We start from the raw sequence: 121890 nt of genomic DNA, 5'->3' as shown, positions 1-121890 counted from the left end.
GAGAGAGTATTGAGCGGACATCTCTATGGTGTACTCACGACAACTCATACTGGCCTTGTAAGAACCTACCCTGTTTCCCCGAAAATAAGACAGTGTCTTATATTACTTTTTGTTCCCAAAGATGCGCTAGGTCTTATTTTGGGGGGATGTCTTATTTTTCCATGAGGAAGAATATGGTACAAATTTATTGTTTATTAAAAGAGACCTCGCACTTCCTGTCTGCTCTGGCTGCGCTGTGGCCCGCTGCTACAGTCCAGAGTTACGGTAGCTTCGGAGGACCTTATTTTCGGGGGGATGCCTTATATTTCAGCGAGAGGCAAAACTGTAAGTAGGTCTTATTTTCGGGGGATGTCTTACCTTCGGAGTACTACCCCTGCGGGTTCCTAAGACTAACTTTACGGGAGTAGAAAGCCCCATATGTCTCCCTCGGACTGGCTGGTGATTCAAACTGGTCACTTTGCAATTAGTAGCTTAACCCAGTAACCACTATGACACAGGGCTCTTTTTTTTATGGCATAGGGACCAAAACTCCAAACTCACTGCTGTCAAGTCGATGGCTACTCATAGCGACCCTATGGGACAGGGTAGAACTACCCCCTGTGGGTTTCTGAGATTGTAACTTTTTTTCTTTTCCTTTTTTCGATACTGTAACTCTTTACCGAACTGGAAAGCTGCATATTTCTCCCTCAGAGCAACTTCGGGTTTCAGACCTTGCTGATGGAAGGAAGCCCTACTGGTAACCACTTGCGCCACTAGGGATCCTTAATGGGGGAGCAAGGTGAACATATACTTGAATTTGCACTTTGGCTTTCATGGGCATGTTTTCATTTTCTTCAGCTTAAACTGAATTTGCATATGAACAGTTGCGGGCTCTTTCTGCGGTTCGCCCCTGTTCTTGTTCTGAAGTTGAGTTCCTCCATCATCTCTACCTATAGAGAGAGCCAGTTTGGTTTCTGCTTAGTCCATACAATGAGGTCCAAGTGTATCGTGGCTATTTATGTTGTTGAAAAAGGTACACCGTATTTGCAGTGAGTTGATCACTGGTCTTACAAAATTTTATCATACAATCTCTGGTGTTATTTCTATTGTTTGATCTCAAGCATTGCCTCTATCACTTAGGCCATATTTTCCAAATACCAGTCACATCATCAAGACATTTTGATTGCATGTGTGATCAGTTTCAGAAACAAATTGCTAAGGACCATCTATTTCTTCATCTTGGACTTCAGCGGTTAATGTGTAAATTTAAGTGGTAATCGTTTTAACTGAGCTTCCTTGTAGGTGATTGGGTGACAGAATTATACCTTAGGATAAATCTAGAAATGCTCTTTTGAACAATGAATGTGATGTCATTCATCTTCAGTATGTCACTCTTGGCATGGTAGACCTTGTTAGTCCGACTGAAAATGGTCAACACCAGTGCATTTCAATTCATGAATGCCTACAATATGAATCCTGATGAATTCCATTTCATCGGGATGATTTCTAGTTTTCCTTGATTCAGACTTTCCCCACAGTCCATTTATTCGGGAAAGTTTGCAGCTGTTTCTTCTCATTTTGACTAGGGCTGCATTAGCAAAAGGCCTATTGGCTTTACTACAATCACATCATGAAAATCAATTCTACTTTGAGGTGGCAGTTTGTCACGTCATATTTTAAGTGCCCTCCAAACTGAGGGGTTGATCTTCTAGCACCACATCAATGCTCCACTACCCTTCATAAGTTCTCAACAGCCAGTTGCTGCAGAAGTAGATTTCCAGATCCTCCTTCCTAGTTTGTCTTGATCTGGACGCTCCACTGAAGTCTGCCCAACATGGGTGACCTTGCTGATATATGTAATACTAGTGGGAGAGGTTCATTATCACACTATATGCAATGCCACCACTGACAGACTAGTGGATATAGGTGTCTGAAATTCAAAGAGTCGAGGTCAAACGCCTAGAGATAAATTTTAAGATAATTAATAGGATCAGATATAGTTCAGAACTTTAAAGTGTTTGGGAGGAAATTAGCAATGTTGTAGTATAACAGCCCCCATTTTATGGAGGAAGTAAGACGAGCTGTTGAGAAAGTGTTTCTTAAAGTGATTGGGTTTTGGAACAAAATGATGAAAACAAGAGGGCTGGCTAAGAAGTACAAAAAGTTCAGAAGATTGAGGGCCTATGGTTGTGGCCAATGATGTACTAGTACTTGCATTGCTCAGTAAGTGCTAGTAAGTTTGCGTAAAGAAATACAGGAGATAGCCTATAGCATTGAAAAGGATCTGAGTCTGTTTTATGCATCTTTCTTTTAAAAATAATTTTATTGGGGACTCGTATAACTCTTATCACAATCCATACATACATCTGTTGTGTCCAGCACATTTCTACATTTGTTGCCATCATCATTCACAAAACATTTGCTTTCTATTTGAGCCCTTGGTATAGGCTCATGTTTCCCCTCCCTCCCCACTCCCCCCTCCTTCATGAACCCTTGATAATTTATAAATTATTATTTTGTCATATCTTACACTGTCTGACATCTCCCTTCACCCACTTTTCTGTTGTCTACCCCCCAGGGAGGAAGCCATACATAGATCCTTATAATCGGTTCTCCCTTTCCACCCTACCCTCCCTCCACCCTTCTGGTATCACCATTCACACCACTGGTTCTGAAGGGATCATCTGTCCTGGATTCCCTGTATTTCTAGTTCCTATTTGTACCAGTGTACATCCTCTGGTCTACCCAGATTTGTAAGGTAGAATTGGCATCATGATAGTGGGGGTGGGTGGGAAGCATTAGAGAACTAGAGGAAAGTTGTATGTTTCATTGTTGCTACCCTGCTCCGCCTGGCTTGTCTCCTCCCCATGAACCTTCTGTAAGGGGATGTCCAGTTGCCTACAAATGGGTCTTGGGTCCCGAATCTGTACCCTCCCTCACTCACAATGATTTGATTTTTTGTTCTTTTGATGTATGATACCTGATCCCTTCAACACCTGATCACACAGGTTGGTGTGCTTCTTCCATGTGGGTTCTGTTGCTTCTGAGTTAGATGGCCACTTGTTTACCTTCAAGCCTTTAAGACCCCACACGCTGTATCTCTTGAAAGCTGGGCACCATCAGCTTTCTTCACATTTGCTTATGCACCCTTTTGTCTTCAGTGATTGTGTCGGGAAGGTGAGCACACAATGATATAATTTTTGGTCTTTGATGCCTGATCCCTTCAGCACCTCGTGATCACACAGGCTGGTGTGCTTCTTCCATGTGGGCTTTGTTGCTTCTGAGCTAGATGGCCACTTGTTTACCTTCAAGTCTTTAAGACCCCAGATGCTATATATTTTGATAGCCGGGCACCATCAGTTTTCTTCACCACATTTGCTTATGCACTCGCTTTGTCTTCAGTGGTTGTGTCGGGAAGGTATCATGGAATGTCAGTTTAATTAAACAAAGTATTCTTGCATTGAGGGAGTACTTGAGTGGCGGCCCAATGTCCTTCTGCTACCTTAATGCTAAATGTATAAATATATGCACATAGATCTATTTCCCCATCCTCATAAATATATTTACATATGTACATGCCTTTATTTAGACCTCTCTAAATGCCCTTTGCCTCCTCTTTCCTGTATTTCCTTTGACTTTCCTTTTGTCCCACTATCATGCTCAGCCTTCATTTGGGTTTCAGTAATTCCTCTTGGTTACATTACCCTTGATCAAGCCCTACTAGATCTCCCACACCCATATGGGGCTTTCTACTCCCGTAAAGTTAGTCTTAGGAACCTGCAGGGGTAATACCCTTCCTCCCCCCGAAGGTAAAAAAGAAAAGCCTGTAGATAATTCAAGGACTGTTTGTTAACCTTTAGGAGTGTTTTCCGGTGGAATCTGATGGGGTACCACACCCTGGCCCCAAAGTCTATTTATGTTGTTCCCTGGGGACTTTGTTGCTCTGTTTCCCCTTGCTGTTCTGTTACATGCCCTTAGTGTTTTGCCTCGGTGTGGTGGGGTCAGAACAGGCGGATTCCCACTGTCTGCAGTGTTGTCCCCTTTGGGCTGTGCGTCAGTGAGGGATGTTGTCTCATAGTAGGGCCGGCCATATGGTCTCTATGTATTGGCTGCTCTGAGTGGGGATTATCGTCCTCAATGCGTGGTGGGCTAGGGGTTTACCTATGAATACCTAAAATTCAGTGAGAGGATTATAGTTTTCACTTATGACTAGACTTGAAAATTACCTAAGGAGCTTTTAGAACTGATGCTAGGTCCTGCTCCAGAGTCCAAATGGGGTCTGATTATCATAAATTTCGAAACACTTCACAGGAAGTATTGTGAACCTATGGTTAAAAACTACTCAGTTAAAGACTGAAAATTGGGTAGTAACAGATTTCGTCATACTCTAAATACCAAGCTGCTATGCATGAAACACAATTAGTATGTATATAATAGTCTAGAATGTCAGGGCAGATGCTGGAACAAATCATTTCTGCCCACATATTTTTCTGATGTCAATTTCATGCTTGAGCATCGGGGATGAAGAAAGGACACATAGTCAGAACCGGAATATCTGCAGGCTGTTCTTGTGGCAATAATGAGGCAGTGAGTCCCCCACAAGGCAACCCCAGGTGGCATCAATTTAGTAACAAAATAAGTACACACAGCCATCTAAATTCTGAGTAGCATTGGAGAATAATTCTGAGTACAAAAAAAGTTCATGATGTACATCAACCCAATAACAGAATTGTGACTATATAGATTTCTTAAAATTCCATGATTATTTTACTCCGAGCAAATAAGTTAAAGCCTGTTTGGGAAATTCTCTTCCATATTTTTTGAGGGGTGGAGGTTTAAAAATGAAAATCTTAATGTTTATGGCTAAATCATCCAGTGACTCAGAATTGGTTTTTTACTGGTATGACCTACTTGGAAAAAAACAAGAGGCTTGATTCTTAACGTGTGTTAAACAGTTTCCTAAGTGCCAACAGTGATGGTCCTTCAAATAAGCCCCTTCCCTTGCCCTCTCTCATCTAACTCCCACATATATGTTCCCCGTTTGATTATGACCCAGGACTAGACCAACACCTTTAGAAGCTCTAAACATAAGACTTCACTTCTGCCTTCCTGCATGAATATAGTATTAAATCACAAAGCAATTGTCATTCCAACAAAGTTCCAATTTCCCCTATTCTACCTAGCAACTTTTCTGTGTGTGGGAGGGAATTGTCAAATATTTTTAAGTTTATATTTTTTTTCTTTTTTTTTTTAATTTTAAAATTTATTAGGGGCTCATACAATTCTTGTCACAGTTCATACATATACATACATCAATTGTATAAAGCACATCTGTACAGTCTTTGCCCTAATCATTTTTTTTCTTTTCTTTTTTTTTACATTTTATTAGGGACTCATACAACTCTTATCACCATCCATACATATACATACATCAATTGTATATAGCACATCCATACATTCCCTGCCCCAAGTTTATATTTTGAGAGTCCCTTTTATTGTGCTCTGAATGAACTCCCTTTTCTCAACTGCGCTTCCTTGCATGTACTCACAGACTATTTACTTCGTTCTGAGACGGGTATACAACCAGAACCAGAGCAGAGAAAGGAATTTATAACTATAGATACCTAGGAACTTAGGGCTTATTCTTTCTTTGCTTTTTTTAAACTTTTATTTTTGGGTTTTTTGTTTATTTTTTACTTAAAAAATTTTAAAATCATTTTATTGGGGGTTCGTACAACTCTTATCACATTCCATACATACATCCACCGTGTCAAGCACATCTGTACATTTGTTGCCATCATCATTCTCAAAACATTTGCTTTCCACTTAGGGCTTATGCTTTCGTAGATGGTTTGCCTATTAGTAATTTAGTGGTGTATCAGTTATGCAGGCAGCAGTTCAAAACCACCAGCAGCTCCTCACAGGAGACTTGGGCTTTCTGCTCCCCTAAAGTCAAGTCTTTCTCTGAGTCAGCATTGACCTGACGGCAGTGAATTGGGTTTTGTTATTAGTAATCTAGCTCAATTATCCTACTTCTCATCCTTACAGAAGCCATGTGGAGACAGGGAATGTGTCTGGCGAATATACTAAAAGCTAGAAATATCAATACTGCATGAAGCAGTATTGTATGATCGCTAACTGCACACAAACCCCTGAGTCTGACTGTTCAATTCCACCTCTACTATCAACTAACTCTGGGATCTTGGACATACACTTTTTCCTTTAAAAAAACTACCTGATAGCATTAAGAATTAAATGCATTATTGTATTGCTCTAAGCACCAAATATTAGTTGTTTCACTCATAGATAGAACCCTTGAACTGTACAGTTTTGTGACCAGAGATGTGTGTATGGGGGGGGTGTATGTATGTGTGTGTGTGTGCTTCCAGTATATTATTACAATTGTATTATAATAACATAATTTCCTTTTTGTTTTTCTGTATGTCTTAAGGTTTGCAAAGTGAGCAAGTATTACGCTTTTAATACTCATTTTACAAAAAAGAACATTGGAACTCTCAACTTGTAAGGTTCATATTTCCTAACAAATGTGGATCCAGATTCAAAGAGAAAGAACATAAGATTGGCAAGTTGCCTTAAACCATTTTCTTCTGGAACTGCTCGTCTGTATCAGTTTGGATTCAGTGTATTTCTTGAATTGGGGGAAAAAATGGAGTAGGGGCACTGAGTTTATGTTATCAGTGGTGGAATAGTTTAGATAAGGATATCAATAATGGTTGTACAACACAAAGAGTATAATCAATGGCACTGAATTACACATGTAGAAGTTATGGAATTGGAGTATGTTTTGTTGTGTATATTGTTGCCACAATTAGAAAAAAAATGACATGAGTACAAGAGGAAAATGTTCTAGAATTAACCAGTGTTAATTGTACAATTCTTGATAAGATTAAATACTGAGTTGTAGGACATGTGGATAAAGTGCTAATAAAACTGTTTAAAGAAAAAGGAAATGGAGAACAAAGCTTAGTCCATAGGCAAAGGATAATCTTCTTAAGAAAAAGGTGAGTTTTTGTTTCTGGGTAGGGCAAACTTGATTAAGGGCAGTTCCAAGATAAGGCAAAAGTACCTTTTTAAAAACAGTGCAGCGAAGACCAAAGAGTTACAACTAGGTGCTGCGTGAGGTCACAGTCACTTCCATGCATGGGAAATGCTGTACATGGTACTGTAATGTTGGCTTCTTTTTGTTCCATGTGTGTTCAAAATATGTACAACAAAGAAAACATGAATATTGGCTCCTCTCTATAAAGAACTGGAGAGAAAATGTTTCACTGTGTCTTGGTACAAAAAACAAGTGTGGTAAACCTGTGAGAAGCCAGTTTATTTTAAGAATATTTGAAAATCTTGGAGTTAATCTTATTTCTCATTACACTGGCTGCATTAAAGTTCAGTGTGAAATTTGTTGTGTTCCAACAGTAACATGAAGAAATTTATGGCATGCAGATTATGTCTTAATCTCACTCCTGTCTTCACATTACTTATATCTTATAGTTACTGCCTCAATTTGAAAGAGTGTGATAGAAAAAAGATTAGGTCAGATCTACATAAATAAAATGGCATGCTTTGGGAAAAATACAGTGAAGGATCATTTTAAGGTATAAAATTTAGTTAAGACATAAAATTAACTCAAGTAAATCCAATGAAAAGTCAAATAAAGCTGTATTTTTATACTGTACAAAAGAAAATTTACATTCCTAATGTAACTAGATACATTTAGGGAAATTACATATCTTGAGAAGCACAATATTTAACATCTTAGATATATTTCTGCATTGCAGACTGATATTGAGTTTTATACATCTTTATTTACAATAACTTAAAATATTTTCTCATTTCTGGCAGTTTATTTACAAGGTCAACAGTGACTACATTTCACATTTCAACAATCAACAGGATTAACCAGTTCAATAACAGTTAAGATAATGGCTTACATGCACCAATAAATACGATCTTAAATGTGCAGGCTTTTTTTCCTTTAGCTCTGAAAACAATGAAAGTCTTCACTAGTCCTAAATTGGAAGGACATCATTCAGTAGAAATCATATTTTCTGCATGCCTATCCTTTTCAATTTTTCACCAGCACTATTTTCCAAATACTTGAGTTTATGCCAAGCTATACGTTGCTGGTGAAACAGAAGAGCTTTCCTGTAAATTCCATATCCTATGATCAAACAAATGAGAGCAGGATAGTTGTTGCTATTTGTCCACCGTGACAGGGATCACACGACATAATGCCAAAGTAGTAAAAATCCTTCAGGAATTGTAAGCTCGGAGGAGTCATAATGAGAAAAATAGTGGGAAAATAACTTTTGAATGGTAAAAATAGTTTTACTCAACCAGTCACACTAAATGAAAAGCTAGGATAATTTTTATAGAGTATGAACCAGATTCACTATAAATTGGTTGATGAACATATTACAAATGTTAAAATACTACATGGAGCATCTCTCTCAATTCAGTTGGATGATAAACTTAAAAACCCAACATTAGTAATTGTTAGCAAATAGTCTCTTTTCAAGCTAGCTTGATCAATACATTCATAACTTTTAAATTATCACTTGATACGGAAATATAATACACAGAACCTGTTTGGGACATCACTTAATATACATTATATTTCATGTCTTCAAAAAAGTCAACATCTAATAGTTGAAATTAAGTTCTTTAGTGCTTAGTGATTTTCCTATTACAAAATTATTGTTTTAGCTTTTCTTAACCCAAATGTTTTTCTGTCAAGGAAAAAACACCCATAGTAATATTGTACATAAAGTATGTAACTAAACTGTGCCATTTTAACCAATTCTACTCATATTAGAAAACTTAAATTGCCCACCTAAAGAGGTACATTTCCAAAATTTCTCGCTTAATTAAAACATAAAATCATACAACATGCCAATTTTAGAATATTCCCCCCCCTTTAATTACACGTCTACTCACTAGAATCCTTCATTTGACTCGGGACATGAAAATGTTCCATTAGGAATATGTAGACTTAACTCTTTTTTTACTGGAAATATAAAACACTGATGTCTAACTGGTATCATAAAATCCCAAAGTGAAATCTCGTAGCTAGTTGTATACCTATTTTATAAAATGTCAAAGTGAAACCTTGTAGCTAGTCGTGCACCTATTTTAAGGGTCAAAGGATCTTTTCATATTTATTTCCATCAGGGTTAGAAAGTAGCTTTTAGATGAAAGAGATTAGTTCAATAAATTTATTTTTGGTCAATACATTTTCTTTGGTAAATTTTATAATCAGTGGAGATATACAGAAGTTTGTCTGATAATAACACTCCAATAGAGCAATCCATGTTGATATAAATTCTGTGACTGGAGATCGAATAATCAATTAATCTTTAAAAAGAAAAGCATTTATTAGACCTACCTCCAGAATACAGTGAAAAAAAATAGACTATTTAACCTTCACTTAATAATAAAATTTAGGGATAAATTCCCTATTAAACCTAACAACAGTCAACTGAATGTTCCTTAACTTGCAAACTTCACAAAAACATTTTCTCAACATTCAGAAGCAAAAGAGAATCTACATTTCTTTCCTATGCTGCCAGTTATTTCACATCGTTCTCAGCTGCCTGCTAACACTGCATGCTGATCAGTTTCCTCTTGTGTCTATTTTTTTTATGTGACTAAGGGCTAAGATAATTCTAAACCAAAAATACTGAAGAGATTGAGGTTACCCATATTTTATGGTATATAGACAGGTTTAGAAGGAAAAGTCCTACATGGGCAGGGGAAGGTTGGGTGGAGACAGTTCCTCTAATTCTAAGGGTTTGGAATAATCACGTCAACTTCTGGCATGCCCACAAATCTAACATTGTGAAATATACAGTGGCTGACTCTGGATTTTCAGTGCCAATATGATAGGTACACAGAGCACATTATCTTACATTATCAAAGTGACATCCTTGGCAATGGAAAATTACTGATCCGGGGACTCATTCTATAGGTACTACATTCTATTTATAATCGGGGAAGTATTCTCATTCTTTAGAGTTTAATATTTAATGATTTCCAGTTGGTTTTCAAACAATGTTTCTAAAATTCACTTTAAAAAAATTAAAGTATGCAGGGGGTGGGGGCCAAAAAAAATTAAAGTATTACAAATAAAGTGTCTCAAACAACTTAATGGTCTGAAACATGACAGCAATTACTTAACTTGAAAGATGAAGTCTCACGTTAAGTCTGTTTCCCAGAGCCAGGGCATCAAAATGCCCTTACGCTTACAGATTTCCTGCCCACAGCCTGGCCTATTAAACTTTTTCTAAACTTAAAACAAACAAACAAGGAATAACTGAAATACTGATTAACAAACATAAAACTTATTTTTTTGTAATTCAAAATCAGAAACACAGAGATCTCCTTGACAGTGTTGGCATAAATAGCACACTAACCTTAAAAACAGACACCCCGCCCTACTATTTACAAAGGAATATGCAGAGAATTAAATGAGAAAACTGATTGTCAACAATTAAAGGACTCAAACATGGACTTAACCTCACTAAGTGAGGTAGAAACAGCAAAGTAAAACAAAACCCTTCATTGAAATATTTACCAAAAAATGTGCAAATGAAATAATTTAAAAGTTATTCTCACTATTCCAGTGTCTAATAAATAATTATAATTAATTTAATGCTACTAAGTGGAATTAGAGGATTCAGGTTAGAAATACCAAGCTTATATAGCTGAGACATTTAAGACATTTTATGTGGTACATACAAGACCACTTCAAAATGTTCATGGAAAACCCATGAATTTTTTAAAAGACTCCTTGTATATTTTAAATGATGACATGGTCACTGTTCTGTTACAGAATCATGTGCTTGACACATACAGCTTTTTTCCAGTCATATAAAGAAATGTCACTCCTATCTGCACCAAGTATAAGGTTCAATTTCTTTCTACATTAGAAACTAATGGAATGAAGTTTGTTTAATGTTCACCTTGCAATATCCCATTGTACAATAATACAATTAATTCATCATCTGGGTGACTGTGAAAGCTGTGTGTTTCAAAAATTACTTTAAAATGGCTAGAAACACTGATCAAAGCCATTTCATTGGTTTTATTTCACATTTAAATAAATTCTTAGAAATAAAATCAATAATATGATGGCAACATACATGTTATCTGACAGAAAATAGTAAGGCATAAATTAGAACAAAGAACAATAAATCTATCCTTAGATTTGTGTAGATACCTACATTCCCAACACTTCCCTATCTATTTTTTTACTCAACATTTTGAATACTTTTCTTATCGTGCTGTAATATCAGCTATAAGACTAGAACTAAATAAACTGTAGCCACGTACCATTTATTGTAGTACGCGTAAAGGGAGGCAGTGGGTGGTTGATAGGCATTACATAAGAGACGAGTTTGATTCTGGCTCTGCTTCTGAGTTATGTGACCAGGACCATGTCACAACCTCTGACGCTCAGTTTCCTGAGGGTGGATGGATAAGGGACTAGTATTGGGAGACTACCTAGATTATTTCTGGGGTTTCTTCTAGCTCAAAAATTAGGATTCTATAATAATAGGCACAGTCGAGTGAATTGGGAGGGTCAAGGTGGTGGCAAAGATCAGGATTTAACATTACAATCATTTCCTCTCCTAGCTTCCCAAAATATTTTCATCTTACAATAAATCTCTTCTACTCAATTTTTCACTTTACATTTTACTTTGTTTTCTAGCAGTGTGATTTTTAACTATAATGTCAGGTGTTCCACAGCCTTCAGATACGTCTTTTCCTGAATCCATCCTAGTACAGATGAAGTCAAAATAAGTTTTATTATAGAAAACAAGCACTTTATCCCTAAATAACTTTTTCAAAGATGGCTGGACATTATAAAAATGGAAATTATAAAGTGAAAAACAAAAGCTTATTAATGGATAAAGATGAATGTTGTAGGTCAATATTTGTAACAGCATTGCTGTATATCTCAAACTAATTCAAATTAAATGCAAATGACTATTGAAAACCTTGGCTTGTTAAACTAACTTCTTCCATTTTAACTAAGTCTTATATAGGACATCTGCTCCAAGGATCTGAATGCAAAGTTTTAACTAAGAGAGATATTTCTCATTGGTCCTAAGTCGCATTCCCAAAAGAATCAAATGCAAATATTATAGGATCATGAAACATTACCAGAAGGTATACATACAAAATATATACACATACACACTGATTAAGTTGAAACTTTTTCAAAACCCAGTTCACAGATACAACACACAATATCTAACAAACAAGGGAATTTTAATCTAATTATATTAATTGTAGCTTTGTTATAAGATATTCTGTGTGTGCTTTACCTAGAATTAAAGGGACCTGGTGGCGAGAAGGATAAGGCGACCTGCTCTGGGACAGAGTTACAGCCTCAGAAACCAAATGAGTTGGATTCAGCTGAAAGGCAGTGGGGTAGGGGACTTAACTAGAATTCTGTTTTAGATGTCAGTAAAAACAAAATTTTCAGAAATGGAAATAATTATTCTGTCCTCCTAAACAAACCAGGTAGTTTATCCTCAAAAATGACATCCCTTAGTCAAATTAAAAGCAGCACAGGATATCTAAAATATACTTTCGTGATATATCCACATACATGTACATACAAATACACAAATCAATAGATCATCTGTCACCTTTTAGTTTACTGCAGATTTTGGCAAAGTTGTACATACTAACTCGGGTTCTAGTTTTATTTCCATACGAGCTGAAAATATTACAGATCAACAAATTCAAACAAGACTATTGATCTTATAAAGATTTTAACAGAAAACCCCCTTTAAAAATGCTCTTATAAACCAGAAAGAAAGGAGGGGAATTTTTAGGTGTGGGAAAACAAGGAATTGTTTTCCTTCATTGTATTAATCAAAATTTATTATAATTTAAATTGGTAAACTTAAACTTTGTTAATTAGAATACTTGCTTTCTAGAAATTCAGTATATAATTTTTCACAATAAAGTAAAAATGTCTAAATGTAAAAAGTACTAATAGTTCTGATTATTTTTAATCTTCAACTATTTTTTATTTGAAGCAATTAAACTTATGTCTCAAAAAGTAATGTATGTTCGCTTTAGGACCTGATGTGTTTTATGGAAGGATAATTTAACATCCAACTCACACTGATTTTGAAAAACCTTTATTTCGAGCCACAGAGTCTAAGATCCAGAAGAAATTATGGATAATTGATTAGATAAATGAAAATTTATCTAATCAAATCAGAACAAAAATATATTTTTTCTCTTTACTAATAATGAATTTTTATAGCTTCTTAGCACAGTTACCAAATGCTACTTATATTACATTCAACATCTAGCATACTGGCATGATTTCAAAATTTTATAAAAATGAGAAACTTCTGCAGATATATGACTAGAAGGTACACAAATTGCATTCATTACATTAAACACAAAGGCAGTGTGGTCCTTATAGGAGAAATTAAGTCAGTACTCCCTGGTAGAAATGTTCTATAAAAATGTGTCAACACCGAAGCATCAGTGTTTCCAGCCAATGACCTGTCCCTGATGTATTTCCTTGGCGTATATGACCTACTAGGACTTAACGTTTTGTAATCCAAAGTATCTGAGTGTAGGTACATCTAGAAAGCAGCTGAAAGGGTTTCTCCAATTATCTGACACCACAGAAAATGGATGGAGAAATCCCTCTCTTTACCTGAAGATGTACTTTTTCTATTTCAGTCATCACCAACTCACATAGGAAAACAAACAACATAAAAACCAAGCAAAATCTTTCCTAGCACACACACACTCCCATACAAGCTAACAAATACCATCCCTCCCCTCCCAGCAAACCCCCAGCACCATGTCAATCATTCCTGGGAAACAGAACATGCCCCTTGGATGCTCTGATTTGTTAGTTGTTGAAACTTGAAGGACAGAAATGACCCTATGTCCTTGTGGGGAAGAGGGAAGACATGTTAATTATGACTATAGAGCCACTGAAAGTGCATTATCAACTACATAATCACCAGAGGAGGCCAACTTGATTTGAAGGACTTAGCATGAACCGTTAGGTCCTCAGGGTAAGGAGACAAGGAAAGAGATGGGGAAAATAAGAGCTACCCGCACTGGATGAAAATGTACAGCAGCCTGCCACCTTTCCCCATGCTTCTCAAGAAAACGACTGCAGACTCAGACAAGTCTAAAGTCACCGCAGAACCTCTGAGGCACTCCTGGTTGAGAGAGAAAAATATGATCCAGTAGTCTTCATAGTTCTCCAGATTATGAGAACAAACCCGTTTTGCATTGTTGTTTTTTTTAAAAAAACAAAACCAAAGAATCATTTCATAGGGATCATATACACCATTTCCTCTAATATATCCTCAGTCTCACAGTGTTGAAATGGGACTGATCCTCCTACGATGGATTGCACATCCCCCAAGGAGAAAGGAAGGCATACATTTTATACTGCTTCACAAACACAGTTACAAGGAATAGGTGGAAAGGAGATAAAGGAGGAAAAAAAGAAAACCTTATTGCTGTTTCCATACGAAATACAGTAAGAAGATAGCTACACTAAATCAAATCTGATTACAATGACCAATAGTTTCACAACGTGGGATGAAGTGTCTTCTTGCACAATGAAATGTCCAGTTTAAAAGGTAAGCAGAGAGGAGAGGATGTCAAAGCTACACCTGGGATATTAGCTGCATATTGAAACTGGGGGATCGAGACTGCTTGGTTAAGGGGGCTCCTGGACTGAGCAGCTCTTTACTTTCTCCGGCTTGACCTAGTCGGCCTTCCTGTAGACTGATAGTTGAATAACGATTAGCATTATGAGCAGCTAAATTAGTAGCTCCCTCCGGGCCAACCCCAATGCTGGTACTCGCTTGACTGCCATTTACATAGTCAAAAGATTTACTTGAGGAAGCACTGGCTGTCCGGATGAGAGTTAAACTGTTGGTTTTTGGCACAACCTGGCCAGCAGGCAGGCTCAGGTGTTTCTTCATCGGTGTCAGCTCGATTGAATCTACACTAAGATCCGCTGGCTGCTGTACATACTGCTTGCGAACTACTGCATCTCGAGGGCTCTCATGGGATTTGCTTGCAGAGGCTATTTCTTTATCCTTGGCTGAACGCCCAGTTGCCACTTTCCTTAAACTTCCCCTCTGAGAGGAGGATGAAGGTTTGGTCCCCGTTGGCTGACTGCTGAGGGACGCCCCTGAAGAAAATCCTTCATCTGCGTCATTCAGGTTTACAGACTCCTCTCCTCCACCATTTATACCTTCAGCACCTGAAAACAAATCAGACAAACTCAGCAAGAGTTAATTAAATAGGAAGCAGCTGTGAATAACAATGCTGGCCTTTATCTTTTGGGTAATATTCGCTACTGGTTGGCAATGTTTTATTAGGGGAATAAAAGTCTATCTATACAGAATTCCAATATGCATTCATTCTGCTTATTTAGTTTAATTACCATGCTCTTGTGCAACTGCCTTTAAACTATACTATCTAAATTTTGGTACATAAAATTACTTCAGTTAGAATAAAACATTCTTCAGAATGGCTTTAACAGTAATTTGGCCATGTGAGGTGCCTATTCTGTCAAACTTTTTTTCCCTCATATCTTCTGGAACCTACCATAAGGCAGACCATGCAAAAGAGAGGCCCTTCTAGTTTCAGCTACTCAGAACTACAACACAAATTCACTCTCCACTCTGATTAACCACAATGCCATTTTTATTCAAAAGCTAACAGCTTCTATGTTGCTTTAGAACTTTGAACACTGAGTAAATCTAACTAAAAACTAAAAAAAACTCTAGTTTCCAGTAACTTCATAATCACAGTTTGTCTTATAGACATGCCTGTTGTTTTCCATATTTTCTTAATCAATTAATGTGAAGAAAATATTAACTATCAGAGAGCAGGGTTAAAGAACCCCAAGAACATCTAACAAAGATTTCTACTTCCCATATAATGTATTACGATCATATGTTTAAATGTATCATGAGTATGTATTGTTATCATAATGAAAACACTGTCATGCCCTATCACATTTCATGGAGAAACTGTAGTTAACAAAGCAACCTTAACTTGGGATTTTGTGGGAAGGAGAGCAGAAATATACAGACTGCCTGAGGGTTTTCTGAAAAGTCAATTCTCTAACATTACAATCGATATTTTCTTAGAAAGTGACACATTTGCTTCTTTCACAAACAGATAGTGACTTATTATATCATTAAATTAATTCCCCAGACTACAAGAGGGTTTACCCTGAATCTGTTACAAAACACAATTTTAAGAAAATATTACTTGGAAATACAGATTATATAAGTATTCTTATATTTTCTCATATGGATCATTCTTTCTTTCCAAAGGAATAAAACAGATTATCTTGAAAGCAAAAGCATCCTTTTTTATTATATCCAGCAGTCTAATAGACCTCGGCTATCATGCAAAGCCATGTGAAAATGCCCCAACTACAAACAGTAGCAGCTGACACCACTTCTCTCAACCCCTTCTTCAAAGGAAGAGTGTATAATTACCTCAAAACCAAAGCTTCAAACTATATTCAGATATCATCTTAATTGTTTACTAAAAATCAGTATAAAGAATCCAAATGCCCAAGAAAAAGTAGTTACTAGTTCAGAACTAATATGAGCACTATTAGACTAGAAGTAAATAGAAATACATCACTGTGTGATTCTCTGAGGAGAGGAGACTGAGAGACAGTGCTAGCTTCTGCATCTTGCTACATGCAGACCTGAAGCCCAAGCAATACAGCCATAGAGAAAACACAAAAGCCACCATGCAAGAGACTCTCAAACTCACTGCCACCTACTCGATTCGACTGACAGTAACCCACAGTAGAACCGTCTCTGGGTTTCCAAGACAGTAAATCTTTATGGGAGTAGAACGCCTTATCTGTCTCTTGCAGAGCAGCTGGTGGGTTTGAATGACTTACCCTGCAGTTAGCAGCCTGACACATTAATCCACTACTCTACAAATGTAGCAGAATACTGAGCACACTTTAACCAGAGGCACCATCCTCAGGTTAAAAATAATTTTATTTTAAAGGTTAAAAAATTAGAACGTTACTTGACATTCAGGAAAAAGTTAGGCAATAGGTTCATATCTTTTCTTCAATTTCAACCTATATATGTACAACCTTTCAAGATGGGTTTTCTGATTTGAATTTTTGTTGAAACATGCTTTCAGGAATGAAAAATATTTTAATGAAATGAGGTAATATTAATTTTGAGACAATCTGTGAGAGACATATATCTTAATGATGCTGGGGTTGTTGGAATAAGGCTCATTTCTTCAGAGTGACATTTACACACATGGCTGCCCTGATTGCATGGCAGCAGGGACTTAAAATGGGACAGACACTTCCCATTAAACCCTAAAGGTGGCAAATGTAGGTGGACACTATATGAAGGGGTGCCCCCAAATGACCCGGATTCCACTGCCCCCAAGCTATGTACTTAAATTTTTTTTTACAAAACAAGCTTATCGTCTTCAAAGGACTTTCCATTATACTTAATATATTTGTCAAATCTGAAATTCCATTCCTGGAAAGATTTTTCAAACTCATCTGTCTGGATGGATGACAGCACCTCCCTCGTTATTTTCTGTACCTCCTCTACATCCTCAACTCACTGTCCTTTCATGATCCCTCTTCATTTGTGGAAACAAGAAGTCACATGGAGTGAAATCAGGTGAGTCAGGTGAATGGGCCAAGAGAGGCGTGCTGTTCTTTGCAAAACTGGTGCACTGAGATGGCTGTGTGAGGAGGTGCGTTTTCATGGTGTCAAAACCAGTCCCCTGTCTGCCACAACTGAGGTCTTTTTTTGTTGCACACTGTTATACAGCCTTTTCAGAACCTCTAAATAGAAAACTTAACATGTTGTCTGAGCTGATGGAACAAACTCCATTTAGTAAATGCAGGAAACTGACAAATATCCAGAACAAGGTTTGTCATCAATCGACATTTCACCTTTTTTGAAAGGAGAAAACGACTCATACACTTGAATTTTTCCCATAGCGCTGTCCTCGTAAGCTGTGTTCAACATCACAACAGTCTCTGCTTTATTCTTACCGAGAAGAAAACAAAATTTCGCAGCCACATGCTGTTCTCTTAAATTGGTCATCACACACACAAAAAACCATAAGGAGGTTCAAACGAAACTGCTTTTACAGAAACATTCACTGAGACCAGAGAAAACCTCTACAGGAGACGCCAGCACGTGTACTAACTCAGAGAGAGTTACTGGATGCTCGCCTAGCAGGAGAAATGCATACTACAAAAGCTCCACTCCACTCTACCCTGCGCAGTTCTGGTTTTTTGGGGGTACCCCCTCGAATGTCTCACAGGTCTTTAAAGGTTGACTTCAAAGTCATTTGAAAGTATCACACCACAAACTAGTTTTCTTTTAAAAGGAAAAAAGTCTATTATTAATGTTAATATAAATGCTCTAGTCGATTTGTAGAATACCCAAAATTTTCATAGATTTTATACTTTCTTGCTTCTACTTAAGAAACTTTAAGGAAAAGACAATTGTTACAACTATTATTTTCCTTGCTGATTTCTCTGTACATGACAAAAATACCAATCATGACTCAGAGAAGAGATAATGGAAAAGAATTCTATAACAAACTTTTCATGATTGCCTTTACTGATAAGTTTGCCCTCTATTGACGTAAAGCTATAATTTATTTAGATTAAAAGGTAAAACAATTTTGTGAAAATTTCAAACAATGTTTTTTTGTAGATAAATTCCCTCCTTCAAAGCAAATCTTTTTTCCATTAATAGGAGATACAAAAATTAAGTAGTATTTGGATTCCCTTTTCAAAGACTTCAACTTTTGAAAGAAGTGTTCTAACTTAATACCTGTTTTCTATAGTTTCACCAACTGCCATTTAGCACAAATATTCCATCACGATAAAACATTGGTAGCAGACACACTTCTATGACTCATTCAATCATCAAAAATGTTAAATGAATTTTTTCAATGTAGGCCAACTCTGGGTTCAACATATACTGGTGTTCTCTCTGTGTTCAGACAAGATAAAACTGACCCCTAGGATAAACTAGATCATGAAAAACAAAAAATGTTTTTGCTGCATTTTAGATGGCCACTTAAGGAATGATTTCTGCAAAAAAGCAGTAACTTCTATGGGACCCTCGGTCATGCACATGCAACATTGTTAAATGAATTGAAGGTCAATATGGACAAATGGGCAAAGGAGACTTAGGCAGATTTAGATTCTTACTGAGCATGCTCAAATTTCTAATGTACCAATAAAGCAAAAAACCTCCCCAAGGATAGAGGTAATAGCTACATGTATGTTTTGTTTTTAAAATAAGTAAAAATGCAAAACCTATTTTAGAACTACATGACATATTCCCTAAATGTAAAGATTTTACAATAGTAATTTATTATATAGTGTTTATTATTTAATAAGACACTACATAATTAAACTGTTTGGCACCTATTGTTGCCTTCTTTAAAGAGCCGAGTCTTATGAGTAGTGTATATAGAACAGCATACACCGTGGTCCCATCAAAGAGCAGCTCTTTGATAAGTGAGGGCGGGACACTACAGCAGATTCGCACTCTGAGATACTGACACTGTTTGTTACTTTGCTTCTCGAGGATATCTGGCCTCCAAGGAATGTATCTGATTTCATTTGGGAGCTGTGTAACACACTTGCAGTGAATCCTAAACTGTGGTGTGCGTCAGTAGAGCACATTTACAGGAAGACATCTACGTAGAGCTAGTCAACTTGATCCAAGAATGGATTGTTTACTTTACTCAAACAAAATAGAAATTCGTGTTACTTGGCTACCTGGGATTAGAGATGAATTGATTGGTTCTTAATCAGTCTAGTTTATTTTTTTTCAGTCTAGTTTCTTAAAGATAGTGCATTAATGTTTTAAAACACACTCCGTAGATTTTTAAAGAATAAATTATCAGGTGAATTGATAACAAGGCTAACAAGGTCCGTGCCTACTAGAAGCGTTTTTTTTTTCTTTTCCTAGAATTAGAGTAAACATGCTCAGTAATGAAAAAATTCCAAGCATTTGCAGATCTTCTGGAGACAGGCTCCCACCTTGTTAGTAGCCATGCCAAGCTGTTCTTTGATCACACAAGGATGCAGACTCCAGGCCAGCACAAATGGTAAATAAAGATTATACCTGACCTGGTGCTACGCATTAGGGAGGGTGTGCTTTGCAAGGAGAAGCTAACATACCCCCTGGGGTAGTGGACACACAGACTAGAATGGAAAGATGTTCTGCTTGGGCAGAGAGAGCCAGGATGCTTCTCCATCAACTGCCTCACTGACTTCTGCCTCCTCATCTCTGTCCTACCCTCTGTTGTGGCTGCTGCTGAGTCGGGCTCCGGCGAGCCATGCTCAGGGCTCCTGCGCACCAGCACCTCCCCCTCTTGCACACGTTTGATCCCTAGGTCAGTGGAGCCGTGTTGGATCGGGGAGCCAGGAATACTCGAGTCAGCCTCGTTTGAGAAGTCAAAGCCATCTGGGATTCAACATATAAAATTTTAGTGCTTTTATGCTGCTCTATTCTTTTCTAAGCATTTTGACCCAGGCAGATAGAGAATGTAAACATGGATATGATATAAAACCAAACACTATTTATATAGTTACATGTGTGTGCACAGAATGCACACACATAAGGTAGCAGATGAACAATGTGAGGTTTGCAAATGAATAGAGCAGAAAATATGGATAATTAAATTGTACTTAATATCTCTTAGGCAAGACAGCTCGACAATTCAAGTACTGTACACCTATCGAAATACTGCTGGGTTTAACATTTACAACACCCCAAAAAACCCTAAAATGCAAAGCAAAGGCCAAAATATAAAAACAAGAATTAATTCTCTTAAAGACAACTTATAACACACTTTTAATTTGGCCAGTTATATAGTTTCTCCCATAATGCCCATACATTCACTTTTTTTTTTTCAGTATGGTAACGTATTAAAGAAAATGTTTCCCTCGTCTTATTACTAGTTTAAGAAAAAGTAAAAGTGAACCTCGTCTTTTTTACTGCTTTAAGACTCACAGAGTCTGGAAAAAAATATATATATTTTAAAATTCACATTCCTAGTACTATTTTTTTCAACAAAAGCTTTAGCTTGATTATACAGGTTGCTAATGTCATGATTAATACAGTCTGTAACAACAGTGATATAGGTATTGGAGTACATGAGTGCACTATAGAGAATTTATAATCACCTTCTCTCCTCCATCTATGACGACGGATTGAAGCTGTTGTAATTGCAGTACGAGACACCCTCGGCACTGTTGGAGTGACTTCTACTTTAAGGACTTTCTGGCCTTCTTGTGTAGAATCAGGAGCATCAAATGGTAGTGAGTTTTTCATGGCATTGGCAACCTAAAATGATGATATAAGTCTATACAAATTTACCATCAATATACTTTGTTTTTATTCTATACTCCACAGTTCTATAATTTTTGAATTTGTACTAAAATGCGTACTTAAAAAATATAGTATGTTAGAAGTGCTTGTAGAGGGGGCTTCAAAAAGCTCAAGGAAAAATGAAGTTAAAAGATAATGGAATATTTAAACAAATTTTATGAAGCTGTTTCAACTCACCAGTGCTCTTTTTTTGAGTAGAATTTTCAAATGAGGAATATGTATGTATGTATCATATAACCCAGTGGTTCCCTGAAATTGTTGATTTTCAAAGAGAAATAACAATCCAAAGGGAAAAAAAATAGTTGAATACTGACTGACACAAGAAAACAATGCGTTTCTGACGTAGAGGTTAATTTTGATAAATGATTCCCTTTCTTCCCTCCTCTATTTCCATTAAGAAAAAAATTCTCAAAATATTCCTGGCATTTTGGCCCACCACTTTCTGGTCTCTGTGAACAACAGCAAATATACCCAGGTAGAGAGTAATTGCCTTTGATTGGTTCTCATTTCTTAACTGGCTATTATAATGTGGTAATGATCTTTGGATATAGAATTGCCTGTCTCCCACGCTGTCCATATGGATGAGTGGAATTCAGCAACCAAAAAATGTGGGAAACTGAGGACCGGTAGGAGAGCTTATGTGAATAAATTCTCTATGCTAATCAAGAGCCTGGAAGGCCAAGACTCTCGTGGAGGGAGGCCTTCACATTTGTGAACTGGACATGAATCCCAGTCACATGCACTTGACTAAAATTCATCCCCACAATCTCCAGCTTTTAAGATAATCTTACAAGCACTTGGATGCTTACTATATTCTAGAGGCTATCTGCCTTGAAGAGCAATCAGACTCTACTGTTTACCCCTGCCAAAGCATAACCAACTCCCTCAGATACTGATCCTAGATCATTACCCCTGGAGAGAGTTCAGGGGCATCCCAGGTTAAACGACCACCTTATCTCTAGTACCAACCTATTCTGTTATATATGTGTCTCTAGTACCTCTCCCCCATGTTATGGATGTGCTGTCTGGGGCTTGCTAGCCCCGAGGTTCTAGAAGCCCATTGGAGAGTACATTCGCTCCCTTCTGGTTCCCGGCTTCATGGAGAGGTGAGCACCCTGCATGGTTGGTCTGTCTCAGTATTTTCCCTCAACTGCACAACCGCTCCTCAGGACAAGTGCCCGCTCTGCTGATTTCAATCTGAGCCCACATTTCCTGCGCTAGACTGAGAGATGGAAGCCTGTCAATCCAGCCTGTCAGCAATACGGCTGCTGTCTTGTTCTCCCTTCCACCTGCCAACCATTTTGTCTATCACTTGGCTCTAGATTTAAGTAGAGGAAGGTGGTGTTATTTACTGGGTTTCTCAAAAACTCCTAACAATAAAATAATGTTTTAGGACTGGAGATTACTAATTTCTTTACCAATATTGCCTTGGAAATGTCACTACTATTTAATTTACAAAGTTGCAAAGATACTACAATAATTCTGTCATACTTAGAACAGAAATTAGAGACACTTGAAGAAAAAAATTCAAATACAAAAGAATTATTGAAATACTACTTCAATGTATTTATGTTTACATTGAAGAAAATGGATATTTTAAAATTTCCTTTAAAGAAAATGCACAAATCACATGAAAAATACCACTATAGAAACACTATGGTTAAAAAAAAAAACACTATGGAAACAGAAAAAAGAGAAAGCAAGTAAAAATCATCTACAATTCAATAACCAAGACAACCAACATTTTAGATTTTCTGTAATATCTAAAAATTTTTAAAACCCTGTGTACGGCGTTTACCATTTACTCAAAGTGTATAAAATCTTGTAATCTAAATTCTAAAGTATTTAATTTCATCAATAAGCATCCAGTTGTGTTCTCTGCTGTGAACATTCGTAATTGCTAGGTGCCCTCAAGTCAGTTCTGACTCACAGTGGCCCAGCGTATAAGAGAACAAAGTACTGCCCACCTGGGAGCCCACCGTATAATTATTGTTTGCTTGAGTCCATGGCTGCAGCCATTGTGGCAATCCATCTCAGCAAGAGTCTCCCTCTTTTTCACTGACGTTTGACTTTACTAAACATGATGTCCTTTTCTAGGGACTGATAACATGTTCAGAGTATGTGAGAGAAGCCTCTTCATTCTTGTTTCTAAGGAGCATTCTGGCTGGACTTTTTCCAAGACAGATGTTAGTTATTCTGGCAGCCAAAGTATTTTCAATATTCTTTGCCAACACCATAATTCAAAGGCATCACTTTTTCTCTGGTCTTCCCAATTCATTGTCTAGCTTTCACATGTATAGGAAATGATTTAAAATAACATGGCTGATTTTAGCATGTGTACAAATGTGTTTGACACAATGGATGATTGTGTGGATTGTGATAAGAAATGTAAGAGCCCCTAATAAAAGTATTTACATTAAAAAAAAAGATTTTATCCTAATAAAATTGGGAAAAGGTCAATAAAAAAATAATAATCATACCATGGCTTGCGTCGGGCAATGTAGCCCTCAAAGGGACATCTCTGCTCTTCACATTTAAAGTAAAGAAGTCCTGCACAGCAGATTTACCCGATGCAATGTGCTGTCTGGTTTCCTGATGCCTGTTCTATGCATATTGATTGTGGGTCCAAGTAAAGGGACACCCTGGACTTCAATCTTTTCTCCGTTTATCATGATGTCTATTTCTCCAGTTGTGAGGATCTAGTGCTTCAATTTACCTGACCTTTATTTTGAAACATTTAGATAATATTTATTCTTTTATAATTAAAAATATCATGGCAATATTAGGTATAAGGTTTTTTTGTGTTTGTTTTTTAGGTATAAGTTTTTCTGCCTGTAACATAGTTTACTAAGTTAGAACGCTTGACGTGGGTTTGTTCTTGTCATGGGGTTACAGGTGGGGAATATAAAATGTTTACATAAAATGAATATTAATTGAATTTTCTAGTTCTGCTGTGAATATTTTTCTATTTGTATAATCATATTAATTTTAGAAAGCAGATGGTTTAGAATTAAATGTTTATGTGGTCAAAAGATGAATTTTTTTGGTGACTTTCCCATCATTTAAGCTTATAAAGTCTTCCCTTCCCTAGGGATTCCAATCAATATGTTTATTTTATACCTTTTCCTTAAAGGATTACATAACATCAAAATCTCTCATTTACCTGGCCTTTGTTTCTCTATAAAATGATCACATAGTGAAGTAAGGTCACACACTGAAGAAGGATCTAACTCAAATCTGCTTTCCTTCAAACAGTTAACCAATTGTTATTATAGAATAAAACCTTGTTCTTCATTGATCCGGATTGCCTTGTAGATTCCATTATTTTACACATTGCCACATTATATTGTGGCAATGAATAGTTACTGTATTATGGACTTCCAGAAGCCCAAACAACTTTGTCTTGGAAGAAGTACAGTCAGAATACTCCTTAGACATGATGGCGAGATATTGTCTCACATACTTTGGAAATATTGTCAGGGGCAACCAGACCCTGAAGAAGGGCATCGTGCTTGTAAAAGTAGGTGGTCAGCAAATAAGATGAAGACCCTTGACAAAATGGACTAAGAATGTAACACTGAGCACAAGCACAGCAATGACCGTGAAGCGGGCTCGAAGCTGGCTGTTCCCTGTGGTGCACACAGGGCTGCTGTGAGTCGGAGCTGATGCTATGGCAGCTAACAACAGCATATATTACTGACTACTTTACCCGGCAGTGTTTTCATATAGCGATGTGTCTAGCAAAGAGTTAATGCGACTTACCAACAGTGGCTGAGAGAAGAGTTCTAGCTGAGCTCTGTAAATGATGTCATCAAGGACTTCCTGACCAAGGTCCCACTGTCCATTATACCTACCAAAGGGCAGATCATTTATCTCTTCGCAAATACCTCTGTTCTATCGCACAACCTTTTAACTACCACAAGACTTACTAATCTGGTTCTAAAACCGGCTTCAATGTCAATTTTTATATATATTTCATTTCTGAGTAATACTATTTTCAGTTATAGGAGAGAATAAAGTTTTCACATATTAATATTTAAAATAGTTTACAGATGTTTCTGCACATAAGTTGGTTTTTATCATGTGCTGAGCAATCCATGTATTCATGAAAAATTTTGATATGAACAAGGCTAAAAATGGTAAAGATATAGAGTATTCCATAAAAAGAGAATAGAATGAATTCTAGACTTTAATTTTAATGACTATTTATTAAACATTAACTAGTTAGGAAGCACTAAAAAGGAATGCACATAAGAAAAAAATAGGAACAAGTGTGTGTGCAGAAAATCTGTGTTGAAAAGAGTTCCCAAGCATTAATAAGGATTAATACAATTTCAAATTCCAACTACTTACATGGCGTAATAGACTCCTGTGAGAAGCTGCACCATCAATTCGGGATCCAATACTATTCGGCCACAGCGTTCTTTCCAGTGTTTGTCATGTTGCCTTGGAAACCCACTAACACAAACCCTAAGGAGATATAGCGTTTACCAGGTTTGATTTCCTGATTTATTAAATAAGTGTTTGCCTCCATAACTTAATTTTCATTTCTTAAATGTTACATTGAATATGAACAATGTGCCACTCGCTGCTCTGGGTTTAGGCATTCAGTTGTGAACAGGCTCTCCCATAGCATGCCCTGATAACACACCTTCTGACGGATGGTAACGATAAGAGCAACCTTCCTTAAGTACCTCACTACCTCTTTTCAGTCATCCCTCTCCCTCTTCACAACAGAAAAGCACAACTCTCACACCTTCCAAATCATCAGGATGACTCAATGGGAAGTATAGACACTGTAAGCAAATGGAAGGGAAATACTGCTGTCTATGAGCATCCCCTTTGATCAGAGTGCCATAAACAAGTCTTATTAAGAGATATTTTCTGTAACAGCCCAGAAGGCACAGTTAGGAAAGGAGGGATGGAAACAAGGAACATGGGCTAGCACTCAATGACATGACACAATGTCTGAATCTTTCAATGGCAAACTAACTCCTTATGTAACCTTCAACCAATTCACAACAAAAAGTGAAAAGCAAAATGTATTTAAAATGATCAAAAGTTAAAATGTACCTATTGCTATTTTAATCAATAATTGAAATAGTAAGCAAGTTTGACATATTTATTATTTAATGTCTTATCAGAGCAGAGATATTTGATTGGGTGATTAAGATTTACAGGCAAAAAACCCACTTTATTAGGATAAAATTATGTGGAGAAAGTAGAATATAAATTAAATTTCAAGGAGAAAAAGGAATAATATAACATTAAATTATTGAAGAAACTGTTGATTTATTTATCAAAAATAATAGTGGTGGGCTATCAACTCATGATGGCATTTACTACAATTCATTACACACATCTCAAGTAATGACCCAACAGTTTCATTTTCTTAAATCAAATTAGTATTCATGCAATAAAGATCCTATCTTCTACAACTATTGAAATTGAAATCCTTTAAAATATAATCTTAAAAATGTGCAAAAGCTAACACAAACTCCATCTTGTCTGTTCTGACTTAAAGTGACCCTACAAGGGTAGAAAGGCCCCATGTGTTTCCAAGACGGTTTAATTCTTCTTGGGAGAAGAAGCCCGTCTTTTTCCCAAATAAATATGCAGAGAATACATCAGTTTTAAAATTCTTTTAGGGGATAGGTGGCCAAACGTTTGAAGGTAATTGAATTCTGCCATTATTTGCCATTATTTTTCAAGACACTTTATTAAAATATTATCAATTTGATATTCAACAGATTTGTTTAGTGAATCAAATATAACTCACTGAAAACCAAACTCATGCCAAGGAAGTTCTGCCTCCCAGCAATCCCATAGAGTAGAGTGAACTGCCCCTACACGCTGCCAAGGATAGAAATCTTTACAGAAACAAAGCCTCATCTTTTTCTCACATTGTGGCTGGTGGATTCAAAATGTTGACTCTGTGGTTCACGGACCAATACATTACACAACCTGGGCTCCAAGTCAAATGGAGTGGTTTATAAATGTATCTGCAAATAAGCATTGAGTGTCTAAACAGTACATTCTCTTTAAAAATAATTTCTAGCTCATAGACAAGAAATCTGTTATAAAAGTGCTAATCATATTATTATAGGCAAGTAAAATGACATATATTTTAAAATCTACCGTATACTAGTACAGATTTGCCTTCCCCAATTAGAAAAATTACACCGGATTAAAAATGGGACCACATTTTCTTCTCAGCAATCAGTAACATGTGGGCTTGCGGTGGGCATACCCTTAAGGAGTCGTGATTCCAAAGATATTCTATGCATACTCCTGGCATTCTCAATATTTCACCATCTCATCTCCTCCCCTTGTGTCTGAGTGAAACCCGTTACTGGCTTCCAACCAACAGAAGAACAGGACTAAGGCCACTGGAGACTCTGGGTATTTGGTAATGTGACACCAAGACTGTAGCAAAGCATTTTCTGCAGTCTCTCCTACTACTCTCTCCTTGCTGCCTGTGTGTAGTCCCCTCCAGCTGTGAGAGCGACCTATAGCAAGAAACTAAAGGCGCCTCCAGCACACTGCTGGAGCCTGTAGTCCTCCAACCACAGGGAACAGAATTTGTTAACAAAAGTGTTCCCTCCCAGTCGATCCCAGAGGAGACTGTAGCTCCAGCTAAAATCTTGACTGCGGCCCTGGAGGACACAGCTATGCCATCCATGCCTGTGCTTCTGAGCCACAGACACCACATGATTTTAAGCCACTGAGTGAGCTGTTGAAATTCTTTGACTCTAAGTACTCCCTGTGACCAACTCATCTGATCACTTTCCACTCCTTTTTCTTTGATGGAAATTTAAATTTCATCCGAGGCACATATACCTACATTATTATAAATTCTGATTTAGGGAAAATTATAATCTAAAGAGAAAGAGCACACACACAGAAATGAAACACAATCTCTCACTGGTCTCTCTTCCCCCTCTGTTTCCCTTTCCCCTTGCCCTCCTTCCCTTCCCCTTCTAAAAGAAAAAAGGAAGAAATGAAACACAGAGATGGATCAGTGTTAATACCAATTTCCTTATTCAACACAAAGAAAATGATTTGTGAAATGTATCAAGAAGTCTGAGAGTGAAAGAAAACTGAAAGAAAACTGAAAACATGGGAGTAATTAGTTAAAAGGACTAGTGGACCATTTCAGCATCAGTCTCCAAGACCCTGAGACTAGAAAAACTAGACAGTGGTCAGTTACCACTACCAACTGCTCTGGAAGGGATCACATTAAGAGTCCTGGGTAGAAAAAGTCCTGGGAGAAAAAGTGGAACAAAATTCAAAATCACAAAAAAGAGGCATGCTTTCTGGTTGGATAGAGACAGGGGTAACCCTGACACTATGGCACTTAGTCATGCTTCAGGTCAGGAAATGATCCCACCCCCATGGCTCAATTTTCAGATGGACAACGGATAGGCCTGTGAAAGAAATAATAACATTAGGGAGGTATGCACACCTTAGAATAATTAATCATTTGAAATCAAAAGGACAGCCTTTACCTAAGGACAAAGTTCAGAAGGGTTAGGAAAGAAGGAGGAATGGAAACAGGAAACAGAGAATAATTAGTAATTAAAATCAGTGACATGAAACAAAGTATGTATGAACTGTTTAATAGAAAATGGATTTGCGAAGATGGGAGAGAGTGCAAGTCATGACCAAGGAGCACACACAGGATGGACTCCACAGAGCACAGCAGAAAGGAACAACTGCGAGGGATAGGCTACCCTTCCAGACCACAGGGTTATCAGCATAAAGAGAGTAAACACAAATTTACTAAAGTTAGAGAGCAGCAACATCTGCCAATAAGACTCCCCTTCGTCAGCTGAGTGCAGACTCCTGGGTCTCTCCCAACAGAGGAGCTAACTAGCGCGGAGGGAGGCGCAGTGGTGGAGCTGCATGGGGATATATCTACAGGGCAGCTGGAGCAGACATAAATCGTGAACATAAACTCTGGGAACTCCAGCCCCACTGGGCAAAACTAATCCCCCTTCTCTGAGGCATATAGCTCAACACAGCCTCCATTCCAAGATACCCAAAATGCCCCAAACCTTAGAAAACATGTTTGTATGGTATTGTTTTTTTTAACTTCTCAGGATGGTAACCAAAACACACCAGGTCCATTAACAGAGTATTAGCATAACGATACAAATAGAAACTGCAACAGCAGTTTGAGATTAGAAAATAAGAACCCTAAAGACTGACTCCAGGCCATACTTAGCCCCCTGTGATAGTTACATAATCTGGTGTCAATTTGGGACTTGAGAGGATTAAGAGTGAAGGGGTGGACTCTAAGTCTGTCAATTGAATCATAGCCAATGAGGCCTCTGTGTGGGCATGGTCTTCTCTTGAGAATTCTGGAAAATCCTGTTCCTCCTTGGGGACAGGAGACACTTTCTCTTTTTCCTCACTCCCTTGGAGATGCTCTACTGACAAGACACACTGTGCTACACTGATATTGCTCATGCCCTGGAATCTGAAGGAACGATGTGGAGATCCCTGCCAGCGCTGAGATGCCTCTACCGCCACTGGGTCCACAAAATTTTGCATCCAGTGGCCTGTGATCTTCCTGTATTGGGTGTCATTGCATGTGTTTCGTGAGACTGAAGAGGACTTTATAGATTGGTATCAGTCATATGGGCTAATATCGGACTTATGGATTTGATCTGGACTGAGCTGGGATGTTTTCTCAATATTTAATTGTTCTTGTATGTAAAGCTCTTTCTTATTTACAACATGAAAGTCTATGTATTTGTTTCTCTAGTCCACCCCCAGCCCCAGTCTATCAGAAAGCAACCTGCCTTCTGAGTAGGCTTCATTCCCTCCCCACTAACACACCTAGGTAGGTGGCAGGTATAGACTCCATTCCCCGACTCCCAATTGACCACCCCCATTATCAAAAAGAGTGAACTCTACAGGCAGCCTGGAGTGGGCATAAATAGTAAATAGACCAACTTTTCACACAAGCCTAGGGAGCTCCAGCCCAATTTGGAAACCTTAGCCACCTTCCCCGAGGTTCAGCTTAGAGGAGCCCCCAATCTTATAACACCCACAAAGTCCAAAAAGCTTGAAGAACGGGGACATTGTAATGCTTTCCCCCCACTCCTTTCTTTTTCTCTTTTTAAACATCTCTGGGTGCCAGCTAACTAACTCTCTAACACACACACACACACACACACACACACACTTTATTAACAAAGTATTAGCCTAACAAAACAAGTAGAAACTGTAGCAGGTTTTACAAGCACAGGCAGGGAGAATGGGCTTGAGACAGAGACTAGAAGCCGAGGTGCCCAGAGGCTGCTCAGGGAACACATACCTAGCTATCCAACTCCAGGTCAGTGCCCCCAGGCTCTTACATAAGCCACTTGCCTTCTGGGGTAGGTCTGCTTTATTCCACCTTCCTAGGCCACCTAGGTATGTGGTACATAGAGCTTCCATTCCGCAAACCCCACTAGGTCACCCCCACCAAGGCAAGGTGTGGGACTCAGCTGCTCTTTTGGCCGGTATTTTTGTTGCTTTGTGTTTCATCATTCCTGTTCCCTCCCCCTCTTTAAAACAAAGTTGTGCGCTATTCTTATAATTTATCCTTAATCAGGACTGCCCCGTTTGTAGGTATATGTAAGGACAGGGGTAAGAGGGTAGAAGAATATATATATTTACTTTCAATTTAATTTATTTCTTTTCTAGTCCCTTCACATACCATCGGCCCAGAAGCTAGTACCCACAACACAGACAAAGCACCTGGGCAAAGTTTAGAGCCCAAACATGTTAATAGCTCTCCTGCATCTACTCCAGTATTATTTTTCCTATTATTCTTCTTAAAACATCCACCTCTTGCCCTTTTCCCTTAATTTTCCTTTCTTTACATAGTTCTTTTACATATTCCTTTCTTCACATATTCCTAAATATGTAGTTTTACTTCACAGCACTATCAAACTACATATTAGTTTCACTCTCATTGTCAAACCTTTTCTTTCCTTCTCATCCTCATAAATGCAAAGCTGACAGTATGTCTACATTTTAAACAATCTTCCATTCTGTCCCGTGTGAGTGTCCTTTCCTCCGTCACTGCAGATTTACCCTACCCTTCCCATTTCTTTACCTACTATTCCTTTTGCTCTACTGCCTCTAACACTTGCTCCCCCACTTTCTGATAGCTACCCTAACACCTAATCTAACACTCTAACCCAGACACTTACTACAAACTGTCCATCACCCCTCATGCAACCCGAGTTAACCACTCCCACACAATGTCGCCTACCGAACACCCCTAATAGACTCCAAGATGTTAAAACAGCAACAGAAGGCATGGGTGCACACATGAAACCAAGAGAAACAGAAACAAATAAACACCAACTAGACTTAAATGCAATGCCTGAAACGGAACAGGATTATGGATTAATAAGAAAAAAATTTAAAACAATGATGATTGTAAGCGAGCAACAGTTGAAAGATGTCTGAGAGACAGAGTACTAGAGAAAAAAAATTTCAACATAGAATCTTGTACCCAACAAAATTATCACTCAAATATGATGGAGAAATAAAAGTTTTTTAAAAAAGGAGAAATTAAAAGAATTCACCAAAACAAGACCAGCGGGTGAACAAGTAAATGTGGTGAAGAAAGCTGATGGCCCGGCTATCAAAAGAGATAGTGACTAGGGTCTTAAAGGCTTGAAGATAAACAAGCAGCCATCTAGCTCAAAAGCAACAAAGTCCACATGGAAGAACACACCAGCCTGTGTGATCGAGTGGTCCTGAAGGGATCAGTTATCAGGCCTCAAAGAACAAAATCATCATATCATTGACTGCACACGTCCATGATAGGATCGCTGAAGACAAATGGGTGCATAAGCAAATGTGGTGAAGAAAGCTGATGGTGCCCGGCTATCAAAAGAGATAGTGTCTGGGGTCTTAAAGGCTTGAAGGTGAACAAGCGGCCATCTAGCTCAGAAGCAAAAAAGCCCACATGGAAGAAGCACACCGGCCAGTGCGATCACGAGGTGCCAAAGGGACCAGGTATAAGGCATCATGCCAAAAAAATTTTATTTATTTATTTATGTATTTATTTATTTGTATATATATATATATATATATATATATATATACCATAGTGAATGAAGGGGGAAGTGCAGAGTGGAGACCCAAAGCCCATTTGTCGGCCACTGGAGATCCCCTCACAGAAGGGTTCAGGAGAGGAGATGGGTCAATTAGGGTGCGAGGTAGTACCGATGAAGATTACAGCTTTCCCCCAGATCCTGGATGCTTCCTCCCCCCAACTACCATGATCCGAATTCTACCTTGCAGGGCTGGATGGGGCAGAGGTTGTACACTGGTACATATGAGGGCTGGAGGCACAGGGAATCTAGGGTGGATGATACCTTCAGGACCAAGGGTGTGAGGGGCGATGCTGGGAGAGTGGAGGGCGAGTGGGTTGGAAAGGGGGAACTGATTACAAGGACCCACATGTGACCTCCTTCCTGTGAGAGGGACGGCAGGGAAGGGGGGGGAAAGGGAGACTCCGGATAGGGCAAGATATGACAAAATAACGATGTATAAATTACCAAGGGCACATGAGGGAGGGGGGATAGGGGAGGGAGGGGGGAAAAAAAAGAGGACCTGATGCAAAGGGCTTAAGTGGAGAGCAAATGCTTTGAGAATGATTGGGGCAGGGAATGTATGGATGTGCTTTATACAATTGATGTATGTATATGTATGGATTGTGATAAGAGTTGTATGAGCCCCTAATAAATTGTTAAAAAAAAAAAAAAGAACTGGAAACAGGGAATCCAGGGCGGATGATCCCTTCAGGACCAGTGGTGAGTGGCGATACCAGGAGGGCAGAGGGAGGGTGGAGTGAGAAGGGGGAACCAATTACAAGGATCTATATACAACCTTATCCCTGAGGGATGGACAACAGAAAAGTGGGTGAAAGGAGACATCGAACAGTGCAAGATACGACAAAATAATAATTTATAAATTATTAAGGATTCATGAGGGAGGAGGAGTGGAGGAGGGAAGGGGGAAATGAGAAGCTGATACCAAGGGCTCAAGTAGAAAGAAAATGTTGAAAATGATGATGGCAACAAATGTAGACATGTGCTTGACACAATGTATGTATGTATGGATTGTGATGAGTTGTACAAGCCCCCAATAAAATGATTTTTTTAAAACCCCAAAACTGGTTCTTTGAAAGGATTAACAAAATAGATCATTGCCAAACTTAACAGAAGAAAATGGGTTTGTTCTATAAACTTTTACCCAATTCACTGTAAAAGTTTAAAGAAAAAAAAATTTAAAAAAAAAAGTTTAAAGAAAACTGAGAAAAAAGATTTGCATGCCTTTAATACGGTCTCTACATGTATTGTAAATCTCAGTGATTTACAAAATATGTATCCAAGGAAGGTTTAGGTGCATTATCATCTCTAGTTGATGCATAGTAAAACTGCCTAATAGGGTTTCCAAGGCTTTAAATCCTACGAAAACAGACTGCTACATCTTTCGCCCATGGAGCAGCAGGGTTTGAACCATCAATGTTGGAGTTAACAGCAAAGTGATTAGCTTATATGCCACTAGGTCTTCTTCATGCAAATTATAAACAGCCCTAAACAATAATGTCTCGGCCTAACTCAAGGTGAGCTAGAAAATACAACAGAACATCAAAAAACCTTGTGAGAAAATTGCATCATCTTTTAATTCCATTTTTCCATGAACTTTACGAAGCTACCTTTTTTAGCACTTAAGTTTTTCAGGACGTCTACTACTGTGTCACCAGAAGTCAGGACAGAGCCTGGAGTATATAATGTGCTCCAATTTTTTTGTTAAATAGCTTAATCAATCTGGAGGTTAAGGGTAGTTTCTCTCCTCACCTGGAGCCCATCCGACAAAGAGACTGGTAAGATGAAGCAGGCATATACACAATCGCAGAGTTATAGCACAGCATGAGAAAACTCAGGACTTCAAACCTAGAAGAACACGAAAGAGATTACAAAGAATTATTTCTTCATTTTTTTAATTTTTATTTATTTATTTATTTATTTTTCAAAGAATTATTTCTACTAGCAGAAATCATTTCTACTACAGATTGTGTTTTTCATGGAATGGTTATAACAAAAATGTGCTTTAATATTAATCTTACGTTCTACATCACATTACTCTGAAATTCTCCTCAATGATTCACATTTCCACAATCCTTAAGACATCCTAAGATAGGTCATATCGTTTAAAGCCACTTATATATTCTTTTACAAACTCATCAAAAAGCAAAGCAAAATAAAAGACCAAGCCTGAATTAGATCATTCTCCTATCAAAAGAAATCCAATGCCTTCCTAGTTATTAACTGCATGAAAAAAAATCCAAATTTATGTATTAAGTCCTTCTCGATAAACTTTTCTAACCTTATGAGCTGCCCCTGCCTATCACTTCTCAGTGTTGTTGTTCGGTGTTTGCAGGTGTCAAGTTGTGCCCACTCCTGGTGACCCTGTGTACTGCAGGAGAAAAGACTGCCTGGTCCTGAGGCACCATTCACGATGGCTGCTTTGTGTGACTCTGTTGGTGCAGCCTGTATATCAGTCTTCTGTTTCACTCTAAACACAATGTCTTCCTCGTCCAAAGTATGGGAGAGAAAGTCCTGTCATTCTCACTTCTAAAATCATATTCTGCCTATACATCTGCCACAACAAATTTGTTCATTTACATTCTTTTGGCAAATTCAATAATTATGCATTTCCATAATTCAAAGGCATCAATTTTTCTTCGATATTCGTTATTCCTAATTTTCACATGCCTATGACACAACTGAAAATGTTGTAGCATGGGCCACGTACACCTTACTCTTCAAAGTTTTATTTTTGTGTTTTAAAAATCTGAAGAGGTCACCCAGTGCTCCAAAATGTGAATGCAATATACCGGTATGGAGCAGGGAACCAGTGGAGAGGTCTGAGGGGCCAGCCCTAAGGGAAACAAGGATTTCTCCCAAGTTGTCTACCCCAAATACATGCCAACTTAGCTGCTTGCAAATGACTACACTTGGAGGTCAAGAATAGATCAGGGGCCATTCTCCCTAAGAGCTATCAGAGCATCTAGAGCAAGCAGACACCACTGTTTATCCCACAGCAAATAGGGTTCACTCCCTTCTGATAAGGATAGTAGTTGTTTCCTTGTAGGAAACACCAGAAAGGTCAAACCCACCCAAGGATGACCAAGGTTAGGCTGCCATTAGTCCCTTCCATCCCTATGGGCACACCCCTAGCTCATCCCCTTCCTGTCACGCTTATGCCTATCATCCATCCCCTTCTTACAATGTGTATGCCTATTGTACTGCCCCTTATTGCGATGTGTGGTTACCTGTAATCATGTGCCCCTAATGAGATATAACCCTTAGCTAGCAATAAAGTGTGGGGGCTCTCCTGCTCTCACTCCAAGGTTCTCCCCACGAGGACCACCAAGCAGGGCTGAGGTGAGCATTGCTACCATGAATTGTGTCTGACTCCATTATTTGACTCCTTTACCTCCCATGCTCTCTATGCCTTTACTATCATCTTTACTCATTATCGCTGTACAATTGCACCTGCCGGACCTGTGATGATTTGTTGGGGACTCACTTCTCCCCACATGGCCCCAATCTCAACTATGTGGACACCTGCCCCCAGAAGAATTTGTTTCAGAGGGCAGCACTGAAGCTGCTGCTCGGGGAGAGGTAAATGTCTGATCAGAGCATACGGGAGCAAATGAGGGGGGAGGAAGGGAGAGTGGAGCATATCCGGGGCCACCAAGCCTTGAGGATGATATCTCTGCTCAGAGCATCCAATGCACAGAGAGAACCACGGGGCTGGCCCCACTATGAGACACTACATCCCTTATTGACCCAAAGCCCTACAGGGGACAACACTGGACACACAGTGTGGGAACCGCACCCTATTTGACCCCACCACACCAAGGCAAAACACTAAAGGTGTACAAGAGAACATCAAGGTGAACAGAGCAACGAGTCCCCAGGGAGTACAAAAAACAGACTTTGGGGCCAGGGCCTGGTACCCCATCAGACTCGACTGGAAAACACTCCTAAAGGTCAACAAACAGTTCTTGAACTATCTACAGGCTTTTCTTTTGTTGTTGTTGTTTTGTCATTGGGTTTTTTTTTTCTTTTGTTGCTTTGTTTTGGTATGTCTTGTTTTTGTGCATGTTATTATTATCTTTGCAAGTCTGTCTAAATAAGATAGGCTGGATGAACACCCTGGATGAGAAAACAATGGGACTGACGGTTCTGGGGTACATGGGAGAGAGGGAGGTAGGGGAAAGGAAGTGGTGTTGACAAACCAAAGGACAAGGGAACAACAAGTGATCCAAAATTGGTGGTGAGGAAGAGCAGGAGGTCTGATAGGGCTTGATCAAGGGTAATGTAACTAAGAGGAATTACTGAAACCCAAATGAAGGCTGAGCATGATAGTGGGACAAGAGGAAAGTAAAAGGAAATAGAGGAAAGAACTAGGAGGCAAAGGGCATTTAGAGAGGTCTAAATAAAGGCATGTACATATATAAGTACATATGTATAAGTTTAATATTAAGGTAGCAGATGGACATTGGGTCTCTATTCAAGTACCCCCTCAATGCGAAAATACTTTGTTCTATTAAACTGGCATTCCATAATACTCACTTTCACAACACAATCGCTGAAGACAAAGTGGGAGCATAAGCAAATGTGGTGAAGAAAGCTGATGATGGCCGGTTATCAAAAGATATAGCATCTGGGGACTTAAAGGCTTGAAGGCAAACAAGCGGCCATCTAGGTCAGAAACAACAAAGCCCACAAGGAAGAAGCACACCAGCCTGTGTGATCACAAGGTGTCAAAGGGATCGGGTATTAACCATCAAAGAACAAAAAATCAAATCATTGTGTATGAGAGAGGAATACATAGATTGGGGGTTGAAGACCCATCTGTAGACAACTGGACATCCCCTTACAAAAGGATCACAGAGAGGAGACGAGCCAGTCAGGGTGCAGTACAGCAACGATGAAACATACAACTTTCCTCTAGTTCCTAAATGCTACCTCCTTTCTCCTGACTATCATGATCCCAATTCTACCTTACATATCTGGCTAGACCAGATGTACACTGGTACATATAGGAACTGGAAACACAGCGAATCCAGGACAAATGAACCCTTCAGGACCAATGGTGAGAGTGGCGATACCAGAAGGGTGGAGGGAGGGTGGGTGGAAAGGGGGAACCGATTACAAGGCTCTACATATAACTCCTCCCTGGAGGATGGACAACAGAAAAGTGAGTGAAGGGAGATGTCGAACAGTGTAAGATATGACAAAATAATAATTTATATATTATCAAAGGTTCATGAGGAAGGGGGTCTGTAGAGGGAGGGGGAAAACGAGCTGATTACAAGGGCTCAGGTAGAAGGCAAGTGTTTTGAGAATGATGATGGCAACAAATGTACAAATGTGCTTGACACAATAGATGTATGTATGCATTGTGCTAAGAGTTGTACGAGCCACCTATAAAATGATTTTAAAATTCTGAAGCGGCCTTTTTGCAGATTTGATTTCTTAACTGCTACTTCCATGCGCGTTGGTTGTAGGTCCAAGTAAATCCCTAAAACTTACAATTTTTGCTCTGTTATGATTTTGCTTTTTGGTCCAGCTGAGAGAATGTTTGCTATCCTTTAAAAAACAGTTTTGTTATAATTCACATGTGATACAATCCAATATTTCAATCACATCGAGAAGAGTTGTACAATCATCACACAATAAGTTTGAAATATTTATTTATTCTTGGACCTTATCATTAGTATACCCCATTTTCCCTCCACGTCCCCTGCCATGGTTTCAAGAAACCATTAATCCAGTAATATTTCAAAAAGTTTCCCATAGGTGAGTGTTGGGTATATGGAAACTGCATGATTTCTTTTTTTTATTGGGGAAATCACAGGGATCAGCATACCCGGAGTGCAATGGGTGAGCCTCGCCCTGGGAAAACCACCTTTGTGATCATGGTATCTCCCCCAGCCAGATAAGTAAACCTTTCCCCTTAAGTTTGAAATTATTTCAAAATGGAATAATTGAGTCAAATGTCTTATTCAGAAGCAATCATATGGTCAGGTCTTACCACCCTTTTTATTTAGCTGGGTGTAAGAACAGAGAGTTCATATATGGCAATCACCAGACACAGTTGAACTGGATGATGTTGTTGTACCATTCAATGGTTCTGACCCAGAGGGGCTCTATGCATAACAGAAGGAAACCTTGCACGGGTCCTGCGCCGCCATCACAATTGTTCCTATGGCTGAGTCCACTGCTGCAGTCACTGTCAATCCATTTCCTTGGGGGCCTTACTCTTTTCCACTGCCCTTCCACTTTACCAAACATGATTTCCTTCTGCAGGAACCAGCTTTCCTGACAACGTGCCCAAAGTATGTAAGACAAACTCTCGCCATTCTTGCCTCTAAGGAACATTATGGCCATACTTCTTCTACGACAGATTTGTTTGTCCTGTTAGCAGCCCATGATACTTTCAACATTGTGCTCCAGCACAATTTACATACATCAACTCTTCTTTGGTCTTCCCTTATTCAGTGTGCAATTTTCACATGCATGAGGCAATGGAGAATACTGTGGCTTCACTCAGGCCCACTTTAGTCCTCAGAGTAGCACTCTTGCTTTTCAATACTCTAACGAGGTCTTGTGCATCAGTCATTTACCTAACACAATGTGTCTTTTGATCTCTTGACTGGTTGCCATGAGCACTGATTGTGGATTCAAGCAAGATGAAATCCTTGATAACTTTAACCTTTTCTCCATGTATTATGGTGGTCGTGCTATACTCTCTTATCAATTTAAGAGGATTGAGAGTAAAGGGGTGAAGTCTAGCTTGTCCACGACGTCATAGCCAATGAGGCCTCTGTGTAGGCATTGCCTTCTTCTGAGGATTCTGGAGAAGACACATGGAGACCCCTGCCAGTGCTGAGATGCCACTGGATCCACAAGACTTTCCACTCACTGGCCTGTGATCTTCCTGCATTCGGCATCATTACATGTGTTTCATGAGTCTGAAGACTTTATAGATTGCTATTGGGTACATGGGCTAATATCGGACTTATGGACTTGATCTGGACTAGGCTGGGATGTTTTCTTAATGTACAATTACTCTATGTAATGTGGGCTACAAAAAGACTTCTCCCCAGGTTGTCTCCCCCAAATATGTGCCAAACCTACGACGCTGCTTGGTACACATGGTAAAGGACTGTACACTTGGAGGTCATTGCAAGCTTCTTAGAGGTTATGTTCCCTAAGGGTTTTCAGCCATCTAGAGCAATCAGACTGTATAATCTGCCCCACCCTAAATAGGGCCCACTCCCTTCTGATAAGGATAGTAGATTGTTTCCCTGAAAGAGAGACCAGGGACAAGGTGGTGCCCACTCAAGGATGACTAAGTTAGGCTGCCATCTTGAGTCTAGGGTCTGCCCATCTTGTCACATGTGTAACCCTAGTCCCTCCCCTTCCTATTACCTATACATACCTAGCTTATCCCCTTCCTGTGATGCACATGCCTATTGCTCCGCCCCTCCTGTGATGTATGTGGCTACATGTAATCACGCCCCTAAAGATACATGGGCCTTGGTCAGAAATAAAGAGGTGCCACTCTCTTCTTCCCCCTCATCCTCCTGCTCTCTGCACAGACCTGGCTGCTGAGATCATGGCCCTCCCAGAAGTGAGCATGCTATCGTCTCTCTCCTCTATCTGTCCTATCTTCCATGATTTTACTATGATTTTTAGTAACTGTACAATTGCCCTATGAGCCCCATAATATTGTTAGAGGCATGTTTAACAATATAAAGCTCTTTCTAATACACATACGAGTGTCTATGAATTTGTTTTTCTAGTCGACCCAGACTAACATATTATGGTACTTTGGGAGTGGGGTTAGATAAACAAATCATAAATATGGAGAGTGGATGTGTGTTTGACCTTTGTCTCAAGGTAGTTTTTCTTATTTGGCTAGTCAGAGGTCAGAGATGGCCATGCAGTTTACTGGGTTGTTTTCTGGGAAGAATATAGGAAGTTAAAGTTTTGATTATTTTGTTTGGTTGTTGGTTTTTGGTTATTTCTGTTTGAAATGTCAAAACTGAATGTAATTAATGTATATTTTGAGCTCAGGAGATAAAATTTCCCCTTGAATTTCTCAGCGCTGCTTAGAGAAAATGGATGACAGAAGGTCAAAATGGCTGACAGAAAGATTGACTCTGGCTTGATTCAGGCAGAAGTCTCATCCCATATTTTGTATCAACAGAATAGTTTAGTTAAGGATTAAGATAAATAAAGATTGAACTTGACTGTTTTTTTAAACATTTTATTAGGGGCTCATACAACTCTTATCACAATCCATACATATACATACATCAATTGTATAAAGCACATCTGTACATTCTTTGCCTTAATCATTTTCAAAGCATTTGGTCTCCAAACTTGACTGTTTTAAGACTTGAGTTTAGTATATGATTCTACTTTGTTCATATTGATTTCTTTTGTTTATTATTATTGATATAAGGATTTCTAGAAATGATTATTGGGAGATATGAAAATAGAGAGCTGTAAGCCCACCTGCCTTGAGCCATTAATTTGATCTTTAAATGAGTTTAGTATCTGGTTGAAAAACAACGGGACCGACAGTTCCGGGGGGACTCAGGGTGGGGGGTAGGAGGGGTAAGGAAGTGGTGTTAACAAACCCAGGGACAAGGGAAAAACATGGGACCCCAAATGGTAGAGAAGGGGGAGTGGCAGGCCTGGTGGGAAATGATCAAGGGTAAGGTTGCTTAGAGAAGAGGTATATTCTAGCCCAGGTGGCGATGAAGCATGGTAGTAGGGCAGGAGGAAGGTCAAGGGAGATGGAGGAAAGAGCTAGGAGTCAAAGGGCATTCATGGAGGTCTAGACAAAGACATGTACATGCAAATATATATAGGAGGATGGGGAAATAGATCTGTGTGTCTATATTTATAGGTCAAGTATTAAGGTGGCGGAAGGACCTTGGGCCTCTACTCAAACACTCCCTCAATGCATGAATACCTTCTTTTATTAAATTGGAACTCTATGATGCTCACTCTCCCAACACAACGGCTGGAGCCAAAGTGGGTGAACAAGTAAATGTGGTGAAGAAAGCTGATGGTGCCCGGCTATCAAAAGAGATAGTGACTGGGGTCTTAAAGGCTTGAAGATAAACAAGCGGCCATCTAGCTCAGAAGCAACAAAGTCCACATGGAAGAACACACCAGCCTGTGTGATCGAGTGGTCCCAAAGGGATCAGTTACCAGGCATCAAAGAACAAAAAATCATATCATTGACTGCACACCTCCATGATAGGATCGCTGAAGACAAATGGGTGCACAAGCAAATGTGGTGAAGAAAGCTGATGGTGCCCGGCTATCAAAAGAGATAGTGTCTGGGGTCTTAAAGGCTTGAAGGTGAACAAGCGGCCATCTCGCTCAGAAGCAAATAAGCCCACATGGAAGAAGCACACCGGCCAGTGCGATCACGAGGTGCCCAAGGGACCAGATATAAGGCATCATGCAAAAAAAAAAAAAAGATATGTGTGTGTATGTATGTGTATATATGTGTATATGTATATATGTATGTGTATATATATATTATATTAAATGAAGGGGGAAGTGCAGAGTGGAGACCCAAGGCCCAAGTGTCGGCCAATGGAGATCCCCTCATAGAGGGGTTTAGGAGAGGAGATGGGTTAATTAGGGTGTGAGGTAGTATCGATGAAGAACACAGTTTTCCCCCAGATCCTGGATGCTTCCTCCCCCCAACTACCATGATCCGAATTCTACCTTGCAGGGCTGGATAAGACAGAGGCTGTACACTGGTACATATGAAGGTTGGAGGTACAGGGAATCCAGGGTGGATGATACCTTCAGGACCAAGGGTGTGAGGGACGATGCTGGGAGAGTGGAGGGTGAGTGGGTTGGAAAGGGGGAACTGATTACAAGGATCCACATGTGACCTCTTCCCTGGGAGAGGGACAGCAGAGAAGGGGGGGAGACTCCAGATAGGGCAAGATATGACAAAATAACGAGGTATAAATTACCAAGGGCATATGAGGGAGGGGGGAAAGGGGAGGGGGGGGGCGAAAAGAGGACCTGATGCAAGGGGCTTAAGTGGAGAGCAAATGCCTTGAGAATGATTGGGGCAGGGAATGTATGGATGTGCTTTATACAATTGATGTATGTATATGTATGGATTGTGGTAAGAGTTGTTTGAGTCCCTAATAAAAACAGAAAAAAAAAAAAAGGACATACCTGGAAAGAAGGTTCTGAGAATATAAGCCCCACCCAGTGCTTTGGAATACTCAGGATATTTGCATTCAAGGAGATTTGCCTAGGGGATTGTTGACAGATTGAAGGAAAAAAAGAACACTTTAGATTTTTGAAATTTGAACTCGTTTTAGTCAGAAGTTGGAAAAAAATCTGGAAGCATGAAGAAAACTCTCTAGGACTGAACATTGAAGGAAGTCTGTGGCAGTCTGAAATGCTTGCTAGTGACCGCCTGGATCCATTTGTTGAGTGAAAGTGAGTGAAATGCATCAATAAAGAGACTAGTTGAGTCTGGCCACTGACACCTGTGGACCTGTTTACAAGGAACTAGAGGAGAAGATGGAAGCTGGTTGACTGCTGTGAAGATTAAGACCTAGCACAAGGGGGCTAGAATTGTTGAGAATTTGAGATGGGTCCACGGTCTAAAGGCAAAGTGGCCAATGGGCACCCTGATGAGGATAAGTGAGGCAGCCCACATTGAGTTGACCAGAACTTGACCACATGAAGATTTTTTGAGCCTGTGAACCAGTGCATATTGCTACTGACTTTATGGATGGCCTGTCCTGATTTGACATTGTTTACGGATGCAGATTCACACAGTTCTAACTGGAATAAAGATTCTTCAAAGAATATGATTGTCTCCTCAGAGCCCTGGGCTCATTAATTGAGCAGAATAGAAATTGGACACCCCAAATGGGGCAAATGAAGTGGCTGGTTTACAAATTTTCATAGGTGGGGGAATATATTCATAGGATCATAGGATTAAGGTGTGTTCCTTAACGGCAATTGTTAGATATTGGATATTTTTGTTTTGTTCACTTAGAGAATATTATGTTTAAATGAGGGTGGCACATACTGAATAGTATGCATTTTAGTTTTATCCTGTTAGGGACAGATATTTTATTGTTTGTTTGAAAATTGTATATGGCTACAGAGTTGGATCAAAGTGTCAAATTGGTAAGGGGTGGTCTGTGGTAGTTATATATAATCATTTATCAATTTAAGAGGATTACGAGTGAAGAAGTGGAGTTTAGCCTGTCAATAAGGTCACAGCCAATGAGGCCTGTATGTGTGCATGGCCTTTTCCTGAGAATTCTGGGAACTCCAGTATTCTCCTTGGAGGCAGGAGACTCTCTCTCTCTCTCTCTCTCTCTCTCTCTCTCTCTCTCTCTCTCTCTCTCCCTGTCTCTCTCTGCTCACTCCTTTGGAGACATTGCAGCTGACAAGGCACATGGAGCCAAGCTAGTGCCCTGCGGGGGAGAAGTCACGTGAAGACCCTTGCCAGCGCTGAGATGCTTACAACGCCACTGGATCCACAAGACTTTCCACTCACTGGCCTGTGATCTTCCTGCATTCAGCATCATTGCATGTGTTTCGTGAGTCTGAAGAGGACTTTATAGATTGGTATTGGACATATGGGCTAATATCAGACTTTTGGACTTGATCTGGACTGGGCTGGGATGTTTTCTTAATGTACAATTACTCTTTATATAAAGCTCTTTCTAATACAGATGAGTGTCTATAAATTTGTTTCTCTAGCCTACCTGGACTAATATATTACCTGTGAGTTACCTATTGTTCTATTTGTGAAAATTTTGGTCTTCTTTACAATGAGTCATAATCCATACACAATGTTACTGTACTGTAAACTTGGAGATTAAATAAAGTATGCCAGTGGAGAGCAAATGCCTTGAGAATGATTGGGGCAGGGAATGTATGGATGGTGATAAGAGTTGTATGAGTCCCTAATAAAATGTAAAAAAGGAAAAGAGGAGAAAAAAATGATTAGGGCAAAGACTGTACAGATGTGCTTTATACAATTGATGTATGTATATGTATGGACTGTGATAAGAATTGTATGAGACCCTAATAAATTGTTAAAATTAAAAAATAAATAAATAAATAAAGTATGCCTCACTGGCTATTGGAAATAAAAACTCTCTTTCCACACTTGGCCACCAGAATGCTAACAGTCAACCTCCTAATTAGCATGCTAAAAAAACAAAAACCAACCAGTGGCTCCGAGGTATAAACTGTCTTATCCTTCTAGAATCTCAGGTCTTTTACCCAGCTACCTGTGGAAAGGGAAGGATCGGGCTCTATAATTTCTTCTGCAGAAAGCAAGATATGTTTTGTAGATGAAAAAGAATAGGTTCCTATTTTAAAAGACTATTCAGAAAACCACCACAAAGCTTCTGGATATACAAAAGACAATTTGTTGTTGTTGTCAGGTGCCACCAAGTAGGCTCCAACTCACAAAACTAAGCCATCCTCAAAATGGTATCTTCAAGGCCATCATTGCATCTATTGTGTCAGTTTGTCATTTTTTTACTGCCCATCTGCTTTACCAAACATAATATCCTTTTCCAGGGACTGATCTCTCCTGATAACATGTCCAAAGTATGTGAGACAAAATTTCACTATCCTTGCCTCTAAGACAGTGGTTCTCAACCTGTGGGTCGCAACCCCTTTGGGGGCTGAATGACCCTTTCATTGGGTTCACCTGATTCATAACAGCAGCAAAATTACAGTTATGAAGTAACAATGAAAATAATTTTATGGTCACAACATGAGGAACTGCATGAAAGGGTCGCAGCATGAGGAAGGTTGAGAACCACTGCTCTAAGGAGCGTCTAGTTGTACTTCTTTCAAGGCAGATTTGCTTTTTCTTTTTCCCTTTTGTTCTTCCAGCAATCCTTGGTACCTTCAATATTCTTTGCCAGCACAACAATTCTAATGGTTGAATTAGTCTGCCTCAGTCTTTCTTATTCTGAGACAAACGAGCTACTGCAATGCTATGTCGACTGCTGAGTGACCTGTCTCTCTTCCCCTCTCATCTCAGAAATCCCCATGGGTGACTGATTTTAGAATGTACTTTTATGTTCTTGGGATCAGAACACTGTAATTAATAATACTGTTCCTTTTGATGTAACCACGATATTACTATTTTTATTTTATTAACCAGGATGTTATAATCAATCCTGTACCCTACAATGCTCACTTATGCTAAGGTATAAAAATATTAATTTTGCTTTCTGCTTTTGTTGTAACTTTTCACTCTATAGGAAAGTTTCTGATAAATGGGTTTTGCCTATATAAGCTGGCTGTTCTCTCCAATGGGGACTACATTCAAAGAATCACTTTTAGATTGTAGCAGTCCAGTTATAACTGAATAAGACTCTTCTAAATTATCAAGACACTATAGTGCCTGTCATTGATTTGAACCCACAATCCAATGTCTAACTTCACATGCATATGAAGTGACTGAAAATATCATGAATTGGGTCAGGTGCACCTCATGCCTTAACGTACCATTCTTGCTTTTCAACACCTCAAAGAGGTCTTGTGCAACATTAGTCAACATGTATGATGTGCTAGACAGGCACTGTGCTGCTTCATGGAACCACCTTATCTATTCTTTGCAACATGTAGGGTAGATAAGGCCTAACATTAATCCCATTCCACACGTGAGAGCAAACTTCTAAACTGCAGGGCTAAAACATGAACTCTGGTTTGGCTGATTCTAAGTCGCCAATTTTAATTTTCATATTCCTTGATAGAAGATGATCATTACATAACAACACATATTAGATAGATGTGTCTTTCAACGGTTTGCTATGTATCATTAGTATTATGTATTTAACTTTCCGCTTCCTCTCATACCAAACATCAACTGAAGTAATCACCCTTAACGAGGAAGCAGGCATTAAGAACTGCTACTGTCTACAGTTTTGGTCGTTACCGGTTTTGCGCGGTGAATGTCTCCCTCTGCGGATGGAGGTCACTATAAACCACCCTGCTGAGATCATGCTGGCACAACGCACCTTCGGTCAGAGCCATGGAGCCTAGTGCTGAGGGCTGAAAAAGAGGAATGCGACAGTGACTCGAAAAGCAAGCAAGCACTGTTACTAGGCAACGCCATTCACACTTGCACATGATGTTAGCTCTAACAGAAGCCGCTTACCACCCTCTCTTCATTTTGAAAGCCTTTTCAATTTCGCAGTTATAAAGACCCTATAATCCCTTTCCATAACGGCAAGTAAAAACTAAAACATACTGCTTTATTTTTTTAAAATAGAATAATCTATATTTAGGAAAGAGAATTTTAAAAGCTGCTTAAAAACTAAAGCTTATAAATAATTTTAATTTGTATTCCAGAACACATAATAAAACTGCTTTAATCTAAACTATACTGAACAATTAATAGTGGCCATAATTAATAGCATGCTTTTAAAGTTAGAAAGGGCATACATGCATTAATGTTTCACACCCTTCCATTGTTCTAACATGATACAGAGTCCTGGCACACAGGAGGCATTCTATTTCCAACACAAAGCAAAGGTCTAGGGGGAATTAATTAAGGAAATAAATAGCTACATAGAGTTATGATACAGGTATAGTAATAATTTATCAATATGGAGTATAATTTTTAGTCAACTGGTAAAGTTTCCTTAAATCGGTTGGGGATTGTCCAGTCTAAGAAGCCTTATCAAGCCTGTGAAATTTCAATACTAGCTAACGTCACATATATCACCAAAGAGCAGCAGTTCCAGTCATCACATTAGGGTTGAATTAATTAAATGTTTGAACAGTAAGGTCCAAGAATGATGTTAGAAATGTCCTGTTGCAGTTACATAGTCGCCTGTCAACTTTCAAAGGAGTGGAGTCCAGCCTGTCAATCAGGACATAGGCAATAATGCTTCTGTGTGGACATGGCCTTCCCTTGATGATTCTGGGAATTCCTGTCTTCCTCCCTGGAAGCGGGACACATATTCTTTCTGTCTGACATTCCTGTTGACAAGCCACAGGGAGCTAAGCTGATGGAGCCAGAGACCTGGGGTTGGAGGAACCACACAGAGACCCATACAAGCACTGAAATGTTTCCACCAACATAGAATCCACAAGACTGTCCACACACTAGCCTGTGATCTTCCTGCATTCAACGTCATTGCAGGTGCTGCATGAGTCTGAAAAGATATTTATAGAATTGTATTGGACATATGGACTTGATCCGGACTGGGGTAGGATGTTTTCTTAATATATAATTAAATTACTCTGATACAAAGCTCTTTCTTATACACATGTCTATATATTTGGTTCTCTAGTCAATCCAGATTAACACATATCCAAATGGCCCTTGGCAGAAATGAAGGTTCCCCATTCCTGTTTTAAATGTTTCCCTTATAACTTTATCTGCTATTAGCCACTAGACACCAGAAACTTGATTCATATTTGTATTGGACAGGGTTCTCTAGAGAGACAAACCAGATTGCTAGTAATTATATATAAATACATTTATAAAGATAGATACATAATTCAAGAAATAAACCATTAAATAATACACAGATAGATAATACAAGAAATTAACAGTTAAATTATAAAGCAGTGAGACACTAGCAGTCCTTCAGTACTGGATTTTATTTCAAGAGAGCATGTCTAAAGAATTAAGTTTAACATGAGTCATTTACCTTTGAGTGTTTTCACATTCTTCAAATGAAATACAAACAAAACCCAAAAGGTTTTTGCTAAGCAAGTAGAATTTTTTAAAAAGAAATATCAGTGTTAAAACTCTTCTAAGTAGTCAATTTCCTAAAGAATAACAAGAGCAAATCAATCTAGCATAGGGAATTTCTGAGTAATTGTCATGCCTGGTAGCACAATAGGCAAGCACTTAGCTACTGAGTAAAAGGTCTGCAGTTTAAGACAACTTACCACTTAGCCGGAGAAAAGGCCTGTCCATCTGCTCTCAAAAAGACTAAAGCTTAGAAAGGCCTAGAGCGTAGTTCTGCCGTGTCATCTAAGGTCACTAGGAGTAAGAACCCACTCCAAGGCACCCGTCAGCAAGAAAGCGATACGGAAGACTTTAAAATAAATATACTTTCAAACCCACATAAGAGTAATAAACAAAATGAAAAATGACTGAAGTGGAAGAATAAAAAGCAAACAAAAAGTAGAGAAAAATTTCGTTAATCACTTTGTTTCTCTTAACACAGCTCAGCTTTATATTATTAATAACATCTACTTTTAAGAAGCAAATCAGTAAAGATGCATTGGGAATATTTACCTCCAAGAAGAAACTGGCTTTTCATCTCTTTTTATTTTGTATAAGAAAGAGCTTGATATACAAAAGCGATTGAATATTGAGAAAACATCCCAGATCAAGTCCATAAGTCCGATATGAGCCCATATGCCTGATACCAATCTACAAATTCCTCTTCAGACTCACGCGACATATGCAAGGATGCCGAGTGCAGGAAGATCACAGGCCAGTGGGTGGAAAGCCTTGTGGATCCAGTGGCGGTGGAAGTATCTCAGCACTGGCAGGGGTCTCCACGTGGCTCCTTCAGCTCCAGGGCTCTAGCGTAGTTCCATGTGTCTTGTCAACAGGAATGTCTCACAGAGTGTCTTCATCTCTTAATATAATTTTATTCTACCTTTCTGGTGTGACTTACCTCATGATATATTGAAGGCTTAGACAAGGAAGGAATAGTGAAAGATAGAACTTTATTGTTTCCATCTTTATCAGCAATTTCCTGTAGTTTAAAAAAATGCACAAAAATAATGAGCTAATCAAAAGCCTATAGTACAAGAAATGATGACTACTTTCTTAACTTATAAAATATATTATTAACTGTTGAGGACTTTTTCCCCTAAAGAAATAGTAATATACAGTACAATCTGTGAAAGCGAGCACCTGTGTGTGTTGAAAATATTTTAACTGCTAGAGAGCAGTAACAATGTGCTAGACTGTACCCAACGAAGGGTAGTCAACCTGCAAGACCTAGAAACAAGTCAATTCTCTTAGTTCCAGTTTTCACAGGTTTTATTATATAAAAAATATTACTACTCTAAGTATAGCTTTTCTTTTTGTAAGTTTTATTGGCACATAATCCACATATTATGCAATTCAAGAATTCAATAATATCAAGAGTTGTGTCACTGTCACCAGAAGCAATTTTACAACATTTTCTTGTTTCTTGTACTCAATGTTACTAGCTCCCCATTTCCCCCCACCTCCCCTGTCATACCTCTAAGAAACCATTCATCCAGTTACTGGCTCTATAGCTTTATCGAAGTATAATCTTTTCTAACTTATCACCACATTTAAATAATTTATTAGTAGAGTTATAATTCATAGAGAATTAACGAGCACAATACTACTAAATTAAACCAATATGAAAATCTTCAAAGAGTTCAAGAAAAAATGCAATAGAAATGGAATTAAAAGAAAATTTTAACATATATTTTCGTTCTCAAAGTAAGCTCTATCAAAGACACAATCCTTTTGTAAGAAATGATATCAGTCCATCCCTAAAGAACTGAGTGTCCTGGGAATTTAACCAAGATAATGCAGACATTTTATTTTATTAACTAAAAAAGTGTGAGGCCTTTCAAGCTTTTAAAATTAGGGGAACAAAAGTAGTGAGACAGAGTCAAATCAGGACTGCAATGATTTTCACATGAGTTCTCACAATATTGCCCTGTTTGAAGAGAAGAATGAGCAGACATGGTCTTGGTGGGAGGTCTTCACCATTCTCTATGGCAGCTGTCAGAGATGTCTTTCTCATACAGTCTCAATGTCATGCTCCAAAATACTCACAACTGGACCAGTGGGTAACACAACGATCAATGGGGAAAAGACTGACGTGTGATGGACTTCATCTTGCTTGGAACCACAATCAAGGAAGCAGCAGTCAAAAGCTCAAAAGATGAACTACACTGTACGTCTGCTGCACAGTCCTCTTTTCAGTGTTACTTTGATGACCATGGTGTGGCTGGCCCAGCCATGGTATTTTAACTGCCTCACATACATGTGAAAATTGAACACTGAAGAAGGAAGCCAGAAGAAGAATGGATGTGTTTTAGTTGGGGTGCTGGAGAAAAACACTGAAAAACCATGAACTGTGAAGAGAACAAACTAATCTGTTTTGGAAGAAGTCCAGTCAGAATGCTTCTTAGCGGTAAGGATGGTGATGTTTGGTCTCAGTTACTTTGGAGATGTTATCAGGAGAGATCAGTCTCTGGAAAAGAACGTCATGCTTAGTAAAGTAGAGGGAAAGCGAAAAAGAAGAGGGACAGACTGACAGAGAGGCTTGTAACAATGGGCTCAAACCCAGCAACCGCTGGGAGGATGGTGCAGGGTTTCCTTCTGTTTACTGAAGGCTGCAAAGAGTTAGAAATGGCTGGATGGCTCTCAATAATAACATTTACAGACTGATTATTTGAAGGTATTTTTCCCATAGTTCTTTTGTAAAACATCAATGATTTCACCATTCAGATAGATTTTATGTTTGTTTTCACTTCAGTTTTAGAAATATTCATATTGCTCTGATATGGGTTATTTTTATACTGTCTACCGTATATACTCCAGTATAAGCTGACCCAAATATCAGCCAACGCACCTAATTTTACTACATTAAAAATGGGCTGAAACACTCGGCTTATGCGTGAGTATATACAGTAATCCTCCAAAATGCTTTGAAATAGATGCTGTTTAGACACATCATAATAAATTATTGTATTTCTTTTTCTGTTAATTTTTTTAATTTAGTCTGTTTTTTCTTAAGACATTTTCTATGTATTTTTAATGCTCTTCATATAACATAGCAGCAAAGGCAGACACACAAATCAATTTTCATGTTAATAATTTATATAATAAGAAAGCAAGATTACAAGTAATTAGAAATTTTAAACTTACCAAATTGTAAATTCCTAACAGAAGTGCTTCAATACAACCATTACTTTGCCTGTCTCTGCTAACTGTAAGCCGTAAATAAACCCATATCAATTCTGGCAAGAACTGCAAGGTGAACCTCTTAAGCCGAACTTCGGAGCTACGATAGAGCTCAAAGAGTTGATGGCAGACTGGTTCCAGGAGCTAAAACAAAAATAAAATGCATTAGTTATTTCCAGTCTTTTGTCTGTAACTGTTTGTCATCTTATTATATTTAAGTGGGACAAGTACAGGTATAAAGCAGATGGACAGCTCTGCTGGAAGTTATGTCAAAGGTATTTTCATACCAGCAAGGTCACCCAAAGTGAACAGGTTTTCTCAGAGCTTCCAGACTAAGAACAGACCGCAAAGAAGGACCACGCTCCCACTTCTGAGGACTTAGTCCCTGAAGAGCTCTGGACAATCCTGAAACACTGACACCGGGCCCTGCTTCACTCGGTTACACGTAGGGCAGTTATGGACAAGAACCGAATTGACTACACCAAACACCAACTTACTTTTAAATATGAAGTTACCTACGTAATATTAAGTCTCAATATTAATTTTGAAATATTTTGAACAAAAACCCTTAATCCCTATTTATGTAATGAGACCATAACTAAACTGACCTATCCCTTGTTATAAGAAGTACTTTGTACCCATATAATACCTAGATACTTTCAATAAATGTTCTCAATTATTAGAGGAGCAGGTGTCTGACCAATCTACTATGTCCTTGTGAGTCTTCTTTTCCCTACCAACCTTTATTAACTTCCATTTCAAAATTTCCATTGTAAAAAATAATTTAAAATGGTCCTGTGGGAAATTTTTAAATCTCAAATCAAACTATAAGTTAAACAAATTATATATCAAGCAGTAAAAAATATTGTAATACATAATCTTTAGGTATCCAAAGTGCTAGTTAATATTTTAAATGTAAGTAAGAGAAATTAATTACTATTACATTTTAAAATTAGTTTCATTAATCATATTTATTTAAAAGATTTTGAGAATCAAAGTATACAAGAATATATTTTAAAATATTTAGTTGGCTAATTTTAATTGAGCCAAATAGTAATATGGCTCATGAGGGAATCTCATGCCAGTGAAAACTGAACAGAATGAGTACAATTAAAATAAGCATTTCGATGCTCCTGAAATTGATCTGCAATTGCAAAACTATGATATTAACCAATGCCTTGTTCCCTTATTCCCCCGCTTTGGCATTTTTTTCCGTTGAGTGAGTCCCTTGAAGACAAAGAAGGATTTGTCTTAGTCATGTTGGAATCATCATTGGCTATTATAGTACCTGGGGGCAATAAAACATCTGTGTTAAGACATACAAAAACAAAAGCATTTCTAGTTTTCCCCTAAACACGTACTACCAATTTAGACTGGTTATGCTGAAATAACTGTAGTCTGCACAAGTTTGGCATGACTGTAATTTTAAAAGATAAAATACTAGTAAGAAAATTACAGTAATATTAAAATAACAGGCAGTACTAACAATAATATACGGGAAGAGAAGGAATAAAATTAACGGTCCCATGTAAGTGTACCAAGGGAATAAAGGAGGACTGCAAAGCAGTTGTGCCTATCTGAGAGCTGTTGTCCTGAATTCAAAGTGGGCAAGTAACAAGGGCAGTTATGAAGCAGACGAATAGCTAGATTTTCCCCAGTGTTCCCTTTGCCCACAGAGCATCAACTGAGAGAATGAGAAGCAAAGGTGTTAGGAATGTTTAAAAAGGATTAATTGTAATGATGAACCATGAAAATGTAGTCAGGAAAAGATAAGAGAAACATTCAAGGGAGAAGACGTGTAATAGTATCATTAAAAAATGATAGGGCAAAAATAAAAATTAAAAATGATAGGTTGAAGGGATTTGAGGTCTCTGTGAAGTATAGAAATTGCTAGGGTGTCCAAGGAATCTGGAACATAAGAGGATAAATAAATGAAGCAATATACTTCCTTGGCTCTAGCAATGAAAACTTTACAACACAGATTGGCCATTACAAAGTATACTGAACTTCAAGGGCGTATGTATGATTTTAGAACGTCTATGAATTTAAAGCAAACTTGTGTGTGTGTGATGCCATAGGTTCTAATTACTATTATACGTGGCATGTGACATACTAAAAGAATTTATTAACCAAATAGCATATTATATTTCAGAATTATGACTAAAAGTACCTTTCCATAACTAAGGTCCAACATTGCTTTGAGGTTCTATAGAATTATTATTTTTTAAAATAATTTTATTGGGGGCTTGCACAACTCTGATTACAATCCATCCATCTATGCACTGTGTGAAGCACATTTGTACATTTGTTGCCATCATCATTTTCTAGACATTTTCTTTCTACTTGAGCCCTTGGTATCAGTTTCTCATTTATTCCCCTCCCTCCCTCATGAATCATTGATTATTTATAAATTATTATTTTTCATGTATTACACTGATTGATGTCTCCCTTCACTCACTTTTCTGTTGTCCATCCCCCCTTCCTTCTCCTTACTCTCCTGGTATAACTATTCTCAATATTGGTCCTAAGGGGTTTATCAGAATTATTACTCTTATATAGTCTGAACATATGCTTAGAGCCATGTGACCTGATAAGAGAAATGATGAAAATACAGACCTGCTCTGACAGCGAGTTGATTATAATTGTAATAAATGCTGGGTCTTGCCCCTCCCCCGAAAAGAATTTGTTCCAAAGGACGACATTGACTCTGCAGCTATGGGAGATGGACATATTTGATCAGAGCACACGGGAGCAGATGAAGGGGCAGGAGGAGAGAGTGGAGCACAGCCTGGCCCACCAGGCCGTGATGATGATGTTCCTGAGTAGAGCAGCCAGTCCACAGAGAGAACAACATGGCTGGCCCTACTATGAGACATGATGCCCCTCAGTGACTAAGGGCGATACAGGGGACAGCACCGGAGACACAGTGTGGGAATTGCACCTGACCTGATCCCACCACACCGAGGCAAATCACTGGGGGAGTGCAGCGGAACAGCAAGGGAATGGAGTGGCAAGGTCCCCAGGGAATGCTGAAAGTGGACTTTGGGGCCAGGGCGTGGTGCCCCAACAGACTGGACTGGAAAACGCTCCTGAGGGCCAGCAAACGATCCCTGAACTAACTACAAGCTTTTCTCTTGTGAACTGTTTTGTTCTGTTCTTTTTCAGTGGTTTGTTTTGGTTGTTTTGTTGTCTGGTTGTATACTGTTGCTTTGTTTTCCTCTGTCTAGTTTTCGTGCATGTTAGTGACTCCACAGGTCTGTCTGAATAGGACAGGCTGGATGAACTATCTGGATGAAAAACAACGGGACCGACAGTTCCGGGGGGACATGGGGTGGGGGGTAGGAGGGGTAAGGAAGTGGTGTTAACAAACCCAGGGACAAGGGAAAAACATGGGACCCCAAATGGTAGAGAAGGGGGAGTGGCAGGCCTGGTGGGAAATGATCAAAGGTAAGGTTGCTTAGAGAAGAGGTATACTCTAGCCCAGGTGGCGATGAAGCATGGTAGTAGGGCAGGAGGAAGGTCAAGGGAGATGGAGGAAAGAGCTAGGAGTCAAAGGGCATTCATGGAGGTCTAGACAAAGACATGTACATGCAAATATATATAGGAGGATGGGGAAATAGATCTATGTGTCTATATTTATAGGTCAAGTATTAAGGTGGCGGAAGGACCTTGGGCCTCTACTCAAACACTCCCTCAATGCATGAATACCTTCTTTTATTAAATTGGAACTCTAAAATGCTCACTCTCCCAACACAACGGCTGGAGCCAAAGTGGGTGAACAAGTAAATGTGGTGAAGAAAGCTGATGGTGCCCGGCTATCAAAAGAGATAGTGACTGGGGTCTTAAAGGCTTGAAGATAAACAAGCGGCCATCTAGCTCAGAAGCAACAAAGTCCACATGGAAGAACACACCAGCCTGTGTGATCGAGTGGTCCCAAAGGGATCAGTTACCAGGCATCAAAGAACAAAAAATCATATCATTGACTGCACACCTCCATGATAGGATCGCTGAAGACAAATGGGTGCACAAGCAAATGTGGTGAAGAAAGCTGATGGTGCCCGGCTATCAAAAGAGATAGTGTCTGGGGTCTTAAAGGCTTGAAGGTGAACAAGCGGCCATCTCGCTCAGAAGCAAATAAGCCCACATGGAAGAAGCACACCGGCCAGTGCGATCACGAGGTGCCCAAGGGACCAGATATAAGGCATCATGCAAAAAAAAAAAAAAGATATGTGTGTGTATGTATGTGTATATATGTGTATATGTATATATGTATGTGTATATATATATTATATTAAATGAAGGGGGAAGTGCAGAGTGGAGACCCAAGGCCCAAGTGTCGGCCAATGGAGATCCCCTCATAGAGGGGTTTAGGAGAGGAGATGGGTTAATTAGGGTGTGAGGTAGTATCGATGAAGAACACAGCTTTCCCCCAGATCCTGGATGCTTCCTCCCCCCAACTACCATGATCCGAATTCTACCTTGCAGGGCTGGATAGGACAGAGGCTGTACACTGGTACATATGAGGGTTGGAGGTACAGGGAATCCAGGGTGGATGATACCTTCAGGACCAAGGGTGTGAGGGACGATGCTGGGAGAGTGGAGGGTGAGTGGGTTGGAAAGGGGGAACTGATTACAAGGATCCACATGTGACCTCTTCCCTGGGAGAGGGACAGCAGAGAAGGGGGGAAGGGAGACTCCGGATAGGGCAAGATATGACAAAATAATGAGGTATAAATTACCAAGGGAATATGAGGGAGGGGGGAATGGGGAGGGAGGGGGGGGGAAAGAGGACCTGATGCAAGGGGCTTAAGTGGAGAGCAAATGCCTTGAGAATGATTGGGGCAGGGAATGTATGGATGTGCTTTATACAATTGATGTATGTATATGTATGGATTGTGGTAAGAGTTGTTTGAGTCCCTAATAAAATGTAAAAGAAGAAAAGAGAAAAAAAATGATTAGGGCAAAGACTGTACAGATGGCTTTATACAATTGATGTATGTATATGTATGAACTGTGAAAAGAATTGTATCAGCCCCAATAAATTGTTAAAATAAAATAAAAAAAATAAATGCTGGGTCTTAGCTTTAGATAACTCAGATGGGGATCTCTCCCTTTCCATCCAGGACAAGGTTTAACCTTAGATAACTCAGATGGGGATCTCTCCCTTTCCATCCAGGACAAGGTTTAACCTTAGATAACTCAGATGGGGATCTCTCCCTTTCCACCCAGGACAAGGTTTAACCTTAGATAACTCAGATGGGGATCTCTCCCTTTCCATCCAGGACAAGGTTTCATACATTATTATTATGAAGTAAGACAAAAAATAGTTGAGTACATTTTAATATCATCATATTCTAAATACAATAATCTCAGAAAGCGATATGTGTATGTGTGTGTGTGTGTGTGCTCATTCACATAATGTCACAATTGCTGAAAATATTCCTGAACACCTCTTGGGGAAATAGCTTTAGTGTCAGTTTAGAAGGTACACAGGAGTTTTGCAGTTCATAATCCACCACAACTTTATCTTAACTACTCGGCATTAGCAAAGCATCTCCACCCAGTGTAAGAAAAGCAACCTGCCTTTCTTGTTTATTGCCACTAAGTAAGAAGTTTCTCTATATCCCATATAATAAAATCTAAACATCTATTATATTTAACATACTATTGCACAATTAAGCTTTGGTGCTTTAAAAAATGCTAAATGAAAATGTTTTGATAATGATGATGGCAACAAATGTACCAATGTGCTTGACCCAATGGGTGGATGGATGGATTGTGTTAAGAGTTGTAGGAGTCCCCAATAAAATGATTTTTTTTAAAGTGCTAAACGTATCCTCAAAGGAAAAAAATCACCAAAAAGTTTACCCAAAAAAGCATAAAGAAATTTAGTGAAGCAATTGGAAATGAAATGAAATTATTGAGTAAACTTGGGTAGCACCATTGAGAAATCACGCAGCTTCCTAACATGACAGCTTTGCAGAAGACACTTTGACTTTCCAGTTTTGGTGTACGTTTAAGGACTCACATCAACTTAGAAACAAATCTAAAATTAATCCTCCTTCTAGCATAATTTTTATGTTTCTGTACCTTTGTTCTCCTATTTTGAAACTAGAACTTAATATATATATTACTATATATGAACATAAGTTAAAAAGTATTGCTATGCAATAATAAAAACTTTGGTTAAACAAAAATGTGCTTATTATTTGAAAATGTGAAACTATTGCTTTGTTTTCAGGTCTTACACCAACTGCTGTCTCCCTTCACCCACTTTCCTGTTGTCCATCACCCTGGGAAGGGTTTATATGTAGATCATTGTGATTGATTCCCCTTTTCTCCCCCCATGTTCCCCTTCCCCTCTTGGTATCTCTGTTCTCATTATGGGTTCCTGGATTGCCAGTGTTTCTAGCTCTTATCTGTACCTGTGTATGTCTCTGGTCTAGCTGGATTTATAAGGTAGAATTGAGGTAATGAAAGTGTGTGTGTGTGTGTGTGTGTGTGTAACATTAAAGAATTAGAGGAAAGTTGTATGTTTCGATGGTGCTATACTGCATCCTGACTGGCTCATCTCTTCCTTGTGACTCTTCTGGTAAGGGGATTGTCCAATTGTCTCTACTCTGCACTCTCCCTCATTCACATTGATGTCAATGTGATTTTTTTGTTCTGGGTCTTTGATGCCTGATACCTGACCCTATCTACACAGGCTGGTGTGCTTCTTCCATGTGGACTTTGTTGCTTCTCAGCTGGATGGCAGCTTGTTTATCTTTAGGCCTTTAAGACCCTAGACACTGTATCTTTTGATAGCTGGCATCATCAGAAGCTACTGTTTCTTGACATGTCCTCCCCCTCCCTTTAGGTCTACACCCTTCTGAAGATGGCAGTTCCATATCCCTAACCATTCTCCAAACAATTCTGTGTTCTTTAATTTACACATTAAAATGAGTTTGGGCATCTTTCAGGGACTCAAATCACATTCCTTTTAAAATGTTTCTTTGAGTCAGAAAGGAGCAGATGAGAGCTGTAGGTGGATGGGGTAGGGTTTCCCAAGAAAATCTTCTAGAATAGTGCTGGTATTCTCAAAGAATGAGTAAGTGTATTGTCCTGACAGCAAAAAATTCCTCGATGCAGCTTTCCTAGCCTTTTCCTCACCAATGCAGTTTTCCATTTTCTTTTCCCATTTTTTTAAATTGGGGACTCTTACAGATTTTATAACAAATCCATAGTTCAATTAGATCAAGCATGACTGTACAATTGTTGCCACCATCATTTTCAGAGCATTTTCTTTCTTCTTGCACTCTTTAATATTGGTTCCCTTTATCCCTGCCCTCCAAGCCAAGCCAATACCTGTTAGTATATTAAATATAATCATTCCTGTTTTTTGGGTCTGTAATCATACCATCCAATGTATCTATTCACCTGCCATTCTGTTTTTCATTCCCCTCAAGTGGGATTATATTGTCAACTCTCTGAACAATTCTTCATGACTATTCTTTGAAAAAAGTCTACCAAGATGACCTCTTCAGAATCTCAAAACAGTTTCCATCACCTTCGGGGCTGACCTCTCTGGAATTTATCTCTTCAGAAGCCACTGTTTTGACTGCACTTTTCTTTTTCAAGGTCCCCTAACAAAACTAAACGGGAGTCCTGATAGTGCAGTGATTACATGTTGAGCTGTGGACTACATGGTTGGCAGTTCGAAACAACGAAAAATAGCTAGCTCTTCCTAGGTCAACTTTCAGTTCTATAAAAAAAAAAACACATTCTTTGTCTGTTTGTATTTTTATCCTTATAACCTTACCACTTCGTTTTTTGTTCTTTATTGCTTCTTTTGAGTTTAACAGTTTTTAAAGCACAGAAGGAGTGGGTGCACAGATAAAAACTGATGCAAGGGTTTGTAGGAGATGTGTGTGTGTAGTGGGGGGAGAAATGGGAAAGGTGAGGGGATTTGGGGAGTAAACAATGAAGGTGGGAGGGAAAGTGAGCTCTAGAACTGAAGGTGATTACACAACTCTTTTGCAAGGCATTTAAGTGTGTGGGAGTGTGTGTTCTGAAATGGATTGTGGTAATGATTCCACAATTCTTCTTGACATTACTGAACTACTGAATTGTGTGATATGTGGATTAAGTACCAATAAAACTGTTAAATAACACTTTATGGAATATGTCATTTTTATTTTTCCTTCTATTTCCATTTCTCTTTATCACTAATTACTGACATAGAAAGTTCTAATTCTAGAAAAAGGTACAGTATAAGCTAACAATTTGTGAAATCAAGTGTATTTATTCAAGTTTCCCAAGTTCCATTAAGACTAGCTCCTCCTTTTCATTACAAAGGGGTCCCTTTACCAACACACACACACAAACAGCCAACATCCTTGGCAAGTCATTCTCAGTTACCAATAACACCAATCAACCGCTTGCCTTTTTGTAACCTGATAATTCAAAGATTGTATTTTTTTGGTAAAAGTCTAGTAAAGAGAGGGGAAGGGAAAAGCAAAAGATAATCTTTATGTATTAATGAATTCTAATGGAAATGATAGCATTTTAGAATTTTATTTTGTACTACCCTATACTTAGAACCAACATTTATCAAATTTTCATTATGTATATGACATATTCGATTTTTGGGAAATAACAAATATATATCATCACTGCCCATGAAGAGCTTACAATCTAAAAAAGAAAGCATAAAACAGGCAAATTTTAATAAGCAAGGCTTAAATGTTAATTCAGCACAAAAACCTTGAAAACATCCGACCAAGAAGGATATGCAAATATAAGGGGGCTTTTCAGTTCATGGAAAATGGTACTAAAAGGTAGTGGAATTTTCCATGAACTCTTTGAACCAGCTCCGTCATATGTACATTACCCATCCTTAAAATTTTTAAACATTCAGAAATACACAGCTTGAGAGGAAGAAGCGAATGATCCTGTGGCTGCTGCTATAAACAGCAAGAGGCAAGCCTAACTGAGGAGACAAGGCAGAAAGAGGCCCACAAGCAAGTTTTAGTGAAAAGATAAAAATAAAGATGCATTTTAAATTAAGCTGCTGGTTAGGAGATGATTACCTGAACTTCTTCAAACTCACTCCAGTACACAGCAGAGGCATTCTTGGAGGCTGTATCTGGGAAGATAAGAAGCTACTTTCCTGTGTGTTCCTTTCATTGTCATGCGAAAGCATACATGAAACCATTGGAGATAAAACTGTATGTTGTACTAATGTGCTAGTGCAAAGGTAATGTGTGTATCTTACCACAGTTAACAGATGGATTCACTACCAGCATTTTTTCCTCTCTTTCCTTGGCTGGATAATGGGAAATTCTTATTCAAAGTTTTTTGATCTTGACCATTTAAACTAAAAAAGTTCTTTCTCTGAAGAATTTTTAGCATTTACTAGCAGCAGCACTCTGTGTTATAAATTTGATTTCACTGATTAGAGTGATTATATATAGTTCTAAATTATCATTCAAATAACTATAAATAATATTTAAAATAAATAAATCTCAATCAGAATACAGTTAAATGTTGGCTTCTGGAATGAGAAACATTCACAGAAAAAAATTCAACTTTAATGATAATCTATTGAGATGATGAATACTCAAATGAAGAATCAAAACATACTACCTTCAACAGATGAGAATTTGATCAAAATATTTTTCAATAGGAAAAGGAAAGGGTTGGGAGAAGCCAAAGCAACTATCAGAGTGAAATACAGCAGAAAGAAAGTTTCCTAGTTCCATAAAGAACATTTTGTTTTTGTTATTTTTTTGAGGGAAACAGCAAAACCTAGACAAATGGGTTTGGTACACATTTACATTTCACTATGTTAAAATTATTTTTCTTAACTCTCTCACCTCATTATTTGAATCTTGAATAACTTTATAGAGTGCAGGTACCAGTGCTTTTTTCCGGTGTAAAGTTGCTGCATAATTGGTGATCTGAGTGTCAGGTAATGCCTAAAAGAAGCCATGGAAGGAAAACAAACATGAGCTTAGTATTTGGGAACCTAGGAACTTTACTTACACAACTTCTGCCTGAAAAGAGTCATAATAGAGTCAACTAAGAAAAATGAAAATATAGAAAATCAACATGATTATTAAACTATTAAATTGTTACCAAAGTAATTATTTTAACTATTCGACCTTGAAAAAACTGAGAAATCATAAATTGTACCAAGATTTAAGAAAGTAAGTACTTTAAAGTAGTAATCTGTTCAGAAGGTAATATAGAAGAGACTTTAATTCTCACATTTACGCTTTCATAAAGTGTGTGTTTGCATAGTTAATAAATTTTATAATTTTTAATCATGAATAATTAAAGGAAACAAAACTGGGAGGGTGGAGAGAGGATTGTTTGGAAAGGGGGAACTGATTACAAGGATCTACATGTGACCTCCTCCCTGGAGGATGGACAAAAGAAAAGTGTGTGAAGAGAGATGTCAGACAGGGCAACATATGACAAAATAATAATTTATACATTATCAAGGGATCATGAGGGAAGAGGGAGCGGGGAGGGAGGGGGAAAGTGAGAAACTGATGCCAGGGGCTTAGGTGGAGAGCAAATGTTTTGAGAATGATGAGGGCAATGAATGCACAAATTTGCTTTACACAACTGATGTATGTATAGATCGTTATAAGAGTTGTATGCGCCCCTAATGAAATGATTAAAAAGAATGAAAGGAAACAAAAGTTGAGAGCACATGTCCTGTTTCTGGACCTTATTAAAGCTTGAAGACTGTCTCTCTTTCTCATACTTTCAGATTTGGATAGCCCCCGTTTGTTGTGAGTTAGGTTTTTTATACCAACATGGCAACTGTAAGAAGATGTTGATGTAGTTTAGCCTGCCAATCAGGTTGCCTCTTGATTACCTCCTTTAGAGGTGCTACTGAAATAAATGGCTCACTGGAGGCTAGGAGCACACGCTGCCTGAGCTAGCTGCCCTGCCTCATCACATGTGCTGTGCTACCTGTGGGCCATGCAGTGCTCTGCTTCACTTGGCCCAGCAAACTGCGGACTGAGGTAGACTTCAATCCTGTGCCTTGCTGTTTCATGCCTTGGTACTGCCCCATCTTGTGGTGTCTACTACCTGTGGGTCTAATGTCACTCATCTTGCCACCACTCTAGACCCTACACCTCCAGCCAGCCACCTCGTCGCTCCACCACGCTGTTACTGGCCTCTGCCACACCTTGCAACTTCATCTTTCTACTGTCTGCTTCTTTGGCCTTGGGTTAGTGGTGAATTGAAAAGACTTTCAGTATTTTAATTGACCCACAAAAGTGACTTGGACCGAGCTCTCTGTACTGCTGTGCAGAGTAATTTGCTGTTATATATTTTTTTGCTATATATATATATATATATATATATATATATATATACATTTACATACATAGATACATATACAGCTATATAATGTGTATGTGTATTTTAAATCATGTGTTCTGGTTTGTTTCTCTAAAGAACCCTGCCTAACACATTAGTCTTAATAACTATTTTCATTTTCATATATTATTTTCCCACAATGATCTATATTAGTGCATTTTAGAGTTGTACTAGAAATGTTTATTTTGTACTTTACAATTTCATTTTATATCAAAATATGTGTACAAGCTCATCCATGGAACACATATTTTCTGTCTAATTTAATGAAATCTAAAATCACACAATCTAGTCTTACCCTCATAACAATTTACCTTGAATTCTGATAACCATTCTTCTACAACACCACGTTCAGATCCCAGCATCTTCTTCTACCTTCTATGTTTCTCTTATCTCTAAAAGAAAAAATGCAGAGTTTGAGTAAAGTATTCCTTAGAAACTACTCAAGTAAATGATGTGTGTCTTTAGTAAGAATAAACCTATCTAGTATATTCAAGGATCAGTCAAAAAGTATTGCTACACTAGAGACCTTGATTAAACAAAAATATCAAAATACGATGTTATTGATTTTCCAAATGTCTTTCCTCTTAGGTCTTTACATGTCTGAGGACAGTGTTTTCATATCTGTAACCATTCCCCCCAAAATTGATTCACACCACATCAAGACAGTTTTGGCAACATTTAAAAGGAACATTATTTGTTCCTTTTGAATGTTTCTGGAATTTTTGGAACAAAAAGATGTCAAAGGGCAAGATCAAGCTGTGAGTAGTAAGGTTTACCTAGTGAAATCAATGTAGGGCAGCTCACAAAATGAACAGGTGCATTACAGTGATGGGGGAAAATTCCTCAATGCAACATTTCAAGGCCTTTTTCTCACCAACGCAGTTTTTCATTTTCTTAAAACTTCTCAATGAGTTTCCATCATTTTATTTCCTTTGAGAAAATCTATCAAGATTACTGAGATAGTTTATTGTGCCAGCCTGGCCGATAAACACAAGTAGGATTAACTGAAGGGCAGAGGGATAAATGGCTCGGTGAGCCTCGCCTTACTTATTCTGTGCCTCAGTTTAAAGGGGTACACTACCTGTGGGATGCCTAGCCTGTGGACTTTGTCACTGTCAGTTGAGGTCCCTTTAAGCCCACATGATTGGAGTGTTCATCTCTGGAGCTGGGGATCGACAGTTGATGACAGTTGGGGACCTGCCTTGCTGCCTGGATATATATAGCCCAGCTCTCTCTACAGAAGGGAAATGGCAACTGGCGGCTCTCAAGCCTTAAAAGGACTGCTAGTGTCTCACTGCTTTATAATTTAACTGTTAATTTCTTGTATTATCTATCTGTATATAATTTAATGGTTCATTTCTTGTATTTTATATATTTATCTTTAATTACTAGCAATCTGGTTTGTCTCTCTGGAGAACCCTGTCCAACACAATTACCCTTTTAAAATATCCCAAACCAGGAGGGTGTTGTTTATATCTCTACAGGGAGAGAGGGACCAGACTTCAACCCAGTGCACAAAGACGTGAATGCAACAAACTTGCATAAACCAGGGAACCAATAAAGAGGTCTGAGGGGCCGGCCCCAATTCCAACTACAGGGACAACCCCCACCCTCCCTCCAGAAGAATTCACTCCAGAGAACAGCACTGATGCTACAGCTCAGGGAAAGGGACATGTCTGATCAGAGCCCACAGGAGTAAACGAAAGGGAAGGGTGAGAGAGTGGAGCACAGTCTGGCCCACCAAGCCCTGAGGACAATATTCCGGCTTAGAGCAGCCAATGTACACAGAGGACCATAGGCACGGACCCACCACAAAACACACATCCCTCATTGACCCATAGAGCTACAAAGAACAAAACTGGAGGCACAGTGTGGGAATTGTGCGTGATCTGACTCCACCACACAGGAGCGAAACACTAAGGGCATCAAGGGGACAGCAAAGGGAGCAAAGCAGTGAAGTCCCCAGGGAATGGCATAAATAAGCTTTGGGGCCAGGGTGTAGCAATCCATCAGAGTTGATGGGAAGATACTCCTAAATGTCAATAAACAGACCTTTAACTATTTTTAGGTGTTTCCTTTTTTTTGTCCTTGGTTTTCTTTATTGTTATTTTGCTTTCTTGTTGTTTTGTTTTGCTTTCTCTTGTTTTTGTGCTTATTATTGTCTCTGCTTCTCTATCTAGATAAGATAGGCAGGATAAACAATCTGGAAGAGAAAACAACAGGACCAACAGCTGGGGGTGGGGGGTGGGGGCAAGGGGGAGGAGGGGCAGGGAAGGAAGTGAGTGCTAACAAGCCCAGAGACAAGAGAACCCCCAGGGATCAAAGTCCATGGTGAGGAGGGTGGAGGATGGAGGCCTGGTAGGGCTTGATCAAGGACAATGTAACAGAGAAGAATTACTGAAACCCAAATGAAGGCTGAACATGATAGTGGGACAAGAGGAAAATAAAGGAAAACAGAGGAAAGAACTAGGAGACAAAAGGCATTTATAGAGGACTAAATACAGGCATGCACATATGTAAACATTTTTATATGACAACAGGGATCTATGTACATATATTTATAGTTTAGTATTAAGAGAGCAGACAGATATTGGGCCTCTACTCAAGTACTCCCTCAATGCAAGAACACTTTGTTCTAGTAATCTGGCATTCCATGATGGTCACCTTCTCAACACGACTGCTGAACACAAAATGGGTACATAAGCAAATGTGGTGAAGAAAGCTGATGGCGCCCAGCTATCAAAAGATATAACATCTGGGGTCTCAGAGGCCTGAAGATAAACCAGTGGCCATCTACCTGAGAAGCAACAAAGTCCACATGGAAGAAGCACACCAGCCTGTGTGATCAGGAAGTGTCGATAGGATCAGGTATCAGACATCAAAGACCCAGAACAAAAAAATCACATCAATGTGAATGAGGGGGAGTATGGAGTGGAGACCCAAAGCCCATCTGTAGATAATTGGACAAACCCCTTACCAAAAGGATCACAGGGAGGAGACGAACCAGTCAGGGTGCAGTATGGCACCGCTGAAACATACAACTTTCCTCTAGTTCTTTAAAGCTTCCTCCCCCCACTATCGTGACCTCAATTCTTCCTTACAAATCTGGCTAGACCGGAACATATACACAGATACAAATAAGAGCTGGAAACACAGGGAATCCAGGGAACCCCTCAGAACCTATATTGAGAGTAGTGATACCAGGAGGGGAAGGGGAAAGTGGAAACCAGTCACAATGATCTACATATAACCTCCAGGACTCCTTCAGGACCAGTGGTGAGAGTGGCGATGGCTGGAGGGTGGAGAGAATGTGGGGGAGAAAGGGGGAATTGATTACAAGAATCTACGTATAGCCTCCTCCCTGGGGAGGGGGAGGGACAGCAGAGAAGAAGGCGGGGACGACGACACAATAATAATTTATGAATTATGAAGGGTTCATGAGATAGGGGGCAGTGGGGAGGGAGGGGGAAAATGAGCAGCAGATATTAAGGGCTCAAGTAGAAGGCAAATGTTTTCAGAATGATGATGTAGCAACAAATGTACATATGTTCTTGATAAAATGGATGTATGTATGGATTGTGATAAGAATTGTATGAGCCCCCCCAATAAAATGATTTTAAAAAACACCTAAAAGACATTTTAATCGGGATCTGTTATCAGGCATCAAACAAAAAATCACATCATTGGCGGCACACCTCCATGATACGATCGCCAAAGACAAACGGGTGCAAAAGCAAATGTGGCGAAGAAAGCTGATGGTGCCCGGCTATCAAAAGAGATAGTGTCTGGGGTCTTAAAGGCTTGAAGGTGAACAAGCAGCCATCTAGCTCAGAAGCAACAAAGCCCACATGGAAGAAGCACACCAGCCTGTGTGATCACGAGGTGCCAAAGGGATCATGCAAAAAAAATTATATCTATATATACCATAGTGAATGAAGGGGGGAGTGCAGAGTGGAGACCCAAAGCCCATTTGTCGGCCACTGGAGATCCCCTCACAGAGGGGTTTAGGGGAGGAGATGAGTCAGTCAGGGTGCGATGTAGTACCGATGAAGACTACAGCCTTCCCCCAGATCCTGGATGCTTCCTCCTTCCAGGTTAAAATGATCTGAATTCTACCTTGCAAGACTGGATAGAGCAGAGATTGTACACTGGTGCATATAGGAGCTGGGGGCACAGGGAACCCAGGGTGGATGATACCTTCAGGACCAGGGGTGTGAGGGGCGATACTGGGAGAGTAGAGGGTGAGTGGGTTGGAAAGGGGGAACTCATTACAAGGATCTACATGTGACCTTCCTGGGGGACAGACAACAGAGAAGTGGGTGAAGGGAGACTCCGGATAGGGCAAGAGATGACAAAATAATAATCTATAAATTATCAAGGGCTCATGATGGAGGGGGAAGCGGGGAGGGAGGGGAAAAAAAGAGGACCTGATGCAAAGGGCTTAAATGGAGAGCAAATGCTTTGAAAATGATTAGGGCAAAGAATGTACAGATGTGCTTCATACAATTGATGTATGTATATGTATGGATTGTGATAAGAGTTGTATGAGCCCCTAATAAAATGTTTTTTAAAAAAAGACATTATAATCTAAAAAAAGTAAGAGTATATTAGCAAGACTGTATTTGCACGTAAACAGCAATATTCTACCATTAAAAGTAAATAAACTTGTATAGATAGATAGATAGATAGATAGATAGATAGATAGATAGATAGATAGATAGAGCCAAAAAGTGGGTGAAGGGAGACGCCGGACAGGGCAATATTTTGACAAAATAATAATTTATAAATTATCGAGGGATCATGAGAGAGGGAAGTGTGGGAAGGGAGGGGAAAAATGAGGACCTAATGCCAGGGGCTTAGGTGGAGAGCAAATATTTTGAGAATGATGAGGGCAATGAGTGTACAGATGTGCTTTGCACAATTTATGTATATATGGATTGTGATAAGAGTTGTATGAGCCCTTAATAAAATGATTAAAAAAATAAAAAAAAATTTTAAATTTAAAAATAAAAATAGAGCCAGAACTATATGCCCAAATGATATTACCCTTCAAATAAGTAATCTTTCAGGTATTTCATCTATTCCACTGTTATTTTCTTTGAAATATCAGCTAGTTATTTATCAAAAAATAGATTCCATGACATAACCATGATTACTGTGCATTTTATTTTATGCTAATTATATCTAAATGTTTTAATAAAATACCAAGCATAGATTCATCACATACTATCAAGTTCTATTTATAAACAAGTTTCTATGGCCTAAGGTAGTTGACCCTTGACACTGCTCAGAACCCTACTAGGCAACTGCCCAAAAACGTATAAAAGAGATTCAGTCAGGTATTCATTGGTTCATGCCATATATGAATTTCTTAAGCATCCTGAAGGATTACTAGTTATGAATGCCTTAAGCAGCATCAAAAGATGGCGGGAAAATACAATGTATTGTAATAAAAAGTTGATATTCAGCCATTTTAGGAGATGACATATGACCAAAGACTGCTGGTACTAAGCGGTGCTGAATGTAATGCAAAAAATAGGGCTCCAGAAATGGACAGAATACGAACCAAGATATCTCAGCAACAACAACAAAAAAGCAACACTGTGTCAGTCCGCTCTGCAAGGGTATCGGGCGGGAATTTTCCCTAACCAGCCTCGCCAATTGCTGAAGTTCTACGTACTTCTTGTCAACTTCCTTTGGCCAAAGACACAGTAACTCGTCTACAAGTGCAAAGCATTCAGCAAACAAAAGCAAGGCAAAGCCACGAGAAATGGGTACCTGAATTCCATGACACATATGGTAATGCTGTTTTAGCTAGTGAGCTACTTTCTGTGTTGCAGTATGGACGTATACAGCAACACAAACTGAAATAGAATGGAAACTGTCCCCTAATGACAGTCACCACAAAGGAATGGATAGGTCAGTAATCAAACCAGTTGATAATGTAATAATTATTTGAAAATCAACTTAAAATTTATGTCAAGTAAAATCAGTGTGCACCCACTAAGAAATGACATTATTGAAGAAATAAAATACATTTTTTAAAAAGCAGCACTGGAAGTGTTAGTAGTCTATGTCAAAATATCTGGAAGACAGCTAGTACCTAACCAATCAATCAAAAGAAATCCACATTTGTGCCCATTCCAGAGAAAGGTGGTCAAACAAAATAGACATTTTGAACAACATTACTAAGATCACATGCTGGCAATAGTCTGCTAAACATAATTCAAAAATCGCTACAGTAATGTATATCGAGAGGGAACCGCTGGACGTGCAAGCTGGACAGCAGTGCTGTTGTCAAATAGATGGTGGCAAAAAGGAGGAATCAACAGAAAGATAATGTACTTCTGCATTTATCAACTACACAAAAGCATTCATCTGAAATGTCCACAACAAACGACAGATAACATTACATATTCAAACAGATGGGATCTAATTTTAAGTATAAAACCATAACTTACTTGTTCAATAAGCCACGTACAACTTGTCTTCAACTTTCTTAGGTTACAAAGCAGTGTTTGAACTGACTATCATCACACCAGCAAACATGAAACATCTTTGTCTAGTTTCTCTGTCTGGACCCAACATCACCAGTAGGCCTCCAAGTCTAAATACAAGGAGGCTTCAAAAACTACTTGGAAAAATTTCATTAGCTTTTAATTCCATTTTTCCACTTTTTGGAGCCCTGCTATACAGTCTCACAATGTTTTACCCTCCCTGCTCGCTAGGATTTTTAAAGAACAAATAATCATCCCAATAATCTCTTCGTGTTCAATTTATAAAACTACTACTTCAGCACAAAACAAACTCACTGAAAAGGAGGACTTTAACAATCAAGTGGATAAGATGACACGCGCTGTGGAGACTGGTCCTCCTCTTTCCTCTGCCACTCCTGTTATCGCCCAATGGGCACATGAACAAAGTGGACATGGCGGCAGGGATGGAGGTTATGCATGGGCACAGCAACATGGACTTCCACTCACCAAGGCTGACTTGGCCACTGCCACTGCTAAGTGTCCCATTTGCCAGCAACAGTAACCAACATTAAGTCCAAGATATGGGACAATTCCTCGAGATCAACCAGCAACTTGGTGGCAGGTTGATTACACAGGACCACTTTCATCATGGAGGGGACAGCGTTTTGTTCTTACTGGAATAGACACCTACTCTGGATATGGATTTGCCTTCCCTGCATGTGATGCTTCTGCCAAAACTACTATTCGTGGACTTACAGAATGCCTCATCCACCGGCATGGCATCCCACATAGCATTGCTTCAGATCAAGGAACTCACTTCACAGCAAATACAGTGCGGCAAAGGGCCCATTCCCATGGAATCCACTGGTCGTATCATGTTTCTCATCATCCTGAAGCTGCCGGTTTGATAGAACGATGGAACAGGCTCCTAAAGACACAATTACAGCGCCAACTAGGTGGTAACAACTTGCGGGGCTGGGGCAATATTTTCCAGGAAGCTGTATACGCTCTAAACCAGCGGCTAATATATGGTGCTGTGTCTCCAATAGCCAAAATTCATGGATCCAGGAACCAAGGGGTGGAAGCTGGAGTGGCACCACTCACTATTACTCCTAGTGATCCCCTTGCAGCATTTTTGCTTCCTGTCCCAGCAACCCTGTGTTCCTCAGGCCTGGAGGTCCTGGTCCCAAAGAAAGGAACTCTCCCACCTGGAAACACAGCACGGATTCCACTGAACTGGCAGCTGAGAATGCCCCCTGGGCACTTTGGACTTCTCATGCCTTTGGATCAACAGGTCAGGAAGAGTGTCACCGTACTAAGTGGTGTGATTGATCCTGATTACCAAAGAGAAATTGGACTGGTACTACTACATAATGGAGGTAAAGAAGAATATGTTTGGAATCCAGGAGATCCCATAGGCCGACTCTTAGTGTTACCATGCCCTGTTATTAAAGTAAACGGTAAGTTGCAGCAACCCAATCCTAACAGGACTTATAATGACCCAGACCCCTCAGGAATGATGGTCTGGATCACCCCGCCAGGCCAAAAACCACAGCCAGCTGAGGTGCTTGCTGAGGGCAAAGGTAATACAGAATGGGTAGCAGTAGAAGGTAGTTCTACCTATCAATTATGACCACGTGATCAATTGCAAAAGCGAGGCTTGCAATTATCAATGTATTTTCTTTGTATGTGATCATTGCATATATTTCCTTTGTTCAAGTATGATATATCAGATATAATTTGACTCAGTATGTTTTCATTTTCATGTATGATAGATGATTGATGATAAGTAGAAGTGTGATTTCATTAATATCTGGAAATTATATAAGTATGTATTGGTAAAGAATTGTGTACAGGTGCAAGGTTGGCAAGGGCTGGATTGCGATAGTTTATTGTGCCAGCCTGGCCGATAAACACAAGTAGGATTAACTGAAGGGCAGAGGGATAAATGTCTCGATGAGCCTCGCCTTGCTTGTTCTGTGCCTCAGTTTAAAGGGGTACACTACCTGTGGGATGCCTAGCCTGTGGACTGTGTCGCTGTAAGTTGAGGTCCCTTTAAGCCCACATGATTGGAATGTTCATCTCTGGAGCTGGGAACCGACGGTTGATGACAGTTGGGGACCTGCCTTGCTGTTTGCTGCCTGGCTATATATAGCCCAGCTCTCTCTACAGTAGGGGACTGGCAACTGGTGGCTCTCAAGCCTTAAAGGACTGCTAGTGTCTCACTGCTTTATAATTAAACTGTTAATTTCTTGTATTATCTATCTGTATACAATTTAATGGTTCATTTCTTGTATTATATATCTATCTTTATAAATATATTTATATATAATTACTAGCAATCTGGTTTGTCTCTCTAGAGAACCCTGTCCAACACACCACCCTATAGGGCAGTAGACTTGTCCTCGAAGGTTTCTAAGGCTGCAAATCTTTACAGAAGCTGAGAGCCTTGTGTTCTTCTGAAGAACAGCTGTGAAATTTGAACCGCTAACATTGTGATTAGTAGCCCAACTCTTAACCTACTACATCTCCAGGGCTCTACTTCCTAACATATAAGGCATTGTCATTTATAGTTAGTTACCCTGCTAACAATGTATAAGCTATTTTAGAGTGCTATATGATATCAAGATGCAAATTAATTTTCTCTCCTAATAGTTCACAATTATTTTAATGTTATCTGCATATCCATCTTGTTCTTATTGACTTGGAATGCTACTTTTATCATACACTGCACGTATTTGGAATTCTTCTGAGCTACTTTAACTACTAAGTGTATACCAGATCAAATTGGTTTTAATAATTATGGCTTGTTTAATTTAATATTCAATAGTACCAGTCCTATTCTAATTATTTTTCTAAGATTACATTTAAGTATTATTGTCTACTTCAATCTTCCAGATGAATATTACACTTATTTTGGTAAGTTTCTTCCCCACATCCATGCTACTAAAAATTAGCCATTAAAATGAATTTCAAACAACATCTTTACAAAATTACGTTTTCCCATAGAAGAACAAGCATGACTCTTTGTAAAAATCCCAATTATGGGTCTTAGTATACAATTAATTTTTTTCTTCAGATGAGACAACACATTTCTAATTATATTAGAACTCTTACTTTATATTTTGGTTGAGATTAAGAATGAGATATTTTTCCAACATGCTTTCTAAATACCTACTACTAAATATAATATTTCTTTTAAGAAACAAAGTAAGTTACATGATTATTTTAAATACTTACCATGTTTTAAAAAAAGATTTCTATGTTTTAGGAAAAGTTACAAACTTAAATGATCTTTTAGCTGACTAAAAGAGATTATAAAATTTTTTTAATGTATTACTACACCTAATAAAATGATAAAAAAATAATGCAAGGTTTGTTTAACATTTAAGGGTGCAAATTGTCATCTTAATAAGTTAAATTTCAAAATGTATTACTACATTATTTTAAAGTGTAAGAAAATGAAACTACAATTAAGCAATTCTTCCCAAATTCTCTATAGGAATATGTCCTATTATTAAGATGAGAGTGAAGACCAGATATTGTTTTCAAAAAGAAACACACCTCTTCTGAGACTGATAGATATTGCAACAGCCAATAGAGATCCCAGCTTATATATTTCTCAAAAGCTCCTGAAATAATCCTGATGGCCATCTTCCAAGGTGAAATTCTTTTAACCACAAATTTAGCAAATCAAGTTTTGTTCATTTCTATCAAAACCATTTTAAAAAGTAACTGGAAGCTAAATGCCTCTAATTAGAGGAATAAAGTGGGTAATAACAATGATAATCATAATACCAGTATATGTCCTCATCTTTCTGAAACAACTTAGGAGCTCAGGAGGCATAATGATTGAGCATTCGGCTGCTCACCAATAGCAGCAGTTGGTTTCAACCCCCCAGTAGCTATAGCTGAGAGAAGACCTGCCGATTCAACGGTACAGTCCAGGAAGTCCGATGGGACCGTTTCATTCTGTTCCTATGAATCATAATCAACTCAATGGCAGCCAACAACAACATAAAGCAAATAATTCTAATTAATCGACAACTTTAAGGAAAAACTTTAAGGAAGAAGCATTATTAAAAAGAAAAAACTTCTTAACTAAAATTTACCCATACAATAACATTAGCATTCCGTTTCTCAATACTTTGATCTTTGTACTTGCTACTTAGCATGTTCTTATTCCACCTCTCTTGAATATGACTAGATAGCTGTCACTCTGAGTGCTAAACTATGCCCTATCAACCGTCCTCCTCTTTCCTGTCTACTTTATGCTCAAAGCGCTCCACTCCAGTGCCTCCACTCTCCAACCCCTCTCACTCTGACCATTTCCTTTATTACATTTACCACAATCTTTAATTATCCTGCTTACAGATTATTGTCTGTTTTTCCTCCTCTAATTTGGACTTCACATGGTCAGGTGCTCTATCCCCAATACCTGGCACAGAGCAGGTACTCAAACTATTAATTCAATTATGCTCATGAATTCCATTTAGTACGTTAGCAATGACAATTATTTCTGGTGAAACAAAACCTACTCAGCTTTCTGCTTACATTTTCTACTTAGTTAAATTCAATATTTTTGCTACATTAAATATAAATTAAAGCTAAAGCTGTCTTTAAAAATTACCCGGAAGCTTTTGACAGATATTCTTCCAGAGGCCTGAATCACTCACATCAACATTACTAACATTTGAAATTGAGCAAAGATTTGGAAATTTTGCGGTCTTTGAGTTACCTGGTATGTGTCAGGTAATCTTCTGCTAAGACAACTGTTTAAAGTTGTAGTACACTGAGAAATTTTGGAGGAATTCTGTTGACATTTTAAGCAACAATTTGGGATCCATATTTGCTTAAAAATTCAAGAGGTATTATGATACCAGACAGACTTTGGGCTTCTACTCAAGGCCTTCCTTAACACAAGAATACTTGGTTCTGATAACCTGGAACTCTTTGATGCTCACCTTCCCTACATGATCGTTGAAGACAAATGTGTGCATAAGTAAATGTGGTGAACAGAGTGGATGGTGGCCAGCTACAAAAAGATACAGAATCGGGGTCTTAAAGGCTTGAAGTCAAACAAAAGACCATCTAGCAGGGAAGCAAATAAGCCCACATTGACGAAGCACACCAGCCCAGCCTGTGTGATCATAAGGTGTCAACAGGATCAGACATCGGGTATCAAAAACTCCCAAACAAACGTCAATGCAAAGAGAGGGACTGGAGTGGAGACCCAAAGCCCATCTGTAAATAATTAGATATCCCCCCACAGAAGTGGTATAAGGAAGAGATGATTCAACCAAGATGTAGTACAGCACTGATGAATCACACATCATTCCTCTAGTTCCTGAATACATCCCCACACCCTACTGCCCCTACACATGACCCAGTTCTACTTTACAAATCTGGCTAGACTAGAGAACAAACATTGGTACAGATAAGAGCTCACAACACATGGAATTCAGGACAGATAAACCCCTCAGGAACAGTAACGAGAGTAGCGATACCGTGAGTGTAGGGGGGTGGTCAGGGAGGGGGAAGGGCGAGAAAGGGGTAACTCATTACAAAATTGGATACAAGACTGGTTCTTAAGGCTACAGTCTTGAGGATCTAAAGACTAGTAAGAATGGTCTCTTTTACGAGTTTGTGTTTTGTTCTACATGTTTTCCCCTCACTCTATCCAGGACCTCCTATTTAATCCCTTTCCCAGAGGACAACATCCTTTCAGCTTCTTTATACCTCTATGCACACCTTTACCCATACTGGGATGCTGTCTTATTCCTGCTTTTAGACTCAATGCTTCTTCCCACATATCTCAGCATATAGCTTTGATGATGACTTCTTTGACTGTTTTTTCTAAATAGCAGTCCTTCTCTTTCCTATCCCAGCACATAATTTCTTTCTTTGCTAGTGCTTCGAGTTTCATAGTTTAATTATTAAATCTCATTAGTTACTAATTGTCTATTTCCCCCATTCGATGTTAAGTTTCATGAGAATAGTCTATTTATTTGCTTACTATTATGTACTCAAACAAGTCTACTATGGCATCTAAACACATAACAAGCACTTAATGTACGCGGGGGCACCCCCCAAAAACACCCGTAATTTCTCCCCCAAAGCTATGTATTTATTTTTTTTAAACAAAACAACCTTATCACCTTCAAAGTACTCTCTATTACACTTAATATATTTGTCAAATCTGCTATTCTATTCTTGGAAACATTTTTTTAAACTTATCTGTTTGGGATGGCTGATACTACCTACCTCCCTCATGTTTTTCTTCACCTCTTCTACATCTTCAAATCTCTGCCCTGTTATGCCCCTCTTCGTCCGTGGAAATGACAGGCATACTTTTTTTTTTGTGCCAAAAACTGGCATACTGAGATAGCTGCGTGAGCAAGTGTATCGCTGTGGTGATAAAAGCAGTCCCCCCACAAGGAAGAGACGAGCCAGTCAGGGTGCAGTGTAGCACCAACAAAACACACAATCTTCCTCTAGTTCTTTAATGCTTCCTCCCCGCCCTGCCCCCCTTTCCCGCTATCATGACTCCAATTCTATCTTACAAATCTGACTAGACCAGAACATGTATACTGGTACAGTAAGAGCTCACAATACAGGGAATCCAGAACAGATAAACTCCTCAGGACCAATAAGGGGAGCAGCAATACTGGGAGTTGTAAAGGAAGGCAGCGGGGTGGGTGGGTGGGGGAATAAGGGGGAACCAATCACATAATTGATGTATGGCTCCCCTAAGAGATGAAAAAAAAAAAAGAAGAAGAAGAGTTCATAAATTATCAAGAGGACATGGGAGATGGGGGGGGGGCAGGACAAAAATGAGGAGCTGATACCAAGGGCTCAAGTAGAAAAAAGATGTTTTGAAAAGATGACAACATATGTACAGATGTGTTTGACACAATGGATATATGTATGGATTGTGATAAGGGCTGTAAGAGCCCCCCAAAACATTTTTTTAAGCTTAATGAGATAAGGATTTTCCTGAGAACCAATAGAGAGATCCTATTCTTAAAAAAAAAGCAGTCCCCCATCTACCACAGAAAGGCCTCTTTTGTTGCACACTGTTATGCTATCTTTTCAGAACTTCTAAATAAAAATCTTGATTGACAGTTAACATTTTTGTCTGTTCGAAAAGTTGACGGACTTCCAGAATGAAGTTTTTCATCAATTGACATTTCTCCTTTTTGGAAAGGAGAAAACCACTTGTACACTTGAGTTTTTCCCAGAGCACTGTCCTTGTAAGCTGTGCTCAACGTCACACCATTTTCTGTGCCAGTTTTCCTAAACAGGAAACAAAATTTCACAGCCGCACGCTCTTCTCTTAAAGGGTCTAGCACAAAAAAAGGCGCTTCAAGTGAAACTGCTTATAGGAAAAAAAGGACGTGACTAGAGAAAGCTTTCCCAGGAGATGCCAGTGGATGCACCTAACTCAGAGTGTGTTGCTCCATGGTCGCCTAGTGGGAAAATGCATACTACAAAAGCTCCGCTCCTCCAAGTGCAATTCCGGTTTTCAGGGGAGTACCCTCTTGTAATTTAAATCCATGAACAGCACTATTTATATGTTTGGACAAATCACAAACTCTTTGGGTTTCAATTTCCTGTTACAATGATAAGTAACTCTAAAACCCTATACATCTATTTCATTACCTTTATTTCAAAGAGAGAATAATACTGGTTATAGAAAAATCTTGTACATTTCTTAGTACCTAAAGGCAGCTAGAGAGCACAGATATAAATACTGCAGGTTTCCTTTTTACTTAACAATCTGGTAACAAATCTGTATGGAAATCTGAGGAAAGGAATTTTCTTTTTCTCTAGCTCTCTTTAAATGTAATTATTTCACTTGGGGGACACTTTAGGAGGTAATAGTGCAAATGTAATTATTTACATCTTTGATAATTTAGGAGCTAATGTATAGTGGTTTTTCATATATTCATTCAACTAGTATTTACTGAATACTGATTACATGCTAGGTACTGAGTTGGAAGCTGAGAATACAGAAGTGAGTAAAATGAATTTTGATTCTTGTAGTCAAAGATTTCAAGTTAATAAAAATACATATTGTTAAACAAAGCTAAACAATTATTAGGGCAACATACAATTGATTCGCCCATAATAGTCTTTGAAACTAAACAAACAGCTATGAAGGCATTTAAGAATCTATCTGAAGATTTAAGCACTTAAGACATGTCATTATTGTACAATCCAAATACAATAAGGGGAAAAATCCTAGTACTACCCTGCCCAATAAAGTAACCACTAAAATAAAATAAAATTCAAGTATTCAGTTTCTTTATTTGCACTAGCTATATTTCAAGTGCTCAACAGTTTACACATGGCTAATGTTGTTAAAAGCCCTGGTGGGTTACAAGTGAGACTCTAAACACAAGGTCAGCAGTTTGAAACCACCAGCCATTCCACAAAGAAAGATGAGGTTTTCTACACTCATAAAGAGTAAACACCCGTGCTCGCTTCAGCAGCACATAGACTAAAATTGGAACGATACAGAGAAGATTAGCATGGCCCCTGTGCAAGGATGACACGCAAATTCGTGAAGCGTTCCATATTTTTTTTAAAAAAGAGTAAACACCCGTAATTTCCACCCCAATGTTATGTATTTAAATTTTTTAACAAAACAACCTTATCACCTTTGATAAGTACAACTGCCGGACAACTCACAGAATATTGATTGTCATTTTGACAAGAGCAAATTGCTAGGTCTTTCTCCTGTGGAGCTGCTAGAGGAATCTGACTCACCAGAGGGATTAGCAGCCAAGCACTCCCCGTTGTGCCGCCGCAGGTGCTGTGCTACTTGTACAGCACAGACACAGAACATTTCCCTCATCACAGAAATGATATGGCAGAAGAGGTATTGCTCGAGAGTTACCAAACAACGCCGTCACTCTGAGCGGATTTAGTAAACTCAATTTAATGTTTGGCTACAAAAGGATTTTATAGAACAAACTACAAGCAGCCCCTGAGTTATCAATGCCCTACTTGTGTATAACCCAGTTACGAAACAACCCTCATAAAGCCCATTTTATTAGAAATGATAAGTACATACATGCAATTGCTCATTATAATAGGTGATACTTTGTAATGTCTGATGGCAATATATTATTATTACTGTGTTATTATGTTAAAGATGTTTTAGTGTATTTGGAAGTGTCTTTAATTTTTTAAGGCATACAAAGGAATACTATACACTGAGACAAACAAATGACATTAGATGTGAACCATATTTAACTGTACTAACTAATGTACAAACTAGACTTAAAGGCAGATTTAGGAACAGAAATTGTTCATAATTTGGGTCTGCCTGTATTAAAAGAGAAATACTTTCAAAAGTAAAATTCAAAGGCAATAATTAACATCTTAGTATTTTAAATCACCTAAGTAAAAATACTCAACAAATAGAAGCAACACACCAAAAATTACCAGAAACTACATGTCTAACAATATTAGGGACATTCATTACTTATTCTTTTAAAAGTTAATGAATATGATTTTACCTCTGGTTTAGGATCAGTTTTCTAGAGGAGGAGGAGGAACAGGAATGTGGCAGATTTCAAGTGTAGAATTCATTTGTTGAAATGTAAATATTTTCCAAGTCTATTAAAAAGAAAAAATTACAAAATATTATAAGATAGTATTCTAAGAGCATAATACAAAAAAGAACCGCTTTTAAAAGACACTTGTAACTTAAAAGCAAAACCATCAGGGGCCCACAATAGCTCTATAACAACTAGCACTCTGCAAATTCATTCTGGGTGAGTTTCACCAAAATGAAAATTTTGTCTTCTTAAGAAAAAGCACACAGATAATAGCACTATCAGTCGGAACAAACTCAACGGCCCGACAACTAGCCACGACATGTCTCGGACATGGCCATTAGCAGAACTGAGCAGTAGTGGAGTCTGAATGGAGTTTGTTGTTCTGAGACTATAACCAAGACTAGAATGCAAGTGCTTTAGAGATGAAAAAGACCTTGGAACTCATCTATTCCCTTAGCTCACCCCCAGCTTGAGACTTTCCTTGGGAGTTACACCACAGAGGGCCCCATCCATTCTCTGGAACCGTTCCCATCTGTAGAATGCCTGCCAACAGTTCTCAGACTACTACTGCTTCAAAAGAAATCTCACACAGAACCCTGAAGACAAAAGTGAAGCAAATCTTGCTGAGGTTGGGAGAGAAGCCCACACCTTGTTGGCTAAACCTTATGCAAACCTTCAACAAATTCGCTGTCAACCACTGCACAGGGATCCTTCTGTGCTTTCATGAAACCCAGGACTATGCAGAGCAGGGTTTGGAAGCCTGCTTTAATTCTCAGGGTTTCTCTTACTCAGTTCCTATGATTCAGCAACTCTAGTGATCAATCACTTCTTGGCTTCTGGATCACCACCTTTTCTTGGTTCTCCTATCTTACCAATCTCTCCTCCCATTTCTATTGTTGTGTCTATTTGTCTTTCTGACTTCCAGAGTTTGGAATATTTTAGAACTTAGTTCTTGGACCACTTATCCAGCTACACTTAAATATCCTTACAATCCTTCCTCCCCAAGAGTAAGCATACTTACTCACGCAGTCCCATGACCCTAAAAGTAAATGCAAACAACTTCTTAATTTCTATCTTCAATCTCAATCTGTATTCTAACTCCAGACAATTCTAGGACGTTACAAAAGCATCACAAATTTAGGCATGCAAAATTCAGCTCATAGTTTCATGCATCTTGTAATCATCTCCCTGTGCCAATAAAACAAAAAACAACCAATTTTTGAAATAAAATGATTCTTTATAAAAAATTAAAAGAAAGAAAACACAGAAGAGTGCTATTAATTCAATTTTTGGCAACAAAATCATTAAAAATGGTTTTAGTCATGGAGAATAGTAACTATTTTTGCATATGCAAGGGCTTCAAAAAGATTAGGGGGGAAGGATGCAAAGGTAATTAAATTTTTTTTTCTTTTTTTTTTTGTTGGTAATTAAATTTTTTTAAGGCTGACTATATTATAGCACACTTCCTTGATTCAGGAGCACCATCTAAAAATCCGAAACACTAAAAGAAAATTAACACTAAAATTAAAATATATTCATAATAGTGTACACCTTTTCTCTTTAAATACAAAGAACCCTTTAATAAAATTCCCTTATGTTTAAATTACATTATCATGTAGTTTCCAATGTGTTCTAAACTGCAGCTGTGTCAAGACCTCCTATTCCAACCATAGCAGCGGACATATTTTTAGTTCCTATATTAATCCTTCACATGACATTTTTATTTCATAAGAAGATTCTGTAGTAAGGAGGAAAGTTGAAAAGAAATAGCAGACTTTCTCTGGAAAGATAGGGAAGAAAACAGCTACATTTTGAGAAGGACTCTTGATGTCAAAGGAAAAGAACAGAGTGGAATTGAAACCGATTGTCTTTTTGGACCTAGGACATTTTAAACAACTAAGACAATTACCAATTTTTGAAGCAGTGAGACTGTAAAAACCTTTGTAGAAATGGGTCTCTCAGAAAAGAGGATAATTAATAATTTTTATAGAGGAAATGTAAATGTTATGAAATCTTAACATATCCCTAAAATGGCGCAATCCCTGATTAGGTAGATGCGGCCTAACCCTCACCCTACAGAAACAACACAGGAAAATGGAAACCTCCTAGAGGATGACATTGTCTGGAGACTCTATGGTTTCTTCATACACAAAGTCTAGTACATAATTAAAAATACTAAAATATACAACAGACAAGACAATATAATTATGAGAAAACAAAATTCTAGATAATAATATCAGACCCATATATGATCCAATATTAAAGTAGGCAAATAAAGACTTTTAAGTAATTCTAACACATGAAAGAAAATAGAGGGGAAATGGACAACATTGATGAAGGGTAGAAATTTTCAAATGATCAGGATCAATAAAAAACACTGAAGAATGTACAAATGTGCTTTACACGATTGATGTATGTATGGACTATGATAAGAGTTGTATGAGCCCCTAATAAAATGATTTTTAAAAAAAGAAAAAAAAACACTGAAATAGGCATTCTAAAACTGGAAAAATACAAACTATGAAGAAATATGTAGGTTTTATAGAAACTGGATTGATTAACATATATAATTGGTAAATTAAAAGGCAGGTCAATAAAAAGTACCTACAAGGAAGTAGAGAAAGATGAGAGGAAGAGAGTGATTAAAGGAATAAAGGGAAAGGTGGCAGGAAGAAGATGGAGAGTTTAAGAGAAATGTGGGACATGCTGGAGTCATAGACAGAAGAGAAAGAAATAAAAACAACATTCAAAGACAATAACTCAGAGTTTTTCAAAACTGATGGAAAAAGTCATGCTACAGATCTCAGAATTTCTGTGAACTCGAACCTGGACATAGTCAAAACTATAGTTAGAATACCAAAATCAAACTACAAAAAGAAAGGAAGAGGAAAAGGGGAAAATTTAAAAACAGGTATGCAAAAAGTATATTTGATCTTGAGTAGTAAAACAAGACAGGAAATTTTGCAACAAAAACCAATTGAAGTGAGAATGTAATAGAATGATATTGTTAATTGGTCAAAAGAAAATAATACTCAGAAATCTAGAATATCTAGTAAAAACATTGCTTCAAAAATTAAGGTGAATCGATGATATGTGCAAATGAACAAAATACCAGGAAATTAGTCTCCAGCAAGACTGTACTAAAGGAGAGTTTTAAAATTTTTAATTTAATTTCATTTAAATTTTGAAAGGAGAGTTAAAATCATTTGGCTAGAATAAAATTGCCCCAGATGAAAAACATGGAAATCAAGATGAAATAACCACAACCAGTAAAGATTAATATGTAAGCAAGTAAAAATACATGATCAAAATGAACCCTAAAATGCTGTAGAAGTATGAAGTGTTTAAGATGCTAGCGGTTCCAGAGTCCTGGGGAAAGTAATCATTTGAGTCCCAATGGTGTGGGGCTCTGTGCTGGGCTGCTCCCGTAGGCCAGCAGTTCAAAATCACCAGCAGTTTCATGGGAGACACGTGAGTCTCTTTACTCCCACAAAAATGTACAGTCTCAGAAACCCACAGGGCAGTTCCTACCCTGTCCTAGAGGACTGCTATGAGTTGGAATCATTTGATGGCAGAGCTTAGTTTTATAGAGTTTAGTAGTAAGTTTAGGATAAAGGTTGTAATTGTCAGAATAACCATTAAAGTAATAGGTCCCCTCCCCCCTAAAAAGGTGTGGTATGTAAGTGTGTGTGTGTAGTTAATTTTTTTAAAAAATGAAACATTTAAGTAATCTTTCAATCCAAGAAAGACCAAAGCGATCAAATAGATTGTATATTTAACCCAACTATATCAGTACATGAATTGTATGTACATTACTATACAAATTACAGTCTAAGTTTGCCAAACAAATAATCAAACTCCTTAAAGTATATTCATTTCAAATATAAGTATGTAGAAACATTGTACAGATGGGATTAAAAATTATGGCATGGGGGAGGGAGGGGGAAAATGAACAGCCGATATTAAGGGCTCAAGTAGAAGGTAAATGTTTTGAGAATGATGATGGCAATAAATGAACATATGTGCTTGACACAATGGATGTATGTAGGGATTATGATAAGAATTGTATGAACCCCCAATAAAATTATTTTTAAAAATTAACGCCCCCCAAAATAAAAAATATGGCATGTAACATTAACCAAAAGAAAACTTGCATACTTTACTGATTATCAGAAAAAAACAGAATTTATGGCAAGAAACACTTTTAAAATTAAAGAATCCTACAAAATGATAAAGGGATCAATTGTTGGAGACAGTATACAGAAGAATGGTTATAAAAATTAAATTAACCAAAGAAGCAGGCAATATATGAGATCACAAGTTGCAGAAACAATACTTTGAGGGGAGTATAACAATCACTAACAGCAGCAGGACAGACAGGGTGATACTGTAAAATAAGTGATGAAACCTATAAGATCTATACCTCAGTTGTCTTCCAGATCACAATCTTCCTCCTCCTAAGAGATGGGGTTCAATTGGTTTAAGAGGCAGTTACAGCAAGGGCACATGTGATCATTAATTGACCTAAAATGGTTTCAGGACCAACGTGGGATTTGAACAAAAAATAAAGGTGTTTTTGCTCTTGCCCAATGAAATATGCAAAGTATCACAGATGCCATTGCTACAGATGCCATTCAGAATTTCTAGACTCTAACTTGGTCCAACACTGCACATGCATCCACCGAGAAAAACGAATTGGGAAAGAGCTCAGAAAAACCAAAATTCTGCACCAAATGCCCAAATTTGACTAAAATAACAGCCTCACAAAAGTGGTTTACTTAGTAAGCTTGAAGAGACCCAGCTGCTTGTGGTGTTGTCCCTCTGGGTCTCTCCTGTAGTTCTCTACTCTTCAATCAATTCCTACTTACAAAATCGTTATGAAGACATGAATGTCTATGATGGTATGCCTCCCTTTCAAGTTTCTACCTACTAATAAATGCTTTTGACCTTCTAGTCTTTTTGCCTACACCTGTCTATGAGAACAGTATCACGGTCATAAATTTGTATGTACCCAATATATAAAATATAATAAAAGTTTATAAAACTCGAAAAGAAACAGACAAATCCATAACTGTAGTAGGAAATCTTATTACCCCTTGCTTAAGAGTTAAAGGACCACTAGTGGTTGTCGTGGTTATACTTTGGGAAACAATCTGAAAGATACAGCTTTCTACTCCCATAAAGAATTAGAGTCCCAGAAACTCACAGGGGCAGTTCTATCCTGTTCTACGGGGTCTCTGTGAGTCAACATTGACTTGATGGGGCACAGAATTTTGTTTGGTTAGCTCAGAAGAAAAAAAAATCAAGACCTCAATGATGCACTGAACAAATGAGGTCGAATTAACTGATACAGAACAGAGCCAAACAAAGCAACAACAAAATTCACATTGTGTTCCCTCTGAACATAGACAGGGGATGTGAATGGCTTTGCTATTATACAGAACACATTGGAAAGCGGACTATAACAGATATAATTAGGTTGAAATTTGTACTTTATCATATGAGCTCCCTTTTGACACATTTAAAAATCATTTTATTTATTTATTAATTAAATGTTTTATTAGGGACTCACATAACTCATATCACAATCCACACATACATCAATTGTGTACAGCACATCTGTATTCATTGCCCTCATCATTTTCAAAGCATTTGCTCTCCACTTAAGCCCTTGGCATCACCTCCTCATTTTCCTTTTGACACATTTTGAGTTTGCTCTAGTTTTTAATATTTTTTGTTTTCTTTCAAATAGGGATTATCTCTGATGTATTTTGTTATCACTGGTAGCCTACTAGATCCTTGTTATGCATTTGTCAATGTTTCCCGGTATATAAAACCCAGGATGGGTGAATCTACAGAGACAATAACTGGATTAAGGATTCCTGGGCGGTATGGCGGGGGAGGTTGGGAGGAAATGAGGAGCTAATAACAAGGAGTACACAAAGGAAGGAATTGTTCCAAAACTGAATGTAGTAGCAACTGTACAAAACACTTTTTTAAACATTTTATTGGGGGCTCGGTAAAACTCTATCACAATCCATACATACATCCATTGGTTCAAGCACATTTGTACATTTGTTTCCCTCATCATTCTCAAAACATTTTCTTCCTACTTGAGCCCTTGGTATTAGCTCCTCGTTTCCCCCCCTCTCTCCGCTCCCCCATGAACTCTTGATAATTTATAAATTATTATTATTTTGTCATGTCATACACTGTCCAACATCTCCTTCACCCACTCTTCTGTTGTCCATCCCCCAGGGAGGAGGTTATATGTAGATCCTTGTAATCGGTTCCCCCTTTCTACCCCACCTTCCCTCCACCCTCCCAGTATCCCCACTCTCACCACTGGTCCTGAAGGGATCATCTGTCTTGGATTCCCTGTGTTTCCAGTTCCTATCTGTACCAGTGTACATCCTCTGGCCTAGCTGGATTTGTAAGGTAAAACTAGAATCATGAAAGTGGGGTGGGAGGAAGCATTAACGAACTAGAGGAAAGTTGTATGTTTCATCATTGCTTCACTGAACCCTGACTAGCTTGTCTCCTCCCCGTGACTAAATAATACTTCTTTTTTTTTTAAATCATTTTATTAGGGGCTCAGTACAACTCTATCACAATCCATACATACATCCACTGTGTCAAGCACATTTGTACATTTGTTTCCCTCATCATTCTCAAAACATTTTCTTTCAACTTGAGCCCTTGGTATTAGCTCGTTTTTTCCCCCTCCCTCCACGATCCTCCCTCCCTCATGAACCCTTGATAATACATAAATTATTATTTTGTCATATCTTATACTGTCCAATGTCTCCCTTCACCCATTTTTCTGTTGTCCCTCTCCCAGGGAGGAGGTTATATGCAGATCCTTGTAATTGGTTCCCCCTTTCTACCCCACCTTCCCTCCACCCTCCAGGTATCGCCACTCTCACCTGAAGGGTTCATCTTTCCTAGATTCCCTGTTTCCAGTTCCTATCTGTACCAATGTACATCCTCTGGTCTAGCCAGACATATAAGATAGAATTGGTATCATGATACTGGGGGGAGGAAGCATTTAAGAACTAGAGGAAAGTTGTACATTTCATCGTTGCTACACTGCATACTGACTGGCTCCTCTCCTCTCCACAACCCTTTAGTAAGGGGGTGTCCAGTTGCCTACGGATGGGCTTTGGGTCTCTACTCTGCACTCACCCTCAATTGCAATGATATGATTTTTTGTTCTTTGATGCTTGATACCTGATCCCTTTGACACCTTGTGGTCACACAGGCTGGTGTGCTTCTTCCGTGTGGGCTTTGTTGCTTCTGAGCTAGATGGCCGCTTGTTTACCTTCAAGCCTTTAAGGTCCCAAACACTTCTTGATATAACTATTGAAGTATATGATGTCCAGACTATGTATAATAAAATGGTTTTCATATATTTTAAAAAGAAAGAAAATGTTCCAAAATTGACTGTACAACTCTTCTTGATATGAACTATTCTTGATTAAATTTTTGAATTGTATGATATGTGGATTATGAGCCAATAAAACTTTGAAAAACACTAAGACAAAAATTTACATTCACATTATGTTCAAGATTCAATGTTAGATTTATCAAAACTGACCACATACTGGGCCATCAATAATGCTTCAACATATTACAAGAAGGATAATGCCATTCATAATATGTGCCTTAATTGTAATGGAAGCCAAAAATAATTAACATAACAAAAATGCTCAGGAAATTTAAAATTATATTTCTAAATATTCTGTCGGTCAAAGAAGAACTCAAAACAAAAATTCAAAAACAGGTTGAACTGAATGTAAGTTAAGATACAACACAACAGAATTAGTGGGATGCAGACAAGGCAAACGTCTCACAGCCTAAGTGTGCATGTTTCAAAACAAGGGGCAGTTCCTCCAATGTGCATGGTTTGCTTTTCATCCCACAACTGCCTGTATTAAAAGAGCACTAATAGAAGGGACTCATCTGTGAGTGCATCATACAGCATGTTGCTCTGAATCACAGAGCAGCTAAAGCAAATAGAAGAAAAGATAAAGTCAAAGAGCTGAATAGAAAATTTCCAAGAGCAGCTCAAGAGGACAAATATTATAATAAAATGTGCACTGACCTAATGTTAGAAAACCAAAAACATGCTCAGAATATCTGAAACTGAAAGAACTCAAAAAAAGTCAAGTCTCGAGTTGCGATATTGAAAGGTTCTATGGACAAAGTATTGAATGATGGAGGACGTATCAAGATAAGATGGAAAGATCACACAGTCCCTGTACCAAGCTCAAGATGGATTGAATGTGTTAGCCAAAAACAACGCACAAGGAATTGATGGAATATCAACTGAAATGTTTCAACAAGCTGATGATGAAGCACTGAAAGCACTCATTTATCTATGCCCCCAAAAATCAGAAGATAGCTACTCTGCCAACAAGAGAATCATATTTGTACCCATTCTAAAGAAAGGTGATCCAATAGAATGCTCAAACTATAGAACAGGATGATATCGCATGCAGGTAAAATTTTGCTAAAGATCATCCAACAAAAGTTACAGCCGTACATTGACAGGGAACAGCCAAAAGTTCAGGCTGGATTCAGAATAGGACGCAGTACAAAGGATATCATTGCTGATGTTAGATGGATACTGGCTCAGAGCCGAGGATACCAGAAATGCATTTACTTGTGTTTTGTTGACTATGCAAATGTATTTGACTGTGTGGACCATAATAAACTATGTGTGACCGTGAGGAAAATTGGAATTCCAAAACACTTGTGCTCACAGTGGAACGTGTACAAGGATCAAGAGATAGTTGTGCAACCAGAACAGAGCACTAGAGCATGGATTCCAATCAGAAAGGTGTGTGTTGGGGCTGTATCCTCTCACCATACTTGTTCAATCTGTACTGAGCAAATAACCAGAGAAACTGAACCATATGAAGAAGAACGTGGCACCAGGATTGGAGAAAGGCTTATTAACAACCTGCTCTATGCAGATGACACAAGCTTGCTTGCTGAAAGTAAGGAAAACTTAAAGCACTTACTGATGAAGATAAAGAATTGGAGGCTTCAATATAAATTACAACTCACTGTAAAGACGACCAAAATCTTCATAACTGGATCAATAGGTAACATCATGATAAATAAAGACTGAAGTTGTCAAGGATTTTGTCTTGCTTGAATCGACAATCAAGAGATCAAAAGATCATATTGTATTACATAAATCTTTATAGAGCAATGAAAAAGCAAGGAAGTTACTTGGAGGATAAAGTAGGCCTGACTCAAACCATGGTATTTTCAATTTGCCCCACATGCTTGTGAAAATGGAGCACTGAGTAAGGAAGACCGAAGAATGGATAGATTTGAATTGCAGTGAGAAGAATAAGGAATGTGCCATGGACTGCTAACAGGACAAACAACTCTCTCTTGGAAGAAGTACAGCCAGAGTGCCATTCAGAGGCAAGGATGGCAAAGGCTTCACCTTACATACTTTAGACATATTGTCAGGAGAGACAAGTCCCTCGAGAAGAGTATTATGTTTGGTTAAATGGAGGGGAGCAAAAAATAGAAAGGCCCTCAAGGAGATGGACTGATACAGGGGCTACAACAATGGGGTCAGACATAGGACAGTTGTGAGGATGACATGAATGTGCAGGGTTTCGTTCTGTTGCGCATAGGGTCGTTATGGGTTGTAACTGGCTTGATAGCACCTAACATACAACAATGCACTGGTGGCATAGTGGATTCCAAATTGAGTTGCTAATCACAATGTCAGTAGTTCAAAATCATCAACCGCTCTGCAAATAAAGATGAAGCCTTCTACTCCTGTAAAGAGGTACAGCCTCCGAAACTAATGGGCAGTCCTGATCTGTCCTACATGGTCTCTATGAGTCACAATCAGTTCTATGGCAGTGAGGCCAGAAGAGAGACTGAGAACCTCAATGATTCAAACACCTACCTCTACAAACAAGAAAATGACTAATCAGTGACACAGAAAAGAAGCATATAATACAGAAAACTCAAAGCCAAAACTGGTTATGTGAGCAGATTACTATAGAAATCTGTAGTATCAATAAGAAGATACAACAATCTTATGCCAGCAAATGCAACACAATACATTTCTTAAAAAAAATACAAAGCTAGGAGAATATGTAAAAAGCAGATGTCCCATTTTTTAAAATAATAAAAATTTTAAAATAAAAATGTTCTTGAGACTCAAGTAGAAAGGAAATGTTTTGAAAATGATAAAGGCAACATATGTACAAATGTGCTTGATACAATGGATGAATGTATGGATTGTGATAAAAGCTGTAAGAGTCCCCAATAAAAGTATTTAATAAAAAAGCTGATGTCCATATAGCAATTAAGGAAATTGAATGTTATTAAAAACATTCCCATAAAGAAAATTACAAGTACACCACACTTGTCCAATCTGTCAAAGCATAGAAAACAATAGGCTCCAAAAGAAAGAAAGAAAATAATAGGCTCCTTTATGCTTTTTAACAACCTGGGTAACCTTGATGGCAAAACTGACAAGGGCATTACAAGGAAGAAAAATAATTCTCTATTGACAGATACAAAGCTAACAGAAAACAAAAATAACAAATAAAGAAAAGAAAACAAAAATATCAAAATATTAGCAAATCAAATACAGAAATATGCATAAAAAGAACATATAGTATTTTAAAAAGCATTTATACAGATAGTTTGAGAATACACATAATGACCATCCAAATAAGTACGGAAAAAACGCGTGACAAAATTCAATACTCATCATAATAAAACTTATTAGAAAACTCACAAAAGTATACAACAAACAACCTAAAGCAAGTATCATACTTAAGGGTAAAATATAAAAAACTTACCTAGATCCGAAGTTGAAAACAAGACAGAGATGATCATTATCATCACTTCTATTCAACATTGCACTGGAGGGCTTAGCTAGTATAATGAAGCAAGAAAAAGAAACAAAAAGAATAAGGACTGGACAGGAAGAACTGCCGTTAGACACAGATGCTTATTCACAGGTGATTGCATTATATGCCAAGAAAACCCAAAAGTCCCCATAAACGAATTAACAGCATTTACAAGTGAATTTATCCAGGCTGCTAGAAATAACATGAATACTTAAAAATTCATTGTATTTTATAAGCCAGCCACAAATTAGAGAAAAAATACAACTTAAAAAGACATCTTAAAAAAAGAAACAAACTGAAACTAGAAATGTAACAAAAGATGTAGAGGGGAAAAAAGATATAGAAGACCTCTCTACATTGAAAACTAGAAGACATCTCTGAGAGAAATTAAAGGATGTCAGAGTAGATGAATGGGAGTCCCAAGGCAGAGAAAATCACTAGTGATATCAGTTAACTGAAAACTTAAGAGGTTCAAGTTCACCCAAAGACACCTGAAAACAAAGGCTTGATGATCTACGTTGGAAAAAACTAAGCCAAGAAACCATAATCACTCCCAGAGAGTCAATTCTGACTCCCAGTGGCCCTATAGGACAGGGTAGAACTGTGAACCCCAGGACTAACTCTTTATGAGGATGGAAAGCCGTGTCTTTCTCCTGCAGAGCAGCTAGTGGATTCAAACTGCTGACTTTCCAGTTACTGGCCTGAAGTGTAACCACTGAAAACCCTGCAGAGTACAGCTCTAGTATGACACACGGGGCCACCACAAACTGGAATCAATTCAATGTCAACCACTTTTTAATTAAATGGACAGCTATACTATACTCATGAGACACACAGCAAAGATGATGATGCTCCCCAAATATCTCATTTGGAAGTTATGCTAGACTTAACTGAGTTGCATTTAAGAAATCTACATGGCAAGAGTCCGAGTTGCTATCCATTTCATGATGTCAGAAGGAAAAGAGACTATTGTTAGGGTGAGATGGGTATTCCCAGTTTGTCAGTGAAGACCACATAAGTGCTTACCACAGAAAAGAGCTAAGCCATGTGGCCGAGAAAGAAAACACTGCCAATTGAGGCCGACCATAGAAAGAAGCCAGAAGGCCCTCTGAATGTACAGGAGCTAAAAGGAAGTGAAAAGTAGGTGGGAGAACCCACCCAGAAGTCCTCCCGGCCCCGCCCTCACCAAGGAAGTTCAGGGACAGCAATGAAAACCCTATGGAGTGCAGTTCTGCCCTGAAGCACATAGGACTGCCATGACTTGGAGTCAATTTAAGAGCACCTGGGTTTATCTTTTTTCAAAGGAGGAGGGAGTAACCAGCAACGGAAACAGGCATGAGTTTTCTCCTCAGTAACTACCATATATACTCGAATATAAGCCGACCCGAGTATAAGCCGAGGTACCTAATTATTACCTGGGAAACCAGAAAAACGGATTGACTCGAGTTTAAGCCTAGGGCAGAAAATGCAGAAGCTATTGGTGAGTTTCAGTAATCATAACAAATGAAAATAAAATTACTAAAAATTGAGACATCAGAAGGGTAATGTATTTAAATATTTATTTTAAATAAAAACATAAATAAAAGGACAAGTCACTTAACATTAGTAAACCAGCAGAGTAAGTGGAAAATAGGTTCAACAAAATCAATAAAGTATCAACAATGATACCTTAAGAGTACTATTCCCTGAGCTCAATCAGCAACCAAGCTAAACTGTAAAGAGTTAAAATCCTTCAAAACTGGATTCCTCATCATCATCCATATCCCAATGCAGAGCTTCAGCTGGTGTGAGGTCATCATAGATGCTGTCCTCACTGAGATCGCCGTCATCACCATCACTGCTGTCATTTTCATACAGAGCGCAGTCTTCACTGCCATCCACAGCATTACTAAGACTACATTTCTGGAAGGCACGTCGCACCATGTCTTCTGGAATATCTTCCCACGCATCTCGAACCCACTTTGCTATTAACTCTATGTCAGGCTTCAGGAGATTTCCTCCTTTTGTTAGTCAGATGACATCCATTCATGCCACATCCTTCGCACACAGTCTATAAAAGGCTTATTCAAAGATACATCCAGAGGCTGCAGTACAGATGTAAGCCTACTGGAATAATGGCTAAAGTAAGTTTACTAGATTTTGCCAATTTTTTTTATGTCATCCGATAGGTGGGCTCTGAACATATCCCAAACAAGTAACAATGGCTTTTTTTTTTAAGGCTGCTCCTAGTCGTCGGTTCCAAATTTCTTCCAGCCATTTTTTTGTTCCGTCTTCATCCATCCAGTCTTTAACATGTGCATGCACAGTAATTCTTGGTGGGAAATTAATCTTTCTAGGCAAGGTCTTTCTTTTAAAAATAATGACAGGACACAACTTAGTTCCACTAGCGAAACAGGACACGACTTAGTTCCACTAGCGAAACATGATAGAACTGTAAAGTGTTATATATTTTTTCATTTCCTGTGGTTTTGAGAAAAATGTTTTTTTCTCCTAAACTTGCCACAGTTCTGTTGCTTGGAAGATCAAAAGTCATGGCAGTTTCATCCATATTCCCAATACCTGCCAGGTCATAATTATAAATGCTTCTTTTGTTTTATAATAAATGACTGGAATGACATAATTTTTTCTTCAAGGTCTTGTGGCAATTTCTAGGAAATCTTTGTTCTTTGTCTCAAACATAGTAGGCCAAACTTATTCATGAAGCGGGTACACCATCCTGCTGACACAGCAAATTTTTCAATGCCTGGTGCTTTATATTTGTCATCCTTAGCCATTTGTAAAGCACGTATGCGGATTCCCATGCGTGTTACGCAGTAACCATTTTGACGGCACTCCATAACCCATTTATGCAATTCACTCTCTAGAGCCCCATAAAAAGACGTTAAACCACGACAAGCTTTTATAGCTTTTGGAATCTGTTCCAAGTCAGCCTTCATTTTCCGCCACTCCCTCACTTGCTTTTCGTCAACACAGAATTCCCTACTTGCAATACTGTTATTGCTCTCTTCTGCTCTTGACACAACCTTCATTTTGCAACCAGTCTCATATGACTGGCGTTTTTGTTTTGGTTCGAGAGTATTCATTTCTAATAGGATAAAAAAACAAGACTTTGAAAAAGACTTTTCATGGTACTATCCCCCCTATACCCCCCTCCTCCGCAATGTGTTAGCCGGGAGGGGAGGGAGTCCATGTGGGCGGGGTATACAGGATGTGAATTAACATAGAGATCAGAGGGGAGAGACATAGCGCAGCCACAGATACATCCTTACCAGTTCAGCTGCCGGTGTAAGTGAATCAATCACTACGGGTGCTTCTTTGCATTGGAGCCATCCACGTCATAGGACGGCTCTGATTGGTTAGATGTGAGTAAACAAACATTCAAAGCCCTGTAGTGTCAGCGGGGCTTTGAATGAACAGCAGAGAAACGGCAATCACCCGTGAGATAACAGGCACTTGTTCTGTTACCTGGGGGGGCCCCAGCGAGATGTTACACCTCGCTGGGGTACCACTGACCACTGAGCATATACAGTAAGTTGCAAAATAGAGATCTGTAGTAACAAGGGTGAATTGCTGAATTACCCAAAAAATTACATTAAAAAAGAATAGTCACATAGATTAAAAAATGTAAACAGCTAATCATTTAAAGATTAAAAAGCAAATAAACTGTTCTAGAAGAAGACATGATTGCCAAGGATATGAGAAAATTCTTCTTAATCTCTTTAATAATTACGGAAGTGCAAATTAAAACATTAACATTACTGAAAAATCAGTGCCAAAATTTAGACAGTGTGACAATTACAAATTTTGATGAGACCATGGGAAAAATAAGATGGAAATATAAACTGGCGTGATTATGGTAGGGAATAAGCAAAACAAAATGTTTATACCTACACCTTAGTAAGAACACTTTTAGGCAACACATCCTTAAGAAAGCATACAAAAAAATGTTCCCTGTAGCAGTGATCAGAATAAGAAAAAAAAGTCTAAGTGTCTATCAATGGAGGGAAAATAAATAAGATGTGGTAAAGTCATATAATGGAATACTACACAGTAATTAAAAGGAATAAACTAGATCTGCAAACACCCACTCCTCACTTTTGGTTGGTTTCCAAAGACCAGGTCATTCTGTGAAAATCTACATTCTGCAAAATGGAAGATGACAACATCATATCACAAAATGGAAAATGACTATACTATACAGTTGCCAAGTTACATCATTACACAACTACCAAACCACTGAGAATAGCCCAACCAAGTCAACACATGCCTTAACGATAGCAGTCAACACTACTCTTGTCTAGCACCTGGGCTTTATTGTTAGATATTACCTCTGTACAATGGCTGTAAAGGCATAGTTGGATGATATAGTTGGTAAGTGAGAAGCTGTCAATAGATTCAAACTCCTAGTGACCCTATAGGGCAGAGTAGAACTGCATTTGGGGTTTAGAGGTACAGAAGCGTCCTTTCTCCCAAGCAGCAGTTGGTGGGTATAAACAACTAACTTTGTGAGAAGCAGCCCAATGTGTAACACACTACACCACCAGGTCTCCTATAAGTAAGAACTAAGTATATTCAACTCACAGCGAACCCGGGTCTCCAGGGTTGTAAATCGTTATGGCTGCACATGGACTCGTCTTTCTCCTGCAAGTGGCTTGGAGGTGTGAATCACCAACCTCAATAAGCATCTCACTGCACCACCAAAGCTCCTTGTATGTAAGTACTGCCTGGAAAAACAATGCTGAATATAAAGAACCAAGCAACTAGTTAAGATATTATGGTGATGCACAAGCATAGTACGTGCGTGCACGCACACACACACAGACACACACACACTAGCACTAGACATCAGAATTCTTAGCAACAAGTTGAGAAATAAACTAATACACATACATAAGTAATATAACACTTATTGTTAGATGCCATGGAGCCAACTCTGACTCATAGCAACCCGATACACAACAGAATGAAACACTGCCCGGCCCTGTGCTGTCCTCATAATTGTTGTTAAGTTTGAGCTCATTACGGCAGCCATTAATAAGTAGGCATAGTTTCTAATTTAAAAAAATTCTAAGAGAAAGCTAATGCCCAAACAGAAAATGCAAATTTAACAAAGGAGGTGACATAAGTTTCATGATGAAACTTCTAAAAATAACCAAATGTTTTGTCCTTTCATCTTACTTTATCTATGTATACGCAACCAAACAAGAAACCTGAAATAGGCCAAGGATTCATTCTCTCAAGGCTCTGTTTTAAGTGGGGTTTGCAAGGGGGGGCATGAAAAAGATAATTTATCTTTCCTCCAAATAAATTTACAATATCATAAGGGGTTATTCCATCCTGTGATCTTGAAGGAATAAGTAGTGATAAAAATATGCCTGAAAACATTTTCGAGACAGTAGAGAAAGTTCACTCAAGATAACTGGGAGAAGCAAAGAGCTTTCAGTTTTTTTTAAAGTAAAAGCACAGCAGGTGAAACTAGCAGGAATATTGTCACATCAACATTTGTAATCTAAGAGGATATGGATGAGTATAGGAGTTACAGCAAAAAAAATGTGTGATCAAACACTAATGAATCAAAGTAATCTCTACCTGGCAGGGCTAGGGTGAAGTGGATTACTTTGTGGTCCTGATTTTATTCCTGAGATTTTCTTCAATTACCAGAGAAAAAGAAAGAAAATAGCTGTGGGTCTCATTAGGATGTATATTCCTTTCCCTCTTTTATCTATAATCAAATACCGACACTGTACAACCAGACATTAACACAAAACCAAATCCAAACTCACTAAAATTGAGTCCATTCCAACTCATAGTGAGCTTATAGGACAGGTCAGAACTGCCCCTGTGGGTTTCTGAGGCTGTAACTCTACAAGCGGACAAAGCGTCCTCTTTCTTCCTTGGAGTAGCTGGTGATTTCTAACTGCTGATCTTGTGGTTTGCAGTCTACTACACCACCCAGGCTGCTAACATTAACACAAAGGTAATCCTTAAAAAATATTATATGGCCATTAATTATTGACTAGGACCCCTACTGGCACAGTGCTTAAGTGCTTGGCTCCTAATCAAAAGGTTGATCAAAATGTGTAGTTGGCTTCCTCAAGGGCTTTCAGCCTTGGAAATCCTATGCAGCGGTTGTTCTGGTCTAAAGCAGCGGTTCTCAACCTGCAGGCTGCGACCCCTTTGAGGATCAAATGATCCTTTCACAGGGATCGCCTGATTCTAACAATAGCAAAATAGCAATTATAAAGTAACAATGAAAATAATTTTATGCAGACTGCGTGCACGTGTCCCCGTAGTGCCCCTCATCTCGGAAACGGGGCGCAGCCGTAAAGGCAGCCGCCCCCTTGCCAGTGACACACCTCACATTCGTGGGGAACCCGGTGCTAAACCATTCGTAGACGATCTGCTTCTGGGTCGCGATTTCCTAAGTAGCAGAGCAGCTCCCTCGCTGCGATCTATTGAAAGTCAGCCCTCGACACAAGGGTTTGTTGTTTTTTTATTTAAAAAAATAACAATAATAATAATTTTATGGCAATAATAATAATAATGAGGAACTGTATTAAAGGGTCGCAGCATTAGGAAGGTTGAGAAACACTGTCCTAAAGGGTCACCGTAAGTCAAACAACTTGATAGCAACTGGTTTGGGTTAGTTATTGATCACATGTATAATGTCCAACGCAGCACTTCTAATGCCTTACCTTTCGACTATAAGTAAGTTTACTGTATCTGAACATTTTCTGCATTTAAAGGGAATATAACTGACTAAACGTGCAACATTACAGGGCCGGAACTAATCCCAACTACATAGATACCCTATCCCCCCTACCCCTGCCCTCCAAGAATAATTCACTTCAGAGGACAACACTGAAGTTACAGCTCAGGGATAGGGGTGCGTCTGATCAGAGCACACAGGAGCAAACAAAGAAGGAAGGAGAGAGAGTGGAGCACATACTGGCCCACCAAACCCTGAGGACATATTCCTGCTTAGAGCAACCAATGCACAGAGAGGACCATAGGCACGGCCCCACCATGAGACTCAACATCCCTCACTGACCCATAGTGCTATGGGGGACAACACTGGAGACACCATGTAGAAACTGTGCCCAATCTGACCCCACAATCTGATTCCAGCATACCGGGGCTAAACGCTAAGGGCATGCAACAGCCCAGCAAGGGGAACAAAACAATGAAGTCCCCAGGGAATACCAAAAATAGACTTTGGGGTCACGACCAGCTATCAATAGATAGAGCATCTGGGGTCTTAAAGGCTTGAAGATAGACAAGCGGCCATCTAGCTGAGAAGCAACAAAGTCCACATGTGTGAACATAAGGTGTTAATGGGATCAGGTATCAGGCATCAAAGACACAGAACAAAAAATCATATTAATGTGAATGAAGGTGTGTATGGAGTGGATACCCAAAGCCCATCTGCAGATAAGTGGACATTCCCTTACAGAAGGGTTACAAGGAAGAGACCAGCCAGTCAGGGTGCAGTATAGAACCAATGAAACACACAACTTTCCTCCAGTTCGTTAATTCTTCCTCCCCACCACTATCATGATCCCAATTTTACCTTACAAATCTGGCTAGACCAAAGGATGTATACTGGTACACAGATAAAAACAGGAAACACAGGGAATCCAGGACAGATAAGCCCCTCAGGACCAAAAATGAGAGTAGCGATACTAGGAGGGGAAGGGGGAGGTGGGTAGATAACCAATTACAATGATCTACATGTAACATTCCCCTCCAGTGGGATGGATAACAGAAAAGTGGGTGAAGGTAGACATTGATTGGTGTAAGAAATGAAAAAATAATAATAACTTATAAATTATCAAGGGTTCATGGGGGGGAGACAGGAAAAAATGAGGAGCTGATACCAAGGGCTCAAGTAGAAAATGTTTTGAAAATGATGACAACATATGTACAAATGTGCTTGACACAATGGATGGATGGATGGATGGATGGATGGATTGTGATGAGCTGTAAGAGTCCCCAATAAAATGATTTAAAAAAAGAAAGAAAGAAGCTGACTTGCTTGATCTGTAGCTCAGCCTGCGATCTGCAGCTGCACGCCACTGCAGGATAAACTAATTTGACTCAGGACCACTATAAAGTGAAAAAGGAATTCCTAAAGCTGTCGCTGCCGCTACACCAGTTACAGGTGAAACAGCCTTGTACTTAAAACAGCAACAACAACAAATACCTTTTTATCCCATTTTGAAAATGCAACTTTTATGTACATGCAGTACATTTAACATACAAAATGCATTTAAATCAACTGTTTGTTACGGCTTCCCAGTCAATAGCAGTCTATTAGCAGTTAGGTTATAAAGGAGTCAAGTTATACATGGATTTTTGTCAGTCTCTAGCTCTTTCTTATGTTGCTCAAGGGTCAACAGTATTTTCTTTCAGAGAAATCGCTTATTTGGCTTTTGGGTCACAGCCGAGACTGATCTTAGGGTGCCCATATGACCATGTGAGCTGAGCTGCCCTAAAAACTGGGTGTTGTGACCAAACAAGCCACAGGGTTTAATATCCATCATTAAGTGATACAGGGATGCCTGACATTAGTTTTTACTCTTCTTTAGGGCACAGAGGAGGATTCCCGCAGCTCCATCTTCAAGTCAGATATGACTACTTAAGTGGCTTTAGTCAATGAGCATAATGATTCCTGGAGAAACCTTTAAATTGCCAGTCTGCAACTCTCCCGCCTGCTCTTCCTTTGCTGCTATGAGAATGGCAGCAGACCATTCTTCCCTGGAATCGCCCTGAGTAGCAGCAAATTTTACCTGAGTAATAAACCTTTAGATTGTGAATTTTATGCCATTACTTGACGACTGGTTATTATCACAGCATGTCTGGTCACTGCTGAATACAACAGGTATACTATATTGTCTAGAACAAGGGTTGGCAAACTGCAGCTTGTTAGCCATATGTGGGGCTCTTTCAGCATGACTCTGAAGTAAAACTGAACATTTTTATAGGATATTATTCAGATAATGGTGATTTCATTTTTTGTAAAATATCTGCATGGTTTTTAAAATAATTTTTAAATTGCAGTGAGGGACAGAATTGGCTCTTCCATCTCAAAAGTTTGCCAGCCCCTTGTCTAAAACAAACCCTACAAGTATTTATAAACTGATAGAACATATGGTTGAGACACCTGTGAAACTTCTACAGGATGTAAACTAGTCATTACATTATGGCCTATAAAGTTCCTTACAATTAAATGAAAGAGGGGAAGGGGTCGTATGCCTAGTTTACATGTGATTATTTAATAGGGTGGCATTACCTGTGTGTTAGGCTGGGTTGACTAGAGAAACAATCCAGAGACCTTCATAAGTGTGTAAGAGAGCTTTACGCACAAGAGCAATTATATACTGAGTAAACATCCCAGCCCAGTCCAGATGAAGTCCATAAGTCCGATATTGGTCAATACTAGTCCATAAGTTCCTCTTCGGACTCACGTAGCACATGCAATCATACTGAATGCAGGAAGATCACAGGCCAGTAGGTGGAAACTCTTGTGGATACAATGCCGATGGAAGCCTCTCAGCGCTGGCTCCTCCAGTTCTCTGAGTGTCTTGAAAGCAAGAAGGTGAAGCAGTGTGAAGCAGGTTGAAAGAGAGGAAGTTCCCAGAATCCTCATGAGAAGGCCATGCCTACAGGGAAGCATCATCAGGGTGTAACCTGATTGACAAGCTAGACTCTACCCCTTAATTCTTAATATCCTCAAATTGACAGCTTATGTAACTACCACACCTGTACGCAAGAGTGGCACTGAAAGACAGCAATGAAGGGAAATTTTCCTAGTAGGCAGAGCTTTAAGCAGTACAGTTGGTTGCTCACTATACTTGAAGAGAGGTGACCAGAGGTAATGATCTATGGTTTGGCTAGATAGTCCCTATCATTAGAATTCATTCAACAGGCTCATGAATGAAATAGCCACATCAACAAGAACACACTTCTCCTCATCAGATTGATCTGTTTTCTGTTACTGCTGAAGACCCAACCTGCCAAATCAGAGGCAAAACTGACATCTCAACAGAGATCGTGGTAGAGATCAGCTGTGAAGAAACAACAAGCAGCAATCTCCTCTGAGCATACAGTGTCCTTCCCATCATGGAAAGGACAGCAATCTGCCTTCTCTGGAAGGGACATTTGCTCTAGAGATGGGTTTGCCTTCCTTTCTGTAGTCTTCCCCCCATATCACCAGATTCAGATTCATGAAGTCTTTTCTCTTTCATAGTATCGAGTACAACAATGCTACTGTCCAGAGATCACTTAATGTAAATACATGCACTGTAAAAAATGAATAACCAAATGGTAGACCAGATGCTGTCAAGTTCATTGCAATTCGTGGAAACTCCATGGAGAGCTGTTATTCTCTACAGAATTTTCAATAGCTGTTTGACTGCCAAGACTTCCTTCCAAGAGTCTTTTGAGTAGACTCAAATCTAACCTAGTGTTAGCAGCTGAGTGTTAATTGACTGGATCACTCAGGGACTCCAAGTGCAGGTACTCATGGAAAATATAAGCTAAATCTGAGATATGTTCCATCCTAAAGTTAAGAAGGACTTAGGTCTTCCATGGGTCATGTCAAAAGCAGCAAAAGGATCAACACAATGTGGTTCCCACAAGCCAAATGTGAGACAGTTTGTAAAAACTTGTTATTGTGAATTAGATGCTTTGCAGAGCAGATCACAGTTTGACATTCAACAATTCATACACATTTTGTTTCAACTCATCAGTGTAATCCCCTCAATTATACCATCCCTTATCCCACCTTCTCCCTGCGTTCCCTGTTTTCAATTTCGCCTTCTATTCTGACTTTGTCTGTGGGTAATGCTGCCCTTTTAACTTAAATGGTTGATTATTTTAACAAATATGAGACAATTTGACCACAAAAATAACTGACTAGTGTTGTGGTTGTTAGGTGCCATCGAGTCTGCTCCAACTCAACAGTGACACTATGCACAACAAAATGAGATGTGACACAGCACTACGTCATTCTCACAACTGTTCTTTAGGTTGGGTCCCATTGTTGCGGCCACTGTGTCAATTGATCTTGTAGCGGGTCTTAGGGAAATATAAGCAATTTATTTGTTCAGACTGCTATAAACAAATGAATAAACAAACACATTGGGGGAAAGGAACACTTTTTGTGATCATAGAAAGCCAATTAGTAAAGATAGGAAGAATGGCTGAGTTAGAAAATATAATTGGATGCTCCAACAACTGGTGAACGTTTGAGAGAAGGACATTTACATTGTCTTCAATTATTTCCTGACACAATAATTATTAGATAGAAAATTGCAAATTCCACAGTGGAGAAGGCCAGCAGACACTACCTTAACCAAGTGACTAAAGTGGACTGCCACTGGTTATGGGACAAATCAAAATCATGTGCTGTTATGATGCAATAAGACCACATATTTCTGCCAAAGATGAGTAATCTGACTAGGATGGTGATAAAACTTCAGACAAACCCAAACTGAAAGAAAAAATAAAGGGGTTGCACTTTTTAAAATGTCAATGCTATGAAAAAGAAAAGATAAAGAACTCTTCATATTAAAGAAAACTAATGTCCCATGCAATCCAGAGATGAATCCTGCATTGATAAACGTTAGTATGAATTTGTTTATGGGTGAAGGGAGACGTCGGACAGGGCAAGATATGACAAAATAATAATTTATCATTTATCAAGGGTTCATGGGGGGGGGGACAGGGGAAGGAGTGGGGAAAATGAGAACCTGATGCCAGGGGCTTAAGTGGAGAGCAAATGTTTTGAGAATAATGAGAGCAATGAATGAACAAATGTGCTTTGCACAATTGATGTATGTCTGCATTGTGATAAGAGTTGTATGAGCCCCTAATAAAACGATTAAAAATTTATTTATGAAGGTTAAATGTCCTATTTTGATAATTTGACTAGTTATATATGATACTAAATCTTCATATTTTAAGGCATCACATTTGGATGTGATTTGTTGGCAGCAGCAAGTTTTAAAATACATTTTAAAAACCTGACTGTGGAAAAAAATACATTTGTAAAATTGCTTTAAGTTTCTGGAAAGTGAAAATTCAGGAGATTTTTATCACTTTGTTTATCATTAATTTTTTAAATCATTAATTCATCTATAATCTTAAATATCCTATTCAGTCTTTAATTCATCGAATACAGTATCTTAGTTGTCATACTGATTCAACTGCTTCATTCCACTACGGTAGAACTGTCCGGATGGGAGCAGGAAGGGCTGGACACCCCCAAGACCAAAGGCAAGCCAGAACAAAAGGCGCAAGATGGTGAGACAACCAAGACCAGATGCTTCCTTTGAACCTGCAAGAAGTCGACAATCCTCGAAATGGCCAGACCCCATACGCTAATTTCCATACATCCTTCACCGCCCCTTTAAGAACCCGCGCCCCCAAATGCTGAGCACAACTTCCCTGCCCTGTTGGTCTAGGTCACGGAACCTCGTCCTGGAGCCTCCCCCTAATAAAGCTATTACTGTTTCTGCTCTTCTTTGTCCTGTCAGTTATGTTTGTCCGTCTCCTTGTACTTCATCTGTCTCCTCATGCCTCAGTTTCACTTTACAAAAACAATAGCAACCCTACAGAACAGAGTAGAACTGTGCCTGAGGGTTTCTGAGACCAAATCTTATAGAAGCAGGCTGCAACATCTTTCTTCTGTGAAACACCTGTTGAATTAGTAACCCAGTGATCCGCCTGGGCTCCTACTACTGGTAATACCTAAATTATGTATTTATGATGCAATAAGTACAGTAGTAAGAATTTAATGTGTACTTTCTCATTTAGTCCTCGAACGATTTTAAACTTTTTTCTTTGGAAATTATTATGGAATCATAGGCAGTTACAAAAACTGTAGTAGGCAGTTCCACATACCTTTCACCCAGTTTCATTCATGGTAACATATTGCATAACTAAAGTTATGCAGTATCAAAACCAGGAAACTGACGTAACATATTGCATAACTAACATATTGCATAACTAAAGTTATGCAGTATCAAAACCAGGAAACTGACGTTAGTACTCTTCACTGAACTTACTCAGATTCTCGCTAATTTAAAAAATACTTGCGTATACGTATATGTAATTCTATGTAATTTTATCATATGTAAATTTGTGTAACTACCACACAATCCAGATACAGAACTAGTCCATCATTAAGACTCTCTTGTACTATTCCATTATCACCACACCCACCCCATTTTCTATCCCAAGCACCTATAAAGAATTAATCTGTTGTTCATGTATAAGTATATATTATTTCAATAATATATAAATAGAATCATGTAGTGTGTAGTCTTTAGAAATTGCACTTTTCACTTGCACATCCAAGTTCTTATGCAAATTAATAGCTTGTTCTTTCTTACTGCTGCATAGCAATGCTCTGGCTATTTCCAATTTGGGCTATTTTATATTGAAACTGCTATGACGACCTGCATACAAGTTTTGGTGTGAATGTTATCATTTCTCTAGGGTAAATGCCCAAGAGTGTAATTTCTGGGTTACACAAGGCTACTTTTAAAGATAAAGAAACTGAGATTATAAATGGTAGAGCTAGAATTATAATCCAGATAGTCTGCCTCTACTTACTAGCCCTTCATACTATTTCTAGTGGTTGTAGAGATTGAGAGAAGTAAATGGAATTAAAGAAACAGTAAGATGGTAGCTGACAGAAGCTAACATTATTTGGAGGAGGAATATACAAGTAAATTGTCAAAGATGAAACCAAGGTTCCACTATGGCATAATACATGATAAATGAGAAAATATGAATTTACTTTTAGAAAGACTGTATATCTAAGAGACCTGGAGACCATCCTCATCCAGCAGGCTATTAGATTTACCAAAGAGGAACTAGAAATCAAGAGAAAGCTCCAGATTAGAGATACAGATTGGAAAATCACCACGTATAGACACCAACTGAAGTGCTGAGAGTAAATCAGATCCCAAAAGGGTAGGTACAAAATGATAGATGACCTTGAATAACAAAAATATTGTTTATAGTCATACTTAAAACTGATATTAATACTGTTTTCTAATTCCCACAAACCATAAAATTGGGTACTACTGTTATTGATTGAAAATTCATATTACCTTTAGTTTTAAAAATACTTCATGTCTACTATTTGGGTTTTACAACCACCTTATAAGATAGAAAGAATATAATATACTCTCCCCTCCTCATTCCATTTTGCACATAAAAGGAATTAACTGTAAAAGTAATACATGCTGATTAAAAATTTTAAAACAAGACAAATTAAAGCAATAAATTTCACTTTCCCCTCAGTATCCAACTCCTTCCCTTACCTAGTTTTAAAATGTATACGGGGAAAAGGAACTTTAGGGGGTAAATGAACACATCTTAGTAGTTAACAAAAGTCTGTATCAATTAAAAATCAAGCACAACCAAGAATTAGAAATCCATAATGAGAAAGGTAAGATTTTTTTGAAGTTCAGATGTCACATTATAAAAACTACGCATTCTGTAAGCCAAGCATCTGCACTGGCTATCTTGTGATGCACTACACATCATGATGCAGTGGAAAGATGAAGTGGTCTGCTCCCATAAAAATTCAGAATCTCAGAAAACCCGCACGAGCAGTTTTCATCTATCCTCTAGGGCAGCTATGAAACGTAATTGGCTCATAGTAGTGGGTTTTCCCATTATGATGACTCTTTTGGCAGTTATTGTTTAAACCTAGAAAAAAATCACACTTCCTAATATGTCACATACTGAGATTTTACTGTCACCCCCAAATGTATTCTCTTTACTTTTTCTCATTCCTATATTCATGTAAGCCAGACTCTCAAACAAAAAGACCATAATTCATAAAGATAAACCATTAATTTCTTAACTGTTAACTCATTAGTAAGTCTAATTTTAATATATGGGAAAACAGTGAAGTAAAAGATAAATTTTACAACTTTACTGTGTCATAGCTATCATAAAAGGCCTATCATAACATTATCATAAAAGGTCTTTTGATTAGAAAAAGTTTTCCAATTCTTAGCTGTTTAATTCTAGAAATAGACCACTTTAAGAAACATGAAGAGTACAAAATATAAATAAAATCTGTGCAAATTAGCACAGGTTCAATACATGAATGAAATTAGCTTTAAGGAAAACAGCATAAAATTATGCTATCTGTTAAAAAAACAAAAAAGGAAAGCAGTTAAGAGCCAAGTAAAAACTAAGCCAAACTAAAATATTCATTACAGTTATTTCTAACAACATGAGTTCCTAACTACAAAACATGTCCCAACCATGGCATTAGCTGATGCAAATTTGAGCTATAAAAATGTTGGTTGAGTTAGTAGCCCTTTTTCCCAAATGAAAAACTACAGTAACTGGTTTAAACACAAGCACCAAAGGCCTTGAATTTTATCAGAGTCTGAAGTAGAAGTCAGTGGTGAATCAATTAACCTAGCAAATACCCTCCCACCCCCCAAATATATCTATACCTTTCCTATCCTCTCCTACTACTAAGAATCTGAAGGGAAGTAGAAATAACATGTGAATACGTGTGCATACATCTCCTTTTCACTCTTAAAATATATATACTACTCTCCACCTCCATGAAAAATCCACCACCACCATCCACTTGTAAACACTGCATCAAAAGCAGGCATAAAGAACAGAGCTACAAAAGCGCAAGAGCTTAGCAGAAAGTGCTGCAGGTAAGGGATGTACCAGCTGTAAGCTATCTTCAAAGCTTTCTGTGTCAGCTCCATCTAGAATCTATTACATTACATTTTAGACAATGGCAAATGTTCAGCTCATCATCCTGGGAAAAGCACAAAGCCTACTCCCAATATCATTGAGTTGATTCCTACTAACAGTGTTCCTATAGGCCGGAGTAGAACTGCTCCTCAGAGTATTCGAGACGGTAAATCTTTACAGAAACAGACAACTTCATCTCTCCCTGCCCCCCTCTGCAGAGCCACTGGTGAATTTGAACCAAAAACCTTGCTGTTAGCAGCTGAATGCTTAACTCACTCCAACCCTAGGGTTCCACCAAAGGACCTACTAGCCAGATTTTTTAAAAAGTACAAGGAAGCTATTTTGAATGTTAAAGCAGCAACAACCCTATTAAAGACAAAAACCTATCCTAACATTAAGATGACAAAAACAAAGTACTACACTATGCAGCTGATAACTTATTTGAGGACTTTCTGCCCCTATTTTGGGAGTCTTGATATAGTGGTTACAAGTTGGGCAGCGATCCACATAATCTGCAGTTAGAAACCACCAGCAGCAACTTGGAGAAAAACTGGGCTTTCTACTCCCCTAAACAGTTACAGTCTCAGAAATCCACAGGGGGTCGCTATGTGTCAGCATTGACTAGATGGCAGTGAGTCTGTTGCTTGTTGCTCCTATTTTAGCTTTTCATTCTGTAGTATCGGCTTTTCTATTATAAAGTTATGTCAAGCTGAAAACCTTGATCATTCTAGAATATACTACTATGCAAAGTAATAAAATAATAAAACAAAACTAAATCTGCACTGTATGTCAAGCTAGTTTAAAACTTTCAAGGTCTATTTTATAGCCCTATAAGCAACCCTAATACTGCAATGATTCAGAAGACTTCTAATGATGTATAAACAAGTAACCAATTATTGTATACTAATTTGGACTAGTGTTTCTTGGAATTGTTGAATTGTGTGACATGTGAATGAACTGCCAGTAAAACTGTTAAAATTAAAATAAAATTACTTGGTAATTTCTTATTCAATGTTCAACTTTATTCCGTTCTATGATGACACCTACTGGCCATTCAGAATCAACCATTAGTTGTCAAAGCTCTAGTAGGTTGGTTATATAATGGGCAGACACACACACACACACACACACACACACACACACACCTTGCATAAAAGCAGAGATTTGTTCACAGGCACTCAACACTACTGAACTGCACTCAAAATGGAATGAGAAATATTATTTGTAACTGAGATAACATAATTCTTGTGAAAGAAGTAAGGTAAAGAATAAAACACCAAGTAGCAATCAAATTTTTATCTAAAACATAGATTAACATCTCTTTATTTTAAATATTACAAGACAAACAAGCAAACTCTGAGGATCCACTTTTCTTTCCTGAATCAATTTTTGACAAAGAGGGAAATGTTGGCCTAGGCTTCTGGCACATAAAATAGAATTAATAGGGGGGGGGGGAAAGGAGCACATCTTAGGAAATTATTCTGACAGAGGGTTTAAGAAGCTTATGAAAATGAAACACATGTTAAGAATTAGTCTTTATCTACTAGGCTAAAGGTAACCTTTTGAATGGCTTACATTTTAGTAACTTATAATGCTCCTTTTAAAAAATCAAATTTTATGAAATTTTTTCCTTCCTTAACACATTGAATAGAATTCATTTTATTCTACAGTTCATTGTGCAAATATGATTATACATTTTAAAAGACAATTTAGAATTAATTATACCTGCAACATATTTTTACCTCAGTCCAAGAGACGCAAAGAGCATACTTTTAAAACCTAATAAATAAATAATTCATAACTAGCCTCTCAGGCTTACAAAGCAAACTACTTAATAGTTGACTTTTATCCCAATTCAGCCACCACTTTTTTTTTGCAGTTCCTAGCATCCACATGACCAAGGAATCTACTAGATTCATTTTCTAGTTATTTCCAACGTGCTGCACCTGTACTTAACCACCTCTACATATTTTGAGAGGCTGTTCACATTCCTGAAGATTTAAAAACCCTCTATTTGTTATCAGCCTTGACCCTCAAAATAAATACATTCGAGAACTGCCGGGCCCGATACGACCATCTCCATCCCAAACTAACATCCCATCTTTCTATCCAAGTCCATATTTGGCAGTAGCTGTTCGTGACTACTCCATCCTTCATGCTATCACCCTTCGCCTACAGAGCCTGCCTGGGTAGAAAGCACTCACGCCAAGAAGAAAGTGTTTTGACACATCAAGAGGTTGCGAGACCTCCTCTATCATGAGACAATCTACTAGTTTGGCAGATAACTGCCACAGATTACATAACGTATGGATATAAAGAGTTGCAAAGATCTGACCAGCGATGATTATTTTTCTTTCCCATTCCCACCCGCTCCAGCCCCGGGTATTGGCTCTAAAGCACAATTCTTTGGATTTCCCCCAGTTGCCTGCAATGCTGAATCCTTTTTTTTTTTTGCCTGTGGTTGTGTGCAAGGGATCCCTCCCGCCCTTACGACATCCTCTTGCTCGTGCCTTCTGCTTCCCGCCCTGCCGGCGCCACCGCAGCCCCCACGTCCTAGGCTCCCGCGTCGCCCTCCAGGGCTCAGCTTCTAACCCCCCTCAACTGCTTTCTCCTTCTCCTCACGACCCTCAAGCAGCTCCCTGGTCGACCAGAGGGAACCACCGACACTCCAGTTCCAGCCTTTCCACATCACCTTGTCTCCTTCCTCATACAGTTTCTGGCAACCAGCGAACAGGAAAATCCCTTCCGATACAGCACTTCGCGTCCCTCAAAGACAGCTCCGCCACCTACCTGTCACCCCACTGTCTCCAGCTTCCTACTGCCAGCGCCTCCCGCAGCAGCCGGCCAACTGCAGCGCAAGAATCAGCTCTTCCATTGGACGAGTCCACGTTCCCAGCACCAGTCTCTTTGATTGGTTGCAGAAGCTCCCGGACCGCCCCTCGGCGCAGCGGCAAAGGATTCCGGTCTCGAAGCAAGAAAACATCTACTCTTTCCTGTCTCTCTCTCCCACAGTTTTTCTTTGCGCGTATTGAGAATGCACGTGTGTGTGTGGGGGGGATGTTGATGTCCAGTCTCCCTCATAGATTTTTCACAGGTTCCAGGTATCTTTGAACCAGTAGCGGAACGTTTGATGCCTTTGCTGCTTCTGGTCGTAAGCAACTCGAGGAAACAACTTCCGCTTCCGGTTGGGCTCTCGATGGAAGATTAAATTTTGAATGTCCTGAGAGGTCAGATTGCCGTCAGGTAAAGTAGGTAGTTGGTGGGAGGGAGACCCCTGGGTTAAGGATAAGAAAGAGAATGTGTTTGGGGAATTGTAAAAAGGAGATGAGAGGCCGCGGTTTAACAGGGAAGAAGCTCGCAGAACTAACGGGAGAGAACTGTAACGTCAGGGAGGAGTTGGAGAAGGATTGAGAATTGCTATGGTTGCGATAACCAAGTGCTCTTCTCTCCTCTTCTTCTCTCAGCACCCCTCTTTTAGGCCAGGTTTGATTGGTTTGCCTTTGAAGCGGAAAAAGACAAAAGAACACCTGGTACTCTATGAAATAGGCACAATTGTAATGCCTGCCTCACGAATTAATGTGGCTTTTAAAACAACCGTTGATCGTTAATTAAATGAAGGTTTACAGAGGAAGAACATCAGTTTTACATTAGAGGACTCATTTTGTTTCAATTTACCCAGTGTAATTCCCACAATGTACCGTCACTTACCCCACTTCCTCCCTGTTTCCTGTTACCATTGCGCCATTCCTTAAACTTTTAACTTTGCCCTTGTAAATGGTCCACTGAGTTCGAGAAGCCCTGATGGTGCAGTGGATTTGCATTGGGTTGCTAAGGTCAGCAGCTGCTAGGTCAGCAATTCAAACCCACCAGCCCTTCAACGGGAAGACTAGGCTTTCTTCCCGCAAAAACATTTACGCGGGCGTGGGCAACCTTTTTTCTCCCAGGGCAGAAAACATCATTCGTGGGCCACACAAAATTATCAACTTTAAAATAAGCCGGCTATATTTGGTCAAAGATTTAGTTAACTCCCCTTAAATGTGATGGCTGGAACTGCTTCTCTTTGGTGCATGTAATATTACCTAGGATTGATGATTTCAGGAACCTATTCCGCCAACGCCGGACATTTCCCACCCCTGATGTGCAGTCTCGGGAGCCTACAGGAACAGTTTTACTGTGCTCTATGTTGTGCCAGAGTGAGATTAATTAACTCACACACAACTTAATTAAAGTCAGCCTTTATTACCCCGCGGTCAAGCAGCAGCTAGCGCCTAATTCTCCTAAGACTCTGAGGTTTTTATACTATTTGGAATAAACAAACCATAGGGGGCAGGTGGTGTCACACTGTATGGAAAAAGGGGGAACTTGGATACAAAGGCAGGTGGTATGATATTGGGAAATATGGGGCCTTACAAAAATAGAGCAGCAATTTAAATTTTAAAAATAAATGGCATTGGCTCAGCAGTTACCAAAAAAACCCAGCAATTACAAGAGGAATTACAGTCGTTGCAAAATGGCCATCTTTGGGCCAGTACAAAATGGTTACACTCAGGCTAATTCATACAGCCTGGTGACCTTGTTAATAGGGCCACGTCTTTGGGGGAGGAAGAGGGTAAAAGGGAAGTAACATCAAAGAGTTCAAGAAGGAAAACTGTTTTGAAAATGATGGTGGCAGTAATTGTACAATTAGGCTTGATCTAAATGAATTGTGGATTGGTAGCTGTAAGAACTCCCAATAAAATGATTAAAAACAAAAATGGCTACATCTTAATTGACTACTACATCATGGTTGCATTGGGGTTAATTGTGGTGGCTTGCTACACGATAGGGTCACTGTGGGTCAGAACTGGCTTGGGAGAAGGAAGTTTGGGTGTGAGTTCAGTTCTAGGCCTGAAAGGTGACTGAAGAACCATAGTCTTGCAGCTCCTTCCACTCTTTCAGATCACTAAGCAAGGTTTCAGAGATTTGTCATGGATTTCCTTCCACTCTTCCAATGTCCTTGTCACAGCTGATGGCAGTGATCGTGATAGCTAGCGCTACCTATTAGTTATTTTGGTCTCCTTGTTATGGAAACTGATGTGTGTGTGCTCAGTTAGTCTTTGGGCTCTTGTTTCTATGTATCTTTTGTTTCCACTCATTTCTTTCTACCAGATAGGAAGAGACCAATAGCCTTTCCTTAGAAGGCTATTCTCAAACTTTTAAGACCCTATTCGTTACTACAGTAGGATGTAGGATATACATAACATACATAAATGGCTTTATAATGTGTTTATTTTCTTCCTAACTTACTGCTTGTTCATTATCTCTGTAAGAACCATTCATACTTCTGCATGGAGTCTTGTTTCTTGATGATATTATGTACTATGACAATACCATAAGTATGCCATTTAAATATTAGACATTTGGGTTGTTTACAGTTTGGGGCTACAACAGTGGCTTAAAAAGAGTTTTATGAAATATATCGTATGCACATGTCAGTTTCTCTAGAGCATCATGATGCTATAGAAATATGAGGCTCTCATTTTAAGTTTTTCTACTAGCTACATTTAGAAAAGTAAAAAAGAACAGATGAAACTAATTTCAATGAGACATTTATTCCATCCATTTTAAATTCTTTCTAGTTGAACTAACCAGTTTCAAGTACTCATTTCTGTCATATAAGATAGCACATATCAAGAGTATATATGAAAAGAATTTTAAATTTTTATGGAAAGATTCCATTATCTTTTAACTCCATTTTCTACAAACTTTATGAAGCACCCTCAAATATATCTAAGAGTTTCCACTGAAATGAAAAAGGGATAAAGAAAGACTGGTATTTTATGTAAAGTTGTAAGTGTACCAGTTTTAGCTTGTATTTATTACTAGTATTCTTTATTACATGTGAAAACTATCAACATAAGATTTTGTGATTTCCTAATATGTAAATATTATAACTGATATAATTATTGGTTAATTTGTCAGAATTACTATGTACAATTTCCCTCTGGATTCTGGGAACTATTATTTAATTAAATGGGTATTTGGAAAAACTATCATAATATGCCTTTAATCTACAGTATCTAATAATTAGAACCTCTGTGTTCTAAAATGCAGTTATGGTAATTATTTGGTTTAGTCTTCTGGAGAACAGTGATTATACACTTGATACTACTAACCTTATGTAAAATAGAACTTTACTAATTCTTACCTCCTTAATTTGAAATTCATAATTAAATAGGAATCGAGCTAAACTTTATTTTTATATTATCCATAAAAATAAAGGGGTCCTGGTGGCACTGTAGGCTTAGCTTTGGGATGCTAACTACAAGGTTGTGGGTTCAAACCCATCAGCTGCTCCACAGGAATAAGATCAAGCTGCCTGCTCCTGTGAAGGTTCACAGTCTGAAGGACTACGTAGAGTTTGCTCTGAGTCTGAATCAACTAGATGCCATTGGGTTTGGTTGACAACAAAGTATACACAACATTTTTGCTATACTTATTTAAGGCTTATCAAAGAATTAAAGTGAGAAATTCTAACTTAGAAGTTAGAACTAGGGGCTCTAAAACCACACTGCAAGGTTTATATAACAATTCTAATTATTTTAGTAGCTTTCCGAAAATTAAGTCAGCATATTTGTAAAATGGAGATAGATTAGCAAGTTAAGTTCAAAGAGTTTTAATAACAGAGTTAATACATTTAAAATGTGTAGCTGACATATAGGGGTCAATATTTTCTGTTATAATGAAGAAGGAAACTAAATAGTAAATAGTTAAATCTCTGAGTGATAAGATTACTGATGATTTTTTCCTTTATATACATGTTTTTTCTATCAGTGAACATATAATAGATATTAAGACAATGTTTCATAAAATCTCTTGAACTTAGAATTTTTAAGTGAAACACTAACTATCTACATTTTTATCCCTAAAGTATCTTCCTGTAGACATGGCCCCTGGACATGGACATGAACATGGCCATCATAAAATGGAACTTCCAGATTATAGACAGTGGAAGATAGAAGGGACACCATTAGAAATTGTCCAGGAGAAGCTGGCTGCACAGGGGCTAAGAGATCCATGGGGCCGGTAAGAGGAATTAAATAGCCTTAAAGAGAATTTATCCAACAAAATTTATGTCTTATTTCCTTCCTAATGTATACTTTAAAAATCAGGAAAAGGAGCTGATTACACTAAAGTTTTAAAATCAACTTTATAAAAGTGTTGGTTGTAAACAATAGAATTCACCCCATTTTAATTGTGCATATTAGTGTGCAATTCTGATTCCTGTCAAATGTGTACAGTTAGATAACCACCGGCACAGTCATGATAGGGAATATTTCTGTCATTTCCAAAAGTTTCCTTATGCACCTTTGTAGTCAGCCCCATTTCACCTCTGGCTGCTGGCAAGCATTGATCTCCATAATGTTGCATTTTATAAAAATCATACAATATTTAATTTTTGTTCTCTCCTCTTAATGCCTTTGCAATGTAATCATGTTATAACTTATATACGTAGTTGCTTCCTTTTTATTGTCCAGATTCTGTAATACTTTATCATTCACCAGTTGATGGTCATTTGGGTTGAGTCCAGTCTGAGGGTATTTTGAATAAACTTGTTAAGACTATTTAATTATAGAATGGGACTTCTGAGTTACATGATAAGTAATTTCTTATTTGGGGGTGGGGGTGAGGGGTGGGGTAACACTACCAAAAATGGCAGTACTACTGTCCAAAGTGGCTGGTACTATTTTGAATCCCATCAGTAATATGAGCATTTCATTTTTTCATTGCTCTCATCTAAACTTGCTATTATCAATCTTAAATTTTAGCCATTCTAGTGAATGTAGACTAGTGATTTTAATGTATATTTCCCTAAAAGCTGATGATTACAAAATCTTTGTGCTCATTACTATTCATCTCTCTTATTTAATGAAATATTTATTCAAATCTTTTTCCCTTTTTATTTATCAGGATATTTATCTTCTTGTTATTGAGTTGTAAGAATTTTTGTATTCTTTTCATAAAGGTTTTGCAAATGTTTTCACTCATACTTGCTCTTATATTTTCTTAATATTATTTTTCAAAAGCAAAAGGTTTTTGATGCATTCCCAGTTCCTGGGCATTATTATTATTTTTGTAGGGTTTATGATTTTCTAATTCTATCTAAGAGTTCTCTCCATTGTATTTTGTTTGTTTTTTTCCCTAGAATCTTTATAGCTGTCTATCTTTTCGGCAGTCATAGTTTTTCTTGTGGATATCTATCTAATTGTTCTAACACCATTTATGAAAAGGCTATCTTTCTTCCATTAAATTACCCTGATACCATTGTCAAAAATCAATTGACCATATAAATAACCTGATCAATATGCCTGCCTTTATGCCAATACTACAATATCCTCAAATCCAATAGTATATATGGTGGCCTTATTTTTTTTAATGTTTTTATTTACTATCCTAGGATCTTTGCATTTACGTGGAAACTTTAGGATAAGCTTGTCTATTTCTACAAAAAGCCTGCATGTATTTTAATTGGGTCGCAATGAATTTATAGATCAATTTTAGGATAATTTACAGTTTAACGATATGATTTTAATTTTAAACTGTTAGTATATAGAAATAAATTTTGTTTTTGTATATTAATTTTGTGTCCTGTTACCTTGATAAGTTCAATTTTTAGTTCTAAGTTCAAATATTTGTTTGATTTACATATAGCTACATCTTTTACTCTCAGTTTTCTTCACATATAATCATTTTCCTTATAAAGAAAGAGAGGGTTTGAGGGTTTCTTCTTTTTTTTTTTATCATTTTATCGGGGGCTCTTACAGCTCTTATAACATTTTCTACATCAGTTGTATCGAGCATATGTGAACATATGTTGCCATTATCATTTTCTAAACATTTACTTTCTATTTGAGTCCTTGGTACCATTTGTGCCTGGCCTGTGACCTTGAGCCTACCAGCAAGCAGCTGAGCTTGGGGATCATTTGCTGCACCCTACAGTTTTTTTTTGTTTTTAATCTAGAGGGGACATGTCATCACACAGTCATCAGCTAATTGGACAAAATTAACAATCATTTAATACCGTCATAAAACCAATTCCATATTACACCTCCTCCCACTTTTGACACAGTGTCATTTTACAGTCGATTTCCATCCAGATCCAAAGTCTCCTGTAATCGAACACAACCCTCCACTCCCCACCCATCTTTGCACTAACTTGTTGAAGAAGTCAGACCAGTTGCCCTGTAGAAATTGCCACCTGCTAGATTTGGCTCACCACTGCCTGGCAGCATGGTTAGACTTGTTTGTCAGTTCATTTTCTTTCAGATGTATTCTAACGAGGCTTTCACATCCAACTATTCCATAGAAATGGCTCCTGTGAAGATTACCAATGACCCAAGGTTGCTAAATATGATCGTCTGTCCAGCCATCATCTTACTCAGCATGTCAGCAACATGGGGCAAGACCTCCCACTCTGTCTTCCCAGAAGCACTTTCCCCATTTGGTGTCTTGGTCATTCTTGGTTTCTTCCTGCCTCACTGAACGTACCTTCCCAGATCCTAGGTTGGCTCCTTGATCACTGGTCTGAATGTTGGTGGTCACAGGACACAGTCTTAGGATTTCTTCTCTCTCTCCTCCCTCCCTTGGTGACCTCAGCTAGGCAGCCCTTAAAATTCCACCTATTCAGGGTTTCTTCTTCCTTTCCAATCTGTAAACATCGTTTTTTTCTTCTGTTACTGCACTGCTATGACTTCTAGTAGAGTTGAATAAAAATGGTAAAAGCAAACATCTTTGTTTTGCTTTAATTCAGTCTTGTCACTTAGTATGGTGTTCGTTGTAGGGTTCTTCCAGCTTCTAGATGTTCTTTATCCAGGCAAAGAATTTCCCTTCTATTCCTAGATTACTGAAAGGGATTTTTTAAATCATTAATAGATATGGAATTTTGTTATGCTTTTCCTTTATCTGTTGAAATGCTCAGATCATTTTAAAATTTAGTCTTCAATATCGTTTAAATGTTAAGTCAATAATTAAGACAATCTTGCATTTCTGGAGATAAACCCTACTTCATTATGATTTATTATTTTAAAATATTGAGGAGAATATTAAATTCATGTTCATAAGAAGGATCCATGTGACCTAGTTATTGTGTACTTGGCTGCTAACCAAATGGTTGGCAGTTCAAACCCACTAGCTGTTAGGCTGGAGAAAGATGGGGGGTCTATTTGTCTGAAATATTTAGTCTTTAAAACCCTATGAGACAGTTCTGCTCCATCCTAAATGGCCACTGAGTGAACTGATTGAGCAACAATGGGGATACTTATGAGCAATGTTGCTTTTCAGTTTTCTTGTGATGTATTTACCTGCCTTGTAGCCCACGTTAGATTTTGATTAGCTCTCATACTTTCTATACTTGATCTTAGCCAAAAGGCCAAGAAGCCATGGCTTTCATACTTTCTACTAATTCATATATTTTAAAGTTTTATTATTTATTTTTATAATTCATATTTTAAGGAAAATGTTTCTCAGTCTTTATGAGTGTTCTACTAATCCTGTTCTGTAGAAGAAATGTCAACCAATTTCTCCATTCAGGGTTTTCAGAAGAATGATTGCCAGAGCAGGAATCAAGCTTGTCCCGTTCAGGCTGTTGTGACAGGAAAAAGCAGTAATCCTCTTGAGTAATAAAGGCACATACTTTGTGTGTCAAAATGTATTATAGATAACTGTTGAGTCTTTATGACAACACTATTGCAGATGCCTAGTCATGATCACTGAGTCGAAGAGGAAGAAATCCTGAGACATGTAACTTGCCTGCCTAGTACAGTAGATTTTGAATCTAGTAAAAGTGACACAGCAAAGATTAATAGTCAAGCCTATCTAACTTGTCCTTCTGTGATGATTTAATGACTAGTATGAGCAGAGCCAGTCTGCTGACCTGTGATGGATAGACTTGATTAAAGTCTTGCTTTGTGACTACATCCGTGTGTTAGAAAGATGGAAATCCGATATGCTCTAATGAGTGAATACCAGTAGTGTACGATTATAACACACCCTCCTCCCTTTTTTCCCCCTGTAGCAATGAAGCTTGGAGATACATGGGTGGATTTGCAAACAATGTTTCCTTTCTTGGTGCAATATTAAAAGGATTCAAATGGGGATTTGCTGCCTTCGTGATAGCTGCAGGAGCTGAGTATTTCCTGGAGTCCCCGCATAAAGATAAGAAGGATCACTGAAGCTAGTTCCTGAAAATTGATTAGTGACTTCTTAATCTATTATAGAAATAAGATATCTATACCATAGCCTCCTTCTCGGTGTGTTTGTTCATTAAATAAAACAAGTAAGATGCCATAAAATTACAAAATGTGTGCCAGTGTCTGTCATTCCATAAAACAACAGCAGTGTCTCCAACCACGTGGTGTCAGATTTGGTTTCCGATACATGGAGTAAAGCCCAGCAGCAGTGCATTCTATACGTAATAGACAACTTATGTTAATTGACTAAGTTTTTAATTAATTGAATCCCTAAGGGTGAGATTTAAAACAAAGGGGCTTCTATTTGTTTTATTGTAACTTTGTTGTGAGTTAGGTCAATGTTTACAGAGTAGACCAATTTTTCACTCAACAATTTATACACATTGTTTCATGCCGTTGATTGAAATCGTCACAGTGTAACATCACATATCCTACTTTCTCCCTGTTTCCTGTTTCCATTCCACCTTCTTTGCTAACACTTCTGAGCTTTGCCTTTGGATAAATGTTCTTTTATCTTAAATGCTTCATTGTTCTAAGGTGTGTGTACCTCCCTAGTGTTATTTTTTTCTCCTTATTGCTTTTTCTATTTTAAGTAACTTCTTGATTCATATTTTTGCCTGAATAGTGTAGCTAATATAAAGCTCCTAAATGCTTATTTTGTTTCTTTACGAAGTTCATGGCTATAAATATACACACCAGTCATCACTAAATTTGAGTGTAAGTTAAAAGATATTGCTTCAAAATTGTAGATACCTTTTGTAGGGAAGTGTAGGGACTAGGGCAGTGTTTGACCCCCTGAAATTTTGCTGGGGAGGCGAACTAAATTCCTTAGTCCAAGGCCATATCCTAAGGATAAGCTCAGGCATGCCTCTGCCTGCCAACGTTTCTTGCCAATTCTGACCACCATCTCTCCCTTAGAACTAATGTTCATCTGGGTTTGAAAATGTATTGCAATGGTCACACAGAACTTGCAGACAATAATTCAAAATTCCATGGGCTATTAGAAAAGTGAACAGGATCAGAAAGGCTCAGGAACATTCTTCCAGTTGGGACGTCTCAGCTATGTCTGCCAGCACACCTCTCTGGTCCTTGGTTTCTCAGCCACATCTCCTCTCAGTTACTGTGCTCCCCAGCATTGTTAGAGGCTTTTTTGGCACACACACACACCCTTCACAGTTAGTTTTTGAAATTAAATTAGCGCCATTAACAGCCACTCACAATTGAGTCATCCAATTCTGTCAATATCTTCCCCGACCTCTAACCCAGACCCATCTTGAAAAGCAGAAATAAAATCCATCTGCGGGGTTCTGCCCAGTCCTTTGTTGTGAAAGAGCCATATCAAGTAAATCACTGCACCACAGTTTTATTAAACAAAAATAATAAAATGTGATGTAATTGTGTGAGGTAGCTACAGGCAGAACTAGGAGTGGTCCTTCTACCTGCCAAAGCCTCCCTCCCCCATTACAGGAAGTTGGAAGCTGCTTAAGGCTGGAGGGCATGCGCACATTCAGGTCTTAGGGACATCTGAGTGGGATCCCATCTAGGCCAGGTGGGCTTAATTCAGCCAATGGGGTCAAACTACCATCAATCACACCTCCCACCGGCCCTGAAAAGCCCGAATCTTTTGAGACCACCCACGTGTTCCCCCAGCAGCTGCAATCCTGAGTGGCTGGGCCAAGGACTTGCACAGCGTCCCTTTACTGTAATGTCTGAAACTTTCTATCCTTCAGAAAACTCACTTGGATCACAAACCAGGCTTTGGCGTGAATTCTTTCTTGTGCAAAGTCAAGGACCAAGGTATTTCTCTCACGACAGACCCAACACTTGTTTCTTGACATATTTTCCATCTAGGATGGGTTGACAAATAAGATGAAAGGCCCAATCCTGTCTCTCACGACAATTTAAAATTACTTGAGAGCCATAAATATATTTTTAGAAAAAAAATGAAAGCACCATTATCTGAGTACTATCTCTTAAATTTTTTTCAAAAAAAAATTTCAAATACTTCAGAGCTACATGCACATACCAAAAGAGCTGAGTATAGTGCATTATCCACAATTGCCAACCCCTGATCCAGAACAATACACTTCATAATGCAGTCATTACTTGACTGCCTTGGGAAAGCCCCGGACCAATATGTAAGTAAGCTCCTCCGTCTAATATCATGTACTTGTCCCAGTCGTGGCCCCTGATTGCACTTCAGGAGTTCCATCGATAACTAGGATGTATTGATCTGTCGCCAGCCATGTTTTTGTGTTTTCTATGGTCTCCCATGACCTTTTTCAAGCCCTAGCTCAGCAAACCCTTACACACACACCATTGTGACCTCGTCCGAATGTTCTCCGTCATCTGGATGACCTGCCTCTGTAGTTCTTTTGTCCTTAATACGTGTTCTCTTCAAGTTAAAAAAAAAAGTCTCCATATGGCATCAAATTGATAATTGCAACTCAAAAGATTAGATTCAAACCTTAGGGCGGAGTGAATTTATGTTAATGGAGGAGGAATTATTTGGAAAAGGAGGGTCAAAATGCTAAAACTTGAAGTATGTCATCAGACTGAATTATACATATGAAAAATGTTGAATTGGTGAATATTCTGCCATATGTATTTTTTATTGTAAATAAATCATTTTATTGGGGCTCATGCAGCTCTTATAATAATCCATACATCAATTGTTTCAAGCACCTTTGTACATATGTTGCCTTCATCATTTAAAAAATACATTTTCCTTCTATTTGAATTCTTGATATCAGCTCCTCTTTTACCCCCTCCCTCCCCCATATGTATTCTTAATCAGAACAACAACACATAAATGAAAACTTTAGAACATGTAAAACCCAAATATGTCATAAAATGATCCTTTTTCTTTTACCTTCTCTAAGAAATACTTAGAGAAATACTTCCTAACTATACCCGAAAGAAACATTAAGAATCTATAAAGTATGACATGAGATGTTTCATGGAAAATTAATTTAGTACATACTTGTATTTTGAATGAAACATTGTTTTGTTACATTTTGTGAAACAAAGGTTCAGGTATTCCCTCTTGAATGTAACATGGTTGGAGAGCGTCAGGAAACGAGATAGCATAGAAAATGTATCCAAAGACAAAATCCTGGCAACAATAGGACTGTATCTATGTGGACAGTTAATATGGTGGAACAAACAAACTATGAACAAAGGAGACAGGAAAAGAAGGGACTGCACGTATCATGACAGAAGCAGAGATGATAAGAATTTAGCATGCCACAGGGCATATTACAATCATCTACTCGCTACTTGAAACACACAAATGTACAGAAAGGAAGATAATTTATATCAAGTTTTAAAGGTACTAAGTCAAATCTAAACATCAATGTAAATTTGTTTCATTTAGAAAAGGAAGAATGTTAATAAGGCTACTATGAATTATAAGTATTCCAATTTAAACAAATTGAGTTGAACATGTCATTCTTGTCTCTCTCTTTCCTACTGTTGATCACATTGGTCCATGTTCCTCTTAAACTTTTGGTTGTCAAAGAATGGATTTATTTTTTAACAGATCACCAAAATGGGAAAAACACAATACGGGGTATATGCAAGACTATCCATTGGGGTGACAAGACAATATTTAAATTTCCATTTATTTTCATGTTTAATAGAAATGAATTCAATTTTTTAAAGCCCTGGTGTTAGAGTGGGTTACAAGTTGGACTCTTATCCACAAAGTTGGCAGCTGGAACCCACCAACCCCTCCCAGGGCAAAGATGAGGTTATACACATCTGAAAAGATTGTCAGCCTTGGAAACTTTAAGAAGGAGCACTTCTGTTGTGTCCTTCAGGGTGTCGATGAGTCAGAATTGACTGGATAGAAGTAGAGGGTCTGGTAGTCCTGGTATAGTCAATATTCTTTATCAGCACAATAAATCAAAGGCATCAGTTTTTCTTTGGTCTTCCTTGTTCATTATTCAAATTTCAAAAGCATCTGGACTGACTGAAAAGATCACAAGTTGGGTCACACACAAAGATAGCAAATGGTCAGATAAAACACATCAGTAAGGTATCCTGGGTAAAAGTAGGGGGTTCCACTCTCCCAAAGAGGAAAAGGTGCTTTGCAGGTAACTGCTTTAAACTATAGTTGATATGTTCAGTTTTGTGGAACTTATTATCTACTAGTTTAAATTAACTACAGCCTTGAGTATGGCTTATACATCAATAGAAAACAAAAATCCCCAGAGCTGGACCAATGAACAGCATCATGACAAAATATTGAAATTATCAAGGATTTCACTTCATTTGGATCCATAACTCACGCTATGGATAAGAGATCAACCAAGAAATCAAGCAATGTATTACATTGGGAAAATCAGCAAAAGACCTGTTTCAAGGGTTCAAAAGAAAAGATGTCACCTGATCCAAGCCTTTTAATGTTTTTCATAGCTTATATGCATGGGGAAGGTGGACAATTAATAAGGAAGCCCAAAGGTGGAATTGATATATTTAAATGATGGTGTTGGCAAAGAATATTGAATAAATTATGGACTACCAGAAGAACAAACCATCTGTCTTGGAAGAACAGCCAAAATGCTCTTTGGAATTGAGGATGGTGAGACTTCGTCTCACATAGATAACCTGCACATGTTATCGGAAGAGACCAATTCCTGAAGAAGGACATCATGATTGTTAAAAGAGAGAGAAAGGAAGATCATTAACAAAATGGACTGGCACTGTGGCAGAAACATGGTTTTAAAATGGTAAGGATTGTGAGCATGGTGCAGGACGGAGCAGTGTTTCATTCGGTTGCAATTAAGGCATCTATGAGTTAGAACCCCCTCAACAGCATCTAACAAGAACAACAGTGTTAGTTTCATTTAATTAAATAAACCCTCATGAAATAGATACCCGGTGGCATGAAACAGATAACCTGGGGTGGGGTGGGGGGGAAGAGAATCGGTAAGATAATGTATTTGGACAACCCCTCAATGTTCATACATTAAGGGGGCTGGGGCTCCCGAGGAGGGAGTCTTTTGCGTTCCAGTCACATTCTCCTAAGTAAAAGTTACTCCCCACGATGTCCCCCCACAGCAATGCCA

The 121890-nt window shown here is 38.5% G+C and overlaps 2 protein-coding genes, 1 non-coding gene and 1 pseudogene across 8 annotated transcripts; 2 read left to right on the top strand and 2 right to left on the bottom strand.

Annotated features, from left to right (window-relative positions):
* Positions 1-7643: 7643 nt before the first annotated feature.
* On the bottom strand, positions 7644-108454 carry HYCC2 (hyccin PI4KA lipid kinase complex subunit 2). Of its 5 annotated transcripts, none has more exons than XM_075530403.1 (14): positions 108381-108454; positions 89790-89865; positions 78901-79000; positions 63209-63289; positions 61373-61474; positions 51480-51659; positions 49234-49314; positions 46524-46639; positions 34322-34417; positions 25800-25916; positions 25209-25296; positions 21242-21401; positions 20352-20519; positions 7644-15268 (listed from the first exon to the last, which is right to left on the bottom strand). In XM_075530403.1, the coding sequence occupies exons 4-14, from the start codon at positions 63257-63259 to the stop codon at positions 14664-14666; spliced, it is 1764 nt and encodes a 587-aa protein (XP_075386518.1). In that variant the 5' UTR covers positions 63260-63289; positions 78901-79000; positions 89790-89865; positions 108381-108454; the 3' UTR covers positions 7644-14663. The 5 variants fall into 5 exon arrangements, with proteins under 5 accessions (XP_075386518.1, XP_075386517.1, XP_075386519.1 ...); XM_075530402.1 differs by lacking the exon at positions 108381-108454 and adding an exon at positions 94422-94561; XM_075530404.1 differs by lacking the exon at positions 89790-89865 and having other exon boundaries at positions 108381-108444.
* On the bottom strand, positions 38287-38485 carry LOC142425014 (U1 spliceosomal RNA; annotated as a pseudogene).
* On the top strand, positions 77853-77959 carry LOC142425074 (U6 spliceosomal RNA). The gene has a single exon (XR_012779450.1). It is a non-coding gene; the product is annotated as a U6 spliceosomal RNA (small nuclear RNA).
* Positions 108455-108617: 163 nt separating the features above from the next.
* Positions 108618-116866, top strand: NDUFB3 (NADH:ubiquinone oxidoreductase subunit B3). 2 transcript variants are annotated; one of them, XM_075530410.1, is made up of 3 exons: positions 108618-108817; positions 112501-112655; positions 116644-116866. In XM_075530410.1, exons 2-3 carry the CDS (start codon positions 112516-112518, stop codon positions 116798-116800), a joined length of 297 nt encoding a protein of 98 aa, XP_075386525.1. In that variant the 5' UTR covers positions 108618-108817; positions 112501-112515; the 3' UTR covers positions 116801-116866. The 2 variants fall into 2 exon arrangements, with proteins under 2 accessions (XP_075386525.1, XP_075386524.1); XM_075530409.1 differs by having other exon boundaries at positions 108671-108833.
* Positions 116867-121890: the final 5024 nt, after the last annotated feature.

Source organism: Tenrec ecaudatus, chromosome 13 (genome assembly GCF_050624435.1).
Source record: "Tenrec ecaudatus isolate mTenEca1 chromosome 13, mTenEca1.hap1, whole genome shotgun sequence".
Classification (NCBI taxonomy): Eukaryota; Metazoa; Chordata; class Mammalia; order Afrosoricida; family Tenrecidae; genus Tenrec; species Tenrec ecaudatus.
The sequence above is the reverse complement of the archived record's forward strand: the minus strand, read 5'-3'. Positions and strand labels throughout refer to the sequence as shown.

Coding starts and splice junctions, on each gene's coding strand:
- NDUFB3 (XM_075530410.1), top strand. CDS start 112,516: ATGGCCCCTGGACATGGACATGAACATGGCCATCATAAAATGGAACTT. Junction 112,656..116,643: donor CTAAGAGATCCATGGGGCCG/GTAAGAGGAATT, acceptor TTCCCCCTGTAG/CAATGAAGCTTGGAGATACA.
- HYCC2 (XM_075530403.1), bottom strand. CDS start 63,259: ATGCTGGGATCTGAACGTGGTGTTGTAGAAGAATGGTTATCAGAATTC. Junction 21,402..25,208: donor TCTTCTCTCAGCCACTGTTG/GTAAGTCGCATT, acceptor TCATCATTTTAG/GTTGCCAATGCCATGAAAAA. Junction 15,269..20,351: donor AGCAGCAGCCACAACAGAGG/GTAGGACAGAGA, acceptor ATTTGTTTTCAG/GTGCTGAAGGTATAAATGGT.